We start from the raw sequence: 144,179 nt of genomic DNA, 5'->3' as shown, positions 1-144,179 counted from the left end.
AGTTTGTCAGACGTAAGAGAAAGGCAAATAATAACAGCACTGAGGCTTCTGCTTCTAGAGAGAAGTGACAGATGTTGGCTGAAGATGCATTCCATCCAGTTGGCATAATGGTTTGTACATTGCTACAGCTATGCACTATGTAAATGGCTATGAATGTGCAAATCGTTGCAGCCATTACTGTAAAGACTGGGGGGCTGCTCTAGGAATATTTAAAAACAGGATGTATGAATGGAGGGATCTGTGAAAGGAGGAGGGCGGACCTTCCTCTTCTGCCCAGCCTTCATTCATAGTTCCCTTTCCATTTATAGAAGCTGTAATACGGCTTTTATGAAGGTCAAAAAGGGCAGGCATAGTCGGTCACTCTTAATCAGAGTCTGTGACTGCCTCTTAGTTTTATTAACCCTTCTCATATCAGAAGATTATGGTGGCATGGGTGGGGCATGGACAGAAGATTTCACCCAATAGAAGAGGCATCAGCACAAGGGACGCTGATTGTTGTGTGTTTTTTTTTTTATTTTGGATGCACTCAGGCTTTCAGAGGCTAAGATTATGCTTAAAGTGGAACCAAACTGAAAGAAATACCTCTTCATTCCGGCGATGTGGCATTTAAATCCCTTGGTGGCCACTGTCATCTACTCCCAAAGTGCCAGGTTTTCAGCGTCTAAATTGGCCAGTGGCGGTATGATGTCATCCCATGCACGTGCATGCATGGAAGTCCGTCATTTCTGCACAGCACAGGTCAGTGTACATTCAATAGAAGACTGCAAACAGGCATCTAAGTCTTTATTATTACAGAAGAGACATTGCGGGTCTCTTTTGCAATCAATAGCTGCCTGGTGGCAGTTTTTTATTAGTTACCTCTACTTGTTTTTTAAAGGTAAAGTATAGTAACTCCTCAATGAGGTTGTATTGAGGACTATTGGCGTATGAAGTATTTACTTTATAGTTCTTTGTTATATGACTTTCACATTTTAAATGCTTGCTTCTCTATATCAGCCTTTTTCAACCAGGGTGCTTTCAGGTTTCTTCAGGGGTACCTTGGCAAAATGCCTAAAAATTGTCCAATAAGTGTATACAATCCTGCAGGTAGATAAAGCCTGCCTTTTAGTTACACAAAGCCACAGGTTTTCATTGTGCACCATTACAACCTTCTAGCCACCAGTGTCCTAACAACCAATGACATCGTCATTTGATAAGAAGGACTTTGGGCGCTTGCACAGCATCTTTACTCATCCCTTCCCTGTCCCTCTGTGTCAGCACTGGGGGTCACATTAACTGAGTGGAGGAGAGAAACTGAGGGGGAAGAGAAACACTGGGATACTAGTCAGTACCAGTGTGCAAAGGTGTGTTTGCTTTGGAAGAATAAATCACCTCTAATGTTGGGTGCTCTATGTGTGTGAATGTTGCTGAGTTATGTAAACCTAATAGTTTAGTCTTTTACATTTTTGAATGGGGTGCCTTGATATTGTGCAGACTTTTAAAAGGTGCCTTGACTAAAAAACGTTGAGAAACACTGATCTATATATACGCTGCTAGAGATTTAGAGAATAACCACTAGAGGGTACTATTCATTTGATTTGGCTGCTTTCAATCCCCTTGTTTAAAGTGAAATATTAAAAAAGCTTTTCACGTTGTTAAAAAGCCTAACCATTTTTTACCTTAATGCATTCCTTGCATTGGGGTAAAAATAAGTTTTAACATCAGTATCCCCTTCACACTCACCCCTCCCCCTCCCTTTTACTTACCTGAGTGCTCATTCTATCCAGCACTATGCAGGTCTTCAGCTCTTCTCTCCCCTCACTTCCTGGTCTTGCAGGCTTTGCTGAAGCACCAGGAGCCATTGGTTCCCGCTGCTATCAATCAAAGCCAGTGACGAGGCAGAGGGGGCAGGGCCAAGTCCCACTGTCTGTGTCTATGGACCCAGACAGTGAGGCTTGGGAGCAAGCCCACAAGAGTGCCCCCATAGCAAGCAGCTGCTGCCTCTCTGTTCTGTGAGAGAGGGGAGAGAGGAGGATGGGAACAGGCACATACACAGGCTGCATACGTACACAGCACTGGATTGAGTGAGGTAGAGGGCGATTCAGATACTAGAACATTTTTTGCTGTAATGCAAGGAATGCATTAAGGTGAAAATCTTTTTCTTTAGAACCACTTTAACTTTTTTTGCTATTACCGGGGAACCAAGAGCCCCCCATGTGATAGTGTGTTTATTATAATGGGTTCTCTTTAATGAGACATTGGAAGTCTAGTAGACCTCTGATTTCTTCCTAGCATGCCACTGAAGCAAATGGATTGTTATCCACTGGATTCTTCTCCAGCCACAGCCAGACAGATTAGAAGGTTTTACTGTTATCCGGGGCTCTGTTAGAGAGATTTCCCCACACTTCTTGCTATGGGACAACCTTTAAGGAGGCAAGAATTGAAAAGAATTCTCCAACAGCAATGTACACAGTGTAAACTGGGTGTGTGAAATTCCACCGATTCCTTTGAATGGGCCAAAATTCTAATAGTGTATGGCTAGATTAGGAGTGGCATGACAAGGGGTAGGACATAGCTATGGCCTATGTAGGTGGCCTGTGAATGTAGAAACAGAGAGATTTGTTGCAACCATTACTGAAAGCCTGGGTGCCTGCTCAAGGAATATTTAACCACTTTAGAGGTAAACAGTAAGCATTTCAAACAAGAGACGCAGAAACCCCCCAAGGCGGGTGGTAACAGACCAGAATCTATGGTGGAAGAGGCATTTCCGGGAGATATAGGGGGCAACTTAGCTGACCAGAAAATTACTTTTGGGTCCACAGAATTCTACGTGTCATAACCATTTAGTATGGACATGCTCAACATTGCAAAGCTCCAGAAATTTAACCACTAACATTCCATAGTTTGTTATGCAAAAGTCTACTAATTTATATTAAACCATACAAAATAACATTTTCTGTGTCCATCTTGCTTTTGCTGTGATAATAAAAAGCTTTAGAACGGCCATCGCTAAATGGCAGACCATGATGGATATGCCGTCCTTGGTTGCTAAGACAGTCGGCATTCTAACCAATGACATCACATGAGTTCCCAGCATCACAGGAGGACAATAGTGAAATTTTCACATTTCAAACATTAAGTCTGTTTTGCCTCCTGGCTCCCACCCTGTGCCTACCTGGCACTGAAAGGGACCCTGATGGGGACACCTGATGTAAAGGGGCACTGTGATGGGGACACCTGATGTTAAGGGGCACTATGATGGGGACATCTGATGTAAAGGGGAACTGTGATGGGGACACCTGATATAAAAGGGAACTGTGATGGGGACACTTGATGTTAAGGGGCACTATGATGGGGACATCTGATGTAAAGGGGAACTGTGATGGGGACACCTGATGTTAAGGGGCACTATGATGGGGACATCTGATGTAAAGGGGAACTGTGATGGGGACACCTGATGTAAAGGGGCCCTATGATGGGGACATCTGATATAAAGGGGAACTGTGATAGGGACACCTGATGTAAAGTGGCACTATGATGGGGACATCTGATGTAAAGGGGAACTGTGAATGGGACACCTGATGTAAAGGGCTACTATGATGGGGATACCTGTTGTAAGGGGGCACAGTAATGAAATCATCTGGTATAAAGTGTCATTGTGATGGGGATCCCTGATGTAAGGGGGCACTCTGATGGGGATGCCTGATGTAAAGGGCACTATGATGTGGACACCCAGTGTAAGGGGGTACTGTGATGGAGACTCCTGATGCAAGGGGAGCACTCTAATGTAAGGGGGGCACACTGATGGGGACCCCTAAAGTAAGGGAGCACTGTGATAGAGACTCCTGATGTAAGGGAGCACTGTGATGAGGACCCCGATGTAAGAAAGTGCTGTGATGATAACCCTGATGTAAAGGAGCACTGTGATGAGAAACGTTGATGTAAGAGGGCACTCTGATGGGGACCCCTGATGTAAGGGGTACTATGATGGGGACCCCTGATGTAAGAGGGCACTGTGATCAGAACCCCTGTTTTAAGGAGGCACTGTAATGGCAACCCTTGATGTAAGGGGGCACAGTGATGGGGACCCCTGATTTAAGGGGGCACACTGATGGGGACCCCTAAAGTAAGGGAGCACTATGACAGAGACTCCTAATGTAAGGGAGCACTGTGATGAGGACCCTGATGTAAGAAAGCACTGTGATGATAACCCTGATGTAAAGGAGCACTGTGATGAGAAACGTTGATGTAAGAGGGCACTCTGATGGGGACCCCTGATGTAAGAGGACACTGTGATCAGAACCCCTGTTTTAAGGAGGCACTGTAATGACAACCCCTGATGAAAGGGGGCACTGTGGTGGTGACCCATGATGTAATAGGGCACTGTGATGGTGACCCCTGATGTTAGGGGGCACTGTGATGGGGACCCCTGATGTAAAGGAGCACTGTGATGTGGACCCCTGATGTAAGGAGACACTGTGAAGGGGCTCCCTGATGAAGGGGGAAACAGTGATGTGGACCCCTGACGTAAAGGACCACTGTGATGTGGACTCCTGATGTAAGGGGACACTGTGAAGGGGCCCTCTGATGTAAGGGGCACTGTAATTGGCAACCCTTGATGTAAGGGGCACGGTGATGGGGACCCCTGATTTAAGGGGGCACTGTGATGGGGGCCCTTGATGTAAAGGGAAATTCTGATGGGGACACCTAAAGTAAGGGAACACTGATGTGGACCCCTGATGTACGAGGACACTGTGAAGAGGACCCTTGATGTAAGAGGGCATTGTGATGGGGACATCTGATGTGAGGGGGCACTGTGATGGAGGTCTGTTTACTGACAGACATACAATGAATACATATATCCTTTCTGAATCATAGCACAAACATGAGATTCGGACCTCTGCTAGAATAAAATTCCACTGACTGATCTCCATGAATTTTGCTTTGATTACTTTAGAAGGTCATTGTATCAAAGTAGAGAGATTGTGATTCCAGATTCACCAGAAGGTGGCAGGAGTATCAGGGTGTTCAGAGATAACCACAAGGACAGATTGCAATCACTGATCATTTCTTTTTTATTACTATGAGCCCCTTGGATTGTTAGGAGCAGTTCAGTATAATCAGCAATGTGTTTGTGCTACCAGAGTGGGTCTAACAGAACCATTGCTACAGCAGTGATTGATCACAGGGCAGACACATACAGTATGTAGCTATGGCCTTAGGAATGCAGTATTATAGGACATGTGTTTTTATTCAGCTTCACTTTCAAGTGTTTTTGCTTACAAAGTTCAGTACATTATGCTGGTATTTAATTTCAAAGACCTAGAAAATCTCCTTTGTTCTTAGCAAGATATTAAAATGTACATGAAACCCCGGAAGGATGTCATTTCTTTGAACAGCGAATACATAGCGGTATAGTTGCTATTAGCTTTTTTGTGGATTTAGGAGGATCTGGACATAACAATATCTCATTAGAAAGAGAATGGTCATATGAATTAACCAACTTAAACTTTGCTGGAATTGCCTGTACAAAGTTCAAATCCCCTACCCCTAAAGATTTCTGGATAGATGTTGCATGGAGTTTGGCTAATTCAACACCGCTGTGGGTTGAAGCACTGCAGGTGGTTGCTCAGCATGGCTCCAACAGAGTGAATTCTGTAATATATGGAAAAATTTAAGTATGTGCCAAACCACAAAGATTTTCCATGTTCTGGATGGAGTGGGGAAGGATGAGAATGCCAGATGTTGTTTTTCTTTTCATTCTCCAGGACTCCATTAGAGAGATTTGCCTTTACTTCCTGTCCTGGTGACAACAGTTTCATCAGACAGATAGTAAGGCAAAATGTGCAATGGGGTCACAGTTTCATTGTCAGCTTCAGCACTCCTATGTTTCAATGAAAATTCAAATTTGCTGCTTACCTTTTTACTTGCTGTTTTGCCTCTCAGCCGCTCTTAGAGTAAGCAATACTCGTCATTTCTCTCAAGGCACACTTAGTTCATTAGAATTCCAGGAGGCCAATAAAGTTGACAATATGAGGAAGGGTGCGTTTGGGTTCCAGATAACAGAGTATGCTAAGTAGCATACTGGGCCAAAAGACACATGAGGCTTTAAAGAGGTATTAAACCCAAAGACAAAAATGTCAAAAATCACAGTTTACCTATCATTAGATATGGTGGCAGCATTAGTTATCTTTTTTTCTCTCTGTTTTCACCAGGTTATCTGGCCAGTAACACACTTCCTGTATTACAGTGTCCTCACTCTGGATGAATGAGCACAGGGGGCACCAGGGGCGGACTGACCATTTGAAAACTCGGGAACTGCCCAAGAGCCCGGGGTCAGAAGGGGGCCCCATGAGATGCCCCTGGTACCTTTTTCATAGGCTTTTTTGAGTTTGGGCAAGGACACAGGGGCCCCATGATCCCCTATTGCCCGGGGCCCCATGAGTTGTCAGTCCGCCCCTGGGGGGCACATTTGGACAGCAGCATTGTCAGTCTGGGAAAGGGGGTGTTAGATGTACTAGCTCATTTAAATATACTAGCAATTGAAAGCCAAACTTCAGCTAATACTTTAAAAGCATTAACAGAAGTTTTTTTTTCATTTTCAGAATATAGGTTTTACATAAAAGCTGATAATTGTAAGCTCTCCTGCCAGTTTTAAATGGTTTGTCTCATTTCTGTAACTGAAATAATTGTTGGCGTGCTTGTTCTTTTGAAAAACAGACTTACTGGCCAGATTACCAGATGAAAATAGAAAAAAAGCCTAAAAAAACAATGAAGCCGTCACATGTAAGAAATGGTAAGCGATATAATGAATGTTTGCTTTTGGGTTTAAAGCCAGTATTAAACCCAAAATCAAAATATTGCAGCTTACCAATCATTAGATGGGATGGCTGCATTAGTTTTCTTCTTTTTAGGCTTTTTCCCCCTTCTGAGTTCCCCGGTGATCTGACCAATAATACACCTCCTGTATTAGAGTGCCCTCACTCTGTATGAGAGAGCACAAGGGGCACCTTTGGACAACAGCATTGTCAGTTTGGGGGGGGGGGGGGTGGAGGGTAGTGTTAGATGTACTAGCAGATTTAAATTCACTAACAAATTGAAGGTAAACTCCAGCTAACACTTTATAATCAGTTACAGCAAACTGTTTTTCCTTTTGGGATAAATGTTTTACACAAATAAATAAAAGTGAATCATTGTAAGCACACCAGCTGCTGTTAAATGGCTTGTCTCATCCCTGTAACTGATACATCTGGAGGAGAGCTTGTTCTTTTGAAAAACAACAGACTCATTGACCTGAGCAGCATATGAAAATAGAAGAAAGAAATCCTAAAAATGAAAACTAATGCAGCCGTCACATCTAAAAATTGGCAATCTACAGTATCATAAATGTTTGGTTTTGAATTTAATATAGCTTTAATACCACTTAAAAGTGTAACTAAAGTAAAACTTTTTTTTAATAAAATAACAAACATGTTATACTCAAAGGTATTACACAGAGCTGCCCCGGGCCTCATCTTCTGGCGATCTTGGCTCGTCCTCTTCTTGTGTCCCAGAGCAAGACGCACATCTAAATCTACCCTTACTTATTTATCTCACAGTCCTAAATTGTAAAGATTTAACCTAGAAATTATTTTCTGTGGTTTACAAGACTAATCAAGTTTTCTCCAACTATAGTTGTGCTCAAAAGTTTACATACCCTGGCAGAAATTGTGAAATTTTGACACTGATATTGAAAATATGACTGATCATGGCACAAAATGCTCTTTTATTGAAGGATGATGATCATATGAAGCCATTTATTATCAAATAGTTGTTTGGCTCCTTTTTAAATCATATTGATAACAGAAATCACCCAAATGGCCCTGATCAAAAGTTTACATACCCTGAAATGTTTGGCCTTGGTACAGACACACAAGGTGACACACACGGGTTAAAATGCCAATTAGAGGTTCATGTCCCACATCTGTGGCTTTTTAAATTGCAATTAGTGTCTGTGTATAAAAAGTCAGTGAGTTTGTTAGCTCTTACGTGAAAACACTGACTAGGCTAGATACTGAGCCATGGGGATCAGAAAAGAACTGTCAAAAGTCCTGCGTAACAAGGTAATGGAACTTTATAAAGATGGCAAAGGACATAAAAAGATGTCCAAAGCCTTGAATATGCAAATCAGTACTGTTAAATCACCTATTAAGAAGTGGAAAGTTTGAGGATCTCTTGATACCAACCCAAGGTCAGGTAGACCAAGAAAGATTGCAGCCATAACTGACAGTTGAATTGTCCGGGATTCAAAGAAAAACCCTCAGGCCACCTCAAAAGAAATACTGGCTGCTCTGGAAAAAGACAGCGTGGTTGTTTTTAAGGAGTGCAATAAGGTGATACTTGAACAAAAATGAGCTGTTTGGTCGAGGTGCTAGAAAGAAGCTTTTACTGCATCAATGACACAAAAAAGCCCAGTTACAATATGCCTCACAACACCTTGACATGCCTAACCGGGCCTTTTTGTGTCATTGATGCAGTAAAGACTTCTTTCTGGCACCTCGACCATGCAGCTCATTTTTGTTCAAGTGTCATCATATTGTGCTCCTTCAAAACAACCACACTGTCTTTTTTCAGAGCAGGCTGTATTTTTCTTGTGGTTACCTATGGGTTTTGAATCCCAAACAATTCTTCTGGCTGTTGTGGCTGCAATCTTTCTTGGTCTACCTGCACTTGGCTTGGTATCAAGAGGTCCCTGAATTTTCTACTTCTTAGTGGAAGTGATGACTAGCATATTCAAGGCTTCAAGGCAAGCAAAGGGTCACATCCAGCCCAGAGACACAGTTTGGAGACCAATGGTCTAAATTCACAAACAACTGTATATATATTGTAAACTTTTTTAATTATTTTAGTACAGAGGATATAAAACGTCTACACACGCCTGTTAAAATGTCAGATTTCTGTGATGTAAACAAAATGAGACAAAGATAAATAATTTCAGAACTTTTTTCACCTTTAATGTGACCTATAAACTGTACAACTCAATTGAAAAACAAACTGAATTTTTTTAGGGAGAGGGAAGGAGGAGTAAACATAAAAAACTAAAATAATGTGGTTGCAAAAGTGTGCACACCCTCTTATAACTGGGGATGCAGCTTTGTTCAGAATTAAGCGATCACATTCCAAATCATGTTAAATAGGAGTCAGTACACAACTGCCATCATTTAAAGTACCTCTGATTATCCCCAAATAAAGTTCAGCTGTTCTAGTAGTTCTTTCCTGACATTTTCTTAGTCGCATTTTACAACAAAAGCCATGATCCACACAGAGCTTCCAAAGCACCAGAGGGATCTCATTGTTAAAAAGTATGAGTAAGGAGAAGGTACAAAAGAATTTCCAAGGCATTGGAACACAGTGAAGACAGTCATCATTAAGTGGAGAAAATATGGCACAACAGTGACATTACCAAGAAATGGATGTTCCTCCGAAATTGATGAAAAGACGAGAAGGAAACTGGTCTGAGGGGCTGCCAAGAAGCCTACAGCAAAATTAAAGGAGCTGAAGAAATATCTGGCAAGTACTGGCTGTGTGGTACATGTCACAACAATCTCCTGTATTCTTCATATGTCTGGGCTATGGGGTAGAGGGGCAAGGCGGAAGCCTTTTCTTACGAAGAAAAACATCCAAGCCCGAATAAATTTATCAAAAACACATCTGAAGTCTCCCAAAAGCATGTGGGAAAATGTGTTATGGTCTGATGAAACCAAGGTTGAACTTTTTGGCCATAATTCCAAAAGATATGTCTGGCACAAAAACAACATTGCACATCACCAAAAGAACACCATACCCACAGTGAAGCATGGTGGTGGCAGCATCATGCTTTGGGGATGGTTTTCTTCAGCTGGAACTGGGGCCTTAGTCAAGGTAAAGGGAATTATGAACAGTTCCATATACCAATCAATATTGGCACAAAACCTTCAGGCTTCTGCTAGAAAGCTGAACATGAAGTGGAACCTCTTCTTTCAGCTTCACAACAACCCAAAGCATACATCCAAATCAACAAAGGAATGGCTTCACCAGAAGAAAATTAAAGTTTTGGAATGGCCCAGCCAGAGCCCAGACCTGAATCTGATTGAAAATCTGTGGGGTGATCTAAAGAGGGCTGTGCACAGGAGATGCCCTCACAATCTGACAGATTTGGAGTGTTTTTACAAGGAAGAGTGGGCAAATATTGGCAAGTCAAGATGTGCCATGCTGATAGACTCATACCCAAAAAGACTGAGTGCTGTAATAAAATCAAAAGGTGCTTCAACAAAGTATTAGTTTAAGGGTGTGCACACTTATGCAACCACATTATTTTAGTTTTTTATTTTTACTTCCCTCCACTTAAAAGATTTCAGTTTGTTGTTCAACTGAGTTGTACAGTTTATAGGTTACATTAAAGGTGGAAAACGTTCTGAAATGATTTATCTTTGTCTCATTTTTTTACATCACAGAAACTTGACATTTTAACAGGGGTGTGTAGACTTTTTATATCCACTGTAAATTTCTCTAATGTATACAATTTCTGCTGCTGGAATAGTCTTGTTTCACTGGCCCTCCATAAATTATCTTGGATTATTATGATAAATGAGAAACACTTAAGCATCTTGTTGGATAAACAAACATTGAGAAAGAGTGAATACATACCACACACTCCTGATAGGGAGGTCTAGGCAGCCTTGTTCATTTCTGCCTAAGTATTTCTGTTTCATTTTTATTTTACCCTTTACATTTTAGAGCCATTCATTTTTACCTATTATTTTATTGAAACAACTTAGGAATTATTACATGAAACTTACATTTGGCCCAAAAGTATAAAAAAACTGATTTGCTTTTGTTTTTAATTCATTCTGGTTTGCCAAAAACCTTTAATAAAAATGAACAGAATAGAAAGCCATGCTCTAATAAGCTCTTTACTCTTTTTTATCTAAAAGGTGAAAACCTATGGTAAAGCTTACAGACGTCAGACTGCGGTCATACTTCCCACAGAGAAATGCACTGCATTTTAGAAGGCGCATGGGAGTGCCATTCATTTTTAATGTCACCCCAACGTATTTGGAAACTGCGGCACATTTTTGCACATGTTAAACTGCATGGTACCGCAACACCATGCAATTCAATGCAGCACGATTTAAAAAAAACGTGTTGGAGACTTTTTTCCCACATTTCTGTGGGGAGGGCAGCCCATTGAAAAGAATGTGGTTAGGTTCTTGAGATTGACAAACATTGAAAAGAATGGACTGTATTACACACAGTAGGATGCCTACAGTGATGTGAAAGGAGCCTAATGCATAATATTGTCTTCTACTTATATAGGTGTGCTTGCAAAATACCCAACAAGGCTCTTAAAGACATAGTAAACACCGCTTGGTGACTTGTACCTACAGGCAAGCTTATAATAAAGCTTAGGTACAAGTCAGAAAGTGGGTACAAGGAATATCTCCCAAACATGCACCATTTAGGAGATATTAACTATTTCTGCAGCCGGAGATGCCACGGGTGCATGCATACTGCGCTCTGAAGGGACGGCACACTGAGTATGTGAAAGTGTGCTGTGCCTGGAACGTGGCTCCCCTGAGCATGCGCGGGAGTAAAGTCATTGCCATTCAAACAGCAAGAGCCCGCAAACCCAGAAGGAAGATCAGGTGAAGATGGAAGCCCAGTCAGCGGTGACAGTGAGTCACTGGAAGGCTTTGTTTTAACCACTTCAAGTCTGGACATTTTCACCCCCTTCTTGTCCAGGCCAATTTTCAGCTTTCAGTGCTATCACACTTTGAATGACAATTGCGCGGTCATGCAACACTGTACTCATATGAATTTTTTAGCATTTTTTTTGAGACAGATAAAACTTTATTTTGGTGGTATTTATTCACCACTGGGATTTTTATTTTTGCTATATAAATGAAAAATTTCAAACATTTTGAAAAAAGTGTTTTTCTTCATAAATCCTGGCCAAAGTGTATTCAGATATCTTTTTAGTAAAAAAAAAATAACCCAAATTAGTTTATAACCAAAACTTATAATTTTTCAAATTGTTTTTTACAGTTTTATTTTATTTTTTTTACATTATTATTTATGTTTTTTTTTTGTAATATACTGTCAGCCTTATGACACTGTACTACTTGTGGGGGGTGATGAAGATTTTTTTTACACTGATTGCTTTTACACCCATAAAGGCTGTAAAAGCAATCATTTCTCCTTCTCTCTGGCTGCATTCTTGCAGCCATTGAGAAATACTGTGAGAGCTGTGATTGGTCACAGCTTGTCACATGGTACAAGGCTGTCGTGAATAGCCTTCTACCATGTGACATCTGTGATCATTCATAGATTTCACTAGTAGTAAGCAATGATGTCAGAAGTGACATCTTGCTTACTACTATTCATGTGATCACTGATTGGCCAATCAGTGATCACATGATTGGGACCTCACACAGAGATCCCGTACAGCGATTGGTGATCCGGAGGACACAGTGGGCACAGGATCGCGGTGCTGGGTGCTCCCGGGGAGTGTGCACAGGCAGGGAATGCGGGAGGACGTTTATAAATGGCCACCCACTCCTGCACTGCTCCTGTCCGGCCATTTATGTACATGGGCCGGACGGGAAGTGGTTAAGGTACGTTTTTCATAATGTGCTAGGATGCAATGCATACTAGCACATTATACCCTTAATTTGACTTATACATATAAAATGCAGCGCTGTAAAATGATCAAATCACGCAAATCAACACAATAATAGTCCTGAAAAGGTGCTCATTAATTCCCAGTGTCAATGGAAAGAATGCAAACTAACCAGAAGCGCATTTAAAGTACGCATGTGTGTAAGAAATCCTGGAGATTCCCCTCTCTCCCTCTGGTCAGAAAATGGATATGTGCTGAAATGGATGATGATAACGCCCTCTTGTGGAAAAGCGAAAAAGGCCAGGAAGCTCCCAGGATAGGATATTCCTCTTCAACGGAACCAGGGCTGGGATTTAAATCACTCTGTGGCTGTGAAATTGGGAGAGAGACGCCTCACAGAGGACACAGAGAGATACTCATAGTGTAGTATATTACTTCAATTTATTTAAAAAAAACAAGTAAAAAACATGTAATCAGATGGCAAGTGAAAGTGACCCACTGACCCTCTTAAAATTAAAGGTGGCCTCCGGGCCTCCACATGGCACCGGCGGTGTAGTGTCAACGACGTCCACAGGCTCCTGCTGACGCGTTTCGTGCGCACGAACCTTGCTCTACCTCAGAAGAAGTGCGTGCGCACGAAACGCGTGGTCCTTGCTCTACCTCAGAAGAAGTGTGTGCGCACGAAACACGTCAGGAGGAGCCTGTGGACGCCGTTGACACTACGCCACCGGTGCCATGTGGAGGTCCGGCGGCCACCTTTAATTTTAAGAGGGTCAGTGGGTCACTTTCACTTGCCACCTGATTACATGTTTTTTACTTGTTTTTTTTAAATAAATTGAAGTAATATACTACACTATGAGTATCTCTCTGTGTCCTCTGTGAGGGGTCTCTCTCCCAATTTCACAGCCACAGAGTGATTTCAATCCCAGCCCTGGTTCCATTGAAGAGGAATATCCTATCCTGGGAGCTTCCTGGCCTGCAGGATTTCGCTTTTCCACAAGAGGGCGTTATCATCATCCATTTCAGCACATATCCATTTTCTGACCAGAGGTAGAGAGGGGAATCTCCAGGATTTCTTACAAACATGCGTACTTTAAATGCGCTTCTGGTTAGTTTGCATTCTTTCCATTGACACTGGGAATTAATGAGCACCTTTTCAGGACTATTATTGTGTTGATTTGCATGATTTGATCATTTTACAGCGCTGCATTTTATATGTATATGTTTTATTGAGGATTTTTATATGCGTTTATCCTGGATGTTCAGCTGCTGTTTCTTTGAGAGCGCTCACTGTGTGTCTTTTACCTATACAACCTTAATTTGTTAATTTGACTTGACTTTACTAACTCAGATGTTTTGTATACTACAAAATGGTATATACACTCACTGGCCACTTTGTTAGGCATTTAGGCATCTAGACTTGGTGAAGTTCAAACCAAGCATCAGAATGGGGAAGAAAGGGGATTTAAGAGACTATGAATGTAGCATAGTTGTTTGTGCCAGATGGCTGGTCTGAGTATTTGAAAGAGTGCTGATCTACTGGGATTTTCATGCAGAACCATCTCTAGGGTTTACAGAGAATGGTCTGAAAAAAAGAAAACATCCAGTGAGCGGCAGTTGTGTGGACGAAATGCCTTGTTGGTATCAGAAATTAGAGGATAATGGGCAGATCGGTTCAGCTGCAACATTCAGATAGTAGCATCAGAATTTGGTATAAACAACACGAAAGCATGGATCCATCCTGCCTTGTATCACTGGTTCAGGCTGGTGGTGGTGGTATAATGGTGTGGGGGAAGACTTTCTTGGCACTAGCAAGGTGTATTTAATAAAGTGGCCTTTGAGTGTATATTTTACTAAAAGCAGCATAGAGATATGAGGTTAAAACATTGATTATACTTTGCAAAATGCTAACCAAAATCAAATAAATATGATTGTTTTGTGTTATTACTGATTGTTTTAGATTTTTGTATATGTTTGTTTTAGTGTGAGTCGACTAATGTAACATTTATTTCCTGTGTATGTTTGTGATGTGAGTTTTGTAGAGGGTTATATTACAATGTAGTACAAATGACATTGAGCCAGGCTTTATCATTGTCAATGTGACATTCGTTTCATTCTGTATAAACACATACTGTGTGCATAATATTACCATCCTACAGTGTTAAGTAATACTATATACAGATAATGCAATAATGTGCCATGTAATCAAAATAACCGTATGGATTAAAAAAAGATAATAAAGAACTTCATGTATCAAATGCATCTTAAAGTAAGCTATACTGTAGTAACCTGCTGGAGTTTAGAATTTAAAGAGCAGCTAAAGTATATCTTTGAGTACAAAAATGACATTATCCAGAGAAGCAGTCCATCCTTTCTGTACTTGGATAGAAGACTAAAGCCAGGAATACACGATAACAAAATCATAGGAAAAAATTTAGTTGATCAAATGATCGACCGATTTTCTCTTCATTGATGAGCAGGATGATGCTATTGTAAACGGAAAAATCCATTTGAACAACAGTGAAAAATGTTGTTGTTTCACATGCGAACAACCGATTTTCTATGCAGTGGTATGCTGGTCGTCTGAAAAAATCTATCAAGCACTATCACACATGAGTAGATAAAGAAGATGACCCGGATGTTTATGTCCAAGTATCCATAAATCCAATTTATTCCAATTATGTCCAAGGATCCAAAAATCCAATTAATTCCAATTATGTCCAAGGATCCATAAATCCAATTAATTCCAAGAATTTATGTCCGATCGCTCTTTGTGGGCAGCAGGGCGTTGAACGCTTGTTCTGGGCAGAAGGGTCACACGCACACTGCATCACTTCTACTTGTACAAAAGACGTCAACACTATGTATTGCTCGATGAGCGATTTTTTTTTGATTGGTTAATGTTGGCCATGATTTCGACCAATGAACAAATGCCGATCGGTCGTCGGGTGACCGATCGGTCGATTTTCTTACCGTGTATTCCTGCCATTAATCACCTCGGTACAAGGACACTCCAACTTTGGTTCCAAAATTAATATATGGATGTGTACCCCTGTGAAACCACACCCTGGCTCTTCAGCTGCCATATGAACCAAGGTAGCCAAGGTGATTAAAGCGTAGTAAAAAAAGAAAACCTACTGTTCCCCCCACAGGGTCATGTCACCAGGCTCATGGCACCACATACTAGCACTTTATGATGGACTATAAAACAAATCTCAGTGGCTAAATGGTTAGCACTTCTGCCTGGCAGTACTAGGGTTGTGGGTTCATATCCCAACCACGGCACCACCTGCCTGGAGTTTGCATGTTTTCCCTGTTCTTGCGTGGGTTTCTTCCGGGTACTCCGGTTTCCTCCTACACTCCAAAGACATGCTGGTAGGTTAATTGGCTCCTGTCTAAATTGACCCTAGTATGTGTATGTGTGAATGTAAGTTAGGGACCTTAGATTGTACACCCCTTGAGGGTTAGGGACTGGTGTGAATGTAAAATATATATATGTAAAGCGCTGTGCAAATTGATGGCGCTATATAAGTACCTGTAATAAATAAATAAATCTCTCCAGTGGCGTGCTGTCACCACTGACCGGGATTCCATTTTCACATGGTCTTCTTTCTAGGTTCATGGGCTTTGGACGTTTGAATGGTCGAGCCACGATGAGGTCACTCTCAGAGGGTTTTTTTTAGCTCTGCTGTTGCTCTTCTTTGGAAAGGCTTTTCTTGTCAAATTTTCCTTTTATACAGCTGGAGTATTTCTTTATTTGATCACATGGACTAATTTTTACTCCACTTGCATAGTCATTCTCAGTTAATTTCTTTACTATGTCAGAATTTCTGTGCCCCAGCCATTTGTGCCATGTGTAAATGCAATTTGAATGTTTTTCCTCCTTGGCAGTGTTAACCACCTCATTGCAGTTCAGCTGATACAGTTCATCTGTAATTTTAACCTTTGTAAGTAAGATATCTCCTTTTGTGATGGCAAGACTGTCACCTTGGAAGGTCACTACATTGCCTTGTTTTGTGAGCTTCTTCACTGACAAAAGATTTGTTTCAAGAGCAGGGACATACATGACATTTTGCACAGGTATCTTATTGGTTACACTCTGTATATAAATAAAAAATATCCCCTTATGGGACTTTAATGCAGCAAACATACTCATACACATGTACTCAGAAGGAACTCTTTTAATCATATACTTTATTAGATAGAAGTAAGAGATACACTGTCCTTAAAAACACTGGCTCTGATAACTATTGCAAAGATATTTTCCTTCACATTACAACAAAATTCCCAAGAATTAAATCGACGCGTTTCGATCATTCCACTTTTTGATCTTCTTCAGGGGATATAAATACAAGAAGAATTTCTAAATAAACATATTTGAAAAAGGTTTTGTAAGCATTGTGGTTAGCTGTCCTAGTGAAGGGATTTATGTACTGTGGTGGTTGTGATAGTATCTCTATGACCTTTGATTTCTATTATAGATCAAACGATTGTAACCTTTGGTCCATTGAGACTTGTGACATCTTCACCATAAAACGAGGAACATCTCAGTTTACTGTGTTCATTGACTTTGTCCTATATACAGTTAGCTTTTCTCCATATATTAACTAGAATACCAGTCTTTAGGTCTTTTGAATAAGCTCTGTATCTAATTCACACCAGGTTTTCTATGATGATTATAGAGGGATATGGAGGGCGATTTGGTGTTCTCCTTTTGCCTTCAGCACTATGAGATGAATATTTGACCACCCTTGCCCTTCGGATGGTTCATGCCATTAAATCTCAGACCATGCAGCCTCATCTTGAATATCAGTATTTTATGATTGCTCTGATTAATATTGATTGCTCAATTCCCTTGTAAGTATTAAAATGGTAATTACCAAACTGGATATCATATGCACTCTCCAGTGCTTCAGGAAATGGACAGCAAAAGGAGGTATCAGCAGCAACGTTGTTCCAACCATAAGTCTTCCTTATCCACTACACATCTGCCAGTCTAAGAGGCTAGACAGCAGCTCTGAGGAAAGGGACTCGTGCCCGAAATGAATCAGCCATTTGACCACACTGACAGTTGGAACACCTTGCCTCCTGTTGTGGCCAACTTCTTAATGCATGAGCTTTTTATACATGCTTCATCTGTGAGTATATTTTTGTCTTTTATACCTTTGAATAAACCTTGGATAATGCACTAGGTGTGTGCGCCACCTGTTTACTCTTTATCTTAAAATGGTAATTATATGAATGCTATTGATACATTTCTTATATGCAAATTATCACTTCTTTCAAATATGTTTATTTAGAAATTCTTCTTTTATTTATTCCCCTGAAGAAGATCAAAAAGTGAAATGATCGAAACGCTTCGGGGTCATTTTTGGGAATTTTGTTGCAATGTGAAGGAAAATATCCTAGTAATAGTTATCACAGCAAAAATGTTTTTAAGGATAATGTATCTCTTACCAATACGTCTATCTAATAAAGTATATGATTAAAAGAGTTCCTTCTGAGTACATGTGTAATGATATGTTTGCTGCATTAAAGTCCCATAGGGGGATATCTTTTATAATCATGTTAGGGATGAGCAGCTTGATACTCGATTTTTTGTTCATTGGTTACACTTTGGGAAGTAGGACAGTAAAGAAAACCATTCATTCCTTTTGATTCCATTATTTGTCCATTTGCTTTGCTGATTTTTTCTGTTTTACTTTTGACAAGGTGAATAAAGAAATTCCTGTCATTTGTCATGTGACTCATAGCTCCTGAATCAACACACCATGCCTGCAAAGATGAGGTGCAACTTTTGTATTGAAAAACATATTCAATATGTGAAGAAAAATCAGTTTCTTCCTTCACACTTTTGGCCTTTTGTAGTTTAATTTGTTTTTGCATTCTAGTGTCAGGAATGGACTCAGCACTGGTGGTGGGACTCACCTGCCGTATGGGCTGCAGTACCAGGGCTGACCAGCGGGTGCTCTCAGCAGCCAGAAGCTCACTTCTGCAATCAGCCAAACCTGGGGCTGATTGCAGAAAGGTGTGTTTGGGGCATGGCCAGGCCTGTGATCTGGGCCTTGGTGTATGTTTTCCCATGAGCCTCTGTACCTGGTATCCTGTGTTCCTGCTTCGTTGCTGACCCTGCTTGATCCTAACCTCTGCTGACCGTCTCCTGTTGAACCCCTGGCTTGCCTGACCATCCTTCTGCCTGATCCCCTGTACCTCACTGCCCATGAGTTACTGAACCCGGCTTGTGTCCTTGACCATTCTCTGCCTGCTCCTTTGGTACCTTGCTGCCCGCACATTGCTGACCTGGCCCGTCTGACCACGCTAACTACTCTGCCATCCATCCATCCTGCACGGATCTAGCCGTCCCTGCTCACACCTTCTGCCTCTTCACATCAGGCTTTCTACCTGCACATACCTCTGGCGGATCCCTCTACCACTAGCAGGTGTACTCAGGGGCCGCGACCTAGTTCCTGTCTGTTCCAAGTCCATCCCCACCATCAGGGGCCCTGGTGAATAAGCAGACTGGGACTTAGACTCCGCGCCCTGGGGAATCCTGTCCTGAGGACCGCTAGAGGTACCACCAAACGGTCATTACAGAACCCTACGGCCGGCCTGACCGTTCCACCTCTCCAGCCCTGACTACGCCTGTATTCCTGCACCTCCTAAGATTAGTGGAAGGTTGGTTTGCTCACTGTGCGTTTATATATATATATCTGGGTGGCTAATAATAAACTGTATTATACTGTACCTGAGGCCTGCGTTTCCCTGTGTCAGTTCACACCTTTCTGGTCACGCCTAGATTCCTGACATCTAGCTTTCCAGATTCTGCTATCTGCTTTTAAATGGCCTTTTTTGCACACAAAGCAGCCACATGTTTCTTGTTACTGTTTTTATTCCTATTTTTTTGTCTTTAAAGCAGACTCTGTGACATAAGCACCATCACTATTAATGCTCTCTGTTTTATGCTTATATTCATCCATAAGCTTGCTCTAAACAAATTCCAATTTCAGTTCATCATCTGGACGTGCATTAAGTGATGTGATGAGCTTTTCATAATTTTCTGGTAAATAACTAAGTAATAGTGCTGCGACATGAAAGTTTTTTTAATTTATTTTCCTATACCTCTCAGGCATTCAACCATTTCCTGGATGGGCCTTATGTAATCCTGCATATCCTGGCCTTTCGTCAGCTTGGTTTGGTAAAGCTTTCTAATTAAATACAGTTTGTTGCTGAGATTAACTCTCTGATGAACCTTTTGTAATCCTTTCCACATTTCTTTAGCAGTTTCACACTTACATATATGTATGATTTGATCATCTTCTATGTTAAGAGAGATTGTGCTCGGAGCTTTCTGGTCTGTCTCTATCCACTCATCTGAAGGGTGTTCTGGCCTGACTTCATTTATACATTTCCATGTACCTTCTCTTATTAGCAGCATTTTCGTCTTGAGTTTCCAAGACTGGTAGTTCTGGTTTGTCAGATTTGCAAATGAAAGCTTTGTTGCAGCTGTGTTACTGGCCATTTTCTTTTACTATGCTGCACTCTTCTTTCTTTTGCTGTATTTTGCACTCGTTTGCTGCATTTGGCTATGTCAGGGTGTCTGGGCCCATAACCTGTTAGAGATTTTTTATATAGTCCTACATAACAGACAGTGCACAGTTTACATATGTTTATCTGCTATTTCACTGCAAACAGGAAACTGGAACATTATTATAGAGCAAAAACATGAGTTCTATCATAGGTGAAGCTACAAACATAAATACTGCCATCTACAAGTTGAAGAATATATCTCTACAGAATACTGAAGTAGTTGTTGCAAAATACTTGCCTATTGTATTCCAACAATTAGCACTTTTCACATACTAGAAGGTTCCATGAAAGAGAACTGTGTAATGGTTGTGGGCATTAGGCACATGGAAGCTGTAGGTGACAGCCATCAGGTCTCAGACATTTTTGTCATGAGCCCAGTGATCTTACCCCCTCCCTCCTCCTGAAATCCATCAAATTCATAACCTTAACTTTTAACACACTTCAAAAGAGTCTGTTATATCAACTTAGGCACAGCAGACACCAGCACACAGACCTTTGCCAGAGCTGTAAACAGCTAATTGAAATCATGGCAGGATGCCTGTTAGCTTCTGTTGACCATAAAAAATCTACAGATTAACAATTCCCCCTGACCTGTTGTAAAACTATGACAAAATCCTTCAGTTCTGTCACCAATGGTTTGTAGGCCAATTAAAGCACTGGGAACATATAGTGTACCATAAAATGTCTACCCAGAAACAGTCAGGTGTGGGCCGACCTCTCCAAGACCCCTATCCAGTTCACAACTTCACACACACAATTCATAAAATCAAACAGTACCAAGACACATTAATATTAAAGTGTTACTAAACCCACAACAGTAAAATCAGTCTGTATATGCAGTAAAGCATGCTTGTTATATTCACTGTGGAATTTAAGGGGTTAATCCTCTGCATTGTTTAAAAATGCTGTTTGATCCTGACTTCTCTGATCCTCCCCTTCTTCCAGTGTCTCCTTCTTAGCTACTGATAAGACATATCATGTGGAGACACTCTGCACATGCTCAGTTTGGTGTGAATTGCTAGAGAGAGTTTTTTTTTTTCTTGGGAGAGTGCATGTGATCAGCGCAGGGCCAATTAGTGCCATCCAGACAGAGGTCAGGGGTTTTGCATCCTCCTAGAGCAGAAAGAAAACTCCTCCTACAAGCTTAAACCAGTACTCTGCTGAACACTGATAGAAGTCACAAGACTGCTCTAACTGCTGATGAGAAAAGGTATTTAACAGTTTATATTTACTAACATAATTGCATTTCCATGTTGTGTGTACTGTGGGAGACCAGATAGAGTGAATGCAGGGTCCTGGGCTTAGTAACACTTTAAGTATATATTTGAATGGGGAACACAGGGTGAGATATCAGTCTCTTACCTCCTGGGTGACAGGTCCATCCGAAATACTCTGTGTTTGATATCCCTGGACATGAAATGTAATGCTGGACAATAATTTTCATGTTAGCAAACTGTAAACGGTAGGTATTCAAAAATATGAATACTTCTAGGTAACTGTATTTAGGACTTGATCATAAACATGGTGACCTCCCAGCCACCACCCTTCCCACTTCCCTGCCACCATATAGCAGAAATACTGCTACAGGGCAGAAGGGGTGTGCAAAATCAAATATATATATATATATGATGTATTTCCGGGTAGAGGGCGCGCACAAGCCCTACCCGCACTGCCATTTCGCACTAACGGCTGTCTGTCACCGGGTCCCGGCCAGTGATTCCCCACCGGCATCCAGTGATTACCGAGGATCTCCAACGGGGAGGAGGGCTGCTTTGTTTACTAACAGTCCTCCTCCCTGTTTATTCAGGTACAACCATCCAGAGCAGTGTGCCTAAAGTGAAGCATCAACACAGCCTCCCAGTAAAACACTCCCAGCACACAGTTAACCCTTTGATCGTCCCTCATGTTAACCCCTTCCTGCCCAGTGCCCTTAGTACAGTATCAGTGCTTTTTTTTAGCACTGATCACTGTATTGGTGTCACTGGGGATGTCAGTGACACCAAGTCAGTTCCCCCCAGTGTCAGAATGCCCGCCGCAGTCCCGCTATAATTCACTGATCACCACCATTTTTTTTAGCAAAGACATGTTGCAGAATACATTTTGGCCCAAATTTATGACGAAATTTGATTTTTTAAATTTATTTTACTGGACATGTTTAATAGCAAAACTTCAAAAATATAGTTTTTTTCTCAAAAGTGTCAGTCTTTTTTTTTTTATAGAGCAAAAAATAAAAAATGCACAGGAAATCAAATACCACCACAAGAAAGCTCAATTTGTGGGAAAAAGGACATAAATTTCATTTGGGTGCAGCGTTGCATGACCGCGCAATTGTCAGTTAAAGTAACGCAGCACCGTAACGCAAAAAATGGCCTAGTCAGGAAGGGGGTAAATCTTCAGGAGGGCAAGTGGTTAAACTGGATGATTGGCCAGATGGTTTCTGTCAACACCCCTTTGATACCACAGAAAAAGGGAATGTCAGAACCTTTTAACAGCTCTGTACCATCAACCAAGAGAGCCAATAACACCTTGGTCACCCTTTACTGAACTCTGCTAATCCAAGGGCTTTGCAAGTGTTTACTTCTTTTTTCACCTCTTATCTTACTGTTGTTGTTCTCTTTGTTACTTTATAATATCTTTATTTTGTAAATATTTTATTTGCACCATTTTGACCTTTTCATTATTAAACCCTATTTTGATAGGTGTTGAAATTGTCTCTAACTGCGCTAATGCAAACTAAAAAGAATCCCTGTCTCTTGAAGGGTGCTACTGTATATGATAAATCTCTGAATATACCTGTCTGTGGTGACAGCGTGTGTTACAGATGTTTATTTTTCATACTTGTTCTTGCTAACATTGTGAAGGGTTGATAGGCCTGAAGCTAGCTAGTGGCAGTTTAGAGTTTAAAGAGTTAATTGCTTAGTTAACCTAACCCAGTGACAATCGCTCTCAGGCTGCCGGCACCTAGACTGTGGTCCCGCGAGCTGGAAAATCTTTATTGTTACATAGGTGACAGCACAGTGTGAGATTGGCCAGTTCTTTGTCACGAGCTGGTGAGAAGGGCAGGGGTCTGACATCCGCGCTCATCATGCACTGCACCTTAGTTGAATATTTTTTCCGATTATAAAACAGCAACTGAGACTCAAGTTGTTAATGCTGTATGCAAAGGTCTGTCTAATATACAGGCGCTTTATACTTTAATTCAAAATTAAACTTTTTGTCAAAATATTGAGCATTAGGCAGCAGCCCCCCATAACATTAGGAGGTGGTGGTGATGGGAGGGAACGGGGACTAGTACCTTTTCCAGCAGGTATTTGCTCCCACTTTCTCATTCTTCTCCTAGGTCAGGATGAAGGTGGGCTTGTTCCGACACCCCCAATACAGTGCATGCACTGTAGCTGCTGAATTTTATTTTTGTAAAGATGAGCGAAGTTCTTCTTGAAGAATGATGATGTGTTTGTGCTGTGGATTTAGCCTTTAGACTGTAATACATAGAGGTATATGCATGGATGCACACTAATTGGCATGCTGCTACTATTTATATAACAGAGATAGAACAGGTTACACAAAGTGAAAATGGAGCAATAAACCATGCCTATGTACATTCACTAACAAAGACATGCAAACAAAGCTTCAGCCGTAAAATGAATGAAGGCATTTAAATTCCTTTTCTTAGCTATTTACAGCATCCATCATGTGCTTTATTTCCTTTACTGTCTTCAATTTGAGCTCCAATCTATAATATAATCTTGATATGAATACAGTGAGAAATAAAGGTACTTTTTCAGCTATTATTTTCAGCAAATATCATCCAAACCATACTCTCCACTCCTCGCAGAACCTCCTTCTCTCTAGCTCTCTTGTGTCTTCCTCCCATGCTCGTCTTCAGGACTTCTCCAGAGCTTCCCCGATCCTCTGGAACTCTCTACCCCAATTTATCAAACTATCGCCTACTCTACTCACTTTTAGGCGATCTCTGAAAACCTATCTCTTCAGGGAAGCCTATCCCTCCCTCAGCTAATAATGGAATCTTCTATTCCTCCTACCAGTCCATCCCCCACAGTTACTACCTTTTGTACCACTAGCCCCTCCCTCTTAGATTGTAAGCTCCAAAGAGCAGGGCCCTCCTGACCAGGGCCAGACTGACAATTCATGGGGCCCCCCGGAAATAGGGGATCATGGGGCCCCTGTGTCCTTGCCCACACTCAAAGCACACCCAAAAAAGCCTATAAAAAGGTACCAGGGGCATTTCATGGGGCCCCCAACTGACCCCGGGCCCTCGAGCAGTGCCCGAGTGCTTGAATGGTCAATCCGCCCCTGCTCCTGACCCTCTTGTATTGAACTGTATTGTTGCTGTATTGTCTCCCGTTATATTGTAAAGCGCTGAGCAAACTGTTGGCACTATATAAATCCTGTATAATAATAATAAGTGAAAGTGTCTGATTCAATCTTGGTATCAGTATATGGTAATCTTGTGCACAGCAGCACTCCAACTGAGAGAAAATAGGGCTGCTCTATAGTCAACTGTATAGTTAGTTGTTTGTTCAGCTTTAATATGATCATAACCTCTTGTGCTTAACCACTTGCCCTCCTGAGGATTTACCCCCCTTTCTGACCAGGTCATTTTTTGCGTTACAGCGCTGCATTACTTTAACTGACAAATGCGCGGTCATGCAACACTGCACCCAAATGAAATTTTTTTCCCACAAATTGAGCTCTTTCGGTGGTATTTGATCGCCTGTGAGTTTTTTACATTTTTCACTATAAAATAAAGACCGACAATTTTGAGAGAAAAACAATATTTTTGACTTTTTGCTATTAATCGAGTCCAGGAAAAAAAATGTAAAAAAAACAAAATTCGTCATAAATTTAAGCCAAAATGTATTCTGCTACAGGTCTTTGCTAAAAAAAAAATCCCAATACGTGTACATTAATTGGTTTACGTGAAAGTATATATACAGGGATTTTTTACAATTTATTTTTACTAGTTATGGCGGTGATCAGTGAATAATAGTGGGACAGCGGCGGGAATTCTGACACTGGGGGGAACTGACTTGGTGTCACTGACATCCCCAGTGACACCAATACAGTGATCAGTGCTAAAAAAAACCCACTGACACTGTACTAAGGGCACTGGGCAGGAAGGGGTTAACATGAGGGGAAATCAAAGGGTTAACTGTGTGTTGTGTGCTGTTTTACTTGTGTCCGTGTTCTTCACTGTAAGCACACTGCTTTGCATGTTTGTGCTGTGCACAGCCATGCAAAGCAGTGTGCACAGGCTGACAGGGAGGAGAACTGTTTTGTTTACAAACAGTTCTCCCTGTTGGAGTTGCTTGGCAATCATCGGGTGCTGGCAAGTAATCACCGGCCGGGATCTGATGATTCACAGCCGCACAGGTAGGGCGCGCATGTGCCTCATACGTGACCCCTACCCGGAAATGCAAAATCACGTACATGTATGTGATTTTGCACACCCATGCCGCCCCGTAGCAGTATTTCTACAGTAGTTAAAGCATAAAAAGAATACTTGTCCAATGTATTCATCCCTAAAAATCATTATAAGAACTTTTTTAATCTGCTACGCCAACACTTACAAGTGTGGCTCTCCATGCTTGAGTTATCGTCTTCTTACTGCCACACATACAGGCCTACTTTTCACGCAAGTGTTACAGTTCAGTGCTGGCACAGTTCCCTTCTTCTGAGCTTGGACCAATGCAGGCATACACATCTCATACCTGTGGAAGCTGACAATCACTGTAGTAGCCGGCACTACTACAATCATCACTAAAATCTTCCAAGTCCTGCACTGCCATCAGTCACAAAACCCCTTGCATTTCATTAAAAGTTACAAGGTGCTCGTTGAGTAGATGAGGTGGAGATTGTGACCTCACCACCAGGGGCGGACTGACCTTTTGGAAACTCGGGCACTGCCCGAGGCCTGGGGTCAGTAGGGGGCCCCATGAGATACCCCTGGTACCATTTTCATAGGCTTTTTTGAGTTTGGGCAAGGACACAGGGGCCCCATGATCCCCTATTGTCCGGGGGCCCCATGAGTTGTCACTCCGCCCCTGCTCATCGCCCCTCTTACCCTCCTTGTCCAATCAGAAAACGCCTTGCAGTGATTGAAGAAAAATACATTTTGTACAATGGTGGCATTACTGAGCATACAGGGCAATCTGTGAATGGTGGCATTATTGAGCAAGTGACCCCACCAACCCCCACCCCATGTGGTCAGTATGCAGTGAGGTAGCTGCTCAGCCCAGGTCCTGGAAGATAGCTGTGCTCACTGTAGTAGCACCAACTACTACAGTGATTTTCGGCTTCCCCAGTGGCCCCCCAAGGTATGAGGAATGCATACTTACTGTACATTGTACCAAGCTGGACCAATGTAAGTATGCTATTAATATCATACCTGATGTTCATCTGGAGCCCACCCATGCTGGCAGTGTACAACTCAAACACAAATTCTGAGGAGGATGGAGGTGAGCAGGGGCGGACTGACCATTGGGGAACACGGGCACTGCCCGAGGGTCCGGGGTCAGTAGGGGGCCCCATGAGATGTCCCTGGTACCTTTCAGGCTTTTTTGAGTGTGATTTGAGTGTGGGCGAGGACACAGGGGCCCCATAATCCCCTATTGCCCGGGGGGCCCCATGAGTTGTCAGTCCGCCCCTGGAGGTGAGGCTTGTATCACATTGACCAATATTTATAACGAGCTGTCCTAATACAGATCCAGCCTCCTCCATATCTGAGTGTAGTAAGTCTGGAGGACATAGACATGCCTCTACAGGCAAGGCTAGGCAGGTATAGGAAGGTCTTTACATAACAGGTACACATTTATCCTTACAATTTGCAGCACATCAGCTGCCTGTATTAGCCATCCTTTTTTAACAAATCTTCAGGTATCCTTTAAATGTATTTATTTATGTATATATTAAGTAAAGATTACGGTCCGCACAGCTGTTTGCACAGCAGAGGAAAACCACCTGGCAAGAGCCCAGTGTAAATTCTAAACTTATTTGGAAGGGAACAATCTGGTTTTCAGTCAATATTGTTTTAGGCTTCTGGGACATCTGACAAAAATAATATTTTGCTTACATAGTACTACTGAACATAATCTCATGGGAATAGATTGTAGATTAAACCAAAAGTATAATCTATGATTTTGTTTGATTTATTAATTTAAATTGGTTAATTTGGTATGGATGTAAGACTTAATTATGCAGAAGAGCATTTCAGAAATCATATGTACAGAGGTGGCACCACCGTGGAAGTGTTGTAGAAGCAGTTTATAATTAGTTGAATATAGGAGTTAAACCCCTGTGCTACCTCAATAATGAGAGAGAGGAAAAAAAACAAAAAAAAAACCAGAAACAAGAAAAAAACGCAACAAAACGCACACAAGCAGAAAGGGAAATAAAAAATACAGTATTTTCTGGCGTATAAGACTACTTTTTATACTTAAAAATATACCCCAAAAATTGGGGGTCGTCTTATACGCGGGGTATAAAATGAACCTTGAGGTTGTTTGGGTCAAGCTGGCTGGATATGTGATCATACTGTACATACAGTATACCGTGCTGAGCCAAGCTGGCTCAAAACAAATGTCCCTATGACAGATTAATCTGTCAGCCCGCTGGATGTGTGGTATATACAGTATACTGCGCTGAGCCAAGCGGTTTCAAAACGTACCGGTACGTCCCTACTGTAATCAGCCCGCTGGATGCGTGTATGTACGGTAGCTGCGGCTATATACAGTATACGCTGGGCCAATCACGGCGAGTGATGTATTCTACTAATGAATACAAAGCCTGCTCGGATTGGCTGAGTCAGAGAGGTGGGCTGATGATGTCACAACCTCTGCCAATCCGAGCAGACTTTAGTAGAATACATCGCTCGCCGCGATTGGCCCAGTGTATACTGTATGTAGTCGCAGCTACTGTACATACACACACCCAGCAGTCTGATTACAGTAGGGACGTACCGGTATGTTTTGAAACAGCTTGGCTCAGTATACTGTATATACCGCACATCCAACGGGCTGACAGATTAATCTGTCATAGGGACATTTGTTTTGAGCCAGCTTGGCTCAGCGCGGTATACTGTATGTACATTACTGCACATCCAGCGGGCTGTATATATACCGTATACTGTATGTAGCCGAAGCTACCGTATTACCGCACATCCAGCGGTAACCATCTATTTGGAATTTGATCCATATGATGACTGTCTTACAAATGTATCACAAGATGTCATTCATGAACTTATGATGTCAGAGGATGAACATGAGGATTTTGAAGGATTTTAAGTATCGGTAAGTCATAACCATTTCAATTAAAAAATCTGATGTTTTTAAATGGTGTTGCCTCGGAAGGGGGGTAGCCTTATACGGTGAGTATAGCCCATAACCTATGTTTTAACTGGAAAATTAGGGGGTCGTCTTATACACCCAGTCGCCTTATACGCCGGAAAATACGGGTAGTTTTAAGATAGTGGCTGCTGCTAACATCAAATTGTGTTCACACAAGCAAATTAAAGCAAATTAAAAATAACAAAGTGATGTGGTGCTGCTAAATAATAGCTAAAAAAAATAAAAGAGTGACATAGCTGAATAAAACGTCCATAATAAGTCCATATATGTAAAATCAATCACTTTGTAATAAAGATTCTTCCATAATTCATGTGTTTTCTTCTTGTGCTGATATCCCATACACCATCAAGTAAAATAGTGCACATAACATATAGCATATAGTTTATAATTAGATTCCACATACTATTCTGATGATTTTATGCAGTAAATGTTGGGTTTCATAACAAATGCATTTTCTTTCTGACAAGTATAATTTTCGGTCTTTCATGGAGTGCTAGAGAGATGCGCAATCTGTTTTCATAGTATTACATTGATTGGCTTGCTGTGGAGTCCAACTTACCACTTTTACACTGCTTTTGGACCTCAAAAAATATTTTAATACCAGTAGTATCCTAATGAATTACCATCAGAACTAATAGTTCTACACTGCTTTTGGACCTCAAAAAATATGTTAGTAGACTCCTAATGAATTACCATCACAAGTATTAGTCTAAGAAATCCAAATATTTATTGATCCCTGATTTGCTATCCAGACTTCTGTGCAATAACTTATTCAAGGTGGGCACTCTAAACCAAATTTTGATGGCTCTTTTCAGTAGTCGCTGTAGCATTATGACAAAAAATTGTCTACTGTTATAAGTTTATCCAACTTGATTTTCTCTTCAACTCTATTTTACAATTTCTATCATCACTTAATTTTTCATATTTTGATAGTAGTTCAAGAGGATTTAAAAAAAGCAGAAACAACAAATCATGGATTTAAAGCTTTTTCATATTATTACATTGATTTGCTTGCTCTGGAGTCCAACATACCAGGTTTCCACTGCTTTAGGACCTCAAAAAATATGTTAGTAGAATCCTAATGAATTACCATCACAAGTATTAGTCTAAGAAATCCAAATATTTATCGAGCCCTGATTTGCTATCCGGACTTTTGTGCAATAACTTACTCAAGGTGGGCACTCTAAACCAAATTATCATGGCTCTTTTCAGCAGTCACTGTAGCATTATGACAAAAAGGAATCATTTTAAATTATACGTATGTCCAACTTTATTTTCTCTTCAACTCTATCTTACATTTTCTATCATCACTTCATTTTTCTATATTTTTATTGCTATGTAATCAAAATACAGATAGTAGTTCAAGTTTAAAAAAGCAGAAACAACAAATCATAGATTTAAAGCATATTTCCACTTTTGCAGTCTTTTAGATAAAACCTCATTATATGTTGATATGTGTCCACGTCCATACAGAATGCTTAAAAAATAAAATATTTTTTCACCTTTGAGATGTTATGATAAAGGTCTGCATGTGCTGTGTTGCATTTAAGGCAATATTTTAGTAGTAACAGAGAGATACACTATATTGCCAAAAGTATTGGGACACCTCTCCAAATCATTGGATTCAGGTGTTCCAATCACCTCCATGGCCTCAGGTGTATACAATCAAGCACCTAGGCATGCAGACTGCTTCAACAAACATTTGTGAAAGAATGGGTCGCTCTCAGGAGCTCAGTGAATTTAAGCATGGTACCATGATAGGTTGCCATCTGTGCAATAAGTTCATCCATGAAATTTCCTTGCTTCTAAATATTCCACATTCAAATGTTAGTGGTATTATAACAAAGTGGAAGCACCTGGGAACAACAGCAACTCAGCCACCAAGTGGTAGGCCACGTAAAATGAGAGAGCGGAGTCAGCACATACTGAAGAGCACAGTAGTCACCAACTGTCTGCAGGCAATAGCTAAAAACCTCCGAACTTCATGTGGCCATCAGATTAGTGCAACAACAGTGCGTACAGAGCTTCATGGAATGGGTTTCCATGGCCGAGCAGCTACATCCAAGCCTTACATCATCAAGTGCAATGCAAAACGTCGGATGCAGTGGTGTAAAGCACGCCGCCTCTGGACTCCGCAGTAGAGCAGTGGATACATGTTCTCTGGAGTGACAAATCACACTTCTCTGTCTGGACATCCAATGGATGTGTCTGGGTTTGGCTGCTGCCAGGAGAACGGTACTTGCCTGACTGCATTGTGCCAAGTGTAAAGTTTGGTGGAGGGGCAATTAAGGTCCAGTGAAGGGAACTCTTAAGGAGTCAGCATACCAAGACATTTTGGACACTTTCATGCTCCCAACTTTGTGGGAACAGTTTGGGGATGGCTCCTTCCTGTTCCAACATGACGGCGCAGCAGTGCACAAATCAAGGTCCATAAAGACATGGATAAGTGAGTTTGGGGTGGAGGAACTTGACTGGCCTGCACAGAGTCCTGACCTCAACCCGATAGAACACCTTTGGGATGACTTAGAACAGAGACTGAGAGCCAGGCCTTCTCATCCAACATCAGTGCCTGACCTCACAAATGTGCTTCTGGAAGAATGGTCAAACATTCCCATAGACACACTCCTAAACCTTGTGGACAGTCTTCCCAGAAGAGTTGAAGCTTCTCAATATTGACCCCTATGGACTAAGACCGGGATGCCATTAAAGTTCACGTGCGTGTAAATACCTTTGGCAATATAGTGTACATGCTCTATAAAGTAAGTGTAAAAACATTTGTCTGTTTTGCACTGAGATTAGTGCTTTCCAAGATAGGTTATATACAATATGTTAAGTAATTGAGTGCCATCAATGTGAAGGAATTAGAGTGTTTATTTTGAGAATTCTATGGTACATTTGGATTAGTCTAATGTATCCCTGAAAAATAGGAAGTAATTGATAGAAGTAAACAATTTATCAAGGGGTTGTTCCATTTTTTAATTTTGAGCTTTGAGATGCCTTGCCTTAGAGACATAATATTTAGCTTGAAAGATAGCATGGATATTAGAAGAAGTTTTGGGGAATCTGGTACTGATTTTAGATATAGTAAGAGCTTTCTGGGTATCTGTGTTTACAGGATGTAGTCATTCCCTCATGATACTAGTTATAATTCATGTTTTGCAGCCTGGTATAAAGCTGTTGTTTCCTAAGAAGGGTAGGAATAAGAATGTATGTACAGTATGTTTGAGTGAATTTGTTTGCATCATTAATGCCAAAGAGTCCAAAGAGAATGAATAAGTGTATTATGGTCTGCTTCTTAAAGTGGAGCGCCACCCAAAAGGGGAAGTTCCGCTTTAAGGACTGCTCCCCTGCTCCCCATTAAGGATTGGCACCTTTGGGGGGAGGGAGCGGGTACCCGAATTTGACAAGTACCTGCTCCCACTTCCGGTCTGATCGCCTAGGCGACCGGAAGCGGAAGGCGTCCTCCCTCCCTGTAGTCTTTTGGGACACGTGACAGGTCCCAGAAGACTACAGGACCATTCATGAAGCGCAGCGCTACTCACGCATCCGCAGTGGGTACCCGGCTGTGAAGCCGCAAGCTATCACAGCCGAGTGCCCACACTGGAGATGCCGGGCTCCTGGAATACAGGATGGCCGGTGAAGTGGGCTGCAGGGGACACACCGCGGGACCAAGGGCAGGTAAGTGGCTGCTTTTTAAAAGTCAGCAGCTACAGTTTTTATACCTGCTGACATTTATTTGTTGACAGGGTGAGTGGAACTCCGCTTTAAGGTAGAAGTTTTTTATTCATGTGGAGTATGCCAGTAGGGGTGTAGAGGTGGATATAAGTAATAGTCAGTGTTAAACATTTATATAACAAGATGAACTGTGAATCCAATCTCTAAGCATTCTGAGGGAAAAGGCACAGTTATAGTGTTCTCTGTCTGGGAGACTTAAAGTGGTCTCCCAGACAGAGAACTTCCATGTTGTGTGTACTGTGGGAGACCAGATAGAGTGAATGCAGGGTCCTGGGTTTATTAACACTTTAATTCTTTGGGTGAGTGACAGCCAATACAGGGATTGGCAGAGAGGGATGGCAGACATTGAATGGTTGGTAAGGTGGATGAGCCTGGCAGCAGCATTCATGATGGACTGGATTGGGGATAACCTATATAATGGTACGTCATTGACGAGGGAGTTGCAGTAGTCGAGAAAAGAGATAACCTGGGAGTGAATTAGGAGCTTTGTGGTGTCATTGATTTAGAAAGGGCGTATTTTGAAGATGCTGCGGAAGTTAAGAAGGCAAGCTTTGGAAAGTGATTGGATGTGGGGCCGAAAGGAGAGTTCAGAATCCAGGATTACACCCAGCACCCTGGCATTCGGGGACGGGTTGATGGTTGTGCTATTGATCTTGACAGAGAAGTCAGGGGAAGGGGCACATGGGGAAGGAAATATTAAAAGCTCAATTTTGGGTAGATTGTGTTTGAGAAAGTGGTGTGACATCCAGACTAATATGTCAGTCAGTACATTAGCGATGCCTGAGGAGACTGATATTGTGAGCTGAGGAGTAGAGAGATAGATTTGGGTGTCACCAGCATATAAATGATATTGAAAGCCATGGGAGGCTATCAGCTGATCCAGGGAGGAGGTGTGGATCAAGAATAGGAAAGGTCCAAGAAAAGAACCTTGGGTGACCCTGACAGAGAAAGGAAGAGGAGAGGAGGAAGTAGAATTATGTGTGACACTGAAGGTGCGGTGGGATAGGTAGGAGGAGAACCAACGAAGAACACAGTCATGCAGACCAAAGGAATACATTTTTTTTGAGGAGGGGAGTGGTCATTCATATCAAAGGCAGCCAAAAGGTCCAGAAGTAGGAGTACAAAATAGTGTCCATTCATTTTAGCTGTTAGTAAATTGTTTGTGAGTTTTAGGAGAGCAGTTTCGGCAGAGTGTTGAGAGCAAAATCCAAACTGAAGGGGACCAAGAAGATTATTCCTAATGAGGTGGTCACTCAGTTGGTTGTAGACCAGGCGTTCAAGGAATTTGGAGGAAAAGGGAAGCAAGGAGATGGGGCATAGGTTGTTAAGGATGGTGGAGTTAAAGGAAGGATTTTTTAAGTATGGGGGTGACTAGTGCATGTTTTAGAGTGTTGGGAAGATGCCAGAAGAGGGAGAGATTGAAGATGTGAGCCACAGAGTATAGAATAGAGCCAGAGGGTGACTGCAGTATTTGAGAGGGAATAGGGGACTGGTGGTTAGGTGGGCATTAGAAAAAAGTTTAGCAACCTTGTCTATAGTAGCATTGTTGAATAAGTGAAGTGTTGAGTGTACCAGTGGACATGGGGTGTTAAGTGGGGGGATATCTGTAGAGTGGAGATTTCATCACAAATTGTATCAGTCTTATATTTACATACAGTATATAAAAAGGAGCTTTCAATCTAAGGTCCCTTTCTCACATTCATACACAGGCCAATTTTAATAGGAGCCAACTAACCTACCAGCATGTCTTTGGCATGTGGGAGGAAACCCAAGCAAGCATGGAGAACATGCAAACTCCAGAAAGGAAATGCTGTGGTTGGGATTCAAACAGCAACCCTAATACTGCTAGGCAGAAGTGCTAACCACTTAGCCACTGTGCTGCCCAAAGTAGCTCAAATTGCTATAAATGTTAATGCTGGTTCCTATAGAAAGGTATTACAACACAGAGTACATTGCAGTTTGTTGTGTATGGGGCAGCATAGAAGCTGAATGACCTGTGTCTACAGCTAAAATAGCTACAATGGGCACGTGATCATGAGAACTGGGTCATGGAGCAATGGAAAAAGGTAGTCTGGTCTGATGAATTATGTTTTCTTTTACATCATGTTTATGGTTGGCTGCACGTGTGTCACTTACCGAGGAAAGCGATGGCACCAGGACACACTATGGAAGGCCCACAGAGGCAGTGTGATGCTTTGGGCAATGTTCTGCTGGGAATCCTTGGGTCCCGCCCTTCAAGTGGATGTTACTTTGACATGTACCACCAGCCTAAACATTGTTGCTGACCAAGTACATCCCTTCCTGGAATGGTATTCCCTGATGGCAGTGACTTCTTTCAGCAAGATAACACACCTTGCCACACTGCAAAAATGGTTCAAGAATGGTTTGAGGAACACAACAAAAAATTTGAGAAGTTGATTTGGCCTCCAAATTCTCCAGATCGCAATCCAATTGAGCACCCCTGAAAAGTGCTGGAAAGGCTAATCCATGGAGGCCCCACCTCACAACATTTATAAAGGATCTGATACCGATGGCTTGGTGTCAGATACTCCAGCATACTTTCAGAGATCTAATGCAGTCCATGCCTGGATGAGTTAGAGCAATTTTGGCAACAAAATGAGAACCTACTCAATAATAGGTGGGTGGTCATAAAGTTATGGCTGAGCAGTGTATGTATTTAAAGGAACCCTCAGTTTTCCTAATAAAAAGTGAAACATAATTAACTATTAAACAAGTCTTTATGTACTTTAATTAAACCATCTGTGCATTAAAATTTGAAGTCATTATGATTTTCTGAAATTGTGAGATACTTTCGAAGATGCCTGACTACTAAAGAAATGCTGGGGCTGTCCTTTTTCTTTTTACAATAATGAGGTTGTTCAGGTGGTAATAATGAAGGTAGTCCCTTCCACCTAGCAGTCCATCTCAGAAAGTCAGAAAGTTTTTCCATAATGGGGAAGGGTACTTGAACTTCTCTTGGTTTGAACACCTGGCTCTTTTTATATTGTTTTCTGTGACATCATGATGGAGAATCCACCTTAGTTTTTATGCACATGCCTAAAGCGTGCAGAAATATATTTCATGAGAAAAGTGCTCTTTATGATTACCACATGACCCTATTAAAGGGAGCTGTACATTAGCATGTACAATGCACAATAAAGAATGTAGAGAAAAGCACTGCCCCTAGCTATGATATGGAATCCCATGTTTTATTAATGAAGTCCCACACAGCCAGTTAATGTTCAGCTTTGTGCCATTCAACAGTTTACAATGGACTTTCTGTGGGTGATTGTAACAAAGGTAAAATTATGGTAATGATGGTGTTAAAACTCTTATAAAGATCAGTTAACAAATTAGATAAACCATCCACAGCATATGTGAGATTTTACCTGGGTACAATCTAACAAGGAAATTAAAGTGTTAATTTCAATACAAAATTGAAATTAAATGCTAAATGCATACAGGAAATATTGGTTTACCTGCTGTACAGGATACCAGAGATGGGTCCTAGATGGGAGATATGTGTCCCCATTGTTTGGGATGTGTTCCCTATAAGGTTGATGACAAGAGCAGGTCACGTACTAAGGGATTCTCATCCCTGCAAGATGAGTGGTTCCACGGTGATCTGATGGAAAGGGTACATCTGATTTCCAGTTTTCCCAGGATTTTTAAGTCCTGATATGGGACAGGAATCCAGAGGATCAAAGATATTGTGGGTGGAAAAGAGCTTCCAACCCTGGTTAAGGTTTTGTGGTCCTGAAGGGGTTACGTACCTGAGAGAAAAGGCTGAAAAGAGCAGAAAGCAGTCAGCAGGTGTCCATGAGGTGTGCTGTGGAACAGGACTCCCTTCTGAGCAGGAGGTGTGTGCTGTTTGAGCTAGTGAGACACTGCTGAGCTGTGAAGATCTTTGGACACCTGAAGCAGGCGGAGACCTTAAACCCTATTATAGGACAAGGTTTTGCTGGTGGTGAGCCGAAGTTTTGCTTTATACCTGAGATTTATGTACTGCTCTGTTTGTTCATGTTTTCATGGTGAAAGTAAGCTGTTTTTCATTTACCTTTTGAAAAATAAAGACTGTTTGCTTTTAACAATCCAGACTCTCCCAAATATCACACTGCTCAGAGCTTATGATTTCCATCCACATACTGCTATACCAGTCTATGCCAGCATCTTTTGTTGTTAATATGATGATCCTGGAACATGCCTGCTTGTGATGCTGGAACACCAATACTGCAGGCTCTTTTTTAATGGAAAGCCTGGTGTATGAAAATAATGCCAATACTCCTCTCACAGCCATCAAACTATCTTCAGTCTTAAGACTCATACTATCTTTGGTAGTTAAAATGTGATTGTCAATGCAGGAAGCAGAAAGAGAGGACAAAGCACAAGCTTGGAAGTATAATACTACTGCCCTATTATTAAAATGGTTCTATAATCTCAATGTTTTTTACTTTCATTTATTCTATGTATGAAGATAAACAAACTTCTGTATGTAGCAGCCCCCCCCCCCCAGCCCTCCTAACACTTACCTGAGCCCCCTCTTGATCCAGTGATGTCTACGAGAGCCTCAGTTCTCAAAGGATTCTCACTTCTGATTTGTTGAGGCAGCTGTCAATCACAGCCAGTGAGCCAATCAGGAGAGGGAGGAGGCAGGGTTGAGCCACGGCTCTATGTGTGAATGGACATTCAGAGCCACAGCTCAGCAGCGTGCCTGCTCAGGTGCCCCCATAGCAAGCCAGATGCACCAGCGGGGGACCCGAGAAGAAGATGATCTGAATTGCTCTGTGCAAAGCCACTGCACAGAGCAGGTAAGTATAACATGTTTGTTATTTGTAAGAAAACAAACAGACTTTTAGTATCACTTTACGCCAGTGAGATGCTCTCTGTAATTTTACTGCAGAGGATTACACAGAGCTCAAATAAGGTAAATGGAGTGCACTATTTTATATTTTGGCAAGATTGCAGTAATTATTTGATATCATTAGCAGCTCACTGTTTGCTTTCACCTGACAGCTGCCTTTAACCCCCGGTTCAAATATCTGCAGCCGTGTGGGCCGTGTTTTGTGTGGGACGAGAGCCCATTCTTTTGAATGGACTCCCGCGCCCTGGGACACGCAGGAAAAAAGTCCCTGCACTTCTTTGGAAAACTCAGCCCGCACTGGAATCGGTTGCTATTTCCAGTGTGGCGCCGTGCCATTAGAATGCGGGTCCGCATTCCTCTGTGCGGGTGGTGCGGCTGCACGGATTTTTGTGCTGATCCACAGCGGCACCACCCGCACAGATGTGAACCTAGCCTTAAGGTTGGTTCACACTGAAAATATAAAATCAGGTGCAGTCTAAAGTTTTTAAAACACAATAATGCTTTCCTGTTTAAAGACATATAATTAACAGGCATTTCCATGCAAATGAAAAATCTTTATATGAGCCAAAATATAATAAAAGGTAACACAGCATATTATTTGTAGAAGTTTATTGAGCATTTTACATTTTTACATTTTGTAAAAATACAAAGATGATACTTTTATAAATATACAAGTTGCATAATATTTGAATACATGTATAAACAGATGAGTAATTTTATAAAAATTATACATATGGAATCTGAGTATGAAACAAAGGCATTTTGAACAGTTTTTGAACCAGCAAAGATACACTATTCACAGAATAATCAGAGTAAACAATCTTTTCAGTCTTACAAAACTGACAAGATTTGCAGCAAAGAAAAAAAGATGCAATATGTTATTTACACTTTACAAGTAAAATACATTTCCAGTTCATCCCAGAACGTTACTCCAGTGCAAGCTTTTGGCTGCAGGAAGCAAGGATTTTATAGACAGGTTTTTAAACAGTCTAAATGTAGGTATTCTCTTTTAAAGTTTTATTTCTCTCATCTGATCCTAGAAGGAGCCCAAGTTTAATAGGTGGTATTACATAGATGGGCCTGAGTTTAACATCAGTCATAGACAACAGGTAATCTATGACCAATCCTGTTGAAAGCTAGCACTACAGGTCTCACATGCTCCCTCAACACAGCCTCTCTAAGCAAAGACATGCAAGTATGGGTGACCCCGGCATGCGTGTTTATGTACTGTCTGAAAAAATTATATCAATAAATCATCAGGTGATCAGACTGTGCCTGCACATCCGATCTCCATGTATCGTCATTGGCATAGTTTTAGTTTCTTTCAACTACAATATGTATCCTTTGTGTGACATATATTTATTTATTTATTCCAGGTACTTATATAGCACCGTCAATTTACGCAACGCTTTACATATATATATTGTACATTCACATCAGTCCCTAACCCTCAAGGGGCGTACAATCTAAGGTCCCTAACTCACATTCATACACATACTAGGGCCAATTTGGACAGGAACCAATTCACCTACCAGCATGTCTTTGGAGTGTGGGAGGAAACCGGAGTACCCGGAAAAAACCTACGCAGGCACAGGGAGAACATGCAAACTCCAGGCAGGTGGTGTCATGGCTGGGATTCAAACCAACGACCCTAGTACTGCCAGGCGGAAGTGCTAACCATTTAGCCACTGTGCTGCCCATACCATATACAAATTACTGGTTTTTGAGGAAGCCTCTTCTGTAGGCAAAAAAAATCATTAAATCAGCTGACTGGATTTTTGAGGATACCCACTTATTGTGTACACTGTCCAGTTCAACTGGAAATTATAAAAATGCTTATACTGTATACTGTACCTATATGTATTGATGTCTCTGGGTGGCTTTATTAACTAGTATGTGCTGCCCTATCTATCAGCTCCCATCATCATTCTAGTTAACAGAAGGAAGGCGATACAGAGCAGAGATATGTGCATCTATAGATCTCTGAAGCCCATACTTGAGCAAGCAAACAAGGGAGGCAGGGCCACCTTGTTTTTATACCTGAATACTGGATTATAGACAAACTCAAATGATTACTTTTTTCAAAGCATATATTTACTATCATTGTGAACATGTTTTAATACCAGCAATTATTTTATTACTGGTGATTTTATTTACAACAAAAGTGACACTAAATTGTTATTTTTATTAAGATTAGCAACAAGTGAATTCAATATATGTGGATCAACTCAACTGCAACCTATTCATTTCACAGAGTTTTATTCCATACATCTTCATACAGTCCCCTGGCATAGTTCAGCTATTTACATACTAAACAATACTTTTTTAATGTACAGTTTATTCGTTTCTATAAATCAAAGTGCTATGTACAGTATAACAAAAATGCAAACCATAATTGTGGGAAGTTTAGTTAAACAGTGCACATAAAAGATGACACACAAAAACAGAAAAGGGTACAAATGGAGATGTTGGTTTCATTTCACCTTTTGCAAGACACTGTTTATCCAAGCATTAAGCCGCAGCTAATTTGAAAAAGGATAAATCAAATGGCTGAAACATTTTGAAAATACAATAAAAAGAATTTAAAAGCAATGCTGGATGGAAAATTGTAAATATACTGTAAGTGGTGTTTTACCACAAAATATGGACCCGACCAGTGGTGCTTAACATGGAGTCAGGGAGAGTGATTTACTGAAAACGTTTTTAGGACCCTCAGTATTAAAACATTCCTTTTTCTAAATCCCTTGTAAAATGAATTTTTACTTTGCAAAGTAAATTTTCAGTTAGTTTATTGAAATCGAAGTGAAAATTAACACTGCAAGAAAATGTAAAACAATGTTTTTTGCTTCCATATGATTGAATGATAGACATCAGCACAGCTTTACTTAATTCACTAAGCTAAGCAAAAATTCATGTTGTACTCCTTTAATAAATCAACCCCAGTGAGTTCCTCTGGTGCTGAGAAGCTTGCAATTTGCCACCCATCCGGAAGTCTTCTAAAGCCTGATCCTCACCCAGATGTTTCATTGGGTCATCCAATCATCATGACCTTGTCTGGTAAAACTGTCAGAAATGTCACACCTTGAGAGGGTCAAGACTTGACAAGATAGATGTGCTTTTACCCAATACAGTATATGCAGAGGTTTTTAGGCTGGGTTTTGGCAGGAAAATTGGCTGAACGAATGTATGCAAATATTTGAAAAAAATCAAAGTAGCATGAAGCACTATAAAAATACAGTAATGCTGCAGTGACCACATAAAATTGTCATTTTCTTGTGCATATATTTTACATTTGCTTTTTTAAATATACAGTATGTATTCATTTTGATCATTTTTAAGTGCTGCATGCATAAATATAAAGTTTAGGTTTTTTTTTTAGATTTTACATTAAAGTACGGTATTATGGAGTACTAAGGTCACCAAAGCCAGTGTTTTTATATTTAAATTCATTTGGAGGAGTGGTAGAATGTTGCAACAGGTATGTACATATATATTTGATATAGTGAAAGTGCATCCTGTGCTATAAAATAGAGCAAGTTTAGCTATGCATGTCAAATCATTTGGTCCTTTTTTTGATGAAATTCTCTTCAATGACTCTTGATATGTCACTCGGTAAAAATCCAATAATGAATTAAATATACTGTAAATATTTGTTAAACCACACACCTACCTTTTCCATTACCTCAGATAGTGTCTACTCTTAATTCAATAAGAACACAGGGGTTCACCCTTTCGTTCTTTCACGCCAGTAGAATGCTGAAGGAGTGATGTTATGACTCCTGTGTTCTAACTGAATCAGATGTGAGCTGAATGGCAGCTGATGACACTACAGTATGGATCTGGCAGCTGAATGGCAGCTGATGACACTACAGTATGGATCTGGCAGCTGAATGGCAGCTGATGACACTACAGTATGGATCTGGCAGCTGAATGGCAGCTGATGACACTACAGTATGGATCTGGCAGCTGATGACACTACAGTATGGATCTGGCAGCTGAATGGCAGCTGATGACACTACAGTATGGATCTGGCAGCTGAATGGCAGCTGATGACACTACAGTATGGATCTGGCAGCTGAATGGCAGCTGATGACACTACAGTATGGATCTGGCAGCTGATGACACTACAGTATGGATCTGGCAGCTGCATGGCAGCTGATGACACTACAGTATGGATCTAATTACTAAGAACTATTCAAGGAGTAATTAAAAATCAGTGTGTGATTTCCCAAGCCAAATCACAAGCATGTTAGTTGCAACTATTCTTTAACTGATTATTATTGAATGCTGCAAATTTTGTGTTTCTCCTAAAATAGGGGCTATAGGTAATAAATAGTAAGACTTTCATAGGAGCAAACAGATAGCAAGTTTGATGTAATGTACATATATAATTATTTCAACAGGCCAGCATAATTTTACAATATAATTTTCTCTCATCACTAACCTTGTTACATACATTCTACAGACCTACAAAATACAATCAAACCTTCCTGTACATTCTTTTTCTGTCTTTTGTTTCTTTCTGTTTACCAACTGAATCTTCACATATCATCATCTTTCCTAAAGAAAAAAAAGCAACAAATCAAATATACATACAATTTTTCACACTGTAAATAATAAACATATTAAAAAAGTGCTATCTACCAATTCCCTCAAAAGGTTTCATTGCAGATTGCACTTTATATAAATAGTAGTTTTGGTCTATGTTGAGATTTCTGTAGCACAGCGGTTCAGGGGCGCATATAATGTTCAGTATATGTAATATAATCACGACTGTCAGAGACTGCTGACATACTAGAGGGCAGGGGCGGACTGACCATTTGGAAACTCGGGCACTGCCCGAGGGCCCGGGGTTAGTAGGGGGCCCCATGAGATGCCCCTGGTACCTTTTTCATAGGCTTTTTTGAGTTTGGGCAAGGACACAGGGGCCCCATGATCCCCTATTGCCCGGGGGCCCCATGAGTTGTCAGTCCGCCCCTGCTAGAGGGGGATGATCAGAGACTCTGGACATGCTAAAGGTGAAGTCGAAGACTGGAGAAATGCTGTAGAAAACTATGAGAGACTGGAGACTGGTATATGAGCCTAGAAGAGATCACTGATATTACTCCTTTACAAATCAATGCTTCCACTACTGGCTGCTGGGGTGGAGGGCTGCACAAAAAGTACCATAGGGCTGCATGTGACCCTAGGGCTGCAGCTGGGCTACCAGGGTTTTAGCATGACCAGTAGCATAATTTATGTCCAAATGATTACCTATACCTGCGATTTTTTTTTCTTCTATGCATCATTCCCTAAATTCTAAAAAAAAACAATGGCATTGTTTTCTTACTCATTTTAGGTATTGTGCCTAGTCTTTACAGCAGATTTTGCCACTATACATAGCTTGACTACGATCGCTGATTCTATGGATTATTTCCATGGCTTTGACTGTCTATGGATGCATAGTGTGTATTTGTGAACTTTGGAGTATGTAGACAAGTGTAAATGGTACAAAGAAAGCTGAAACTATAGCATGTAAACAGTCAGCATGGTAGTGTACCTGTGCAGGGGGTAGATAAATTACTTCTCATGCTAATGTGGAAGGTGTTTGGCATGGAGGACAAATGTTTTGTTAAATGTAAACTTACATGTTAAGACATTTTTAAATAATTGATCTTTTCCCAAACTGCATCCCATCACATTTGTGCCCTGAACAGCTGCCTGTCAACTAATGTAATCCCTGCAACACCCTTTCAGTTAGAAACAATAACTACCACTATAACAGAAAAAGATTTACCTGTTTAAGGCATACAAACTGGCCCAAGCATTTTCTCTGCTGACAGTCTGTCCAAGGACAATCATTGAATTTCTGTCTCTTCTTTTAATATCATTTTGCACGAGATCTGGCCTATGGAAACAAGTATATAGTGGGATTATAGCACTGTAGAGGAATAGTGATTCTGTAGGATCAGTATATATAAGTTATAGAGGTTTCCTTGGATGAAAGCACAGAAAATATTGATGATCCTGCATGCCATTCTAATTCTAAGTAGTAAGAAGTATTTATAAGTCAGAGACATACTGGGATATGCGGAAACTGATTATGGTCTTATGAGTGGACTGCACAGAAGCTTGCTGGCAGTGGATTAGGTACCGGGGTTATTAAGATATTGAGTTTTCTTTCAGGCTCAATTCTAGACAAACAGCTAAATACATACATGAAATACATATCAGCAGGCTGTTTTTACCTGGCAAAGGATTTCTGTCTTTTTAGTCCTGAGAGTTTTTATATCTTTGACACATAGCTCAGGGCACTGTGCAGACCTAGTTTTAATCTGCTGCAGTTAAATGTGAAGTTTTCCTAAAAGGATTTTTAGCCCTACAGCTTTAACGCCCTAACTTCCTTGCAATTAGGTATGTTCCACGATGTGCAAGCAGCTGGATCCTGGAGAAATCTCAATGCAAGGATGCCAGTTCCCCTCCTGGTTCTGAACCTCCTGCACAGCGATCTATTCAAAGATAGCTTGGGATCTTCAGGCTGAATTCAATTGAAAAAGCTCCCGATGGGGACCAGCCCCTTCCTCCATTGAGAAAAGTTATTTTGTTGCATTGCTGCATGTAAAGCCTGGTACACACCCAGTGGGCTGAATAACAAATAAGATCTGCCCCTTCCCCCCACCAGAATACACTGATCAGTACTCGAAGCCATTGGCCGTGGGTTTTTCAGCCAGTTTGTACCCAGCCTAAAACAATAGGTGCATAAAAGAAGAGAATTCAGTCATTCACCCAACTTGAAAACAATGAAAGAACCTTTGTCAATGGAGGAGGAGGAGAGGTAGCAGGTTCCCATTAGAAGCTTTCTCTATTGAATTCAGTCTGGAGACACAGAGTTACTAACCATTACAGTGCTGTAAATTCAGAGAAATGATGAAGACCACCATCCCTGCAATGAAGATTTTTCTAGGATCCAATTGTCTGCACAATATGGGACATGCTTAAATACAGGTAAATTAGGTCATTAAAGCTGTCAGACTGAAAATCATTTTTTACTAAACTTCAGCTTTAAGTGACACTTACATGTTTTATCTCTTTTTATTTAATGAAGAATTAAAAAGCCCAGTTCAGCAGTAATTTGTGTCCTGAAAGTATAACTAAAGGCATTTTTTTTCCAGTTTTTGATAGAGTAGAGAGGGATTAGAAGCGTGTCAGTTTTTATTGCTGTCTGTGCCCCCCATTAAGGAGATTCATCCTTTCTATTTGTCCTGTTACCATTATCATTGAAAGTGAAAGTTAAAAAAATTCCAAATTATGGGTTGTCCCCAGAAAAGTAATAGAGGGGAAATCTTCTAATGGGGACACTACTTCTGGTGACCTGGGGGTCCCCAAGGAATTCCCTTCATTTTCAGTGATTTCCTTTCATTTCCTGATTGGCTAAAGGACAGGAAATGAAGGAAGATCTCTGCAATGGGATGCAGATGGCGAAATAAAACCTTACAGGGGTTATAACCCTCCATCGCTCTATTCAAAATGAAAAAAAAAAAAGTTTTTTGCCTGGAGTTCAGAGGATTCTAATAGCTATTGCCTGGGTAAGCTTCCATCCAAGATAGATAAGATAATTAAATCAATACACCATATTTCTTTGATAAGCTTGCCAGTAAGGAAATGATTTTCTTTAGCTGAAGGCAAAGCAATAAAACATTATGAGGCAGAGTTATAAAAGTCTTTTTCTGTCAAGTGTGAGTTAACTAAGTGGGGTCAAATGAACAGTTAAGGTCTTAAAAAGGCATGTTTAAACAAAAACATAAGGAAGTGCACTGGACATGCTTCTGTCTGGGATTTCTTTAACACAGAACAATGAAAGGAAATTCAGATGTTTCTTCCAGCTGTAAATGTGACATTATAGATGTGTTTGGAGAATATAGACTATTTCCTCATGCACAATATACAAAATGTCATTTATACTTTCCTGGCTATTTTTGTCTGTTAAATGTTGTTTATAACATCACACCGTTCAAAGTTTATGTAAAAGTAAATTTTAGATGGTGTTTAAGAACTACTCTGGTTAGAAATACTGCACATTTTAATTGATTAAAGTAATAAATTACATTTAAAAAAGTAATGTAAATTGGACATTTCTTTCGTACCTAAAAAAAATGGTTGGCAAAAGGTGACAAAATACCAGTCTTTACCTTTAGCTCAAATTCTTTGTGTTTGGCAAAACTGTAATGTGGTTGGCCAGACTGTCACAGCCTCCTCTTATACTAGTCATAGATGACTCAATTTTCTCTCATTTTGATGGGGGAATGCCTCCCGTGGCACTCCTGTGGCACTACTGTGTTGGGAAGAGCCTTCCCAACTGGTAGAACAATGGATTGACTTGGTTACAATCAGCCTACCTATACATGGTTGGAATCTGGGCCGCTCCCTGCTTAACCACCCAAATCTCGATTCATGTGTAGCAGACTTTAGAGTCACACAATGGGTTATCCATTCTTTAGTGGAACAGGTGACTACTTTCCATTTCAGTGAGAGCAAAAGCCTTTGGAGGTCAACTGGCTGAAGGGGAGTGTATGAGCTGGAGCTAAAGAAAATGTTTAGATATACAGTAACTTTGATGACATGATAGGAGCGCTTATGCTAAAGCTCCTTATAGACTGCATACACAAGTTGACTACCCTCAGACATCACCCCTGCCTGACAGGTCTACAAACACAAGGATCCGACTTGTAAAAAAGATGTATGTTTATGTCAGTGTAGAGGGGAGGAAATGAGCAGCGTCATCAGACACTGATAGATGCTGCCAATTTCATGAAAAACCTGCCTAATTAACTCTTCCTCCTTCTTCTAGGGGTCCTTCAGCTCAAGATATTCACCCAATCCAGCAGAAAAAAAACAAGAAACTGTCATCTCATGATTAAGTGATTATGTAAATAAACAATGGAAATGATCCTCCTTTCCTCCCTTTATAGTAAAATGAATGAAAAATACAGGAGTAATTATGAGGCTTTCTTAAAATATCAATAACAGATAGGCTGACCTGGAACCTTAATGTAAATCAATGGCTGCCCAAGTACTGATAAGTAAAATAGCATTATTTCCTTAATGCACATGAAAATACCTTTCAAACAATGCTTCACTTGTGAAAACCATACTGTCCTGCAAAAAATCAGCTTCTCTAATTTTAAGTAAATAGTTTTTCTAATATGTTGTTAAATGAATTAGCTTTTACTTTTTGGACACTACTGAAATCTAATATGGCAGCCCCAGAGCACAGTTACCAAGGTCTCATATGTGCTGATTTTTATGGAATGTATAATATAAAGTACATTGATACCTAACTGTGCATTTGTCATTAAGTTATCTTGCTGGCTACAGGTTTGCTTTAAGTGGAACTTAAAGTGGAGTTCCAGCCCTTTTTGTAGTTATTAAAAGTCAGCAGCTACAAAAACTGTAGCTACTGAATTTTAATAAACACACACTTAGCTGTCCCAGAGTCCAGTGTTCTCACCCACACCATCCCTTCTCCCCTTTTGGCCTCCACAGCATCTCAACTGTGGGCACCAGGCTGTGACAGCTTGCAGCTTCACAGCCTGGTGCCCACTGCGCATGCGTGAGTCACGCTGCACCTCCTAATTGATCCAGCAGTATTCTGGGACCTGTGAAACTTTCCAGGAGATTGCTGAACTTCTGGCTCACTTCACCGTGGCGAACTGAGCCAGAAGTGGGAGCGGGTACCTGCTCCCCCCTAAAAGGGGCCGAATATGGCAGTGGAGGGGGGGAGGAAGCAAATAAGCGGAGATTCCGCTTTTGAGTGGAACTCCGCTTTAAGCTTCATAGGACAGTTAGAGATGCAGGTATAATCATCCAGTCCTTGGGCAAAATGCTCAACCGGGGACCCATATGGAAGAAAAATATATTTGAAATATATTTTAAAAATATTCTTCACAAACATATGTACATATATTTGAAATACTACAATTTTGGCCATGTTCAATATATTTCAAAATATATCTCAATAAACATACATGTACAGTTAGGTCCATAAATATTGGGAGATCAACACAATTCTAACATTTATGGCTCTATACACCACCACAATGGATTTGAAATGAAACAAACAAGATGTGCTTTAACTACAGACTGTCAGCTTTAATTTGAGGGTATTTACATCCAAATCAGGTGAACGGTGTAGGAATTACAACAGTTTGCATATGTGCCTCCCACTTGTTAAGGGACCAAAAGTAATGGGACAATTGGCTTCTCAGCTGTTACATGGCCAGGTGTGTGTTATTCCCTCATTATCCCAATTACATTGAGCAGATAAAAGGTCCAGAGTTCATTTCAAGTGTGCTTTTTGCATTTGGAATCTGTTGCTGTCAACTCTCAAGATGAGATCCAAAGAGCTGTCACTATCAGTGAAGCAAGCCATCATTAGGCTGAAAAAACAAAACAAACCCATCAGAGAGATAGCAAAAACATTAGGAGTGGCCAAAAAAACTGTTTGGAACATTCTTAAAAAGAAGGAACGCACCGGTGAGCTCAGCAACACCAAAAGACCCGGAAGACCACAGAAAACAACTGTAGTGGATGACTGAAGAATTCTTTCCCTGGTGAAGAAAACACCCTTCACAACAGTTGGCCAGATCAAGAACACTCTCCAGGAGGTAGGTGTATGTGTGTCAAAGTCAAAAATCAAGAGAAGACTTCACCAGAGTGAATACAGAGGGTTCACCACAAGATGTAAACCATTGGTGAGCCTCAAAAACAGGAAGGCCAGATTAGAGTTTGCCAAACGACATCTAAAAAACCCTTCACAGTTCTGGAACAACATCCTATGGACAGATGAGACCAAGATCAACTTGTACCAGAGTGATGGGAAGAGAAGAGTATGGAGAAGGAAAGGAACTGCTCATGATCCAAAGCATACCACCTCATCAGTGAAGCATGGTGGTGGTAGTAGTGTCATGGCGTGGGCATGTATGGCTGCCAATGGAACTGGTTCTCTTGTATTTATTGATGATGTGACTGCTGACAAAAGCAGCAGGATGAATTCTGAAGTGTTGCGGGCAATATTATCTGCTCATATTCAGCCTAATGCTTCAGAACTCATTGGACGCCGCTTCACAGTGCAGATGGACAATGACCCAAAGCATACTGCAAAAGCAACCAAAGAGTTTTTTAAAGGAAAGAAGTGGAATGTTATGCAATGGCCAAGTCAATCACCTGACCTGAATCCGATTGAGCATGCATTTCACTTGCTGAAGACAAATCTGAAGGGAAAATGCCCCAAGAACAAGCAGGAACTGAAGACAGTTGCAGTAGAGGCCTGGCAGAGCATCACCAGGGATGAAACCCAGTGTCTGGTGATGTCTATGCGTTCCAGACTTCAGCCTGTAATTGACTGCAAAGGATTTGCAACCAAGTATTAAAAAGTGAAAGTTTGATTTATGATTATTATTCTGTCCCATTACTTTTGATCCCTTAACAAGTGGGAAGCACATATGCAAACTGTTCTAATTCCTACACCCTTCTCCTAATTTAATGTAAATACCCTCAAATTAAAGCTGACAGTCTGCAGTTAAAGCACATCTTGTTCGTTTCATTTCAAATCCATTGTGGTGGTGTATAGAGCCAAAAATGTTAAAATTGTGTCGATGTCCCAATATTTATGGACCTGACTGTATATACCATATGTTGAAATGCATTTTTATTACAAAATATATGAAAAATATTTTTAAAAATACATTTTCAAATATACCGTATGTCTTTACAAATACAAATCTACATTTTTGGAATGCATTTACAAATATATGTAAAAATATATGTTAAAATGACTTCTTTATATGTTAAAAAAATCTGAAGAATATATTTAAAAAAAAATTGTAAAAATATTTTTCGTATATTTTGTAATATATAAAAAATGCATTTCAACATGCAGTGTGTGTATATATATATATATATATATATATATATATATATATATATTTTTTTTTTTTTTTTTAATTTTTTTTTTATTTATTGAAATATATTTTTAAATATATTGAATATGGCCAAAATAGCATTTCAAATATATCAATATATTTGGGAAGAATATTTAAAAAATATATTTCAAATATATTTTTCTTCCATGTGGGGAGTGTATTAACAAAACTGCTTGGCTTAGTCTTAATGGTAGAAAAGGGCAGTGTAGATATGGAAATGTGTTATTTCAGGTTACCTGTAGAGCTGAGGACAGGATCTCTTCAATGATGCTGAGGATAATCCTAATTTATTCTGATTCTTTTTAGTCTTTTTAAGAAGATCTCGGACACGTCCCCATGGATGGATATCCAGCTAACAATCAAAAACAGATGTTACTCCAACATCCTCACCTTTTTCAGTAAGCCTCATAGTTTGTATCTGTTATGTTGTATGTATCTGATCACACAGCATTTGACATAACTTTGACTTTGGAGTTTATATAGAACAACAGTCTTACATCTTTTACAATACAGATAACTATATTTGGTTTCACATGATGCAGTGATACAGGATATTTTGCCTTTAGTTCAGACCTGACCCTCTATAACATTCATCCAGGGCGAACAGGCTAATCCTGCCAGAGAATTCGAGCTGAGTTGAAAAGCAAATACTGCAGGTTTAGGCATGTTGTGACATAATGGAGGAATGTCTAAACTTGCAGTAGGGAGAAAGACACATTCCTTTAGTCAGAAACCATGGATGACAACCCTTGCACTTCTTTTTCATTAATGTTAGTATAATTTATTAAAGAATCACCCACTCAAACTGATATTTCAGTTTTTTGGTATATGCTGGGGAGTTAAAAACAGTGACAGTTTCTTATATTTCTTGTGGTTCTACTGGTGAGATCTGGGCTTGAGTTCTTGGTTCTGCACACTTTCTGTGCCGCTTTTTTCATTTTCTTCTTGATTTTGTATGTATTTTATATTATAGAGTGTAGCAGGCAGTACAAGAGATGAGTGGGAACACTCAAAACTCCAAGGTGGGCAGGAGACAAGTAGGGACCTATGCTAGGGACTGTTTGCTCTTGGAGTATTTAAGGGCCAGTTTCACTTTTTCCAGAAAATAGCCTATGCAGTCAAGGGGCCTCAGTAGATGTTAAAAAAACTGCACAGCTTTGTAAGATGTTCATTAATTTTATTGCTATACCTGTAGGCCATTTGGAACCCCTTGGAAGCCTGGCTGAAAAACTCCCAGTTAACAATCCTCCTGTCTTATTGTTGTTAAGATGTGAAAACTGTTGGATTTTGCTCCTGTACAGTTGGGAACAAACGTCCTATGGTTCTCACATTCTAGCAACAAGGCAGGATGTAGATATTGCTAAATGGGAGTTTTTCAGCTAGACTTCCAAGGAGGCTCAAATTGACTTCAGGTATGACAAAAAATGAATAATCATTTTACAAAGCTGCAGTTTTTACTATCTACCAGGGCCTTTTGCATAGGCTATTATCTGGAAAAGGTGAACTTCACCTTTAAACTACATAAAATACCAGGCACCACCTATGAGTACAATATCATTTTTAGGTGAGCTGACCCTTCAGATATGTGTACATACCTACTGGCTGCTGCTTAGACCTTAAAGCAGAGCTCCAGACTCCCCCCAAAAAATTAGAAGTCAGCAACTACAAATCCTGTAGCTGCTGACTTTTAATTTAAAAACATTTACCTGTTCAGGGATCCAGCGATGTCCTCACCCGAGCCGATTCTTCAATCAGCTTTGGTTGCAGGGGATGGCATCTTAAGTAAGGGAAACTGGCAGTAAAGCCTTGCAGCTTCACAGTTGATTTTCTACTACGCATGCGCGATGCGTGCTGCGCTTTGTGAATGGTCCCGCAGTTCCAGAAGGCTGCTGGGAAAGGAGGGGGAGCCGAACTTCTGGCTCAGATCGTCACGGAACACAAAAATTAAAAGTACAGTAGTTTGCTACAGGTAACTTGCTACATTAAACTGTTTTTTTTTATAAATTGAGCCTGTTTTAATAAATGATGAAATTTTGCAGCAGCTGAGCAAAGGGTGCTTGGGTGTGACAATGCCTGAAGTTTGTCAGAGATTTTCCAACATGCCCATATTTCTTTGCAACTCATAAAGGAATATTACCAAGGAAAAAAGGTAGAAAAGAAAGCAGATGGGAAAATGGCATGAGTCAGGAGATAAGGGTAGTTAGTTGTTATAGGAATGGACACATCCATCACTTTAGTTGAAACTGATGAGGGATTTGTTTGTTTATGGCTACCCTAATATACAGTCAGCAGATGTTGTTGTAAGAATCAGGCAATTTGTATTTCTTGAGTGATTTTTGTCACACTCCAATTTTTCATTCTGCAGCTGATGCCTATAAGCTCCTGTGGACAGATTCTATTTGATACAGTAATATTGCTGCTGATATTTAGATTCCTTAAAAAAAACATCTCTTAGGACAGCAGGCTAAAACCAGATGCAAGGCCTTAATCAATGAGTTGATTTAATTGCAAATACAGTATTTGATAGTCATGTATTGTAGATCTTGGAATGTGAGGATTAAAATCCCATAAAAGCTTTTTGGAGGACAAACTTAAAACATCAGCTGCATACACATCCCAGTTCCAGAATGCTGTTAGACCCATTTGAGAAAGTCACTTCAAAGACTATTTATCCAGCTGTGTGTTGTTTTATCTAAAAATACAGTTCCAGTTCCAGATGTCATCCTGTTCTAAATGCATCATTTCGTAGTATCATTTTATTTTCCTTTGCAGATGTTAGAACAACGAAATGTGTTAGGGTTTTGGGTTTATTTGAAAGTGATAAACTAGTTTTGAGCATTGCTTTTGATAATTGGACTATGTAGGGGTTAACAACACAGCACTAATGACCTTGGCCAAGCATCAGAATTGCATGATATCACACACAAGAGAAGAAGATTAGTGTTGATCCCATCAAGCCAGCACTTTGAGGCTCAGATTTGTCAACACTCATTGTTCTTAGAGATTTGAGTGGCTATGGTCAAGCATATAACATCATCATCATTTAAGAAGGTAAGATATCAAAGTTGAAATAAGCTTTAACATTATATATATATATATATATATATATATATATATATATATACACACACACATATATGCATATACACATATACTATATTGCCAAAAGTATTGGGCCGCTTCTCTAAATCATTGGTTTCAGGTGTTCCAATCACCTCCATTGCCACAGGTGTATAAAATCAAGCACCTAGGCATGCAGACTGCTTCTACAAAGATTTGTGAAAGAATGGGTCCCTCTCAGGAACTCAGGGAATGCAAGCGTGGTACCGTGAGAGGTTGCCACTTGTACAATAAGTCCATCTGTGAAATTTCCTTGCTACTAAATATTCCATGGTCAGTTGTTAGTGGTATTATAACAAAGTGGAAGCAACTGGGAACAGCAACTCAGCCAAGAAGTGGTAGGCCACGTAAAATGACAGAGCAGAGTCAGTGCATGCTGAAGCGTACAGTGTACAGAAGTCGCCAGTTGTCTGCAGAGACAATAGCTAAGGATCTCCAAATTTCATGTGGCCTTCAGATTAGCACAACAACAGTGCATAGAGAGCAGGGGCGGACTGACCATTCAAGCACTTGGGCACTGCCCTAGGGCCCAGGATCAGTAGGGGGCCCCATGAGATGCCCCGGTACCTTTCATAGGCTTTTTTGGGTGTGGTTTGAGTGTGGGCGAGGACACAGGAACCCCATGGTCCCTTATTGCGAGGGTGCCCCATGAGTTTTCAGTCCGTCTCCGGTAGAAAGCTTCATGGAATGGGTTTCCATGGCAGCTGCATCCAAGCCCTACATTGCCAAATTCAATGCAAAGCGTCAGATGAAGTGGAGTAAAGCACGCTGCCACTGAACTCTAGAGCAGTGGAGACATGTTCTCTGTAATGACAAATCACACTTCTCTGTCTGGCAACCCGATGGACGTGTCTGGGTTTGGAGGTTACTAGGAGAACGGTACTTGCCTGACTGCATTGTGCCAAGTGTACAGGTTGGTGGAGGAGGGATTATGGTGTGGGGTTGCTTTTCAGGGGTTGGGCTTGGCTCCTTAGTTCCAGTGAAGGGAACTCTTAAGGCGTCAGCATACCAAGACATTTTGGACAATTTCATGCTCCCAACTTTGTGGGAACAGTTTGGGGATAGCCCCTTCCTGTTCTAACATGAGTGTGCACCAGTGCACAAAGCAAGGTCCATAAAGACATGGATGAGAGAGTTTGGGGTGGAGGAACTTGACTGGCCTGACCTCATCCCAAAAGAACACCTTTGGGATGAATTAGAATGGAGACTGCGAGCCAGGCCTTCTCTTTCGACATCATTGCCTGACCTCACAAATGCACTTCTGGAAGAATGGTCAAACATTCCCATAAACACACTCCCAAACCTTGTGGACAGCCTTCCCAGAAGAGTTGAAGCTGTTATAGCAAAGGGTGGGCCAACTCAATATTGAAGCCTACGGACTAAGACTGGGATGTCATTAAAGTTCATGTGCGTGTAAAGGAAGGTGTCCCAATACTTTTGGCAATATAGTGTATATACAGTGTATATGCAGTAAGTATGTTAGGTAAGTAAGAATTTTAAACGCTTGCTTGCAGTGTTTCTCTTTATCATAAACACTTTTTTTGTTAACTTTCAATGTTTCTGACAAATCTGACAAATCAAGTTTCCCTAGCACAGCCTCTTGCCATAGCCCTGTGTAGGAATGTCCACACAAGGGAGGCTTTAACAGGTAATAACTTGAAATATGTAAATGTAGTTAAATGCCATATAATGTTATAAGAATATTGTTTTTGAAATTAATGGTCTTTTTAACACCTCCAGATACAGGCATAGTCTGGACCAGTGAGTTTGTATTTCAGACACTGTCCACGAAAGCCCCATTCATAAATGAAGGTTGAGCAGATTTTGTACATGTCTGGGGGATCTTACTATGGATCCAGAATCAAGCTTGTTTCTCCATTAACCGGTATACAAACATGTAAGGCAACACCATAAAATTTGTTTAGAAAATTATTTACCTTTTTCATATCTTGTTCCAGTGGTGGGAAAACTTCACTGAAATTTCTGTCCCAGGCAAGCTTACTTTCTTTGTCATCACATTTTAGTTTAGTGAAAGGCTTCCTTACTCCCAGTATGTTAGGACTTCTCCAACCATCTAACTGGATGTTGTTTCCTACAGCAGTACGCAGAGAGTTACAATGGTACAATATTGTGCTGTACTTAATGTTCTAATTTTTACCTAAATCATGGTCTACGCACAAACAGCAGTAGATTCCGTAACCAAACTAAATGTGACCATTTTACTGGTTTACAAAAAATAGCATATGCTTGTGATACATCTCGGTTCCATGTATACACCTGCAAAGTAGATATTTTATATTAAAAATGAGTAATTATTAAAATGTTGGTGCTGGTACTTTACAGAATGGTATATTCTAGTGTCAATGTTAAACTGCAGAGGCCAGATACTTGGTGAAATTATAGTCAGACAGGCACTTGAGCAAAAGGAAGTCACTGCCTGACTCAGGTATGGGGACAACAACCAGCCTCCATTAGCTGAGCAGTAAAACAGAACTGATCTTGTATTTCTAATTTTGCAACCAAATTGGGATAACGTCTGCTTTATATTTGTTATGTGTTCCCATTCACATAGCATTACTTTAAAAAAGGTATTCAAAATTGCTGCTTACCTTTTTACTTGCTTTTTACTCACTTAGAATCTTATTTAACTCTTTCCTTCTATGTAATGTTAAAGAAAAGGGTGGGAAATAATGTTTTCCATAATTAACCCTGTCTGAACTATGTTATCAGCTCTCCATTATCAATTGTAAAATAAATGTGCAGAACTGTCTGTCCTAACAAAGGGTAAAGATCTCAATGATTTGTGGTACACTTGGTGGTACACCTTGGGGGTTATTTACTAAACTTGAAGAGTACAACATGTGGTGCAACTCTGCATAGAAACCAATCAGCTTCCTAGTTTTAATGCCGAAGCTTAATTGTACAAGCTGAAGTTAGAAGCTGATTGGCTGCCATGCACAGCTGCACCAGATTCTGAGTGCACCAGTTTTAGTAAATCTACCCCTGTATATTAATGCACAAAACAAACTCCCTCACGTTGTCCCTTACATTGCCATCTATTCTAAGCAATAGAAGTGGCCTATAGAGTTCTATGTATAAACCTTCACAAAAGAAACAACTAGCCCATCTCATTCTTATCTTACATCATCGCAGGATACTGGGGTTTCTTTTATCCCTGAGAATTTATAAAGCGTTTGATTCGCTTTCTTGGGAGTATTTGACATATACGCTGTCTAGATGGGGGTTTGGTGATGCATTTCTGGCTTGGATCTCAGCTTTATATTCGTCTCCCTCGACCTCTGCTAAATATGCAGGGTTTTTTTCCTCATCTTTCCCTATTTTCAGGGGCACGAGATTATACTCATAGATTACAGATATCCCGTTATGGGTACTCTTGGAATCACACAACTGTGCTCCGCTTTCCTTAACTACATTGCTTTGGCTCCCGCCTAAGTTGCGCCCTCCGGATTTGAGTCCTATCATGCTTCACAGTTTATGAACCTGGGATTCTGTTAAATATTCGGGTAATTTGATATCATTGTTTCTACCTCTTTTGCCGATTACGCATAACCCTTTATTTCCACCAGGCCTAGAACATCCCCCTTCTTTCTCTTGGTGGACCTCCCATGGCTTTGTTATTGTACATGATTTTCTGAGCGCTCATACGTTTCCATCGTGGGAGTCTCTTTGAAAATCAAGGGGGGTCCCGCCACGGGAATATTATTGGTATTTGCAATTGCGCCACTGGGTCCTATCCCTGCATTGTATCTCTACATATCCTTACCGCAAAACGCCCATTGAACACTTCTGTCAGCATTCCCCAGGGTCCCCTGGTCTCATTTCTGTAATTTACGCCTCTCTTAACAGTAGGTCCTCCTCACCACCCCTGTCTTATGCATCTCAATAGGAGCGAGATCTGGGTTTCTCGATTGCAGTCGAAGATTGGCACAGGGCCTGGGGGATGGTGGCAAAATGTTCATTCAATACAGTCACTCTTGAGGCAGCCTACAAAGTTCTCCTGCGGTGGTACTGGGTCCCAGCCCGGACTGCTCACTTTAATCCAACTCCTTCAAGGCCCACTGCGTCCGACTATTCTCCCCAACCCCCCTGAAGATTGCTGTGATATACCGGCCTCCTGGATCCATATCCCACTTCCTGGATGACTTTTCCTCCTGGCTACCCTTCTTCCTCTCTTCTGAGCTACCCACCATCATCCTTGGGGATTTCAACATCCCTGTCAACCTCGACAACCCGGCCACATCCCATCTCCTCCACTTAACCTCCTCCTTTGCACAGTGCATACAATCCACCACCCACTCCGATGGTAATATCCTTGATCTTGTCTTCTCCAACCTCTGCGCTCCCCACAACCTCACTAACACCCCCTTCCCTCTCTCTGACCACAACCTGATTACCTTCTCTATCTCCTCATCCTCCAACGCCTACCCCTCCAAATGTCACACTACTACCAGCCGTAACCTCCGCAACCTTAACCCTGCCCTGCTCCACTCTGCAGCTGATCAACTCCACGACAGCATCCTCCCCCTGTCCTGCCCCGACTTGGCTATGACTGCCTACAACAACGCGCTGTCAACAGCCCTTGACTCACTAGCGCCTTTAACCACACGCAACATCAGACCCCGACCGCTCCAGCCCTGGCAGAATGATCACACCAAAACCCTCAAACGACACAGTCGTGCCCTGGAGTGACTATGGCGCAAAACCAAATGCCAACAAGCCTTCACCCGCTACAAATCTGCCTTCCACACCTACACCTCCTCCCTCCACGCAGCCAAACAAGCCTACTTCCTGACCCTCATCAAGGCCCTCTCCTCCAATCCTCGCCGACTCTTCTCCACCTTCAACTCTCTACTCTCACCACCCCCACCCCGCCCAGCACCTCACTCACCGCCCTTGAGATTGCCAATCACTTCAAAAACAAGATTGACACAATTCGCAAGGACATCGCCGCAACTCACACGCCCTCTCAACCCGTCCCCTCTCACGCAGCTACCCCCTCATCCCCCCTGTCCCTCGACATAACCCGCAGGGACTTCGTCGCTGCTCAAAATCCCTCCAACCCCGTTCCCCCTCACTCAGCTACCCCCTCATCACCCCTCTCCCACGGCCCCACCACTGCTCTGACCTCCACTTCCACCCCACCCTACATTCCTCATACTGAAGCCCCCCCAACACTCCGCACCTTTGACCTTACTACTATCGAGGAAGTCTCCAAGATCCTCTCTGATGCCCGCCTCACCACCTGCCCCCTCGACCCTATCCCCTCACAACTCCTACGACCTCCCTCCCCCTCCATCCTACACTCCCTCACCCACATCTTTAATCTCTCCCTCTCCTCCGGCACTTTCCCCTCCCCTCTGAAGCATGCACACATCACCCCCATACTTAAAAAGCCCTCCCTGGACCCCAATGACCCGAACAACCTCAGACCCATCTCCCTGCTCCCATTTACATCTAAACTCCTCGAGCGCCTAGTCTACACCCGCCTATGCTCTCACCTCAACGACAACAACCTCCTCGATCCCCTACAGTCTGGCTTACGTCCCCTACACTCCACTGAAACTGCCATACTCAAACTCTCCAACGACCTGCTAACCGCCAAAGCTAATGGCCACTATTCAGTGCTCCTACTCCTTGACCTCTCTGCGGCCTTCGACACAGTCGTCGACCACCCCCTCCTCCTCAAAAAACTACACTCCCTTGGCCTCAGAGATTCTGCTTTCTCCTGGCTCTCATCCTACCTGTCACAACGCTCTTTCAGCGTTACCTATAATGCTACCACCTCCCCCTCACTCCCCCTCTCTGTTGGGGTCCCTGAAGGCTCTGTCCTCGGGCCCCTTCTCTTCTCCATCTACACCTCCTCCCTTGGCCAACTCATACACTCTCATGGCTTCAACTACCACCTATATGCCAACGACACACAAATCTATCTCTCAACCCCCCACCTCACCACCTCAGTCTCCACCCGAATCACACACCTACTGAGCGACATATCAGACTGGATGTCACTCCACTTCCTTAAACTGAACCTCTCCAAAACCGAGTTTCTTGTCTTCCCCCCAGCCCGGACACCACCCCCCATTGACTTCTCCATCACATCCAACAACACCACCATCAAACCCGCCCCGCAGGCCAGAGTATTTGGTGTCATTCTGGACTCCAACCTATTCTTCCAGCCCCAAGTTCAATCTTTAACAAGCTTGTGCAGACTCCACCTCCGCAACATCGCCAAAATACGCACGTTCCTAACCCCAGAAACCACTAAACAGCTCATCCACTCCCTCATCATATCACGACTCGATTACTGCAACTCCCTCCTTACAGGCCTGCCTCGCCGCTGGCTATCCCCGCTTCAGTCAATCCTGAATACGGCTGCCAGACTCATTCACCTTTCCAACCGCTCCATTTCCGCCACCCCCCTCTGCCAATCCCTCCACTGGCTTCCGATTGCGCAACGGATCAAATTCAAAATCCTAACACTGACGTACAAAGCCGTCCACCATACTGCCCCGAACTACATCACTGACCTAATATCCAAGTACCATCCAGCATGCACACTCCGCTCCTCACAAGACCTCCTTCTCTCTAGTTCCCTGGTCTACTCCTTCCCATGCCCGCCTCCAGGACTTCTCCAGGGTGTCACCCATCCTCTGGAACTCCCTGCCTCAACCCATCAGATTATCACCTACTCTCCTCTACTTTAGGCACACCCTGAAAACCCACCACTTCAGGGAAGCCTACCCCACCCCCTGCTAACTTGCCAACCTCCTCCACTCTTCCTACCACCCCATCCCCCACAGCTATCTCCTCCTGTGCCACCATCCCCTCCCTCCTAGATTGTAAGCTCGAAAGAGCAGGGCCCTCGATCCCCTCATGTTTTGCATTGTATTGTTGTTGTTCTGTCCCCCTTTGTAATGTACAGCGCTGAGCGAACTATTGGCGCTTTATAAATATTGTATAAAAATAATAATAACTGGCGGAGACAGGTGTTTCCGGAACTGTGGTCTACATGGGGACGTCTTGCACATTTGGTGGTCGTGCCCGCAATTGATAGTCTTCTGGTCTAGGGTTTTTGGTTTGCTGCAAATGCTATTTCATATTACGGTCCGTAGGGATGCAGGGGTGGCCCTCCTGCATTGCCCAATTTTGGGTTTGTCTAGGTCTCAGCAGAAATTGGCATCCTACCTATTTATTTCAGCCAAACGTGCTAGAGCTCAAGCTTGGAGAACCCCTTCGGTTGTCTTCCAGGGGGTGAAGACCCAGATGAATGCTATGTTGATCAATGAACAGATGTCTAGCGTTCTTCAAGATTCTCATCTGAGATTCCTTAAGGTTTGGGAACCTTGGATACGTTATTCCTTGCCATCCCTGCCTCCTACTAGTTATGGCCTCTTATAGTCGTTGCCTGGGCTAGCCCTGGATCTGTGATTCTTCTAGTTTTCCTTTCCTCCATGTTTTCTTTCTGATTCTTTCTTTTTTTTTCTTTCTCTATGTTTTTATATTTTCTTTTTCCTTCCTTCTAACCTTTTTTTTTCTCTTCTTTCTCCGGTAATATGATGGATTGCTGCTGCTATTATTTGGTTTGGCTTTTTGCCGTCCCTCCTTGATGTCATTGGACATTCCGTTTTTTGGCTAATACAAGTCAGCAGGATGTATCTGTTTATGTGTTATTTTTCTGCTCTGCCCCTGCGTGGACGTATCTTGAGCTTGTTGTATTCTTAAAACAAAACTTTCTTAATAAAAATATTGAAACCGAAAAAAAAAAAAAACTAGAAAAATAATAAATATTCAAAAAACATATTTTAAGTATGCTACATATTTACATATTACACTGTGTGAATGGGAACACATAACAAACATAGCAGGGGTGTCTTGAACTTTACAGCAATGGTGGAACCACATGTTAAAATAAAAAATGTTGGCAGGTAGAGTTTCTTGGTAGAAAAAACATTGTATGTGTCTTCTGTCAAAAACCTCCTTTACCTGTCTGCCAACAAATGTTTTCTTTGCATACACTGCCTGTGATGCATGCCCAGAGTACATCGCTGGCCACACAATGGCTGAACAAAGGAGCATTAAACACCCTCTAATGGGAGAGATGCTAAAAGTATACCAGCACATCAACAATAAATGTGTGCACAAATATTAATAAACGTTGCATTAGAGTTTGGCTGTTATACTAACCCATTAACTTTAATACTTTCTGACTCATTGATTCAGACCAAGTATGCAGACCAGGAAAGGTGGAGAAAAGTTGCAAGTAGTCCTTACCGGTCTACTTGTTCCAGGTTAGTGATTCAGATTATTAAAACATGAGGCAACTAGCTTTATCAGGAAAACTCATCAATGGTAGCCTGTGTGACAATGATTAAGTATAGCAGGAAGAGTAGCTGTATAGTAGAAAGTGCACATATTTCTGGCACACAATCAGATTTCAGTTTACAGAAATCATGTCAGTAAATATGAATTCTCATTGGTGGTTATTTGTTATTGCACCTTACACATTATTTTTGTCTTCTGCATTGATTAATCAGGTTAATGTTTTTAATTTTGTAGAGAAGTCATTCTCAGCCAGGGTTCCATGGAAACCTGTGGTTACTCCAAAGTTTGCTAGGGGTTCCTTGAGATGTGGCTGATTGACTTCCCATCTGATGGTGCCTACATAGATTGAGGGCCATTGCCACTTGAGAGAGCCAGTGGCATTACACCGATGATCTTTTAAAATGTCTGTAAGGGAGATGTCATGACCACCACTATAGGGGGGTATTCTTCCTGCTGACTACCAATGTAAGGGGCATTCTTCCAAATGATCTTTGATAAATTTGTTTTGCCAGGGGTTTCCTTAGTTCTGAAAATTATTTTCAAGGATTTCTCTACAGTAAAACGTTTGAGAAAGGCTGGTGTAGAGTAAGGTTTAACAAGCAATAGGATTAATTCAGAAGCCTAAAAAACTGAGCAGTGTCTTTATCAGAAATCTTCCAGTTTGCTACACCATTTTTAAATGTCCTGGGTAGATCTACATGTACTTGCAGTTGTTGGGTCCTCTGTTACCACAGAAGAAATATTTACTTGTGTATGGCAAACTTTACAGAAATTTTTAAAGAATATGTAAGGTTATAGAAGGCTATGATTGTGCATGTAAATGGTGTTAGAATCATCTTGAACAAAACTACAGCAAAAACTACAGAGTATAAATGAAGCAGCCAGCATTTGTGGACTGTAACAGGGTCTCATATTTATTTCTATTGTTCAGTTGCAATCTATCAGGGTGTGTTAAAGAAGACAAACTGATAAGAAACCAACCTTTGTAGCCAAACTTTTCATAGTTAATGCCAATTTCTGGGATCATGGAGAGGTCAGATTGGTTTCCACTTTGTACAAACATACTATGCGGCCGGTTCCTCCTCACAGGAAAATGCTTCTTAGTCTCCTGGTACGGGCTGAGCAAAATATTCGCTGCTCCACAGGAGCAGTGCTGTCCAAAGTACTCCTACACCAAGAAGAGAGGAGGCATGTGAGCTGTTACATCTCAGTCCTTCCAGTCAGGGTTATGATATCATGCTCACATTGCTAGCATTCCTAATATAAGCCCCTTCTAATGGAATTCCTGGATCTTCTACATCACCAATTTCTTTATTCTCTTCTGGGAAAGCAGGCAGTCTTGATTGATGATTTGACAGTGTATACGTTAACATACATTTATGAAGCTGAGGTATGTTTATGTGGAAGGTTATCTGGATTTTAGCAATCTGCTCTTTACCTCCTGCCAGTAGTCTAAGCAATTCATGAGATAAATAATAGTTATGCACATTCTATGTTTTCCATAAGGCAGATACATAGAAAGGTTGGAGGTGTAAGGGGGCAAGTGCCTTTCAAGCCACAGGTGTAACCGCCCCCCAGGGTCACTGCTAATTAGTTAAAAAGGTTTCCTGCTTCGCTGTACACCCCTGCCCATTGTGTAAGACCAACTACCTGGCCTACTGCTGGTGAAACAGAAAAATATGGCATTCTTCCAATGCTGCTACTGAGCCACTGAAGGATGGAGTATGCAAATGCTTTCAATTTCTGAAGTTATAGAACTCATTACTACCTACCACTTTGTTCTTACTCATAATAAACTATTGCTGTAAACATACAGTTACTGAACTCACATTGGCTTACAGGTTCACTGCAGCTAGGCCTACACTGAGCACAGAGCAAAAATATATCATTATCTCCTAGTCTTTCACCTTTTGAACAATCCTTGAAAACCCTCCCCTTCATTGAGGCCTACTCTGCTCCCAACCAACAACTTTACTTTTTTTCTCCATCAGCTCATCCCTGACATTTATGACCTTTTGAATCTCCTGACTGTCTCTCTTAGATTGTAAGCTCCAGTAAGCAGGACCCTCTGATTCCTACTGTTTTAAATTGTATTGTAACTGTACTGTTTGCCCTTATGTTGTAAAGAGCTACTTGAACTGTTGGTGCTATATAAATCCTGTATTATAATAATAATAATAATTATTATTATTATTATTTAGCATATGCTTTTCCATTCCCTAAGGGGCTTACTGTTATTGTAAAGGCAAAAATGACTAAAAGTGTTGCTTATCTTGAACCAAAACTGAAAATATGTTACATAGTCCTTAAATGACATGAAGTGATAGCTGTTGTTATGCAATCTGCCACTAAAAAAGTACTTGTGTAAGAAAGCTCAGATCAATTAGGGGACAACTGGAGTTAAGGGGGACATTTGCCCCATAATATATGTCCCCATAATATATATGGCCAGTCCTAATAATATATGTTGAGTAGGAGATGACATACCATTTAGACGTCACAAATGCTACTATATAGCTGCCTTCTCCCCATTTAAGCTTGTGATCACAAGACTTGACACAAAGAAGTTTTCTTGTGTGTAGTTAATCTGAAATCTCTGCTAATCTTCTCATACAGATATTTTGCTTTGTGGCAGGTTCCCTTTAATTATTGCTAAACAAATATTCTTAATTTGCTCTGTAAGTAATTAATAAGCGAATAATGAAACACAATAGGACAGTGCATGGAACATCATGACACCAAATGTCGTAATTAGCTTTCTTAGTGAATTTATTAGTATTCATGGTTCTCTTACCTCTTTCATCTGTTTCATTCTATCTTCCTTTTGTAACACAAATATTTGCTTTTGCAGCTTTAAATTATGCTCCTGAAGCTGGCCAATTTTTTCTATAAGCTGGCAGATATGTTCCAAGTATCCAAGGCCTGATCCGAGTGCCTTTGAGGCGCCCTGGTTTACCTTTAAAAAAGTAAGATTTTATTTAATTCTAAAAAAAACAAATTATAATTGACCACTTATTTGCTCAGAGTTTTTGCAATAAAGTACTTTAATATTGTTATCGATGTTCAAACTCAGCAAAGTGCCAAATTAGTATTGACCTTAAGTTATGTTTTTTATAATAATAGAACCTATTTGGTGAGCAGTAGATATTAAAATGTATCAAAAGTGAGCATTTATGTATTTTCACACTTGGATACATATATTTATCATTGCATTTTACTAGCCCAAAATATATTGCAGGTAAGCTTAGTATTTTATGGGTGTCATGGTGGAGTACAGGTTAGCATTGCTGTCTCTAAGTGAACTACCCATTCTTATATCATTAGTGCCAGCTGGTAAGACATTCCATGGTATACCCACCAGCTAATGGAATTTCCACTTAAAACACAAAGAATCCATTGTGAATAAGCCCCCCAGAATGCACACATTACAGAAAAAACAGCTTGGGGTGAACTGATCCTTTGAATTTTTCTTTTTACCAAATGTTTTATGTAAAAGCAATAGAGGACATAATTCTTGAATTATCAGAAGCGAATCTATTTTTACTCTTTGTTAAAAAAAAATCCTTTAGCACACTACTGAAAATGACAGAGGTCTTACTGAAAGTTAAAGGGAAGGGATCACAGCATTTAACCAGATAAAACGTGTTACAAGGTTACATCAACAAACGATGTGTAATGATGCATGGCACAGCCAACCTAATGATAGAGTGCTGGGAACAGGCAAGGTTCACCTTTGTGCTGAAGGGTCAAACGCACTACTTGTTGTCACCTTTGACCTATGTGCTGTTACACACTGCAATCTCCAGCTAGGAGGATATTCCTAGGGAATGCCTAGCCAATTTATCTGTAGTCTAAGTCCATCATTTCTATGGAAATGTTCCCAGCAATAGAGATAACCTAGGATGTGGGTAACTGGTTTATCCTACTTTAAGTGGATCTGTCAGTAGGAATTAACTTTGCCAGTCAGTAGATGCATTAAAACAGACCAAGATCACAAATGCGTGTGTCATAAAATATTGAGATGTAGAAAAGGAGACATACGTTCTGAATGGCATCTCTTATGAATTACAAACAACCCCCCAAACTTTGTCTTTGTGCAGGCTATGTACAGCAAAGTGATGATGCCACTGCTACCTTTATATGGTGGTAACCAATTTTGCAAAGACATTTTTTCCTCCCAAAGTGGATCCTTTTGCAGCAATTCAGGAATATATTTAAATGAAGCTTTTTGTGCCTGGAGTAAGGAGTGAAAGTGTATTGAAACCCAAGAATAATAGTGTAATACACAGGTGTCAAAATGGTGGCCCTCCAGCTGTTGCTAAACTACAAGTCCCATGAGGCATTGCAAGATTGACAGTTACAAGCATGACTCTCAAAGGCAGAGGCATGATGGGACTTGTAGTTTTGCAACAGCTGGAGGGTCACCAGTTTGACACCCCTCGTGTAATATGTTGGCGCTTACCAAACCTTAGATATGGTGGTTGTATTAGTTTTCTCTTTCAGGCCTTTTCCCCTTATCTTCACCTGGTGATCCTGCTAGTAACACACTTCCTGTCCAAAGGTGACAACACTGACTCACTGTACTATACTCTACGATATTTATGAAGGAGCTGCATTGTCAATCTAGGACAGGAAGCGTGTTAGGACTACAGAACACTCCTCCTCTTTTTTATAGCATAGGGAAAGGTGTTTTTGTAGCCCACAAAGACCAAAGGAGCAATCAAATTATTATTAGTGCAGCAGAAGCATAGAACACTTGGAGGTATCAACTCAGGATTTTCTCTCAGAATTAACAAGTATTTTTTGCACTTAGTGATCAGATAGAATAAAACACTTAATGGTATATTTAACAGAAAAAGGAAAAAAACAGATAAAATTCACTACTAGAGTTTACATACACATTAACTCAGTGATTTATTCTCATGTTAACAAAGTGCTACTGGCCATATGCAGGGGGTCTGAGACTCAAAGTGCTCCAGTTTCAACATCTGCCCACCTCGGGAAATTTGTACGTGCAATTTTAAATGATGCTTTTAAACAAAAAACTATTACGGCACCATCGCAATGTACTATGTTTTTATTGTTCTTATGGAGCATACGGCATTTCTGTGGAACTCTACAGCCTACATCAGAAATTACACAGCTTTTTGTCTACTAGTTCTTTCCTTGCTGCCAATGTCATCACTTTATAAAAATAACCGGGCTGATTTGTGGAAACAAGCTTTGCTCATTCTCTTTACACTCTTCATCTCCTTCTACAAAAGCAGGAAGTGAACTCAAAGCTTTCCCATAACAAGCACAGTATTAGGGAAATGCCAAACCAATGACTTTCCGTTCTGTCCATTATGAGTGGACCAGGGAGAAGATCAAATGTTCAGCAACAATATCACCCAGGGCACCCGATGACTGCACAGGATTTACAGAAATTCTTCACCTGGGTGAAGTTACACAAGTTCCGTTCTGGATTAATCAGAATGTATAAAATAATGTTCTAAATTTGTTTTGAGCACAATGGAAGTATTTTCTTCCATAATTGGCAAGTTTTAGACAACAGCTCATCTGCTTTGTCTTTCACAGAGCTTACAGAGGTCACCCTATTATGGTGTTTATGTGTCTAAATAGGACATGTAATGACAGGTGCACTTCATGTTGATGCTGTTGATTTATTGATGTAGTGTGGCTTCGGTCAGGTGTATATATATATATATATATATATATATATATATATATATACACTGTACAGCCCACAGCACTGAAATCAGGCAGCAAGCTTTGGGTGGCAGCAATATGGGAAAAGAACTAAGAACAGTTTTATTGTTTTTACCTTGTTAGATCTAATATTATATTGTTTTACAGCTTTCAGCATAAGAGTAGAAATCCTTCTAAATGTGGAATAATTATTCAGCAGGTCCCCATACAATACAGCACTTAGATGTCTGGATTCTGCTCAAGCAGTGCTGCAGCTCCCATCAGGCATCATCTTTCTATGGAAGGCCAACACTGCAACCACCTTGTGAATTGATTAGTTCTAGTGCATTGTGAACTTTATAGGAATGAATGCTAAGCAGACCCGTGTTTTGAATAGCCCTATTCAACCAATATCATTAGCGTAAACCAGAATTATATTCCATTATCCCATAGTGCTTTATTTAAAGCTCAACTCCGGGCGTAGAGATTTTAGTAAGTTCTGAAGTGCAAACAAATGTTACTTCTGCTCAGGTGCAATACATGGTGGGATCACTGCACTGCATTTTAAAATCAATACGTTTCTTTTTTCCGGATAGTACAACTCCTGCTAGATTATCAGCCCACTCTAGCTATGAAAGCTGCGGGTCTGACAGACTTCAGTAATAGTGCCCTTTTTCTACCCTCCTCTCCCTTTGGCCATTCACAGAGCACCATGGGGTTGATTTACAAATGGAAAATAAGCTATTCACTTTGCAAGGGAATATTCTCCAGAGCTTAGTGAATGCGATGAAGTTTTACTTTGCAAAGAATACCTAATCACATGCAAAGGAAAACAAATCTCCAAATTTGACCAATATGTATCCACTTGGATTGATATAAGGACTAAATGCTGCCGAAGTCTATTGCAATGTTGCTGACAAATATCAAATACACTGGATTTGTGTACTATCCTTCTGAGTGGCTACCCTACTCCCTTCCCTATCCTTGCTTATCCTCTTCTGCTCTATCTGTCTACATATCTATTCACTGCTCTGTGTCTCTTTTCCATTCAGCTCCCACTAGACCCTAGTACACAGGATATTTGAATATGTATCCCCATTACTCCAATTAACTGATCAACCTCATAACTCCCACAGTGATCAACATATAGTATGGGTTCCCTCCGGACCCCGCATATCCTATTAACTTGGTTCTTGAAGTCTTTTCTCAGTTATCGGGCATACATTTGACAGGCCAATTCCTGTACTGATGATTAATAACCTTTTACTATTTACTATTTTAAAAAAAGAAAACGTACCAAAAGCTTTGATATGTGTTGTAGAACATTACATCAGTTATCGATCCAATTAATTTTATCCCTTTCCGGTTTACTATCTAATGTAAAGGCAGATAGAATGGTTGATAAAACCCAGTATTCCTAGTTCTCCAGCTCTGAAGGTACCACATTCTGTAAAGCTTAAGCATCAGTGTACAAACCTGCTAATGTACTTTATCTACTGTCTGGTATAAAATTCATGTTTCATATAATCATTGACTGGTAACATTATATGGGCATCAATTCATTGCCAAAATAAAAGATTGTAGAGGTACTACAAGCCACTATCCTTAGGCCATATTCAAGTTATCATAGAAATTATTCACTTCAAATGTGACCAGTTGGACAATAGATACACTTGGTAAATGTACAGAAGATCTTGCAGACTATTGTGGAACCCTTGAGTTGAACAAGAAGTATATTAACTTGGATGTTCTATTCTTATAGTCCAGTGTAGCCCAGTAGATCCCAGCACATGCATATTCGTAGGGTACATGTGTGTATGTGTATTAAGTGCAAGAGAATAAAATGATTAGTTACCTTTTAATTTCCTTGTGTTTGATTATCGTCCTGTATCTATGGGCATTTAAGCCAACTAAACCATTAGTATGCTTCTCTCAGCACTTCATGTTCTCAGAAACAACATACACACATATAAGGTGAACATATAAACTCAACACAAACTCAACACAAGGTGAATATACTGTATAAACTCCAAAGCTAAACCCTGGTCTCCAGTTTGCTTTGCATTGTGTTTCTTAATATCATCCACCGCAGTTATAATACATGGCTTCACAGGTCACTAGCTTGTCTAAACAGTGTTATATTAGCCTCAACATGCCTGATTTCCACAGGGAATGAAGCTTTTATATTGTTGCTGCTACTGTTATCTCTTTGTGAGGACATGCAGCTGGCAGCACAGCTGTATGTTTTGCTCCAGGCCAATAAATAAGGGATCCTTTTGATGTGAATGGACGGATGTCATAATCATCTAGACATGAGGAATGGGTTAGGAACTTTACAAAGTGTCAATTTACTTCTTTTCAGTCTGCCTGACAGTGACATCCTCTCAGCTATATTAAACATTAAGTTAGCAAAGCCATTACATCGCTCATTCTCTGCCAGGTATCTCTGTGTTCCATCCTATGCTTATCTAAGCAGAAAATATGATAGAATTGGGAGGTTAGGCCTCCACACTATTTCTTTGTTGCTGTAGTGCTGAAGCAGCAACATTTATAATCTATGGTACAGTGATGTGTATCATCTACTCTGGACATAACAAGATACTGACATAGATATACTGCACATACCCCAGTGAAGGCATAATATACAGACAGAGAATTACTTGCAATACTGTACTGTGCAGTGCTTTTTACCAAGCACTATTGTGGCAGCACCCAAATATTGTAGATTTCCTCTTAAACTTTAACATTTCTATCAGCATCTGTTTGAAAACCAAATTATCAGCTCAATTTCCCCCTCTTATTTCCTATGTAACAATGTGTTCCAGTCTGTAGCTGGTATTCTTATCTGTAGCCGAAGATAATTTATCTAGCAAGGCCATGTTCTGAATTGCTTAGAAAGCCTTTTGAATGTACAGAAAGTGAAAGAGGAAATATATGTATTGCGATGTAATTGCTGATATGTATACTCTGTGAGATGTTTTTCAAGCCACTTAGCTTGCTGGCATGAGCCCTTGCTGGGTCACTCAGCACTGATTAATACAAAGTTTATTTTCATCATGTTCGTGTCCGGAGTTTTACCTGGTATTCCCAATGTTGCTACTACACTATGCTCAGCATGGCCTGCAGAACTTACACTGACCTATATTTTCTTAAAAGTATGGCTATTACAGGTCATCTTCATAGGCACTGATAAGCCATGTTATTTCAGGGTCTGATCATATGTATATTATTTGTGATCCAGTGCCCTTCCTAGCCAATAATACGAGTTCCTCTTATGGCTGATAACACACGGGTGTTTTTCTTCCATCAATTACCCCCTGTTTTGTCGCTACAAAAATAATACTGTTTTCCTATAGGATCACTAGAAGTGAACATTTTAAAGCGATTTGCTGCTGTTAATGATCAGCAAAATCATTATCAACAATCACTCTTAAAGCTTTTCTATGAAGTGTTGCAGTAATTGTTATGCTTAGCTACAAATTGGTGAAGGAAGAGCAATTTGTAGGAGAGCACAACCAAATGCTGTAGCAATTCTGCAGCAACTCTGGTGATTTATTTTCTGTTAACCAGTGATATCAGTGATTTGTAGAAGCGATTCATTTCTGTGAAAAAAAAATGCCTGTGTGTCGTCAGTCACAACCATTTAGAGCCTGTCTACCAGGCAGAACAATGTACAAAAATTCCATGCAGTCTAAATGTATGAAGAGACTATATGGTCATTATGATATACATAGTCAATTAAAAACTATACTATACTATATAGAAATGAGGGTATTCCTACATTAAAGCTGAACTCTGATCAGCTACAAAGTAATTTCTTTCCTCATTATGGTGGCCCCGTAGATTCACGAATAAATGATCATTTAGTCTAGAGAGACCAGTGATCCTTGTAAGCTGTTTCTCTTCTGACAGTCATGTGGTCACCCCTCCTGATATCATCATATACAGTGCAGGATCAGAGGCCACCGTTGACCCCACATTGTATGTGATGGTGTGGAGGGTTCACGCACATTCCAGGGCTGGAACAAGGAAGATTACAGGAGCTCTGAATTTTATTTATTTTTCTTCTCCATTACACCTCTAGACAAAACGAATAGTAATTCAGGAATATATTGGGTTACACACCCTAATTACTTTTTTTATAGCCATCTGGTGATCAGTTTTAAAACACATTGAAGGCCAACTCCTGCCAGGCTTTTACTTTAGCCTGGGACCCCATTGGAGAGATTTCCCCTCATTTACTGCTAGGGCAGGAAGTTATGGGAAGCTTTTCTTTAGTGGGCAGACAGACTACAACAAAACATTTTTTGTTAGTAAAATGGTGAAGGGTTAGAACCTGCTGCAGGTTGTGTCTTCCTATGCCAGTGACATCTGTTTCCCTCATTTCTTGTCCAGCTGTCATATATATCTATAGGACTTTTCAAAGATTGTAGTTACTCCTTAAGAACAAACACTATCCTATAGGATACAGACTCTTCATCCTTTGTGTCTATGTAGACAGGATATCCTCTGACTGTCATGAAGCCTGTTTTGGGAACATTTCCTCTTATCACAGTATACCCCCTAATCCTTAGCATCACCATGACATAAAAGGATCCCCTTTCCAGGTGTAATATAGTTCAAATGCATACCTGTAGTTGTGGTTATTATATTCCTGTAATACCATCTATGTAGATTTGTGTTTATGGTTTGGAAACAGCCATGCACCCAGAGCTGACTTTAAGAACCTATGGTACACATTGCAATGCAGGATTCTTCATTCAAGATTGGATTAACCCCTATTTATGCTAGCTAGGCTAAAACTGGCCATACACTGATCAACTTCTATCTGGTTTGTTTAGTGGGTGACCCTCCCACCCAATATCCTTCAACTGAAAGATGAAAGGAGCCAGGGAAAAAATTGTTTGCTGAACAGCACCTGCATCCAATCAGATGCATCCACTGTTTGGGTATTTTGACAGCTGGCGGGTCTGCTGTCAAAACACAATATCCACAGTGGGAGATTCATATGCTACACAGAGTGGATAGAGAAATCAGTTAATGTGTGGCCAGCTCAGGTTTTCTCAACACATATGTTATCCATGATACACCCTTTGCTGTAGATCCCTAATTAACTGTAGGTTTTGGTGTTCATAGCAGACTTTGTAGTTAAAAAGACAGTTGACAGAGTGCCAGATTCTTCACTCCCCTGTTGACTTTTCTTTAACAGGCTTGGCAAGTTGTATGGAATTTGCACTGTGGTCTTTTCTAGGTATTATATTTTTCAGCATCGTTGAACCATGAAGTAAAAAGACAGCCAATACAGAATTTTAAACAATATAAATTACCTGAATGCCTCAACTTAAATGGAATTGTTTGTCATTTTTCTAGAATCTATTTATGAAAATGTCAGGTGCTTTCCATCTTGAAATGTTTCTTAGTATCCAAAAACTCCTGCGCTAAGTGTACAGTACAACATAAAAAATGTGCACATGTACTACAAGATATAACGAAATAACGTTGCAAAATAAATAAATAAATAAATATATGTATACTATATTGCCAAAAGTATTGGGCCAGCCCTCCAACTCATTGGATTCAGGTGTTCCAATCATCTCCATGGCCACAGGTGTATAAAGTCAAGCACCTAGGCATGCAGACTGCTTCTACAAACATTTGTGAAAGAATGGGTCGCTATCAGGAGCTCAGTGAATTCAAATATGAATTACCGTGAATGGTTGCTACCTAAGCAATAAGTCCATCTGTGACATTTCCTTGCTACTAAATATTCCACGGGCAACTGTTAGTGGTATCATAACAAAGTGGAAGCAACTGGGAACAACAGCAACCCAGCCATGAAGTGGTAGGCCATGTAAAATGACAGAACGAGGTCTGCGCATGCTGAAGTGCACAGTTTGCAGAAGTCGCCAACTGTCTGCAGAGTCAATAATTAACCATTAGCCGCCCGGTCAATGGCCGTTTGGCGGCTTCAGATGTGCTCCTCCATTCCGGGTGCACGCCGTTTGGCGTGCTCCCGCACATGCGCCGTTTGCGCTAGTGCAGAGCGGCGCAGCAGTGCGATCTGTCGGCGGCCGTGCACCTCGGACACGGCCGATGACAGATCCGAGTACCGACTCCCGTTGCTGGTACCATGTGACCTGCTGTGACCAATCACAGCAGGTCACATGACAGTTGTATACATGGATGGCTTCATTCATGATGCCATCCATTGTATACTAGTGCCTAGCTGTGAATGGTCACAGCTAATCACATGCACATGTCATGTGATTAGCTGTGACCAAATCACAGCTAAGCACAAAAAAAAAAAAAAAAAAAAAAAAAAGCTGAATGAATCGATTTCATTCAGGTAAATGCTTGCTTATAGCAAAGTAATTCTTTGCTATAAGCAAATTGTGTAAAAAAAAAAAAAAAAAAATACTGATCACTTCCCCAAAGTAGTACAATGTTACTATGGTAACATTGTACTATTTTGGTCATAGTCAAATATGAAAAAAAATCTTTAAAAAAATAAAAAAAAATGTAATAAAAAATTAAATATAATAAAAAAATAAATTTTTTTTTAAAAAAAAAAATATATATTTTTTTTTCATACTGTCACCAGTCAGTGTCCCTGTTCACCGCCATGCCAGTTATATGATGACGCTGTACTGCACTGGTGACAGTATGTAAAAAAAAAAATAGTGAAAATAATTTTTTTAATTTTTTCATTTTCGGAAAAATTATGACAAAAAAATACAACTTCAAAAAACTCGCCATGCCTCTTATGAAGTACGCCGGACTGTCTACTCTGCAAAAAGGGGTCATTTGGGGATATCTGTACTATTCTGACATTCTTGGACCTCAAGAAATTAGATTGGCCGTCAGTACTTCAGGATTGATCAATATTCAGATCTATACCATAGTTTGTGAACTCTATAACTTTCCTACAAACTAAAAAATACATCCTAATTTGGGTTATTTTCACCAAAGACATGTAGCAGAATACATTTCGGCCTAAATTTATGAAGAACAATTATTTATTTGTAAACTTTTATAACAGAAACAAAGAAAAATGTGGGTTTTTTTCAAACTTTTTGGTCTTTTTTTGTTAATTTAGCAAAAAATAAAAACCCCAGCGGTGATTAAATACCACCAAAAGAAAGCTCTAGTTGTGTGAAGAAAATGATAAAATTTTAGTTTGGGTACAGTGTTGTATGACCGCGCAATTGTCATTCAAAGTGTGAGAGCGCTGAAACCTGAAAAATGGCCTGGGCAGGAAGGTGTAAAATTGCATGGTATTGAAACGGTTAAAGACCTCCAAACTTTGTGTGGCCTTCAGATTAGCACAGCATTGCATAGAGAGCTTCATGGAATGGATTTCCATGCCCGAGCAGCTGCATCCAAGCATTTCATCACCAAGTGCAATGCAAAGCGTTGGATGCAATGGTGTAAAATATGCTGCCACTGAACTCTAGAGCAGTGGAGACTTGTTCTCTGGAGTGACAAATCATGCTTCTCTGTCTGGGAATCCGATGGACATGTCTGGGTTTGGCGGTTGCCAGGAGAACGGTACTTGACTGACTGCATTGTGCCAAGTGTAAAGTTTGGTGGAGGGGGGATTATGGTGTGGGGTTGCTTTTCAGGGGTTGGGTTTGGCCCCTTAGTTCCAGTGAAGGGAATTCTTAAGGTGTCAGCATACCAAGACATTTTGGACACTTTCATGCTCCCAACTTTGTGGGAACAGTTTGGAGATGGCTCCTTCATGTTTCAAAATAACTGCGCACCAGTGCACAGAGCAAGGTTCATAAAGATATGGATGATCGAGTTTGGGGTGGAGGAACTTGACTGGTCTGCACAGAGTCCTGACCTCAGCCTTATAGAACACCTTTGGGATGAATTAGAGCGGAGACTGTGAGCCAGGTCTTCTTGTCCGACACCAGTGCCTGACTTCATAAATGCACTCTTCTGGAAGAATGGTTAAACATTCCCATAGACACCCTCCTAAACCTTGTGGACAGCCTTCCCAGAAGAGTTGAAGCTGTTATAACTGCAAAGGGTGGGCCATCTCAATACTGAACCCTACGGACTAAGACTGGGATGCCATTAAAGTTCATGTGTGTGTAAAGGCAGGCGTCCCAAAACTTTTGGCAATATAGTGTATATATATATATATATATATATATATATATATATTCCACACAAAAAGAGATAATGACAAAAAATAACAATGTATCCACTCCTATTCAGACCAAAAAATTGTTCAGAAATGGACAGAGAAAGAAAAGGAGCTTATGTAGAGACAAGGAGAAAGGCAAAATTGAATGTATAAGAAGCAATAAGGAACAAACAGGCAAAAATAAAACGGTTAATGTATTGCTGGTACATTTCATCACAATAGGGACTTTTTCAAGAGTTAGTCTATCTCTTAAAAAAGACAGTAAAAAACCAAAACCTATCGAGAATACAATGTTGGTTTTATTTTTGCTTGTTTGTTGCTTATTGCTCAATAATTAACTTTTATACATTTACATTTACCAGTTATCCTTGTCTCTACACAAGCTCCTTTTTCAGCATCTGCCTTCCAAAGAACGGCTGCACAGTTATCTACAGTATTTGGTATGTATATGTGCACATTCTTGATGTTGGATTATACACTTAAAGTGTTACTAAACCCACAACAGTAAAATCAGTCTGTATATGCAGTAAAGCATGCTTGGTATACTCACTGTGGAACCTAAGGGGTTAATCCTCTGCATTGTGTAAAAAGGCTGTTTGATTCTGTTTTCTCTGATTCTCCCCTTGTTCTACTGTCCCAATCCATCTTCTGATAGCACAGAGCTCTAGGAGTCACTCTGCACATGCTCAGTTTAGTGTATATTGCTAGAGATTTTTGTTTTCTTTGGGAGGGTGCGTGTGATCAGCACAGGGCCAATCAGCACTGTCCAGACAGAGGGTCAGGGGTTATGTAACCTTATAGGACAGTTAGAGCAGAATGAAAACTCCTCTTAAAACTTTAACCAGTGCTTGGCCAGACACTGATAGAAGTCACAATACTGCTTTACGTTTACTGCTTATTAGAAAAGCATGTTTACCAATGTATTGTAAGTAGCCAGTGGGCATAAAATGCACCATTGACTGCAAAAGTTTAATTTGCTGTCATTTTGCTGAAGTTCAGACTCTGTATTATCTACTCTTTGTTCCACATACAATTCTATCTGCACCTGTTTTAGTAATGTATCTAAATTTTGTTTCCCTTAACTAAGAAACATGATGTAACAATGATGAATTTACCACAAATTCCCCTTGGTTCGTGTAAAACCCCAATTCCCCATGGAAGGCACAAAGCATTGTTTAAGCTGAATTTCTTTCCATAACATCCTAGTAGTCAGGAATGAAAGGCACTGCTGGGAACAACATCACAGCAGGATTATCCCCTTCTTGTTCCTGGCTTCCTCTAAGATGAAATTCAGGATATGCTCAAAGACCTGATGTTCCTACAGCCTGAGCACTGGATCATCTGCTCAAATAAAGATGAGGTCACAGTGGATAATAAATTCAACGTGGTAGGCTTCAGCCTGAATCTTTTCTGTTTATTTCACATAAGTGTGAAAAAAGTGAATGGGTCTTGTATTATTCCATGGATGATGACTTTTACCCAGTTTTGCACTAATAAAGATTTCCTAAGTGGTTATGGTTATGCAGAAAAGTGCTGATTTTTCTACATTCTTTAAGGTGTCAAACTGGTGGTCCTCCAGCTGTTGCCATACTACAAGTCCCATGAGGCATTGCAAGATTGACAGTTACAAGCATGACTCCCAAAGGTAGAGGCATGATGGGACTTGTAGTTTTGCAACAGCTGGAGGGCCGCCAGTTTGACACCCCTGGCTTAAATATGTGGTCAATGTATGGTCACCTTAAAAAGGTATCCACTCTACATTGTATTAATTTATACTGTTGGACATCATCTCCTCTTTTAACCACTTCCTGTCCAGACACTTTTACCCCTTCCTGTCCAGGGCAATTTTCAGCTTTCAGCGCTATCACAATTTGAATGGCAATTGCACGGTCATGCAATACTGTACCCATATGAATTTTTTACCATTTTTTGAGACAGATAACGCTTTATTTTGGTGGTATTTATTCACCGCTGGGATTTTTATTTTTTTTACTATGTAAATGAAAAAGTCCACAAATTTTGAAAAAAAAGTGTTTTTTTTATAAAATTTTGCAAATAAATAATATTTAATCATAAATCTTGGCCAAAATTTATTCCGTTATTTTTTTACTAAAAAAAAATCCAAATTAGTTTATAACCAAAAATTATAATTTTTAAACATTTTTTTTTATTTTTTTATATTATTATTATTATTTTATTTTTTTTACATACTGTCACCCTAGTAGTACAGTGTCACCATGGTGACACTGTACTACTTGTGGGGGGTGATGAAGATTTTTTTTTTACACTGATTGCTTTTACACCCATATAGGATGTAAAAGCAATCATTTCTCTTTCTCTCTGTCTGCATTGTTGCAGTCATTGAGAAGTACTGAGTGAGCTGTGATTGGTCACAGCTTGTCACATGGTACAAGGCTGTTGTGAATAGCCTTGTACCATGTGACCTCTGTGATCATTCACAGATTTCACACGTAGTAAGCAATGATGTCACAAGCGACATCTTGCTTACTACTTTGCATGTGATCACTGATTGGCCAATCAGTGATCACATGATCAGGACCTCGTACAGAGGTCCCTTCCGACGATCGGTGTTTCACTGTGTCCGGAGGACACAGTGGGCACCGGATCGCGGTGCTGCGCGCTCCCAGGGAGCGCGCACAGCTAGAAAAGGTGGGATCCGTTTATGAACGGCAACCCGCCCCTGGACTGCCACCTCCCTGCCGTTTATAAACAGCAGGCGGACGGCAAGTGGTTAATAGCAATTTACAGTCTGATAACCCTTACAGTGTAGTACACACTGCAGATAATACGGGAGGCAAACACCTGCTTGTGTATTGGGACTTTGGCCATAATAATAAAAGACCTGTGGCTAGCACAAGTTACAAGCATGACTCCCAAAGGCAGAGGCATGATGGGACTTGTAGTTTCACAAAAGCTGGAGGGCCGTCAGTTTGACACCACTTCTTTAAGACATTGATAATGACAATTAAGCTTTTACTCATACATAGGCTTAAACTAAAAGTCAGGCAACCCTTTTGTTTTCCATAAGATTTGACATAGCTACACATAGCACAATAAAACCTTCCTAAGGTGCACTGTACCCCCCTTTGTTGTGGGGAGGGGGGACAATCAAACCCGGGCACGGTTCCATTCAACCATGCCCAGTGTGAGTACACCCTTAAAACAGAAGGTATTCACATGTCTAATTCCATCACATATCCCAAAAACATGATTATTCCTTATTTCAGGACAGTGGGTGGAGTCATGAAAATGATTCCTTAATGCCTCTGAATATTCAGAACAGCTGGTGTATAGTGCAGATCTAGCCTAATATTATAGAGACATTCATTCCAAACCTAGCTCTGTAATATTAGACTATATTTCACTATACACAAGTGATTCTGGATATGCGTCTTCTGATGGGAATTATTTGCATGGCTTCACCCACTGTCCTGATATGAGGAATAATCTTCTTATTTTTGGGATATGTGATGGAGACATGTATATACCTTTAGTCTTAGGGAGGCTTTAGACTAGGTTTACACTGTTTCAGGTTTGTGGTCCTCGTTTTCTTTTCCCATAGAAAAAAAGGAGTCTGCAACAGTTTTCAAAATGCAACGGCATGGAAATCACATGGTGCTTTTGCACCATACGATTTCCCCGTGGTTCCCGCACCCACAAATGAGCTGCAGGTTTAGATGCATGGAGGTGCCATTAAGAATGAATGGCAGTCTTGCGCATCTCTACAGAGTAGCACATTTTGCTGCGGTTGCGGGAACAGCTGCGATTCCCGCACCCGCAACAGTGTGAATCTAGCCTTAGTGTGGTACAAACTGATTAGATGGAGGGCTTTTTGATTCCTTTAGTCTCCTATATGGTTATACTGTCTCATATACTGTCTAAAACTGGCAGAATTTGGTGCAGCTGTGCATAGTAGCCACCAGCTTCTAACCTAACCGTGTTCGATTAAGCTTCAACAATAAAACCTGGAAGCTAACCTCCAGTATGTTCGTCTTGTCTAAGGCAAGAAATAAATAGTAAGCAGGGGTGGACTGACCATTTGGAAACTCGGGCGCTGCCCGAGGGCCCGGGGTCAATAGGGGGCCCCATGAGATGCCCCTGGTACCTTTTTCATAGGCTTTTTTGAGTTTGGGCAAGGACACAGGGGCCCCATGATCCCCTATTGTCCATTGTCCAGAAGTGTCCCGTGTACATGGAGCCTTAGGCTACAGTATTTATTCAGCCCCTCTAAACAACAACAAAAGGTCTGTACGTGAACATGGTGTAAAGTGATTCAAGCTTATTTAATAATGAATTGCTATATGTTTACATTGGTAAAATTCTGAAAAACTCAAACCAAGAATTCTTGATCTCATTCTATAAAGTATTGTCATTGTTTAAAATGAGATTTTGTGGTCTACCTAGTCTATCTTTAAACATAATATGTTCATTCAAGTTTAATATAATTCTGCAATATATTTTTTCCCTTTCATGTTGTTGGAATAACAATGTCCTTGCTATTTCCTACACAGGAAATGATGGGGTTTGAGAGAATATGAGTTCCACGAAAAGATATAAAAATAAAAACTTAGTGTTGAGTAAGTCAGTGCTGTCCATGCCTTTGTGTCTAGATAACCAGCTGGTAACCCCAGGCACAGTTCCACCATCTGCATTTTAAAGGATGAGTAATTAAACCTCGGGAAAACTGTTATATGATATTTCAGACAGCCACTTAAAGCTGACGTTTACAGAAGTGTGGGATTGTAAAAAAGAAATGGGGGTCCAGTGTTAGCTCACCTTACAGATGTTCTGTAAAGGTGAACTTACACTATAAAGAAGAACTTCATTAAAACCAGCAACAGTTGAGACAATGAGCACCTTGGTCAGGTCTATTTACAGCATAATGTATAGAGTGCAGGGGTCAGGAGTAGGTAAAAAAAAAACAAAGAATGTATGGAGTGCAGCAGTCAGGATGAGCGCCATTTTCACATCAGAGTCTTCCCTTACATCAAATTTCCTAGAATTCCCCCTACACATCAGAGTCCCCCCTTACATCCACGTCTCCAAATTCCCACCCTACACCAGAGTCCCCAGAGGGCCACCACCTTACATCAGAGTATGCAGAGTGCCCCCTTACACATACCTTCAGCACTGGTGGATGGTTGACATGAAAAGGCTTTAAAAAATCCAGTTGTCACTGGTTCTGAACTGCACATGTGCAGTTCTAGAGCCAGCCACTTAGTGAAGTGCTTATGCGCAGTTCCAGAGCCAGCCACTTAGCGAACTTCTAGGTTTGGCTGAAAATCATGCATTGAGGTGTGTGAATTTAAGCCATTCTCAAAAAGCGCCATGATGAAACTGCGCAGGTGCACATCCAGACCTGCCCCGCTGCCTGATCTGAGGCCAAGCCCGGCAGTTCTCTAATCAGATGACTCTGGAACTTTGCATGCTCAGTTCAGAGCTGAGAACAAGGATATTTTTTACGGGCACTTTTTTCCTGTACACAGACATTTACGGACAGGAGAAAAGTGTCTGTTTTTCACAAACCATCTGTAAATTTACAGACGGGTGACAACACAGGACTGGGGTGTACACATGCTGCCACTGTGATGCTTTGTTTCATGGCTGTGGCAGAACTGACACCCTCGGTTGCTTTCTGTGGGCACTGCTCCTAATGACTATTGAATTCAAGTGAGTGTGGCTGCTCTGCAAGCACCCCACAACTACATGCAATGCATGCGGTTGTGGTGTGCTAATGTGCGGTTCCAGGGGGTTAAAGCAGGTAGTGAGAAGGTGATACAACACCTCCTTGTTGCCTACCAAATGCTTTCTGAAGAATGATCTGAACACTGATCGCTCTTCAGAGACCAAAGCTAGTGTGAAGGAGCTCTTAAAGGGATTCTTGGCAGAAAGGGGGTTAAACAGCAGCATCGCATACTTGTGAGTAAGAACCTTATCAGTTTATCCAACTGTCAGCCATCCCCAATAGTACCTCAGGTGTCCCTGGACATGAAATAAAATCTGCAAGTTTGTGAAAGCTCCTAGAAGAACAGGGAGGAGGAGAGAAGGGAGGAAGATAGGGACACTTCATAGAGCAAGGCTCAGTGTTCACTCACCTCAGGCTGGGATCTGAAGGCTCAGGTAGCATCATCTTTCATGAAACCAGGATGTAGCTTCCAGCTGCAGTACTTTATATTTCCCGCCCACATCCCCTTTCTGAGGCACAGCACTTGCCATGTATAGGAGTGTGAACGGGGCAGACAAAGGCCATGACAGAACCCCAAATCAGTCTAAAGAGCCCTCAGCCCTGATGCAAGTAGTGGGCTGGCTTTTAGCAGGAGTTATGCAATTATCAAAATGCTTTGATGGGTGGATTTCAGTTTGGAGGGTTTGGCATTCCTAGGCAGACTGTATTTGTATGCAGAACATACAAGGTAACACAATGCTTGACCTGCATGACTGAAAGAACTAAATTCCAATGCACAAAATGTTTGGGCAAGAACAATGGGACTGGGAAGTGCTAGATGATGCTGGATGTGATCCAGCCAGAAAATGAGGTGGGCTTTTTTTGACTTGCTGCAACTTATAATACATACCATGCGAATTCAAAGTCGGTATTGCAGAGTAAACTATTTCAGTACAGTGGAGGAGCCTGTAAGATGGTGCAAAACTGAAGGTAAGGCTGGAGGCCAGCTTTAAGTGTTGAAATCAAAGAGTATTGGCTGTGCAGCTTTATTCCTCTTGTAACATAAAGTTAAAATATATTTTACTATGAAAAGAAAAACATTTTCTATTCAAAATTAAGTTCTTGGCACTTAGGCTAAACAGATGTATCTTAACAGAGACATCATCTTGCCTGCAGCAGTGACATATTTTTTATCCTTCTTAGTAAAAGCATACAGCCTGTATTGAGATCCAGGCAATGCAAACGTCATGGATCCCACCAACAGTACTTCTCTCCTGGCACAAGTCTGGTCCTGAGTCTGTGCCCACCTGTGTTTTGGTGCTCTGATTTATACCCTATGTGCACAAAGGTAAACACAAGCACCTGTATATGATTGCACTAACAAGCATCAAGAACATGCTTTCTCAATAAGACTTCTGTGGAACCTTAGAGTTCCTCTAGAGGTTGCTAGAGCTTCCATGAGCTGTAGTCAATTGACTTCCATCCCATCTGATGGGGTCTGCAAAGTTGCAGGTCCAACGGCACTTGGCTGTGCCAGTGGCATGACACCAATGATCTTTTTAGCTGGCTGTAAAATGGGCATTCTTCTCACTGACCACCACTGTAAAGGGGACATTTTCCCACTGTTCTCCAATCTAAGGGAGGCATTCTTCGCATTGACCACCAATGTAAGGGGGGCATTCTTCTCACTGACCACCTATGTAAGGGAAGCATTCTTTCCATTCACCACCAAGGGGGTGCATTTTTCCTACTGACCACCAATATAAGGGGCATTCTTCCCACTCACCACCAATGTGAGGGGTGCATTTTTCCTACTGACAATCAATATAAGGATCATTCTTCCCACTCACCACCAATGTAAGGGGTGCATTTTGCCTACTGACAACCAATATAAGGATCATTCTACCCACTCACCACCAATGTAAGGGGTGCATTTTTACTACTGGCAACCAATATAAGGGGCATTCTTCCCACTCACCACCAATGTAAGGGGTGCATTTTTACTACTGACAACCAATATAAGGGGCATTCTTCGCACTCACCACCAATGTGAGGGGTGCATTTTTCCTACTGACCAGCAATAAAAGAGGCATTCTTCCCACTCACTACCAATATAAGGGAAGCAATCTTCCCACTGATCTTTGATTGATTAATTTTAGCAGGGGTTCCTTCGGACCTAAAAATTATTTCAATAGTTCCACTGGGGTAAAAAGGTTAGGAAAGGCTGATTTAAAAACCCACAGTCTAACTCCTCAAAAACTTTTTCGTTTTGGATAAAGGGGGAAACGGTTAGCATTTCTTCTAATTTTAAATGTGTCCTCATTTAAATAGTTTTTTTAGGGTCCATGTACAGTAGTGTTCTTTTCTTCCCTGTGTTATAAATAAGATGAGTACAGTTCACCTGTTGTTGAACAGTGCTTGGCCAGTTTACACCGAAAATACTGGTCAGCATATACAAGCTTTCAGCGTGAACATCAAATGGAAGATGTTGAGAGATCTTCTGTTGATCAGTTAGCATTCATTTTGAATGATTACAAATACAGCTCAGCAATTTCAGAGCACAATTCAGTGTTCAATTGATTCAGATATCTTTATGTGATGAATGGAAATCAAAACTGTATGGGAAAACAATTGGATTACACTGAAAGATTATTACTTGTCTGTCCGATTTATTGTATGCATGTCCAATCGCCTAAGATCGAGCATATTAGTCATACCACAGAACAAGTTACATGTTTAATTTTTCACATGTCAGGAAGGATTACTTGCCTAAAATAAAATGATAATGTTTTCATTGCATCATAGGTAGTCAATCACTCTACCGTGTTCTTGTAGGTATGCCACCTTAGAAATCTGCACATGTAGGGTCAGTATAACACAGAGGTTATCATCTGATCTACTGAGTAAACCCAGAATCACAGAATAAACATATCATCCAATCCTTTAATACTGTTTAATTTCTTCCACGGTGTTTACTGTGTTCTCATGTGATTAATGTCATCTGAAAATAAATGTTTAACCAAGCACGATAATTCCTGTCACAAATTTCTTTTTTTTTTTTATCAACAGATAACTTACAAGATTGCTTTAAAGGCTCAGCGATGATACAGTTTGAACATTAACATGAACTTAAAAAAAAAGTATTTGTCTGTCAGCATTGAGGGCTATACCTGAGCTTCTGAGGTATGGAGGCGAGGGGGCTGGAGGGGCGTCAACCTGTTCCCAAAGCCCCAGTTAACAAAGATGTCTTTACTGACTTCAAACTTAAATAATTTACACATTGTTGAATTTGAGTTGAAAAAGTGACTTGATTTGACTTCAGAAAAAAAACTGTAATAACATAGGTAATCAATTGACACAGCAGTGCATTCCCCATATATTTTAAACAGTTACGCCATTTTTAAGTCTTTACAGTGGATTGTTTAAATATTACTAGCCAAATGTTCTTTGTGTATTGTGTCATATTAGTCTGTTCCATGCAACCTCCAATGGCCGCTAATTAGTGACTCCATAGAAAGGTGGAATGCTTTTGAGCTCTTAAACAGGAATGTATGGATTGAGGTACAATGCTGGATCTAGCCTAATGGCGGAAGTCAGTGCATTTACAAACCTACAATGTACATGACTCCAAAAGCTTTTTCTTGAAACGTAATCCTTTCAGCAACATTTAGGTAGAGGGAAGCTCTAATTTGCTACTTTGCAACTTTCCTTCTTTGGACCTTATCCTTAAAGTGTATGTATAGCCAAAACTTTTTTTTCTAGTTTGTGTAGAGTAGAATTATAGGAATTATAGCCTCTATTAGGTTTTCATTGCTTATGCGGCCCCACTATAGAGGTTAATGTTTAAATCAAGAGTCTATTCTGCTGCTTGCTGCTGTGTTGCTTAAAATCTTCAGCCCTCTGTCCCTAGATATCTCCGCAGCTGTGATAATTCAGTGTTGCAGGGGTTAACATCAGCAGCTACACCTCTCACAGGCAGAATTCAAATGTGCTCCATTTATAGAAGCTATACTATAGCTATTCTTCAATGAAAAGCACTATATGAATGGAGAAGTGGACTTTTTATTTATTTGTCCCCCCTCCATTCATAAAGTGCTTTTCATTGTGGAAATCAATAGTACAGCTTCTATGAATAGAGTAGAGGGCAGACAGGACGGGCATAGTCAGCACTTTTCCAAGTAATTGTAACATTTGTTTTGTTGATTTTCCAAGAGAAGAGATTTTCTATAATATCCTATTTGAATAAAAGTGAGCAGAAAGTCCCAAATAGGTTATGGCAAAAAATACCTGACAGATTCTGAATTCCTTATACACAGGCTTTCTAATCAAGTCCATCAGTTTTTCAGCCAGACCTGATAAGGAGCTCCATGCAGCCCTATGTCCGATAGACATAAATGGACTTGTGTCGCTTTACATTGGACTACACCTGAATCTGTCTAGATCCAGAAAATAAAACAGAAAAAGACTGCATCCTTTGGCATTTTTAGAGACCTAAACGTGACAGATTGGAGGTAGCTTGATGTAAATAGAGAGTGGAGTCCGTTTACACCCATAAAGCTGTCTCGGGTCCACCCCTGTCTGCTGGACACAAACTGAACAGCCACAAATGTAAGAAAAACCTGACATCCTTCCTGTTCGGCTCTGATTTAGCAGGGGATCTGTTCACAGATCCCTTGATGATTGGAGTGGACTCTGCTCCATGTGAAAGGACAGTAAAGCTGGTCACACAAGGATCACAAATTGGCTGATTCAACAGGGACTGGGTGAATTTTGATCCAGGTACAGGGCTGTGGTTGTACAGAAGTCAATCGACTTCTATACAATTACCCTGTTTGGTTTTCCCTATCAGAATACAATAGTTTAGTGGGGAGGATTCCGCCATCTACATCAAGTGTGTGGATGGGGGATTGAGTCAACTATGGGCTGCTTAACACCGCCTAAAAATCATAAACATTAATCGTTTATTTAGCAAATTATTTTAAACAAAGAAATTGACATTTTGTTTACATAGGAAACCCACTTACCAAGAGCAGTCCATGTTTGCTAAGACTAGTTCACAATAGTTCACAGACAGCTCAGTTCTAATGCCAGTCTTGCCAAATTGCAAGTCCAGGCCTGGGATGAGTATATTAAACAAGGCACTATGCCAACTTCATGATACCAGATCACTTTGTTTCTCTAAGCCAAAAAAGTTCAGGTTTACTTTAACAGCGGAGTAAGCTCCATACAACACAGCGTTCTGCCACATTCTGCTGGTTACAATAACTACAGTTATCTGAGAAGCTCAAATATTTTCTTTTGTCAAAAAGACATGGTTTGTCAGATGTCCAGAATGCACTTATTCAACAGGCCTAGCTGCCAATGATTAACTATTATCAACCTCAGTAGTGTTAGTTTGCCTCTCCATACTGGGACAACGTTCCTTCTACCTTCCAAAACTGGACGCAGATACTGCTCTGTGAAATGTCTTTCCAAAAATCTTTTTTTATCACTCAGACCACACTAAGAGGCATTACGTGTGCCATGCTTGTTATGCTATGTAGCCACTATTGTTAAATCACACTGCCGGCTGACTGTAATTATTACAGGGGAAGGAGAGGTGGTTATTTCAACAACCTGCTAATTTGAACGCAAGGTTTTACTATACAAGACATTAAAAGACTCAGACAGCTGGCTAGAGATCCAAGCACTACTTGATCAAAGAAATCTTTTGATTAGTCAGCAGCATTGTTTTTTGATAGATATGGTGCTTATTACAGCAAACAGTCTCATGATACTATCCTAACCCTGTAACTTATCTGCAAAATATAGGCTGCCAGTGGCATGTTATCATTGTTTCTTGAGCTTTACATTTTCATACAGACATGGAACATATGATGACAGCTTGATGACCTATATTTTATCACAAGATGGCATTAATTGGTTCTGGTGCTGGGTGGCCCACATAAAACATAAAGTTTACAGGAGGACATTTTACTTTGGACACCTCTGTGAAGCAAATTATTTTATGTTGTGTTGATAAAGTATGAACTTGCTCCAGAAATGTTAATGCCTAAGTGTAGTTAAAACAAAAACGCTAATAATCAGTGCAAGGGACATTACTCACCTTCAATGCAATGTGTCCCTTGTGCTGCTGCCTTCAGGTTTAGTAGAAATCTTCATCCTTTGATACCACCCCACCCCTCACAGCCATAATTGTTTGGGGTAGCAGGGGTTAACAGAACTAAGGGAGCTATGATAGGCACTCATCAAGAGTGCCCAACTCTGCCCGCCATTTCCACCCAGCTGCTCCATTCACAGAAGCTGTACTACAGCTTCTAGAAATGAAACACGATTTATGAATTGAGGATGGTCAGATAACTGAAAGGTCTGCCCACTCCATTCATGAATTCAGTTTTATTTCTAGAAGCTGTAGTACAATTTCTATGAATGGAGGAGCTGGGTGGAAAGGGCAGGCATAGTGGTGAACTCTTTATGAGTGCCTGTCACAGCTCCCTAGTTCTATTATGCCCTACTGCACCAGAAGATTGTAGGGTGGGGGAACATCAGAGTATGAAGATTTCTACTAAACCACAAGACAGTAGCAAAAGCTCATCACATCACACCGATGGTAATTAATGTTGCTTGTGTTGAATATTATTAATGTTTTTGTTATTGTTTTAACTAAAATTAGGCTTTAAATTGCCTATATGATGGGTACATACCTTACCTGTGGATGATCTCCATTAAATCATATATCGTTCACACCATGTATACAGATGTGAGTTTTTCTGCACACGTTCTTCAAGGGCACAAAGAAAACAATTGTCCTTTATGTACCCTGTTCACACCACAATACCAGTATCACCTACAGATTTTTTTCTGAGCAGAAATCTGCAACATGTATAAAGCTCACTGAAATGCACATGAAAACAGATGTAAACTGATGTCTCTGCTAGTGAAATCTACACCTTTTTTTCCATCAGTTTTTCTTCTTTTTTTGTTTTTATATAGAGAGGGAAAGGGCAGCCACAGTCAATTACTACTTTTGCTGTTTGTGTCTTTTTTACTTCCTGTTCCAGAGACATAACAGGATGTTTGAGGAAATCTCTTTAAAGATGGCAGAAATCTCCTCTGAAAGAGTTGTCACAGAAACCGATGACCCTATTGGAAAATTGTCCTTCCCCTTTTGTTCAGGTGACAACCATAAAATTTGGATTTCCTATGACTGTCTGTGAGAGTGTCTAAAGCAATAAAAATATGTTTTGGCCTTATTTACATATGCGTTTCTGAATGTGAAATGACTTTAAAAAAAATCCAATTGTGCGGGATATGCAATTTTCTGTATCAGCAGAATCAAAGAGATCAGCAGCAACAACACCTAGACCTGCAGGCTTTGCCTTATAGCAAATTCTAACAAAGGTCCAAACACATCACTCAAGTCAAGCAGCTGCAATGGCTGCATAAATAGATTATGATACACTCTTTTCCACACCTGTACAGTCTAAAAAGGGATCTCAAGTTGAGTTCAAAAATCTATTCTTGGCCTTAGGCTATCTACTAAATGAAATTTAGGTCACTGTATGCAACAAGCTTCATGTATGAACATGTCACAAGTGAGAGCTATCACAGGATTTCTTACAACCGTCAATCTTATTCGGTTCTGTGCCAAAAAAATAGAAGTTAGAGTTTTAATATATCATGTTACTATGAGGCACTACAAATAGTTTCTACTATTGACACTTGGATATATGACACTAAAAAACAACTGATCCTAGCACTTTGACACAATGAGGCTGTTTTAATAAAAGATTTGAGAATGCTGACACAATAAAATGTGAGAAGATTGAATTATCCTACCATCGAAGAAAATCCGTGTTTGCGTATTTCATCTGCACATGATTTGAGAATTGAAAAATAAATCCACACAATTTGTTGCATGAGCATACTCAAATCCTTTAGTAAACAGTCTTAATAAATCAATATCCCAAAGCGATCAATTCAATTTATCTTACTGGAGTCAGATCAATAACAGGTTACAGTAGCCTAAACTTTTTATGTAAGTAAGTGGAAGGGTTAGCAACCCTGGAGGAATCCCTTCACTTGCTGTTTTGTTATTGAGGCAAGAATTGAAGAAACTCTCTCCAATGGAAAACATACAGCAATAAAAGCACTGTTGATTGTGTGGGGTTGTAATGTCTACTAGGTTTTCGTTGCTAACGGACCCTGTTTGTGAGATTTCCATAATTACTTTAATGTCATTGGGATTGAAAGTAGAAAAACCAGCATAAATAAATATCTGACATAGGTTTTATCCCTTTAAACTTTCTCCAAAGCTAGAAAAAGGTTTATTTATAACATAATTCTAATTATTTGTATGGAAACTGCATGTAGCACTTTGCCTTGTTGACCTGTTTTTTTCAATACTTTTTTTGATAAAAAAAACATAGATTAATTTCTTAAACTGTATATATACTGTATAGCAGATAACAGCATAATCACAATCAGATACATTCATAATGTAGATATGCCCTTACCTCACTCAGTCGACAACATTCATCCATATATTCATCCAGACTGTCACTTGTTTGGCATCGTTTCAACTGATGCAAACCCTGAATTTCATCAAACGTGTCCTTGTAAAAGTCATCCACAGCTTTCGTATCTTCCTCTATTGCAGATGAGAGTGCTGTACAGTACAATGCGTTGTCTGTGCAGTCATTTTCATCACTGCATGGTGGCAAATCCAATTCCTCCTCTTCCTGGCAGTCAATAAAATCTTCTATGGTGTTTTCGTGGTCTTCAGCATTGTCTTTGACATTGTCCTTATACTCCTTAGAGTGTTCAGTATCAGAAAGAAAGTTATTGGTGTCGTCTTCATTTGTACCTGTATTTATTTCCATGTGACCTACAGTAGGTGAAGATGATGCGCTCAGCACCCCTGAATCACAGGAGGAATCTCTACTATGCATCACAAAACTCTTCTCTGATCCTTTAGGTGTAGAGGGTGAGTTGGCTCCACTTGGCATCTCAACTCCAGAATCTTCTGACTCAAACTTGTACAGCCTCTTGAACTGCTGAAGGGGATCAGACACCACCATCCCACATGTGCTGGATTCTTTAACTGGCACATCTGATGGACAGTCTGACGCTGTGTCTGTGTGAGCTAAGGCATCTCCATTTAAACTCTGAGATCCGAATGGGTCACTGTCATGATCATGTATTAATTTCTTCATGTGAGTCAGAACTACCTCTCCATCAGAAGAAATACCTTTCTTTCCTGATAAATAAAGAAAAAGTATATTCAGGTTACAACTATGTTAGGATACAGCAACAAAAGTTCACAGAATTTAGACGCTGGTCTTTTGCGGTAAAGTGGGACGGGGAAAGAGAAGGTGGAGTGACTAGAGTGCAGCCCGGAGCTGGGCTTCAAATGTTAGGCCATATGCTTTAAAGTTATCAGTTAGGTATACATAGTTTTATCAAAATGTGTTCATATTTTTACAAAGAAAAAGGTAATTTCTTTACTGATTGGGCACTGATGGGTTGGCTCACCCACCAACTTCTTCTCAAAGATTCTGTCGGCAAACATTCAATTCATCTTGCCAGCATGTAAATCTGAAATGTTAGCTTTAAGGTAAAGCTGGCAATAAAGTTTAGCTGTGCAAATTTTGTAAATACAAAGATTTATTGTATATCCTGAAATGGAGTATGCCAACTATTTTTTTATCTTTTCTTCTAATGCTTATGTGATGAATTTGACTATGTAGCTCCAATACTGCAAATGAAATTCTGGAAAGCTACCGAGAAATTCCATCGTCTGTAAATGGTCATAGTCTATTGGCTTACTTTCATGAAATGTGTCATCTCGCAATTTCTCTAAGTTATTGTGTCAATAAATATTCATGACATACAACCATTTAACACATCACAAACACATTTTGTCCACCGTTTCCTTGGAGGAGTGCTACAAATAGTAATATGTTCATTATTATCCTTACAAAATCTTATACAAAAACCTATTCTGCACTTTGTCATTGTGCAAAAGAAAGTTGACCTCAAATATCATTGCTGCCCTGAGAACATTTGCAAATACATATATAGTACTCTAATACGTTTTCTGTGCTTTCAATTCATTTATCATTCGCACCTCACTGTTATGCTGCAAAGTCAAATTTTATTTCTCATATAATATTACAGTGAGGAGTGTCAAACTGTAGACTGACGCAAGTTGTTTGGCAGCAAAGTCTTCCACAAAGGTCCCTCCTTATCAATAACTGCTCAGAAATACAGGAAAGCGAACACCAAAAAGTATTAGATTTAGTCAATTTTTAACCCCTAAAAAGTTATGCTTTCCAAAGGTTATGAGGGGATCCTCTTAATCAGGACTAAAATCAGCACCAACACATTACATCAATAGCATCAGTGTCATTAGGTGATATTCAGGTAGACTTTGCATGGAAATGTAAGGTCTCCTAAATAACAGCCCCCCACATAAAAAAGATGTTACAGAAGGGTGCCAAAAATAAAACATTGTAGAAAAAAATGCTTACCTCTGATCTCTACTTAAATATACTTTCTCAGGCAGTGGTGTCGTTGCTGTAAACATCTCCTGGAAAATCTAGGTGCTAAAAAATATAGTGTTCTCAGTATTATTAGTTTTGTTTTTATGTCTCATTTTTGGCACCCTTTTGTAGGAGTTTTTCATTTTGGGTATGGGGTGCTATTAAATAAAGCAGATTAATTTTCATGAAAAGTCTTCTTTAAGGTAACTCAGGGTATATACGTATATTGTATTGTAACCCTGATGGAAGTCCATACAACCCCCAAACTGCATTGGGTTTTTAAGATACAGTGAAGAATTATTATTACTGGATTTCTGTTTGGTGTGCTCTTACCAGTATTTCTGATGCATTGATATAGCAACCTTTACTGGAAGACAGGGAGATTTGAATCCGTCACGTCCAACAACGCCACCATCAAACCCGCCCCGCAGACCAGAGTACTTGGTGTCATTCTGGACTCAAACCTATCCTTCCAGCCCCAAGTCCAATCTTTAACAAACTTGTGCAGACTCCACCTCAGCAACATCACCAAAATATGCACGTTCCTAACCCCAGAAACTACTAAACAGCTCATCCACTCCCTCATCATATCACGACTCAACTACTGCAACTCCCTCCACACTGGCCTGCCTCGCCGCTGGCTATCCCCGCTTCAGTCGATCCTGAATACGGCTGCCAGACTCATTCACCTTTCCAACCACTCCGTTTACGCCACCCCCTCTGCCAATCCCTCCACTGGCTTCCGATTGCGCAACGGATCAAATTCAAAATCCTAACACTGACGTACAAAGCCGTCCACCACACTGCCCCGAACTACATCACTGACCTAATATCCAAGTACCGCCCAGCATGCACACTCCGCTCCTCACAAGACCTCCTTCTCTCTAGTTCCCTGGTCTCCTCCTCCCACACCCACCTCCAGGACTTCTCTAGGGTGTCACCCATCCTCTGGAACTCCCTGCCCCAACTCATCAGATTATCACCTACTCTCCTCTCCTTTAGGCGCACCCTGAAAACCCACCTCTTCAGGGAAGCCTACCCCACCCCCGCTAACTTGCCGACCTCCTCCACTCTCCTACCACTCCATCCCCCACAGCTTTCTCCTCCTGTGCCACCATCCCCTCCCTCCTAGATTGTAAGCTCGAAAGAGCAGGGCCCTCAATTCCCTCATGTTTTGCATTGTATTGGTATTGTTCTGTCCCCCTTTGTAATGTACAGTGCTGAGCGAACTATTGGCGCTTTATAAATACTGTATAATAATAATAATAATAATAATAATTGTACTAAGGAATCCAGCACTCTGCAACCCTTACTCTTCAATACCCTTTAGAACTCTGAATCCATACTTCAATACCTCTTCAATATCCTTGAAAATAAGTGGCAGAATTATAAGCAGTGCAGAGGGAGGAAAACTATTGTTGCTTGATATACTGTAGGATATATCCCAGGTAACAATGCTTAAATAACATTTTTCTTTAGAGATACTCCTTCGCAAGTTCTCACGTTCCTCTATGATCTCTGAGTTAGAGGTTAGAGATTAGAATGATTTAACTGAGGACCTCAGTGGCTCATTTAAAAATGGCATGCATTGTTCTTTTTTTTAGCCCTGAAGAAAAATTGAAAAAGTGCTTCCGTAGATGTTCAGCAGTAGACAATTGTGCTTTTCTGTGTTTATTTTCTTTATATCATCTATGTTGTGCAAATATCAGTGTGCCCTGTTCTTCCAGCTGGAACAATTACAGGTATAAGAGCCAGAAATTGATGAATAGAAAAGTCCTGCACAAGTTCTGCTTATTTCTAAAGCATGTGAAAATGAGAATACTGTCATAGATTATTACACCACCATTACCTTGTGCCAAGACTGAATCTATCTGCATTGTTTGTTTCTTCTTTTTATTTATAGTTCATTCATTTTACTTAACAGTTGTTTTATGTTATACTATGCTGTCCTTAAAAATTCACTAATATGCAGGCCACATGTGATATGAAAGTTACAATGTTATGTCAGTGCAGTTAGCCTGCCATTTTGTCCTCATGCATATGTAATGTATTCTATTTTCTTTATGCATACACTTTAAAGTATTACTAAAGTCATCTTTTTAAATTAAAATAACAAACATGTTATACTAACCTGCTCTGTGCTGTGGTATTGCACAGAGCGTCCCCGATCCTCCTCTTCTCGGATCCTCCACCAGCAATCTTGACTTGTCCTCTTCTTCCTGTGTCCCCATAGCAAGCCATTTGCTATGGGGGCACATGGTGTCGACTTGCTTCCTTGTTGTGTGTCTATGGAGCTGCACTCCATAAACACACACAGTGGGACTTAGCAATGCCCCCCACTTCCTCCTCACTGCATTTGGATGACAGCAGTAGCCAATGACTCCTAAAACATTTTTAGCTTGAGTATCACTTTAAAGAAAATGCAGCATTAGAATTTTTATTTACCAGTTCTGTCTCTTGGAATAAAATACTTTGCTCCATGTTTCTAAGTGCTTTTTTAACCCCAGTTATGTGAACTAACCTACACCCCCTCTCTACCTCCTGCAACAGGAAGGTGACAATTGATTCATAGCATTGTCTTAGCTGTGAGTACTTTCCAAGGACAGGCAATGGCAATAGTAATGCAAAGGAGAGGAGAAACTTGTCCTATCTAGCTAGAAAACATCACTGCAAATACCAATCAAATTAAATGTTTGATTCACTATGAATTTGATTGGTGACCGTACAGAAACTTAGATCTCTTCTTGAATTAGGACACATTTCAATTGTCCACAGCTTTCATTATTAGAGTTTGTCTGCAAAAAAACTTTACTGAATATTATAATATTTCTTCATACATGCTATAAATCAGTTTTGCAGATGTATGTAAGCCACTTGTATGCAGTAGCTAAACACTGATTAAATCTAAGGGACAGACTTATGTAAGGTAACAACAGTAGCACAAATGGGTGTGTAATTCATCTCTTTTCTGTTTGTAGCTGCATTTGCTTAGCAAAGTGATAGTTTTGGCACATTGGTGCTACATCAAAACAAAGGGGTGTAAAAATGAATTACCCTGTAAAAAAAGTAGTTGTAGAAGCAAAAAGAGGAGATTCTATGGTTAATTCAAGGAGTAGAGCATGTTCTCTTTTCAAAGTGGATTTTCAATTTGCCACATGAACTTTCACTTATCTTAATGAACGGGACGAAAGTTTGCAAAGAATACCCAATCACGTGCCTAAAAATAAAAACAAACAGGAATTTTACTTGCACCTAGGATGTCAGCACAGTTTCATCCCATTCACTGTGAATTCAAGTGCATTTTCCCTTTGCAAAGTGAATTTACTCTTAGCTTAGTGAATGAAGTTGTGCTCATTTTAATCATCCAATCATGTTCAACTAAAAATCCTGTTTTTTTTTCTTTTTTTTTCCTTGTACATGATTCGATATTCTTTGCATAGTGAATTTTACTTAGCTTCATCAATAATTAAGATAAGTAAAAATTCACTTTGCAAAGGGAACCTGCTCTAATACTTTAGTAAATGTAACTTGGTTTAAAACTGAACCTTCCATTCAAATCTAGCCAACTGTTTTGTTTTTACTACAGTACATATATACTGCATTATTGGTAGCAGTAGCGGCAACGATAATATCTATTAAGTCAGATTTTTAGATATATTTAGATATATGAGCTCAATTAAAACCAGACTTTTCATTTTAGCAAGCCATTGGTATAGAAAAAAAATATCCTAGGCATATTTTAAATACATTACAAGCACTTACATGTGTTACTGTGCTAAGGGCATAGTTATTTCTTAATCTGTGTTATTTACATGAGTTCTACTTTTAGAAAATGCCTATAACTATTATGTTAAAAACTGTATTTTAAAGAAAATTCCTGTTTTCTTTAGTAATGCATTAGTGAGAATGAGTTATTTTACAACAGAGTAGAAATAGCATGGCTAATGCCACAGGTGCTAAAATGTTATAATGGTGAATAATGTATACACCTTTTAGATGAGGATTTTGGGAAATACGTCTATAGCCTACAGCTATCCCATTGCAAAGAATATGTTAACAAAAAGCAGACAAAACAGTTCTCCCTTACGGTGTTTGTTTAGCTAAAACTCTTATTATATGATGACAGACATGAATGTGGCATCCTTGTCTCCTTCTGTTTAAGGTCACTCCTTGAGTTCTTTGTTAATCATCTCTGGTCCATGTTGATAATGTCTTACAATGTACATGGTGTCATGCACTTCTTTGCAGGTCAGTGAAAACAGCATAAGAAACAATAGACTTGCAATGGGTGGGCAGTCAGTAGACAAGATTTCCATGTGTCACTTGCATTGCTAAGTACCATACTAAATCCATTTCCTTTCCTGATGTTAGCCATAATGTTAGCCATACGAAAAAAAAAACAACAAAAAACCTACACAAGATTTCCACGTATCACTTGCATTGCTAAGTATACAAAATCAATTTTTTTTCTTGATGTATGTCTAAATTACAAAATATAACATGCATTCCTACAAAGGCTACGGAGATGAAGTATTTATATAACTATGAATTGATGGTTTAACCAATGGGGTAACAGAATTAAAGACCACTGCTAGGACTAAGGTTCCTAAAAACACACCTCATATACAGGTTTCAGAGGGCTTTTTTCTTACCCTACCATTGTATCACTAGAAGCATGTTCATTACCCCTCGTGTATTTTATTGTAATGTTACTGTACTGTCTCATGTATTGTCTCCCATTGTAATGGACAGCGCTGAGCAAACTGTTGGCGCTATATAAATACTGTGTAATAATAATAATAATACAGTAATTATGGTTGGAAAAGACTACTATGATCATAATTCTGTAGTATTGTATAATTGAGTCAGGAAATTTACATACTGTAAAACCTGACCCATTTTATATGGTATTAGAGCAGAATGTACAAAATTCTAATGCACAGATAGGTATTGATGTCTCCAGGGCATAGCAAGAGTGGTCATGTCAGCAGGACTGAACAGAGGCGATGAGGACAGGGAACAGTCATGAACAGAACAGAGCGTGGAACATGAGGCATCTACTTTTCCATATAATTCTTATTGATTCAATTCTTTTCATGTGCTATTAAATACATGTTGTCCCAGAACAGTCCACAATTTACTGTTACACAGTGGTATAGCTATGAATAGCAATTAATATTATATGCAATAAAGTGGGGTTGATTTACTAAAACTGGGTAGCGCAAAATCTGGTGCAGCTGTGTATGGTAGCCAATCAGTTTTTAACTTCAGCTTTGACAAAACAAAACTTGAAGCTTTTTGGTTCTATTGAGAGCTGCACCACATTTTACACTCTCCAGGTTTAGTAAATTAACCCCAATGAGTTTAAGTAACCTTGTACTCTGAAGTACTAAGTAAAGCGGCAGCGAGGTAAAAGTGCAAGCACACTCAGATGCTTACATTAACCTTTCAGTGTTTCCCTTGGAAGCTCTGAGTCTTGAGTCTTACAACTCCCTAATATGCAAAAAATAAGTAGAGAAAGTAAAGTTGAGTGTGCAGGCTAGTCTGCAAATGTACTTTATCAACACTATATGTATATTAGCCAACTAACCTTTCTCATGACTACTACGGAGCTGAGATGGCTGCCGGCCATTCTCCTGAATTTGTCAGCTCTGAAGAAGGATCTTGCAATGCTGTACGCCAATCCCCCATCAAACTAACCTTTCTTTAACTTAACACAACCCTCTCTGTACCAAGTGTCAGGGCTCCAGGTATGACCAGAGGTGTGTGGACCGACACAGGGAAACACAGACTTCAGGTATAGCATCTAACACAATATAATTTATTAAAGACAACACAAACATAAACGCAGTGCAAAGAATCAAAACTCAACACTTACATAAATATGTACAACTAGGTGCAATAAACCTTAAACTAATAGGTACCAGTGCAGTCAGGGTTGGAGAGGTGGAGCGGTCAGGCAGGCCGAGCCCACAGCACGGATTTCCTCAGGGCGCAGGGTCTAAGTCCCAGCCTGCTATTCACCAGGGCCCCTGATGGTGGGGATGGACTTGGTGCAGACTGGAACCAGGTCGCGACCCCTGAGTGTGTCCGGCTGTGGTAGAGAGTACTGGCAGGGGAGTGCAGGAACGGAGTCTGATGGGAAGAGGCAGGCAGACTTACTAGAGGCGATCCATGCAGGATGGATGGATCGTCGGGTGAAGTAAGCGTAGTCAGACGCTGGTCGGTATCGTGCGGGCAGCGTGGTACAGGAGGAGGAAGCAGAGAATGGTCGGGGTCACAAGCCAGGTTCAGCAGGTAGCGGGCAGCGCAGTACCGAGGATCAGGCAGAAGGATGGTCAGGCAAGCCAGGGGTTCAACAGGAGACGGTCAGCAGAGGTCAGGATCAAGCAGGGTCAGCAACGAGGCAGGAACACAGGATACCAGATACAGGGGCTCATGGGAAACATACACCAAGGCCCTGATCACAGGCCTAGTCATTCCTTAAATACACCTCCTGCAATCAGCCCAGGTGTTGGCTGACTACAGGAGTGAGCTTCTGGCTGCTGAGAGCACCCGCTGGTCAGCCCTGGTACTGCAGCCCACACGGTAGGAAAGTCCCACCACCAGTGATGAGTCCATTCCTGACACCAAGGTTGAGCATCTACCAGTCCTCTGACACACACCTCTGCAGCCCACTGCTTTACTTACAAAACAATTGAATATTGAAGTTGAGCTGAGTTGAGTTTAACTTTTTGCTTGCATTCTCACTTCCCCTGCACCTACAGAATCATAGCTCTGGAGTCTTTCACGCTGGATTTATGTGGAAGCATGTTAGAATTATTTTGCTCAATTGATTTTTTTCCCCTCTGTGTTATCAGTGTTGATGGCGTCTGCTAAGCACATAGACACACACCCTTGTAGTAAATGAGTAAGCATGTGCACATCTAATTTATTACAACATTTGATCAATGACCTAGTACTATGATGAGCTGGGGTCATAGCTGATATTTTAATTGTTGGTGAAAGTTTGAGAACTGTGGTGGTGAAATATTCATTTTGAGATCTGGCCACCTACCACAGCAATTTTCAGAATGTCTCATTCTATTAGAATTTCCATCCTTTATATTATGGAGTATGCAGCAAGCAAAGTGGAATTCTAATGTGAGGGAGTAGAGTAGGGAACATTGATGTCATGAGCTTCTAAGGTTAGAGATTAGGGCAATTAACAAAGTGATCAGACCACTGGAGCTCCTTTGAAGAAGAATGACAAGTTGGAAAATTCCACTCCGCCATAATGTGCACCTCTCATTGCCAGAGGCTTTCATGATTGGACACAGGGGAGGTCAGAGACTGGACCAATTATCACAGCTGATTCTCAAATGTATGAACTTGCTTGTTTTTATTGGGTTATTTATGGCCACCCCATCGTAAACACGAAGTGTAATAATCTTACAGTTCCAATTCCTTTGAAAATGTAATGCTCCCATTTTTTCGTTTCTGATAAACCCTTTTATCCTGTTTCTCAAATGGAAGAAAAGTCTTGTACAGAAATTATTGTGATACCTCCTGTTTGATCACTTTAGTGGAGGTCATCACAAAAACTTTACATGTTAATCACCTTAAAATACATAAATCAGTCTTTTTGGCATTTGGAGCATAAGTACATCCCATCCTAACCTCTTGAACGTATAATCGCACACCTTTACTGCATCCACAGTGTGGAATTCAGTGGCTTAACATATGCACATAGTTAAAGTGTCTGGCCTGAAGAAGAGATAAGATAATATGAGCAAGTTGAGACCAGACCAGAAAGATTAAAGGATGAACTGTCAACGGTGTTTAGGATTTTAGAGGAAATAGGCAGTTTTAAAATCAGTGCTTTGGCAAAAACATCATTGTCATGTTGTGGCATTTCCATTCTTCACTGTACATACAACCCTGACTTGTAACACGATTTAACCATGTTGAAAGGATTTCAACAGATCATTTTCCTAATTTGTGGCTTCAGACAAAAGACTGTTTTTAAACTATATGGTTTATGATCTGACTGAGATAAGTTAATTTATGAGAGTGCTGTGTTTGGCCAGGCAGTGACTCACTGTCATTAAACAGTTTCCACTGCTATTTAGACAGATGTTGTGGGGTTTAGAAGGCATAACATTTGTTCAATGGCACCTTGCTGATTCCACTGTCCCTTTGATCAAGCTCACCACTAAAGCCATAATAATACTGTTGTACAAATGCAGGTGACCATGTTAAATCATTGGGTATTCAGAAACTCAATTACCAACAATAGCTGGGTATTAATACATTATTTATTAATAATGTAAGCTTCATTGGCAAAATACAAATAAATTAGAATATCCTCCTAGAATTTTAAAGTATAACTAAAGGCAAAATGTTTTTTATAGTTTTGGAAAGAGTGGAGAGGGATTAGAACGCTTGTCAGTTTTTACTGCTCTCTGTGTCCCCGTTATTTGGGTTGTCCCCAGAAAAGTAATAGAGGGGAAATCTTCCAAAGAGGACACTAGTTCCCCAAGGAATTCCCTTAATTTGCAGGGATTTCCTCCCACTTACTGTTTGTCTATGGAACAGGAAGTGAAGGGGAATCTCTGCAGTGGGACACAGATGGCAGAAAAAAATTGAAAGGGGTTACAACCCCCTTTTTCTCTATCTAAAATGGAAAAGTTTTGCCTATAGTTCTATTTTAAATGCCAAACTCATTTTACTTCTTTTGTCAGAAATACATATTTGTTTCTTCATATTTGGGTTAGCCCTGCTGGCCTCCCTTCTGAAAAATGGTAATTGCTTAGCTGTCATGGCAATCTAATGGCTTTAATACTTTCTGACATGGAACAGGTAAGTAGATCAGAGGTTTTAAATTTCTAATCTGTATACTTGTTCTCGGTTGATGACTCAGAAAGTACTGAAGTTAGTCACTGTCCAGCAACTATCTTTATTAAAAGGTGTCCTGCAAAGGCAGCCCCATATTTCCCTCAATACAGGTTTGCTTTAAATGTTGGCCTCTGATTTGTGAGCCCTCCATGGGCCCATCACCTCTTCTGGTCCGTTATGGGTCCCACCTCTCTACTAGACCTCTGTGGATCCCACCTTCTCCTAGCCCTCTATAGGCTTCCCTCTCTCAGGCTGGGATCTATTTATGTCAATGATACAGTGATCCTAAGTATGAACAAGATGTAACCTCTCCATAGACATTAGATACTGGTCATAAAAACAATATTCTTGGGTAAAAGAAATCCATTACTTTTAATGATTAGCTTTCTTTCTAAAGATCTGCCAAAATCATTTAATATCTATAAGTAGCTTGAGGACATAAACAGATATCAGACTGAGGATAACAAGCCTTGAAAGATTTGCCTATCTTATTGTCAAAGAACACTGTATTGAAAACACTGCAAAATTTTCCTCATCCTTGGCTAATGCCTCGAATCAACGCTATGCGGTAAAAACAATTGTTCCTTTTTCTTTGGAGAAAGGGAAAATTATTCTAAAGCTGCCGTCTGAAAAAAGGAAATTAATAGATTCCACCACGCACCCTAAACAGCATGGATGTATGAATCTCACTTGATAGCTACTGAATTCTGACAGCCAGGACCTGATACTGTCAAAATACCCAAACAGCATCTGATTGGATACAGTCACTGTTTGGCTGACTATTTTCAATCTCGCTCCTTTGACAAAAGACACTTGAAAAAGTACCACTACTGACATGCTCCTTCTTCACAGACCCCTGTTCATCTTGTCTTTTGCTAAACTACTAAAATCTTCCCCATTTTCTGTTCTCCACAGCATAGATACTAAATATTCTGTAGTCCAAGATAAGAACTAAGAGGGCTAATTATACTCCTTAGGATAACACAGGAATTGTGCAAAGGACACAGGACAGCTCTGAATTTCTGACATAGTCCACAAGTATTTTTTTGCACCTATCAAAGAGAGACAACTCTAGCTGCATCTAACTGCTTTGCATCCCTGAATGCATAGGGCCCTAAACACAAGTACCACTTTTTACGCATTTGGACCCATCCAGCCACAGCCTGCCATAGCAGTCAGTGGGGCTAGAGATGCTAGACTACACTAAAATGCCAGGAGGGACACACAGCAGCTAGGACAACCCTATGTGCATGAGGAATTACTATGCCAACACTTGGTCTGCATGAGAAAAATAGGAAAGGATAAGGAAGATAGCCATGAATCCTGTCCCAGAAAGAAGTCCACTCTGGCTGCTCCTAAGTTTCTGTTCTACCATTTTTCCTTGAAGGATTCAAAGCCCTCCAGTGCTGGGCTCGACAGGTGCATTTTCAATATTCCTTTTCAGCCATATGTGATAAATACAGGTTCAGGACATACTACATTATAAGTTATTTTTTTGTATAAATGCAGAATAAATCATTGTCAGGTCTACTAAAACAATCTTTATTAGTAGATTTTCTATACAATCATGGACTACAGTGAATCCACCTTGTGTCTCCAAATCCCCACTTTTTATACCTGTATGTGCTCTTAATGTGCTGGTCTCAATATGGGACTGTGCAATCCTCAGCCTCCCATTCAGTAGGTGAATAAGTGGAATATTCCAATTTCAGAGATTAGCAAGAGCATGCTAGATCACTTGGCTGGTTTTTCCAGAGGTCGCTGGTGTTATTGTTTTCCATTAGTCTGGCTCAGATCAGGTTGTAACTCTTATAATGAATACTGCTGTTGTATAGAGAATTTCACACCTTGCTAAAAGAGATGACATTTCAAAAAGCTGGATGGATGGGGTGAGCTGAGACTCCATCTGATTTATCAGTTGTTCCCTAGCAGTTCTCTTCCTGCAATACTCAGGATTTACAAAACCAAGTTGTTTTTACATATACTATCATGCGTTAAAAAAAAACCCCAAAAACAACAACCATCATTTAAATCACATTCTAAAATAAAGACTGGCCTTGGACTAGGAGATGTCTCACTTAGAATGATGGACTACCAGGAGATAAAAAAAAAAACAGTGTGTAACTTAAAAAAAGTGTTGATAAAAAGACACCAGATCCTTATTGCCACTCAATCTTCACAGTTGATGACTGAATCTGATATATTATTTGGAAAAATCATACCATTTAGGGCTACACTATCATGATCCTAAATTCTCAATTTCCTCAAATCTTCAAACTAACAGGACTAACGGCACTGGGATATTTCAATCACCCAACATTATGTCTGGCTTGCACTTAGTAATTGTGCTGTGTCACTTTATGCAGAAGAGAATATCAAATGAATTAGTCCTTAGATTCTGCTCATCTCACGCACTATCCATTTATTAGTGGTGTTGCTTGAAAATCCATTAACTGCAGTATTGTTTCTTGGCACAGCTAACATCAGGTATTCATTCAGAACATAGTGTTCTTAGTTGTGTTATTAAGGAGAAAAAAAGCAAAAAGGAATTGAGCTATAACACCACTAATCTATCATTCACCCGAAGTCCATATGGTACTAGCATTGTACAGCAAACCTGCACTTTTGGCTCTAGATATAGGGAGAAATTCATGCCAGAGGGTTCACTTGCACTTACTTGTCACATTGCCATATGAACCAGCAGTGGACTTTTCAAAGTTCCTTGACATTTCTGCACTGCCATTTCCAATATGCAATACGTTCCAGAATGAAAGTATATGATTCCTAAACAAATGTTTATATACCTTTTAATAAGTAACACCTAGCTTAGAATTTGTAACTTGTGATTTAAAGGTTCAGCAGACCAGCTGAAGCTGTGTTGTCCACACTTTTTTTAAATTTCCTTTAATCTGTATTTAAGCAAATCTATGTCAAACATTTAGTAACTCGCCCACCTAGTTGGATTTTTTTTTTTGTTCTGTGTGACTTTTTCACACTTTCATCCTGCACTCATAACTGTGGGGAATTTACAACAATACAGAGAACTGCCCTGTGTTCATATTAAAGGTTTATTTTTTATGTAAGTATTTAAAAAATAGGAACTTCCGCACATGACTTATTGTTTCAAGTACAGATTCACTTCACTTAATCATGTCCTCTGTGTACAAACTGTAAACCTAAGCTGGCCATACACAAATAGATATCCAATGGAAATCTAATGGAATCCTCCATTCACAATACACAGCGCAATTGAAGGACTCTTCCCTGCCAGCCGTTTTATGCAGAGAGCCACAACACCTGTGGCTGTCTGAATGCCCAAATACATCAGATTGGATGCAGCCACTGTTCAGCTGGCAATTTTACACCCAGAACCTTTGATTTATCAAATGAAACCTGTTGAGCAGGCTGCTGCCGACAAAGCCACCCATGGCTTGCATTTTGGCCAGTTCAGCCCTGTATGGTCAGTTATAACAAGGTTAATTTGCCAAAGGAGGTAGTTGAGCTAGTTCATCTAGAAAAGTGAATGTTAGTATATCAGGTGAAGCTGTATTCAATGTGAATATCCAATCACAAGTGAGAGAATTTAAAAAAAAGGATTTTTGGTAGAGCATGATTAGGTATTCTAAGTTAACACAACTTCACTTTATTTACTAACATTCATTTTTCAAAGTGAATGTACACCTTACTAAGTGAATGTACACCTTACTAAGTGAACGTACACCTTACTAAGTGAACGGTCTCTATTCTTCAGCAAATTAACCGCACTGCCTATATTTAGCTGCTGTAACTTCTATCTGCTTTCCATATATAAGCTAAATGAGTACACATTTCACAGTATTATGCCATGCTGCAATTTTACTGTTAAAACACAAAACTGCATAAAAAAAGAATGTAAAATACAAAAAATAGCAAACGTATCCATCAATGTGCCAAAAGCTTAAGACATACCTCTCTTCCAATATGGCAGAATAGCAAAGGTCTTATGCCAGTTAAACATTGTCTCGCTTCAACTAATACAATCTCGTGGTTTCTGCACTTCTCCAGAAGGTAGGGACTTAACAGGACCTGGATCTTCCCTCCGCAATGTTACTTTTTATTCTAATGTAAGACTTTATATTCTTCTTTTCCCCTATCAGTATCCATGATTGTCAGCATTGCTGAGCTCTCTCTCTGCACAATCTGTACAGCCAGCTATGTAAAAACGAGCCAGTTTCCAGCTGTAAGGAGAACTGGAGGCTGGATTCTTGTCTCTGCTACAGAGGAAACTGAACTAAGAGCTCAATCAGTGCTGGCTTTTTCAGAGGCTGTGTTTCTGAACTGTAGGTGGCTCCTAGCCAGGAGCGAGTAAAAAAAAAAAAAAAAAAAAAAAGGGAGCAGCCCATAGGAATTTATCTCCCTAGCTTGATAAGCCAAGATGACTAGATGGGTTGAAACCAAGCCTGTTATGAGTGCACCCCTGAACATGCCTCAGACGTTACACAATTATTAGCTGTACTGTTCAAATAAAGTGACCATAAAAGAATTAAAACATGTGCGGTGAAGTATGTGTCGTAATCAACTGTAAAATCTCCTACAAACAGAGATGCTAGATATGGTACCTGTGGCTGAATGTTCTTTTATTATATGGCTCGTGTATAAAGAATATTTAACTTCTTAAACAAGGGCAAAAAAAAAAAGTGTTTTGTTGCCTTTTTTTTTTTTTTGCATGGATCTGAACACAGGTGCATTGTTGTCATTGGCACACAACTGCTGAAAGATCTGTAATGTAGCAATGTTTTCAGATCAGTAGAAAAAATAGATAATATGAACATATGAGTGCAGTAATCTATGCGCATACACAAGTGTATATGAGAGTATATTGCAACACCAGCCGCTTGAAAAGAATGAAAAAGAATTTTACAAGTGTACACGCAAAGTCTTTATGGAACGTAATTTTTAGACGGGGTCTTTCTGCCAGCAAAATCCTGCGTATAAATATCATTTACGTGTTTTAAATTGTCTGATATTTCTTTATGATTTATATAATAAGATGCAACATACAAGCCTGTCTGAAACATCAACTAAAACAGCTATGGCTGACCGAAAGAAAATGTTACATGTTTCTGCGACAGAAGTTGATTAAACAGTTGATTTCTGTTGTGAGGGGGAGCCCACAGTCAGTCAAATTTTGATTGGTGCATGGCCAGCTTTATATCTTTTTGCATTCTATTTCCTGGTCTGTTGGAACACTCATGACAAAACCAGGGCCTCAAAGATGCTACCTGGGAAGGCTACATCACCAGTACCTTCCAGGTAGATCTTATCTGCAAACTGAATTTGGGGGGGAAAAGACTTTTTTTTCCATCAGTGTAGGTTTCCAAGTAGAGCAGGGGATCCTCCTGCATATCAACATAGGGGGCAGAAATATACTCCTGGAAGTAAAGAGAGAGATTCCCTTTTCTTCTCCCCATTCCCCAGTCTGGAGAAGAGCACTAGTATAAAATAGATTTATAAATTCAAGGAAGAAAAGCCAACATTGAACAGTAAATGTGACTTTTTGTATTTGTCATTTAAATGCATTTGTAAAGTTGCCTTTATCTTTTAAGATCTGGGTAAAGGTCTGCTTTAAGTGCAAGTTTATGAAGTCACATAGTGTTTCTACCCACATGGAAGAAAAATATATTTTAAATATATTTTAAAAATATTCTTTGCAAATATATTGCCATATATTTGAAATGTTACAATTTTGGCCATATTCAATATATTTCAAAATAAATTTCAATAAAAATATATATGCACTTTGAAATGTGTTTTTATTACAAAATATATGAAAGATATTTTTAAAAATACATTTTTCAAATATATATAATGCATTTACAAATATATGTAAGCATATATGTTAAAGTGACTTTTTTATATGTTAAAAAAAATCTGAAGAATATATTTTAAAAATATATATTTTATAAATATATTCTTCAGATTTATATATATAATATATAAAAAAGTCATTTTAACATATATTTTTACATATATTTGTAAATGCATTCCAAAAATGTAGATTTCTATTTTTAAAGACATACAGTATATTTGAAATGTATTTTGAAAAAAAATTGTCATGTATGTTGTAAAAAAACGCATTTCAACATGCAGTATATATATATTATTATTATTATTATTCCATCAGGTTTATATAGCGCCAAAGTGTTTGCTCAGCGCTGTACAATAGAGGGGGGGACAATACATGAAACAGTACAGCAACAACAAACAGCACACGAGGGGTTAGAGGGCTCTACTCTTTCGAGCCTACAATCTAGGAGATTGAAATATATTTTGAAATATATTGAATATGGCCCTAATTGTAGCATTTCAAATATATGGCAATATGGGAATATATTTTGGAAGAACATTTTTAAAATATATTTCACATATATTTTTCTTTCATATGGGTAAACTAACAACTGTAGCATATTGCAGCTTACCGGTCTTTAGATGTTCTGACTGCTAGTTTTCTTTTTTTTTCAGGCTTTTCCCCTTAATTTTTACCTGGAGATCCTGCCAATAAGAAACTTCCTAGGGTAACAACACTCACTGCCCACACAGTATCAATGGAGGAGCAGCGTTGTCACCCCGGGGTGATCTCCTACTTTCGATTGCAAACTCATCTCCCTTACATAGAGTACAGGTGTTTTAAAGTTCACAGAATATATCCTGAAAAGCTGTTTTTTAGATTTCAGTTCAGAAAGCTAGAAGGGCGCTGGATTTTTATCAGAATCGGCAGGCATTTTTCTATACTTGAACACAAAAAACAAAAATAAATAACGGGTGATCAAGGGTGACTCACCGGTAATGAAGGAAGAAAAGCACATGTATAAAAAGTACAAATGTTTATTTTACAAAAAAGTAAAAAAATTGCCCATCTAAATAGGGTTACATTCCATATACAATACACACATTTTGACAATTGAGCAATTTCTTCTATAATCAAATGTGATGGGCTTACTGTCAACACGTTTCACGTTTCCGCTTCTACAGGACCTTATGGTCCTCTATGACAAGTTTAATGTACAGATACTCTTTCTTTTTAAGTGAAGAAATACATATTACAAAACAGCATGGGTAAGTACATAAATGTAATTTAGACCTTCAGAGTCAGGATGTTCTTACCAATTGGAGACAGGGAATAAACTTGAGGAGAGAAAAAAAAAAACAAACAACCAACAAAATAGATATTTACAAAAAGACATGAAAGAAGGCTAGAAAGTCACAACCATCCGACCTGTTTTGTGTTTGAGTTTTGAGGTTGGTGACTCATGGGTAAACTCATCGATCCTGTCCACATATATACAGTTTTCTCATTTTTCTATACTTGCAGAAAATGTTCTTAGGCTAAAAAAAGGAAAACTAATGCAACTCCTGCATCTAAGGACTGATAAACTATAATATATTAAATTTTTACGAAGGTTTAATTACACTTTAGTGGCAGTGCTTCCATTCAGTTATTATACCTGTTATTGTTAAACGACATTTCCAAATAATTATTGAAACCATTCAGCAAGCTAATAACAATTAAAAGAAAATGTTCTTACAATATATCTAAAGTCAAAATGTTTTCTTTTTTAGTTTTGAATAGACTATGAAATGGAAATAGTTTTTTTTTTGCTGTTTGTATGTCATTGATGAGCTTTCCCTTGACTTCTTGTCCCAGAGACTCAACTGGAAGTAAAAGGACATTTTTTAGTCAGATGTCACCAGATAAAGTGTCCTGTCACTTGTAAGATTTTCACTTTATTCCTTTTCAGGTAAAATTTAGAATTTCCCATCAGATTCTGTCCTGATGACAATGGCCAGCAGAAAAAGCTGGGCTGTGGAGGGGGTGGGAGCGGCTGGCTTAAGGTCTTATCGGGCTCTGTGATCCATAAGATGTATAATACATCTTTCCCCGGCTATTCTAGTTGGGAAAGTAACAGCCATGACTCAGAAGTGATGTCACGGACGTCGCCTTCCAGGTCACAGAAAGAAGGGGAGGGGAGCAGATGTTTGTCCACTCTCCTCTCTCCCCTCCACCCACCGGCACCCACCATGGCTCTCACCGGACTCGTAGATGGGCAAGCAGAGCCCGGATGCGGGGTGGTCACCGTCATCGGGGGCTGTGGAAGTAATCAATGGCAGCAAAATCTGCCTGTCAGTTTCAAACCCAATCCCGGTGGCTGCAGTCACTGGATTGTCTATAAACACCCCCCCCCCCCCCCGCTGTCAGGTCCGTATGGTGTTTGGACCTGGCAGCGAAAGGGTTAAAGTAAAAGGTTAAGAAAGGCTGATAATGCATGCAGTGACACATGCTGCCATGTGCATTCAAGTGCACTGAAAGAAATTGACCTTATTCTGACGTTATTCTGACTTGCTGACTTGTCCTCACTGGTTGCATGCTTGTTCCAGGTCAGTGGTTCAAGTAATGAACACAGAGACAGCCAGGCAACTAAAAATTTCAGAAGAAAGTTTAAAAAAATGTCAGCCTTTATACTTTTCTCAATGCAGGTTTCCTTTAAAGTGGTTCTAAAGGCAGAAGGTTTTGTACCTTAATGCATTATCTGCATTAAGGTAAAAAAAATGTCTGTGTGCACTGCAGCCTCCCTTTGTATTTCCCTGAGCCCGATCTTGATTCAGCGATGTGCACGAGAGCAGAGGCTCTCTCGCCTTTCTCTCCTCACAGGGCAGATTGATAGCAATGAGAGCCATTGGCTCCTGCTGCTGTCAATCAAATCCTGTGAGGAGGGAGCAGGATCAAGCCGAGCTATCTGTGTCTATAGATGTAGACAGTGTGACTCGGGAGTGAACCTGTGTGAGTGCCCCTATGGGAAGTGGCTTCCTTTGGGGGCACTCACTGAAGAGGTATAGCCAGGAGCTATTCAGGGGACCTGAAAAGTGGGGGATCGGGGCTGGTCTGTGCTCAGGTAAGTATAACATCTTTATTATTTAACAAAAAAAAAACAGGTTTACAAATCACTTTTTTATTATTATTGTACAGGATTTATATAGTGCCAACAGTTTGCTCAGCGCTTTACAATATAAGGGAGACAATACACGAGACAGTACAGTAACAATGCAATTCAATACACGAGGGGTTTGAGGGCCCTGCTCCTTGGAGCTTACAATCTAGGGGGAGGGGATAGTGGTACAGGAGGAAATAGCTGTGGGGGATGGAGTGGTGGGAAAAGCGGAGAAGATCGGCAATTAGCTGAGGGCGGGTAGGCTTCCCTGAAGAGATGGGTTTTCAAAGTGCGCCTAAAGGTGAGGAGAGTAGGTGATAGTCTGATGGATTGGGGTAGGGAGTTCCAGAGGATGGGGGAAGCCCTGGAGAAGTCCTGGAGCCGGGCATGGGAGGAGGAGACCAGGGAGCTAGAGAGTAGGAGGTCTTGTGAGGAGCGGAGAGTACGTTTTGGGTGGCATTTGGATACCAGATCGGTGATGTCGTTTGGGGCAGTATTATGAACAGCTTTGTACGTCAATGTTAGCATTTTGAATTTTATCCGTTGGGCAATTGGAAGCCAGTGGAGGGATTGGCAGAGGGGGTGGCGGATACGGAGCGGTTAGTAAGGTGGATGAGCCTGGCCGCAGTATTCAGGATAGACTGAAGCGGGGATAGCCTGCGGTGAGGTAAGCCGATGAGGAGGGAGTTACAGTAGTCAAGTCGTGATGACTCCTAGTACTCTAGCTTGTGGGGTGGGACTGATGGTGGCTTTGTTGGTCTTGATGGAGAAGTCAGGTGGGGGGGACGCGGGCTGGGGGGAAAACTAGGAGCTCGGTTTTGGAGAGATTTAGTTTGAGGAAGTGGAATGACATCCAATCCGATATGTCATTCAGTAGGCTTGTGATCCGGGCGGAGACGGAAGGGGTGAGGTAAGGGGTAGAGAGATAAATCGGCATAGAGATGGTAGTTGAAGCCGTGAGAGTGTATCAGTTGGCCAAGGGAGGAGATGTAGATGGAGAAGAGAAGGGGCCCAAAGACAGAACCTTGAAGGACCCCAGCAGAGAGGGGAAGTGAAGAGGAGGTGGCAGGGTTATAGGTAACACTGAATGAGTGTTGAGATAGATAGGAAGAGAGCCAGGAGAGAGCAGAGTCTCTGAGGCCAAGAGAGTGTAGTTTTTTGAGGAGGAGGGGTGGTCAACCATGTCGAAAGCCGTGGAGAGGTCGAGGAGTAGGAGCACTCAATAGTGGCCATTAGCTTTGGCGGTTAGCAGGTCGTTGGTGAGTTTGAGTAGGGCAGTTTTGGTGGAGTGTAGGGGCGGAAGCCAGACTGTAGGGGGTCAAGGAGGTTGTTGTCAGTGAGGTGGGAACTCAGGCGATTATAGACTAAGCGCTCTAGGAGTTTGGATATAAATGGCAGCAGGGAGATGGGTCTAAGGTTGTTCAGGTCGGTGGGATCCAGGGAGGGTTTTTTAAGTATGGGAGTGATGTGCGCGTGCTTTAGAGGGGAGGGGAATGTGCCAGTAGACAGGGAAAGATTAAACATTTACTTTAAAGTAAACTTTTCTCTAGAGAGCCATTGCTGACCCCCTTCTGAAAATGCTACAACATGGTTGCCTGGCTATTATGCTGGCCCTCTGAATTCAACATATTTGGGTCACTGATGTGACTCAGAAAATGTATTTTAGATTAACTTAAAGTGATACTAAACTTAAAAGCATTTTTTACCTTAATGCATTGCTTGCATTGTTGAAATGTTTTCTGTTTGTCGGTGCTGCCTCTTCCCTGTCTGAAGGGGAAGAGAGGGGAGAAGAGATCAGTGCTATACTGGCTGCATCTCTTCTACCCTCTCTTCCTCTTCACACAGGGACTCAAACAGCAGCCGGAGCCATTGACTCTTGCTGCTGTCAATCAAATGTAGTGATGAGGAAGTAGGTGGGTGGGCGGTGCTAAGTCCCACTGTGTTTCTCTGTGTAGCTCGGCTCTGTAGACAAACAGCTTGCTAAAGGGAACACAAAGAGGAGGAGCCGAGATCAAAGGCGGGGGACCCAAGGAGAGGAGGATTGGGGCCAGTCTGTGCAATACCACTGCATAGGGCAGGTGAATATAATATGTTTGTTATTTTAATTGAAAAAAAATTCAGACTTTAGTACCACCACAGTCACTTTCTCTTTTTTTGTTATTATGTAATGTGAGGGCCTAGCTTATTGGATAATTTATGTAAGCCCTCACACAACAAGAAATGCTACAATCAAACTGTAACCTGTGTAGTAAGCATCATAGCTGGTTGAAAGCTGAAGAGTAGATGCACAGCCCGTGTGTCACACATATGTATGTACCAATTCCAATCGAAAACTTCTCCCCCCAAGACCAATGCGCTCAAGATGATGATTATTATTATTACAATAAAGGATTCATATAGTGTCAACAGTTTACTCACCGCTTTATAACATAAGGGCAGACAGTACAATTACAATACAAATTAATACTGGAGGATTCAGGGGGGCCTGCTCGTTGGAGCTTACAATATAAGAGAGGGAGTCGAGAGATATAAACAGTAATAACTGTGGGGGATAGGCTGATGGACAAAATACATGTACAGTTGTTAGGTAGGGGCAGGATAGGCCTCTCTGAAAAGATGAATTTTCAGGAATCGTCTAAAAGTGGACAGAGATGGAGATAGTTGGGAATGGAGTTCCAGAGGATGAGAGCAGCTCTGGAGAAATCCTGGAGGCGAGCATGGGAGGAGGTGACAAGGGATCTAGAGAGCAGGAGGTCTTGGGAGGAACAAAGAGAACAATTTGGTTGGTATTTTGAGACCAGGTTAGTGATGTAACTAGAGGCTGAGTTGTGCATGGCTTTATAAGTTGTTGTAAGTATCTGGAATTTTATTCGTTGGATGAGTGGGAGCTAGTGGAGGGACTGGCAAAGAGGGGTGGCAGACACTGAACGGTTGGTAAGGTGGATGAGTCTGGCAGCAGCATTCATGATGGACTGGAGGGGGGATAGCCTAAGCAAAGGTAAGCCAATGAGGAGGGAGTTGCAGTAGTCAAGGCTGGAGATGACCAGGGAGTGAGTTAGAAGCTTTGTGGTGTCATTGGTTAGGAAAGGGAATATCTTGGAGATGTTGTGGAGGTTGAGGTGACAAGCTTTGGACAGTGAATGGATGTGGGGCTGAAAGGATAGTTCAGAGTCCAGGATATTCATCTAGCACCCTGGCATGTGGGGACAGGTTTATTTTGTCAGTTGAAGGGACACGGAAATATTATGAGCTCAGTTTTGGATAGATTAACTTTCAGGAAGTGGTGTGACATCCAGGCTGATATGTCTGTTAGCAGACTAGTGATGCATGAGGAGACTGATGGAATAAGCTGAGGGGTAGAGAAATAGATTTGGGTGTCATCAGCATAGAAATGGTATTAAAAGTCATGAGAGGCAATCAATTGACCCAGAGAGGAGGTGTAGATTGAGAATAGGAGGGGTCCCAGAACAGAACCTTGGCGAACCCCAATGGAGAAAGGAAGAGGAGAAGAGGAAGTAGAATTGTAAGTGACACTGAAGATGCGGTGGAATAGGTAGGATGAGAACCAACGAAGAGCACAGTCACGGTGACCAAAGGAGTAGAGTTTTTTGAGGAGGAAGAGGTGGTCCACTATGTCAAGGGCAGCAGAGAGTTCCAGGAATAGGAGTACAGAATAGTGTCCATTGGTTTTAGCCGTTAGTAGATCGTTTGAGGAGAGCAGTTTCCATGCAGTGCTGAGAGTGAAATCCAGACTGAAGGGGATCAAGAAGGTTATTCTCAGTGAGGTGGTTGCTCAGCTGGTTGTAGACCAGGCATTCAAGGAGTGGAGGAAAAGTGGAGTAAGGAGATGGGTTGTAGGTTGTTAAGATTGGTGAGGTCTAGTGTGGGCTTTTAAAGCATGGGGGTGACTAGTGCATGTTTTAGAGAATTGGGAAAGATGCCAGAAGAGAGGGAGAGATTGAAGATGTGAGTTAGAGAGTGTAGGATAGGGCCAGAGGGTGACTGTAGCATTTGCAATGGAACAGGGTCTAGGGGACACGTGGTTACTTGGGTGTTAGAAAAAAGTTTAGCAACCTTGTCTATAGTAATGGAGTTGAATGCGGGAAGTAGTGATTGTCCCGGTGGATGTGGTGTGTTAAGTAGGGGAGGTATCTGAGCGTTGGAGATCTCCTCAGGAATTGTATCAATTTTCTTTTTGAAGTGATTGGCGATGGAGGCAGTGGAGGATAAAGAAGAGAGTTGAAGGTAGAGTACGTGGTGCAGCCATGCAGTGATATCACCACGCATCCTTACACGGCGAGCACTGGTAGTGTATGCGAGCACACCCGAGAGGCTGGTCTTCACCGCTTTAAACGGCTATTATACAAAGTGCAGATTGTTTTTAATCAATGTGAGTGCATATTGAGCGCATATTAAAGTGTTTATTTTTATCAACGATAAAGCACTATGCACTTTTCTCTATTTACATGATCCGTATGAGGAATGCTTAAAGGGCTGGATCAAGGAAGATCTGAGGAGGGAGAGATCCATATGACCATTCAGGCTTACATAGTAGCCCTCTATCTGAAACCTTCACCTGCATCACCTCAGGCTGATTGGAAGGAGAGCACACAGATATTTCATCCCTACTGAACTCTGTACCAAGTTTGTATTGCGTTTTTGCACAAAATTCATTGAATTTTTACCTTTTATTTATTTTCCATATTTTTCAATTTTTATTTTTGATATTTATTTATTAATTTGATTATTTATTTAATCATCGAAGGACACAAATTTGAATAATTTTGCACAGATTTTTATTTTTTGTTGTTTTTTTATCACCAATTTTGATATATATCTTTTCATTTATTCATTACTATCAACACATGTTTGGGTATTGATTGGCATTACAATCATGTATGGTTACACATAAGAGATCATGCAGCCATTAGAGATTTAATGCAAATACAGTTTTTATACTATATACAGGTAATAGGTCTTGATAGAGCGCGGCATCTATATTTTCTTTATTTGTATGACCTGATGTGCTGGTGTTCTGTGGGGCAAGGAGGATTCCTACTCCACCTTCCTTCCGTTCACTGGTAAGTTAAAGGAATTTGTGATAAAGAAGTCACGGAGGGAGGGGAGTTTATTACAGAGTGGGCATTCCAGAGGGCACATGAAAAAAAGATGATGGTCTGTTATAGCCCATGGAGACACTTACTGCTGTCTTATTATGCTAATTTTAGATCTTGGAAATATCTACTATCTACTGTACAGGTTATATATTATTATAGTTGCCAATGTTAAAGCCCAACTCTGGGAAAAGTACAGGTCATTTCATGCAGCATGGCTGCACCTGCTTAACTACTCTTTTCTGTCTAAGGGACAGTAAAAGCACTTTTACTTACCCGATCCTCTGCTCCCACAACAAACGGTGCTCCCCTACACTATGGCAGTGGACTGTCTCTCTGGTTCCTCCTGTCCAATGCAGGGCTATGGTTTTGATAACATCAGAGGCATCCAACCACCAGAGTGCAGGGAAGCAGAGACTGCAGGGACCAGCCTAGCAGTGCGAAGGAGCCTGCAGGAGAGGAGGATCAGGTAAGTTTTACCCTTTCCTCTAGACATAAATGAGCATTTAACCCTTGCAGTACAGATGTAGCCCCACTGCAAGGAAGGATTTTACTTTTCCTAGAGTTTGGCTTTAAGGTCCAAGGACAACGTTTAAATGGAATTATCTAAATTCATTACCTAGGATACACTTTGATGTGATTTTTCTTCAATTTGTATGGCTATTATTTTGATTATAGGTCCCCAAATGTGTTTTATTGGTTGTTATTTCCTAAAAAAATAACAAACTTGAATCACACCATAAGTGCTGCTGTATCTTTTCTTTATTATCACACCCAGACAGGCCCTTTTACACCAATGAACTGCATGTGGCATTTCATTGCACTGGAGATCCTCCTTATATATACTCTCTCCAAGGCAAATAAGGTCATCAACACAGTGTTTTTTTTCCTTATTTGATTATTAAACAGGGCACAGTGTGTGATGTAATATACAAATAAAAGTGTATGCACAAAGAGCAGTAAAAACAACTATTAGCATGATGAAGTACTGTAGTTACCACTGATTTCCTAAAATGTTTTGTAATCATAACCAATCATCTAAAGACATTTATAGAACAACATGTATGTACAAACGCTAACAGAAAAATATTCGTACAGGACCACTAAATCTAAATTGAATTATATATAAAAAAAATTGTAACATAATGTATGGACATATATATCAAGGGGTAGGTGCAGCGGGATGCGGCGGCAATAAAGACAAAGTTTGGTTTTAGATAAACTAGAATTTGTATTTCAGAAAATGCCAACTACAAACAAGCCCAGTGCAGAGTGAGTGCCACTAAGGGAAACACTCACAGTTCAGTTCTTGGCAGAGAGACAGCGGGTAAAGATGCACTGACAGCGTCTGTCTTCAGAGGGCGGAATGTGGCCTGGCCAGTCCGGTCCCAAAAGGAAGGCTACAGTACAGGATTAAACAAAAATTGTGGTATAGCACAATCTCACACATATAAATATCACCAACGTATTTAATTTACACTATCACTGAGATTTGGCAAATATATATTGTACATTTCTTTTATATATGTTATACACCAAATGAATTACATATGCAAGTTATGCTAAGATAAGATTTGCAGCACTGGGGATGAGGTAAGAAATGTTTTTATATTTATATGTGTGAGATTGCGCTATAACACTATTTTTGTTTATTTGATTCACTGTGAAATATCACACAGCTAGGTGTTAGCAGCATTCTCTTGAATTTTTTTTTTTTTTTTGGGATATTTACACTACCAAGCAGCGCATGAGTATGCTCTCTGCACTACAGGATTGAGAGTCCCTAGCCTGTCCCTACTTGTCAGCTCTTTCCCTATCCTAACCACTTTGCAAAACCAAAACCTGGGGCAGAAACTTATAAAGACTCTGCTGACCCAAAGATGGCCACCAAAGGTCACCTGCATGCAGCATAGCCAACTGGAATGCTGCCCCCAGGGACCAGGACACCATAGAGAAACTGAGTTTCCATTGACTTTCTCTCCAGGCTGTGATAGCACTCCAGTCACCTACGGTGGAGGAAGCAGATTGCACCTGCCTACAGACTGAATAGATTTAAGGTGGATTTCCAGTTATCCCAAATGTCACTGTATATAGAGTAACAAGTTACATAGGTGCATAATATATCTTTTACATGATCAGGAACATTTTCATACTGTGGAATCCTGGGGCGCAGCCTTAATTTTCAGAGTTCATTTTCAGGGATCAGAAAGATGTACACTGTGAAAAACAAGCATACATAGCTGTGCTGGTAGTGATCTCCTCAACACAGCCACCCATACTAATCAATGACAGACTGCGACTATACGCTGATAATCACACATCTGAATGTTTACTTGCATACAGGGGTGGACGAGCAGCGCACATCCATCCCTGTTTCCCTGCACCCGTGGAATTATTATATTATTATACAGTATTTATAAAGCGCCAATGGTTCACTCAGCGCTGTACATTACAAAGGGGGACAGAACATGTGACAGAACAATACCAATACAATGCAAAACATGAGGGGATCGAGGGCCGTGCTCTTTCGAGTTACAATCTAGGAATTGAGCCCATGTGGCTGGGGCTGTAGGGAGCACAAATTATTGATTTATAAAGTATTGACAAAAGTATTGATTTATAAAGGGGCTGTAATAATGGTGACCTGTAGCAGTCTCATGTAATATGTCTCAAGTCTATGACTGTTTCTTCAGGCATATACCCAGTCTCCAACAACTTTCACAGCATGTTCGCTGTCTCTGGCCATCTCCTCTAGCATGTCATGACCATCTCTTGTTGAATGCTTGTAGCCTCTATCCATCTTCTGTTACATGTCTGCAGACTCTAACAGTTTTCTGTGTCATTACATTCACTGAATATTATGTATGGCCATTCCATGAAAACTCCAATGAAACGCCTAGTACATGCAATAAAGAATTTAATGTTTAATCAAATTAATGTTCAGATTAGTAATGGCACCTCAAAAGTCCATCTTTTATTCTTCAAACTTTGAGTATACTAATTTAGGATGTTGGTGCCTATTGGCAATCCCCATACTTGTTCTATAATATCCGTACATTCATCAAACAACCATTTCCTTCAGAATGATGTGTATACCTACTACAGGAATCCAGCTCTTTCCCAATTCATACAGAGCAGTACACAGTAATAAAACCAGCTCATTACAGATCTTATCAGCCATTGTGAATTTACACACAGGCTCGTTTACAGGAAACTGCTAAAAGTTTTTATTACTTTAAGACCAATTTAATATCCTTACCACTACCACCAATCCCCAAATGAACCTATGCCACAAAAACATTAAACAGAACAACTGCCCACCCAGCTTCTAGTTAGGCTATCCTCTATCCATTAGTCTACAGTTTAGATTTACCAATGATATCCTTGCTAAGCCAAAGATCAGTAGCACCCACATTATTTAAAAGAGAACATTGGTTCAACATTGCCAAAAACAATGAGCTATGAGCAGCGGGGACATGTTCAATTCAGTAACTGATGGCATCCATGTACAACTTACTTAAGTCAGGTTAGCAAAAAGATTAATTCTCATTGGTGGCTCAAGTGATGGCCAGTTTAGCTTTGCCAATAATGCATGTAGGCTTTGAAGGTTTGGTATACAGCTTGGAACTCTGCAGCTGTTGACTAATGCAAGGCTTAGAACCCCTATCAGGTGTTTCTTTTGCTGTCTATATCCAGTTGGAGAGATTTTCTTTTTTTTCCTTTTAATGATGAGCCAGATCTGCCAGGGTTCGGTTTGAGGGACGATCACTGAACTGAAAATAAAATTCAGAAACTGTGAAGGTTAATCTGAACACCATTGAAGTGTATAGATGGGTGTAGCACTACTCCTGGAATACTGTCCAGATCCTTCCCCATATTTGCCCTGCAGACAGGCACAAGATATTTTCTACAGCCAGGTGCACACAACACTTTTGCTCGTTTCTTCAATGACCAGTGTAGGGGTTGTTGTTTTGTAGCTTTTATTTTTATTGAATAGGGATGGGGATGAGGGAGATGAGTGGGATACTCAAGATTAGGAAACTATGTACACTGAGGACTTGACTAATCTTTGAAACCAGCTATATCCAAGTCCATGCTTGAATCAAACAGCGGACTCCAGCTGTAAGCAGTAACAACAATAACTTTTTTAGCACCCAGAGCAGTGTCCATTTAAGTAGTAGTGGGCAGAAGGACAAGCTGTTTGGAACACCAGCCAGTATTCCCTTTGCTAAACCCGCAGCTGACTTCCTAGCACCAGAGGGGGTTAACAGCACACAGTCTAAGATCCTTAGGATGACTGTACTCCCAAGGCCCAAGAGTCACTGGATGCCTTCCTCTGAGATACCAGAGCAGATCCCCCGGAAACAGCCCTTCAGTCAGTGTAGCAGAACCCGAGTCTCAGTGATTTAGACCCTCAGTATCCCATCTGAGGCCTAAGGAAGCAGGTGCCCGGGAGAGCAACATGCCCTCCCCAGGCTTGGACAATCCTATCCAGAAAGGACCCAGTACTCAGTGTGCTCAGTGAATATATACAGTTACCCAGCATGCATCGAAGCCACTCACTCTGGGATAGGATGAGGCTGTGTCAATATTCATGCTACCATCTACATAGCTCCACACCTTTCATCCAGAACTTTCTACAGTAGCCTGGATATAGAGAAAGCTAGGCAGACTAGCATCCCTTGAGCACACAGAGCAGACCTCACTAGCAGATACCAGCTCACTCAGTACAGTGAGCTTACTATACTTTTACCTGACAACAATCAGAGTCACTTTGCCTACAGAGTGACAACAAAAGCACAACTAACCTATCTAATTTAGCTATTTAAATCCAGCACCTAACTAGGAGGGTGCTATAAGGGTTTACCCTAAAAAATATTTTTGGCCATTTTCAGTGAATGCTAATAGGCAAGGAATTGTCAAACAAAGAGCATGGGAAGCTGGGCACTGCCATTAACCACATGTACTAATGCAAAAAAAAAGTTTAAAAAAAATACTGTTCAAATGGGAGCAGCGCTTTTAAAAAACCTAAGGGGCAATATTAAAATTGCAAAAGTAATCACCTGTAACATCTTGTACCCTGAGCTCAAAATAGGGTGGAAGAGAAAAATGGGATTTTAGTGTGCCATACAGAATAGACATAATTTCATAAAAACATTACAGCTTTATCATATAAATAAAAGTAAAGGACAAAGTCCATTTCATTTATTAAAAAAATGTCCTTCTTCATTAAAAAGAACACTTAAAAAATAATTTTCAATCTATACGTTGCTCCATGAGTGCCATCTAGGACCGACGCATTTCATGATTAGTTTTTTTTCAGGGTCCATGCTTACTGCAAATATGTCAGAAAGTCTGTTCTCATAATCAACCTGCCAAAATTATGGATTACCATCAAAGTCATTAGACAGACAGAAGGAAGGGTACCAAATACTCCCCAGTGTATAAACACACTGATTATAAGAAATCTTTCCACATCACAATATAGGTTTCATTACTCAATCCCGTTTCACTGCGACCAAATGCAAGTTATCAGGCATCCACCACCACTAGACTAATTCCCAGTGTCCAAAGGCTAGTCCACTTCTTTCATTGTATAAATGAAATGAAATAAAAAAAAAAATATATATATATATATATATACACATATATATATACATATATATATATCAATCACCCTATAGACAGACAGGTAAGCACATAAATGTTTTGTCAGTTATAAAGTCCAAAGATGGCGCCTCAATCAAAAAACATAAGTGACATTTAAAATTAAAAGTAAAATGCCATTTAACCACTTGGCAACACTGCACCCAAATGAAATTTGGATTTGCCCCCCTTCCTGGCCAGGCCATTTTTTGCTTTACAGCGCTGCATTACTTTAACTGACAATTGCGCGGTCGTGCAACGCTGCACCAAAATGAAATTTATGTCCTTTTTTCCCACAAATTGAGCTTTCTTTGGGAGGTATTTGATCTCCTGTGCATTTTTTATTTTTGGCGCTATAAAAAAAACCCGACAATTTTGAGAAAAAAAATATATGTTTGAGTTTTTGCTATTAAACATGTCCAGTAAAAAAAACAAATTTTGTCATAAATTTAGGACAAAATGTATTCTGCTACATGTCTTTGCTAAAAAAAATCTCAAAATGTATACATTAATTGGTTTACGTGAAAGTTATAGCATCTACAGATGGCGGTATATATACTGGAATATTTTTTCTTCTTTATACTAGTAATGGCGGCAATCAGCGACTTATAGCAGGACTGCAGGACTGCGGCGGGCATTCTGACACTGGATGGGAACTGACTATCACTGACATCCCCAGTGACACTAATACAGTGATCAGTGCTAATAAAAAGCACTGACACTGTACTAATGACATTGGGCAGGAAGGGGTTAACATCTGGGGTGATCAAAGGGTTAACTGTGTGCTGTGTGCTGTTTCACTGTGTGTTGTCTGTCTGTTTCACTATGTAAGCACAATATAAAGCAATGTGCATGTGAGATCTGTATTGTTTACATACAGGTCCCTCCACTGTCAGTGATATTCAGCAATTGCTGGGTAGCTGGCGGAGAATCACCGGCCGAGACCCGGTGATTGACAGCCGAGGCTGCCAACGCGCGTGCCCCCTACCCGGATATGCAAAATCACATATATATACGTGATTGTGTGCACCCCTGCTGCCCTGTAGCAGTATTTCTACTATAGGGCAGCAGGAAAGCAGTTAAATCTCTGGCAGATTTATATGTAAACAAGCAGCCAGGGATTCTCTTCAACATTTACAGTATATCAGACCCTAATCTAGGAAAATGATCTAGTATAGAGTGTAAAGGGGACCTAGCAACCATGTGCAGTTCAGCACAGGGGCGGACTGACCATTTGGAAACTCGGGCACTGCCCGAGGGCCCGGGGTCAGTAGGGGGCCTCATAAGATGCCCCTGGTACCTTTTACATAGGCTTTTTAGAGTTTGGGCAAGGACACAGGGGCCCCATGATCCCCTATTGCCCGGGGGACCCATGAGTTGTCAGTCCGCCCCGGGTTCAGCATCATTTTACATCACGCACAGGAGTGATTTCATCATGGCCTGGCCAATCAAGTCCAAACCCAGAGGAAATACCAGGAGAAGACGGAAGGGCGCATGACAGCCAAGAACACTGACACTGCAGCATTGGAAAGGATCACTTGACAGGTAGGTCTGCCATGATGTGCATGCTGGAACATTATGGCTAACAGCTACTGGGGGCTCATTTTAAAAAAAATGTGGAGTTTAATTTCACATTAACAGAACAAGCTGTCTAGCAAAAGTGTCAGTTAGAGGGTTGAGACATAGGGGATTATTTACTAATACGGCATGCTGCAAAATCTGGTGTAGCGCTGTATAAAAACAGCTTCCAGGTTTTATTGTCAAAAACTTCATTGAACAAGCTGAAATTAGAAGCTGATTTGCTACCATGCACAGCTGCACCAGATTCTGAATGCTCTAGTTTTAGTAAATCTCCCCCAAACTGTTTTGTCAAAAAAGTGTTAGCTGGTGTTCACATTCTTGGCCAAGTCCATCTAAATCTGCTAGTGCATCTAACATTACCCTCTCCCCAAATTTACAATGTTGCTGTCCAAAACTGTCTCTATTATTCCTCCATCCAGAGCTTAGACACTCTTAGATAGAAAATGTTTTACATATCAAATCACCAGGTGAAAAAAAACATAAAAAATAAAATGAATGCAGCCACCACATTTAAGGATTGGTAAGATGCAATACATTAAAAAATTTTTGTTTTGGGTTTAATACCACTTGAAGCTAGCCTTACATGACTAAATTTCTGTTGTTCAGCAAGAGAAAGCCAATAGATTCCCCTGCTGTCTATTGTATACCCGAACAGTGACTGCATCTGATTACTTGCAGTGACTGTTCAGCTGACAAATGTCCACTCCTTTGATTGAGTTTTGTCATGCTAAACGGTGGTATTAGAGTAGAAAGGCAAAACAAATGAAGAATTAGTAACTATAAGGTTCTTAGTATAGATTGTGCTAAAACACAATAGTAATAATAAATCTGTGCCACATGAAACCATATGGAAGAAATCTTCAACTTATCAAATGCACTAAATGACTCCAGTGCTCCTAATAGCACTTATTATTCTAGAATGCAGGATGATACACAAAGCAAACATTTGTATAAGCTCAAAGAAACATGGAGCGAGCGCTGATCTAATGGGTTTAAGCTGTATAATTAAATCCAGGTTAAAAGATTCTATTTTTATTAAACATTCTCTGCTTCTTAAAGCTGGGAAATCAGCTGCTTCCCTGTGTGTCTTCGGAATCTATTCAGGGAAATGTGTTTCCTTCTGGGAAGAAAACATTGCTGACTCATCAAAAGCCGAGCTGAACAGAGAGATAAGGGGGTTCTGGAATCCAAAATTCAAGAAGTGATTTGGAACACGCTTGGGATATAAACATTGTCATGCTGCAAAATAAGCAGAAACAAAGAGCGAGAGGGAAGAATGTTATGGAGAATAGGTCATGTTATCCTATCTTGCTCTTGTCCACACATGGGATTACATGTACAACATGGTATAATTATATATATATATATATATATATATAAAACGATGTATACTGTGCATCTCACCTCGTTTCTTGGACTTAAAATGGTTGTGAGGGCTCAAGGCTTTTTACCTTTATGCATTCTATGCACCCCCAATAGTTTTACCTGAGCCCCATCTTGGTCCAGCAATGTGCACAAGAGCTTCGACTGTCCCGAGTCTCTCCCTCCTCACTGACTGAGACAGCAGCAAGAGCCATTGGCTCTTGCTACTTTCGATCACAGCCGGTGATCCAATGATCACAATTACCTGGCATTGTGGCTGCAGGACTTCTTGGGGTTTATTTACTAAAGCTGGAGAGTCCAGAATCAGACTCCCTTCTGCATAGAAACCAATCAGCTTCTAACCTCAGCTTGTTCAATGAAGCTTTGGCAATGAAACCTGGAAGCTGATTGGTTTCTATGCAGAAGGGAGTCTGATTTTGGACTCTCCAGCTTTAGTAAATAAACCCCCTTGTGTCCTAGTACAATTCTGGACTCCTTGAACCAGAAGGACTATGGGCTGTACAATTTAATGTACAATATCACTAGTTTGTTTGCCTGTGTATGTACAGACCTGTACGTCATACCTGGCACAATGCTAATACCAGAAAGGACAAGACCTTCAGAATGTCCATATATTATCTCACATTGGAAGAAGGAAGATAATCTTCAAGGGTTACATGTTGCAACTCTATACGTGCTGTTTCAGCTACTTTAAATTGTTTAGTTTGTGCATTTTTTTTATAGAATTCAAAATGTACCAAATTTAGTAAAATATTTTGTTGCAGTTAATCTCAAAAAGGGAATACAGTGTGCACTATCGTTGCTTGCTGTCCTAGAATTGTATCAAGTTTGCTTGTTGTCCTAGAACTGTATCAGGTTATAAATTCAGGCAGTCAGCAAATCACTGTCTTATTTGCACAGAAGACAAAACCTTGTGCTAGCCACAGGTCTTTTATTAATATGGCCAAAGCCCCAATACACAAGCAGGTGTTTGCCTCCCGTATTATCTGCAGTGTGCACTATACTGTAGGGTTATCAGACTGTAAATTGCTATTAAAAGAGGAGATGATGTCCAACAGTATAAATTAATATAATGTAGAGCGGATACCTTTTTAAGGTGACCATACATTGACCACTTATTTAAGCCAGGGGTGTCAAACTGGCGGCCCTCCAGCTGTTGCGAAACTACAAGTCCCATCATGCCTCTACCTTTGGGAGTCATGCTTGTAACTGTCAATCTTGCAATGCCTCATGGAACTTGTAGTTTGGCAACAGCTGGAGGACCGCCAGTTTGACACCCGTGATTTAAGCAGCTCTATTTATAATTATTCAATGGCAATGGCATTAAGGAATATATTTTTTTCTCAATTTAGGGTTGTCTCACTGGGGCTTCAGATACCCATAGACAGTGAATGACAGTCTCAAAGCCCATCTATTTTCAACTAATCACATGATTTGATGTCCAAAGGGCACCAGCATCCACCCAAAGCCCTGGCTTACTGACACCAATCAGACAGGTTAAATCACTTTGCACAATCAATGTTGTTTTATTCCTGATAAGCTGGCTTAAACGGTGTCTGTGCATCTCACCTCCTTTCTTGGACTTAAAGTGGTTGTAAGGGCTCAAGGCTTTTTTAACTTTATGCATTCTATGCATGAAGGTAAAAAAAAACTGTGTGCAGCAGCACCCCCAATAGTTTTACCTGACCCCATCTTGGTCCAGCAATGTGCATGAGAGCCTCAGCTGTCCCGAGTCTCTCCCTCCTCACTGGCTGAAACAGCCAACTTTCCTTTCAATCACAGCCTGTGATCCAATGAAGAGAGAGTGGAGGCAGGACCAAGAAGCGTCTATGAATGGACACACATAGCAACGGCTCGGGAGCGAGCCTGCTTGGGTGCCCCCATAGCAAACTGCTTGCTGTGTAAGGCAATTGGCATTAGCGAGGGGCCAGGGGTGCCAACGGGGGACCAGAGAAGAGGAGGATTGGGCTGCTCTGTGCAGAATCATTACACAGAGCAGGTAAGCATGACGTTTTTTATTACAAAAAAAATAAATCTGCCTTTACAATCAGTTTAAATATGAATGGTTGCCCAATGTAAGCATTGGTGTGAGGGGATTTCCTCATCAATGCAAATTATTGAGTGCAGTTGGGATTTGCCTGAATTACCAAAAGGAGCCAAACAACTATGCGATAATAAATGGCTTCAATATGATCACTATCCTTAAAGTGATACTAAAGGCTTAAATTATTTTTCTAAAAATAACAATCATGTCTTTACTTACCTGCTGTGTGCAGTGGTTTTGCACAGAGCAGCCTGGATCCTCCTCTTCTCTGGTCCCCCGTAGGCTCTCCTGGTCCCTCCTTCCTGTCGAGTGCCCCCACAGCAAGCAGCTTGCTATGGGGGCACCCGATGCTCCGTGTGTCCATTCACACATGGAACCACAGCTCGGCCCACCCCCTCTCTCTTTTCATTGGCTCACTGGCTGTGATTGACAGCAGTGAGAGCCAATGGCTCCTGCTTCTGTCTCAGCCAAAGAGAAGAGGGAGTCCTGGGCTAGCCGAGACTCCAGTGCACATTGCTGGATCAAGAGGAGGCTTAGGTGAGTAATAGGGGGTGCTGGGGGGGGTGTTGCACACAGAAGGTTTTTTACCTTCATGCATAGAATACATGAAGGTAAAAAAAAACCTTGAGCCTTTAGAACTATTTTAAATAGAAGACAGTTTTTTTTGGCATGATCAGTCATATTTTCAATGTCAAAAATGTCACGATTTCTGACAGGGTATGCAAACTTTTGAGCACAACTGTATACTGTATATCATGAAGCCTCCATTTACCCTACTCAGTACATACTTGAGTATGTAGGCCCCATGTCTCAATGATTTTTTATACATATTGGCTATGTCTGGTTAGCTATAAACTAGCCTTTGGACATATCTGAATATTGTCAGGGCGAGTATTTGGGCAGATTTATTTATAATACAATTCAAGTAATTTTTGTCTGTATTCTGATCCACTATTAGCTTATCTGAAGCTTCAGCAAAATAATGTTTTGAAATGTTTTAAATGACTTTATCATTTATGAAAATTTTATTCCAATAATAGTGACACCTTTGTGTCCCCAGATCTTTTTCTGATTGTGCCTTTTGCTAAAATTTCATTTTAGTTTCAAATTCCGGGGCCAATTTGAAACTAACTTGTGTGGACAGTATTGATGGAAACGCATCTTAACTAAAGTCTTAATTTAAACAAACTGCGAGCGGGCAAGCTCTTTATTGCAGAAATGACATGCAAAGTCTCTTCTGCATTAAAACAAACTTACCTGCCTTTTCTTGGTTACCTGTAGAGAGTCCTTTGAGCTGCTCATGTACATTCCAGCACAAAAAAACTGTGTGCGACAGCACCGCTAATAGTATTGTCTGAGCCCCATCTTGGTCCAACAATGTTCATGAGAGCCTCGGCTGTCCAGAGTCTCTCCCTCCTCACTGGATGAGACAGCAGCGAGAGCCATTGGCTCCTGCTACTTTCAATCACAGCCTGTGATTCAATGAAGAGAGAGTGGAGGCGGGGCCAAATAGCGTCTGTTAATGGACACACATAGCAGCGGCTCGGAAGGGAGCCTGCTCGGGTGCCCCCATAGCAAGCTGCTTGACTGTATTATTGTGTGTGTGTGGTAGTGATGCCATCCCACGCCAGCCAATCAAGATGGACAAAGACTGGTACCCAGAAGAAGCTGAGGAAAATATGCTGCCAAGGGACCTTGGATCATTGATGCAGAAGAAAGTATTGGGACTTTAGTTCCACTTTAATACTTGTGTGGTCCCTGAAGCCCTGCTTCTGGTATACAAATCCACTAGTCAAAAATCCTATCCCTTTTCCTGCTGACCTGGCTCACCCTAACAGAAGATGAAGAAAAAGCTGAAAATGTACTAAAACTGGAGAAGACGGTATCTGAAGTCCTTTCCAGAGTAGATAGCACAAAGATGACCACTGTCATCTCAAAACACATGAGCATTAGGTGCTTGTCCAGCATAAAGAAGACAATACTATGAAGAGAAGCTACCAATACTGGAGCAGTGAGAACAGAAGCAGCTGTGCATGGCAACCAATCAGCTTCTAGCTTTATATACAAAGCTAAACTGAACAAGCTAAAGCTAAAAGCCGATTGGTTGTCATGCACAGCTACACCAGATTCGTAATACATTATCCTTATAGTATTTTGTTCTCTATGCTGAATAAGCACATATACTTGTGTGTAGTGAGACAGCAGTGCTGACCTTTGTGCTGTCTACCCCCATTATCATCACATTGGGAAGGGCTTCAATAATCTAACTTGTAAGTATGTTAACAAACCCAGGCTTTCATTTCAAATCCAGAAAAGAACACATCAATGCTTGACCCCATCCACATGTGATAGCCATTTAGATATGCATTTTTCAGGCAGTTTAGTTTCCATCAAGTAAGGAGTGGCCCATTTTGAAACATTTGCACTCAGACCATTGTACTTTATCACACTATTTGGCAGCCTTTTGTATAAGCTAGGAGTTTTTATTCCCATATAACCTGTTTCACATACCATAGTTTTTAAATCAATATCTGCAAGAGAAATAGAGATTTGTTAAGTTAATTCACAAATGTATTCCTCCAAAATGTTCACATCACTGGTAAAAACAATCCAGAACATTTAAAAGAACATATTCAGGTGTGATAAACAGGCTCAATATGCATACTAAGGTCTAAATATGACTTTAATTAGCATAGTGAGTATAGGGCATAACTAACTTTAAAGATAATATATATATATATATATATATATATATATATATGTGTATATGCACTTGTAACATGCGTTGTTACAGGCTTGTGTTTTTTTCCAATGACACTGCAGTTGGCGAGTTTATGGGTTTCAGTGCTGGTTTTACCTACTCCATGGGACTGCCCATAAATTGGGCTTCAGCCTGGGGTGGAGCTACAACCAGCACTGACAGAACTAAAAACGTAATTTTATTTTAAGGCCACTGCACACATTTTATCTGGACCAAGCTTTATGTGCACTGGGTCCCTTAGGGCAGAGGTACCCAATCGCCAGGCTGCGGGCCTCGGCCGATCTGCGGTCTGTTGAGGGCCGGGCACGCTGTTGGGGGGTGGGCCACGGGAGAGTGGGCAGTCATAACTTTCACTGCCACCCTCCAACCACCAGTGGGCACCCACTCCCCTTCTCCCAGCACTACTAATTTCTTCGCTCTCTGTGGTTACTTTGGGAAGAAGAGGAACAGAGATGAGGAGAAAGGGGAGAAGAAGGAGAAGGGGAGAGAAGAAAGCTGGGCCAAGGACAGGATTGTCATTGTTATAGACCACTGGTGAGGCCAGTGAATTGGATTCAGGTGACAAGCTGCACCCCCCAAACCCCTGAAGTGACAGGCTGCACCCCTAACATCACCCCCTGCTCCCTAAACTGCTCTAGAGGAGTTTTTCTGGTGATACTTTAAGCAGTGCAGTTTTGCCAAGGAACCCCCCTCCAATTTGCTGCCTTGACAATAGATCATCAGCACCAACGGAGGAGAGACCACAGTGATGGGTCATCAGTGTACTGCTCATACTTCGCTGTCCAATAAGCAGGCTGGGAATGTGTTCATGGCCAATCTATGTTGATTCTGCTGCGGAGGATAATCTCCTAGCTGTGGTATCTGACATGGGTACCTGGAACATAAGGGTGACTGTGTGTGTATTGTAGGCACTGGACAGGTGAATGAAAAGGCTACACAAGAAGTATGTAGCAGTGGTATGATTCCATAATGCTGCAATTGTTTGTGACTGGCCAATGATACAGTCTACTTGTGTAGTTTTCACCAAAGGGAGACATTTGTTCCAACTGTTAAAACGGATCTTGCACCTAATATTTAAGGTTCATTTTTATGTGGGCAATCTCTCCTCTTGCTGACAGGAGAGACGTGCTGGGTACTTTCTTTTCAAACTAAGCAGCTCCACCTATCAGAGTTGGAGGCATTGTTTTAGTGTAGATTTTCATGAGGTTTCCACATTCAATGGGCAGTTGATGATGAAGGGGCTCAATGCTTTACTAACATTTCCAGAGGCACCTATGCCTATGGCAGTTGCCTCCTCCACCTCTGTTTGGGATAGTACTGTTTAGTAGTCCTCCTCCACTCAGACCTTTCACTGATTTATAGTTTTTAACGCCTTTAATAGTTCAAAAGCATGAGAACTGACATTACACTCTGTGAGTTATATTCTCTGACCCGTGTTTCAACCCAAATCATGATTCCATCTCCATACCCTCTAATACCTTTATCTGTTCTTCCTAATCTTTATCCGTGGTCTGCTTTTGGCATGTTAGACAATTGCTTGTTCACGTCACACTTAAAATATGAAGAATAAGAATTTATGTCAATGTGCGCACATTCTGAGCTGAATACACTAGGTCTCTTTAAATACTCTATGCCCAGAAAAAATAGAAGATATGTAATTGCTAGGTACACCAAATCTAAATAATCTTGTTGAATGAAAGTAAAATACATTTGTATTGTAACGTATCAGTTAACATTGAGATTACAGACCAGATTTAGAGACAATGGGCAAACCATGGTGGTGAATTAGCTGGCTACTAAAAAGCCATAGTATATTCAGATTTGAGTGTAGGTTCTGTTCTTACAAACGTGTTTACATTTCTAACAAAAGGAAAACTTCTATGCTTTGCATTTTTGCACTTTTCATTAAGGGAGACTGTGAAGCTAGAAATATGGCTGTCACTCTGATTCTAGTACGTCGCTGCCCTTGAACAAGCATCTAGGACAGATGTTTGGGCTTTATAGACTTAGCTAGAAGCATGCTTGGCTCAAATCAGTGATTCACCAGCTAGTACAATCAGAGTCTAGATGAGAGCAATGGTACTTAATATAACTCAGCATTGGCAGTTCTATCCTCAGAAGTTCCCGTTAAATCAGATTTTAGTCTCTGTTTTTGTGGCCCTGTAAAATCTTATTAGGTTTCATTCACATGGCCATAAAAAAAAATCATATACAAGTGCTTTTTGATTACATATCTGAATGGAGCTGCATTGTTTTCAATGAAACCATTCCCACAGGTGAGTAAACATGAGCTGCTTTCAGATCCGCAACAGCGAATCCAAAAATCTGTGACTAAGAGCACGTGCTTTACACACTTAGAGTATAAATGCATGTATATGTGTTTGTAAGCACGTAAATGAAGTCTAAACAAAGGTGAAAATAGATTATCAGAAAAACAAATGCAGTTATACACATCTTTGGCATTTAAATGCATCTACAGTATATGCAAGTGTTTTAGTGATCATTACGCAAGAACTTCTCTCCTAGAAAACACATGTATAATAACTAAACAAAATATTCTCTGCCTTTACATTACATTACATGAGTAATAACAGTGGCTGTGTGAATTAGACATTAGAGATGTACACAAAACAAACTAACTTTTTTTTTCCATAATCAATTTTTTTTATTGAAAATAAAACTTACATCCGCAATATCGTCATTACAGCCAATATCATAATCATCAACAATAGATAACACACAATAAAGGATAATTGCAGCAATAACAAACCATATTAGAATAGAAAGAATCATTCCCTCATAAGGCACCCTAACACCATCTGGACATATCAAATTGAATACAACATATAGTCAAGGGCTCAACATAAAAAATTTGAACAGTGTGTTCCCAACTATGTAAGAAACAGAAGCAATACAAAGGCAAGGAACCCGTGGGGTTGTATTATGGATAATTTGTTGGGTTACATGTGGCACATGGTTTCACTAACAGCATGACACACACAAAAAAAAAACCTGATATATCAAAGGACTGAAGAGCAAAAAGTATCCAATGGTGAAACGGATGCGTTCAGCAATGTAATTATATAACTGTCAAACTAAACTAAAAGAATAAACAAGTAGAAAGTAGAAATGCAGACCAGAAAACTGACAGTAGAAAGAGCAGAAAAGGGGGAAAGAAGAACACAGAAAAAAGAAAAGGGGAGAGAGGAAACAAAAGAAAAAAAAAAAGGGGGGGGATAGGACCAAATGGGAAGTTGTCCACTTCCCATAACCCCCCTCTCCTCCCCCCCAGTCCAAGGAGTAGCAATCAAAACTAACTTTTTTTAACATCGTGTTAAGTGTGGATTGTTCACCACTGGAGCACAGTAAGAGCGGATATCTTAAGGGTTATTTTATGTAAAAATGTGTAAACACTAAGATTTTTTCTCAAGGTATTTATAGAGTGTTATGAAGCTTTTAGTTATCAGAACCCTCATCTGTGAATACACCCTGCCTGTGATTAGAGCCCCCCAGCGTGGGCTCCTGGGATTAGCCATGAGTACAGTAGGCAACCGCATTGAAAGGCTGCTGGCTTTCAGAGCTAATCATGACCACTTGCATGTAATCTCTCAAACAGCTATCACATGCAAGTGATCGTCCCTGGATGCATATTCTGTGGTCAACAGATCTTTATTTTTAGCTATGTGATTGTTATATTCAAATCTCATTGGACTCAGATAACAATGACTGCCATTTTTTTTAAAAGGGGTCCATATCCTGGTGTTAAAGTTTGTGAATCTAGGCATTGGTATGAGCATCATTCATATAGGTAAACCAGTGTTTGCGTGTAGTCTAATAAAGGAACAATACAAATGGATAAACCATTTGTGTTATATATAGATTTAGATAGTTCAAAAACAGACCCATTTATGATAAACACAGGCACACAGGGAGCATGGTGGATACGTGCGTATGCACTCTGTATGACAATAACAGGAGAACAATAGGGTTGGATGCCTGCAGTCCAAAGCTAAAAATATAAATTCAGCTTAGAATGATAATATGCTGCCATATATACAACTTTTACTAAGCTTTACAATTCTGGTATAGTAAACATATTATGCAATTCTTAAAATATGTATCTAAACTGATTTAATGATATGGATTTTATATATACTGTATATAATATAAATGCTATATATATGTCCAAAACTGGTTTAGAGACACTCACAGGTCTTGCAGAGGAGGAAGATCAAAACCAGCAGTGTTTTTATTGCCAACGTTTTGATGAAGCTCAGTCCAGTCTTGAAGATCATAAAAAAAACTTGCTTTTTATGATCTTTCTCCTCTACGAGACCCATGAGTGCCTTTAAACCAATTTTGGATTTATATGGATCCTTTGCGGGTGATCACCTGGGCATTTACTTCAAACATAGAGTGCCATGGCTACTCTTGGAACTATATATACTGTATAAGTAGTGCCCTCTAGGTAGATAGGATTCAGATAGATAGGAGTCAGAGACTTGTTAGAAGCCTGGGATGAGTCAGTCTGGGAGTCAGGCAATCTCAGGTCACGCTGAGAGGCTCTACAGGTCAGGGCTTCTGGAGCCCTCCTACCCTTCTAGAAAGCTCTGGCACTTTCTAGAAGAGGGGTGAAGGAGGGGAGCAGGTCTGGATTTGAATGTTTAGGGGAACCTGGCCAATCCCCATGTAGGCAGACTGGCATGATGACTAGGACAACCCTGAAATGTGAGAGAGCCTGAACAGCTGGGGTCGAGTGGGAGGCGGGTGGAAGATGGACTGAAGGAAGGTGCTGGAGCATGGACAGCCTAGGAGGAGGACCCAGGGAGCTGGGCCTACCTACAGGCTGGAGCAGACAGAAGAATCTCCACTGCCCTACAGTCTCCTAGGGAGGACAACCTGTCAGCAGAGGAGCCAGCCCAACGTAAGGCCTGAAAGTGGCTGCGACCCACTAAGATACAGGAAAAGGACAGCTTCTGAGTACTTCTACACCCCTTGAGCCACAGAAGGGAGAGGGCGGTCAGGTGCAATACCCAAAAAGTTCTCACTGGGACTACTCCATGGTAGATCTTGGATGAGGAGAGTTTCATCTGGGGTCTGAGGAGGTACACAAAAGGGGACTCAGTGCTCCTTACTAAAACTGTTGCCGATTTTTGGTCCACATTTCATGTAAAGAAGTTGTCCTTAAATTTTACAGTTCCTTGGGCATCCCATATACCCCTAGACCCCATCCAAGTTATTAACCCCCAATAAAAACAACAAAAACCAAGCTCAAGCACTGTTTTCCTGACTCTGAGAGAAAGTGTGGAAAATGGGTGTTGCCTGGCTGTGCAGAGCTTAGAGGGACCCAGCAAAAATCTAGCGGCCCTCAAGGGGGTAGCGCTACATTTATATATATGTGTGTGTCATAGCCAATAGCAAGGTTCAGACATGGAGCAAGTGAACATCTCAGGAGATAATTTTGTTGTGTGCTTACATTCTTACAGCCTGATTATGTATTTGTTTATTTTAGTACAGGCTTGTTTCAAGCATTAACTTCATGAAAAACTTCATAAAAAAACTGTCAGTATAATATCTACAAGAGAAATACCTGTAGCTGGTTTTAGAAAGTTTGAGCAATACTCCACATCAAAGTTTGCATCCATCAGCACTGATTTGCCTCTGTGCCAAGCTACTGTGGGTTTTGTTAGACTCATTCAAGAATCAGTGAAATAGGACAGTTGTCTGGAGGACTACATTTTTAGGACATCACCAACTGAAAGAAACCAGAGTAACATAGTTATGTTGGATTTTTAACGTTGTTAAAATATATTAAGGTAGACTATAAAAATAAGTTAAAAGGAACCTGCACTAAGAGAAATAGTTATTGTCTCTGCTGACCTCCTTCCAGGCTTGGTATTAAAGTTACTGAATCAGCATAATAGCCAAACAAATAGCATTTTCAGAAGGATAGGTTAGCAATGGCAGCTCATTGACTGCTCTTTCACTATAAAAGATACAGTTGTTTAAAATTATATTGTAGCTGTATGTTACAGTATGACATGCCCGGAATATATTGATGCAGAGTTATAAAGTTATTGAAAGCTCCACTTTCACAGAGAATGCTTTGTGGTTTTTCTTTCCTTATGTGTTACAAACAAAATTGTGCCCAACAGTTTAGATACAGTTGTGATTACCATATAAAACATTTTATATGGTTCATCCGCAGGCACCAAGTAGAGTAAAAAAAATGAAGGGAACAACAGTGAGGGAGTTGCCCTGTGTGTGTGACCCTACATAATAAGTGCATGTCCATAACACATTTAAATCAATTATTTTATCTTGCATTATATTATTTTGTGTTCTTATTTCTATCCAGCAGGTGGAGCTTTAGGCTTATTTTTTTCCAGTTTCTCTTTTGATCTTGTTTTAATAAAATTGTTATCTACAGAGCTCAATAGCTCAAAATGAATTTTAAACAGTAAAGAAGTCAAAGCATAGTTCTTTCACAAATTTATCCCTTTTTGTACAATTTCACTCAGACACAGCAAGCCCTAAAGCGGAGTTCCAACCGTTTTTGTGTTTATTAAATGTCAGTAGCTACAAAAACTGTAGCTGCTGACTTTTAATAAACACACACTTACCTGTCCCAGGGTCCAGCGATGTTATCACCCACGCCATCCCTTCTCTTCTCCACAAGGCCAGCATCTCAACTGTGGGCATCAGGCTGTGACAGCTTGCGGCTTCACAGCCTGGTGCCCACTGCGCATGCGCAAGTTGTGCTGCGCCATTATAATTGGTCTGGCAGTCTTCTGGGACCTGTGAAAGTTCCCAGGAGATTGTGGGAGGGAGGAGGGGGCCAAACTTCTGGCTTACGTTGCCGCAGCAAACTAAGCTGGAAGTGGGAATGGGTAGCTGTCAAAACCAGGTACCTGCTCCCCCCCAAAAGGTGCCAAATATGACAGTGAAGGGGGGGAGAAGCAAATAAGCGGAGCTTCCGCTTTTGAGTGGAACTCCGCTTTAAAGTGATATTAAAGGCAATTAAAAAAAAAAATAACAAACATGTCATACTCACCTGCTCTGTGCAGTGATTTTGCACAGAGCAGCCCTTATCTTTCTCTTTTTGGGTCCCCTGCCGGTGCTCCTGGCCATTCCCTCCTGCTGAGTGCCTCAAGAGCAAGCAGCTTGTTGTGGGGGCACTCAAGTAGGCTCACTCCCGAGATGATGCTCTGTATGTCCATTTACACACAGAGCTGTGGCTTGTCCCCGTCTCCTTCCTCTGTGATTGACAGCAGTGGGAGCCAGTGGCTCTTACTGCTGTCTCAGCCAATGAGGAGGGAGAGTCCCCAGACAGCTGAGTCTCTCATGCACATTGCTAGATCACGATGGGGTTCAGGTAAGTATTGGTGGGGGCTACTGCACACAGGCGGTTTTTACCTTCATGCATAGAATGCATGAAGGTAAAATGGCTTCAGCCTTTACAACCACTTTAAGGTGGGAACTTCTGCTCTGCTGTTTCTTTAGATAAGCCATAGCACTCTGAGAATTCTTTGTATTACATGTTTATATGAAAAAAACAAATATTGTACCACTCATAGTAAATATATGCGATATAAATTGTCAGTTTAGAAAAATAACTCAAAACTTTATAGTGGTGGTTAACAAAAAAAAACTCACATTGCCTTCATAAAGAATTCATTATGAGATGAATTAGAGAGGCTGATATGTAATGTAACATGTTAGAAGAACCGCAGTCATTGTCTATCTATGTATTGATCCATTACTCTATCTTATTCATAAGGGGGTAGGGATTAAGTCACGATACAAAAGGACACTATGGTGGCAGAATTTAGGAAATTGAAAATGCATATAACAATGACCTTGGTCTGCATGAACTGCACAATTAAGCCTACAACAAGCATTTCAAAAAAACAATAGGAAATGCCTTTATTGTCTATACTGTGTGACTTATTTCCATAGGAAGTGTGATTCTTGGGTGGACTGTGTGGGAAACCGAATCAAATCAGAAATACAACCTACTTTTGGGAAAGACAGAATGAAACATGAATTTATTTGGTCCATGTAAACCGCAGGCAGTACCTGATCTTTAATAACTAATATGTTCGAAGAAAATATCACATGTGATGTTGCACATAAATAATTGCACCATGTGCCAATTTATCATTTAAAGTTACAAAAATATAACCAACCATTTCTGTTTACAAGCAATCATTTTCTAAAACTGGCAACAAAATTTTTTGAACATCACAGTTTTGCCATTAGGTTTGCTGCAGTAGGCCATTCATCTTTAATTAGATGATTTCAAAGGGTGTTACATGAAGTGATGGATGCTGAGGTACAAGTTTTTCCCACACTGGGACTTATTATGGAGCACACCCTTCCACTCAGAATTCTGCTTGAACAGAAAATGGACAGTCTTAGTTTCAGGAGAACAGAAGCAGGTAAGAATCTGAAGTGAAGTTTACTAGAATGTATATAATTAATAGACCTGTTGGATAATTTTTTTTCATCAAAATGGAGTTTCACACGTAAAGTTTTTATGCTTTTTGCTGTTAATTCACAATTTGGCAGAAAAATGAGTACTTCACCTTTGCACCCTATTTTCTAGCTCAGGGGTACGCAAACCCTCTGATGTGGCCCACAACCTCAAACCAGGGCAGCGCATGCCTGGGGTTGGCAACCCATTGATCATGATCTGGGCTTGTCGACCTGCCATTCCAGAACATCATTGTGCATTGACCAGCAGAGGAAGCAGGCGGCTAAGGAGGGATCAGGAGCCCTATAAGCTGGTGCTTCCTCTGTAGCATCGGCTCCTATCCCATGCAGAGTGATACCAAATGCACTTTGCCGGGGACCTTTCTAGCAGCGTAGAGAATGATGCCAGCAGAAGCTGGAAGAGGAAAAGAAGGTCAGTGTATTAAACATCACATACACTGTGCTTTTGCAGTGAGCATATTAGCACGTTTAAAAGGGTTACCAACTATTGGGGTGCTTTCACACTGATCTGTGGGTGTCGCACAGTGCATCTGAGGCTTTCCTGCGGATTAGCTGCACTGAGCCATAGACTTCTATTATACCCTGTGGGTTTGGTGCTAAATTCAGAACGTTCACCAAAACTGCTGATAGCAGACTTCTATTATACCCAGTGGGTTTGGTGCTAAATTCAGAAAGTTCACCACACCCACAAGATATAATAGTCTAAGGCAAAGCACAGCTTGCTTGCAAGAAAACCTGCAGGTGGACTGCGTTGCATCCGCAGTGCTGGAAAATCCAAGTGCATCAGCATGAAAGCAACCCCTATAGGGGGCTCAGGACAGTAAGGGCTCCTTTACATTTGCAGTCATAGTTGAGACGTGTTTTTTCCCCCCCAGATGTAGTGTTAGGGGTCACAATGGCTTTCCCGTCCCATGCTCCAGGGGGCCCATGTGGCCTCCCTGTCACATTCTGTTTTATACTTGGACAGCGGAGACAGCATATACAGGAACCAGTCATCTCCATTTTTCTCCTGCAATTGCTGAAAGCTTACTTCTCCTTGAATTATGCTATTCAATAAAAAAATTCAAAATTCGGAACCTCTTTAATCCACTGTGGTGCGCGACTGATTACCAAATACCAAATCACTTAATTGGCCCTTGCTCTTCAAAAGGTTGCGCACCCCTGATCTAGCCTGTAAAATACTCTGGCTAACAGCAGCTTGCCTAGGTACCATGTTACAAGGGGGAATCTGTGGCTAGCTATACTGATAAACTCCTGTTACCACTAGTGAATGTCACTACATCACTGCCTGACACACAGCTGAAACTGGGTCGCTAACAAGAGAGACATATTGTTGCTTCAGGCAGCAAGGGGCCAACTCTATAGGATAATGAAATCTCAATTTTTGTGATTCTCTTGCTGCCATGCAAGTAGCACAATAATGTTCAAAGCTTGTACAGAGATAAAAAAAAAAAAAATCGGTCTGATATATTTCTTTAAAATGACAGGCACATGGCTGAAAATAACATTAATAATAATAATATCATAATAGCAAATATCACCTGCAAAATAGCTTAGTAAAATGACCCTTTTATTAGGTAAAATAACCATTAATGAAAATATAAGGCTTTCATCAATTTAATGCTAATTTCCTCCTACTGACACCAACAAAGGCGCACCATTCCTCCTACTGACACCAACAAAGGGGCACTATTTTCCCCACTAACACCAACAACAGGGAACTCTCCTACTGACACCAACAAAGTGGCACTTTCCTCCACTGACTCCAACAACAGGACACTATTCATTCCACTAACACCAACAATGGGCACTATTCCTCCTACTGACACCAATGATGAGACACTATTTCTCCTACGAACACCAACCATGGGGTACTATTCCTCCCACTGACACCAACAATGGGGCGCAATACCTCCCATTGACACCAACCATGAGGCAATATTCCTCCCACTGACACCAGCAACGGGGCACTATTCCTCCCACTGACAACAAAAACGGGGCACTATTCTTCCCACTGACACCAATGGCGGAGCACAATTTCTCCTACTAACCCCAATGATGGAGCACTATTTCTTCCACTGACACCAACAATGGGGCACTATTCTACCCCCCTTCCCAATACATGCATTGTTTACTCCCAATGACACCAGGAAAATTTCTACTCCCACTGGCCACAGTCCAGTCCCCTAAAGTCCTAAGGCCAGTAAACTGGTCCTTTGTTCAGAAAGTTTGGAGACCCCTGTTCTAGACTTTCCACTACCCATCATCTCTTTTCTTTAGCATAGATACCAAGACCTGAGCACTAATTCCAGAGAGGACTTAGTACTGTCATGCTCCAGCTAAAAAAGGCCTGATTAAATGTATGTAAAAGGGTTTTATTAAGTATATATATGTTTAAGACACCTGATGTTTATTTTTGTCCATAGTTTTTAAAGTGTTACTACTGTAAAAAAAATGTTTTTAACAAACATGTTATATTCACCTGCTCTATGCAATGGTATTGTACAGAGCAGCCCTAATCCTCTTCTTCTCAGGTCCCCTTCCAGCGATCTCCTCTTCATCGTGTGTCCCCATAGCTTGCTATGGAGGCACACAGTGTCTGCACTAGGGTTGTCACCTCATCCCTTTAAACCTAACACATATTATTTACATGGGTTCTGAGGCTAGTTTAATACAGATAAGGCACTAAGTGAGTTTAATTACCACCTTAATCAGTCACAGAACCCGTGTAATTAATACGGTTTTAAAGGGATGGGAGGTGGCAACCCTAGTCTGCACACTCCCAAGTTGTGTGTCTATGGAGCCACGCTCCATAGACTTACATAGTGGGATTTAACCCTGCCCCTCACTGTATTTGATTGACAGCAGCAAGAGCCAATGGCTCCTGTTGCTGCTCGAGTGCTCTGTGAAGAGGAAGAGAGGGGAGAAGAGATGTGGCCCTGCAGAGCACTGGGTCTATTCTCCCCTCACACAGGGAAAGGGGGGGGGGCTGAGAAATAGAAAACATTTTTAACCTTAATGCAAGGAATGCATTAAAACAAAAAAAAATGATTTTAGCTTTAGTATCACTTTAGGTATGTTGTTGAAAAGGCAAGGTGTGCTCATTCCAGCTGCCTATGTTTTAAATAACCTCATTTGGCTGCACATCCATAGTTACAGAAAGAGCTCAAGTGGAAACGTTCTCTGCAGAATTTCAAAATAATGGTTAAAAAAACCATACAGTGTACAGTACAGGAATTTGTTTAAACACTGTTATCTTATAGAATAATTTAAACACTTGTGAACTTTGAGCCATTAATCACATGCATACTCCCAGTCTTACTAATCAGTGTTCTGGCACTACATATCAGCAGCCAGCACACCTTAAAGTGAACAGTTGCTTGATAAAATTCCGGCTGGCAGATCTGGTGAGGGAAAATGAGTATGTTTGTTCAATATCACTTTTCTACTTCTTGGAGTATTGACTGCTCCCAGTTCCCTGTTTAGTATCCTGTATTTTATGAATAGATTCATGACAGTGATTATGTCATTGCATTCCTAAACTGAATAAAACAATAAAACAGAGGTATGAGACAGAGATGAGTAAGACGCTTAATTTCTCTGAATAATGAATTGATCTGTTTAACATAACTGAGATATTCCTTGGTCCTAGATTCCTATGACCAGTCCACCATCCTGAGTAGGTGACATCTGTTTCCTATTTCTTAGCATGGCTGTTGAGTCATATCATTCATCACAGCTAACCTGGTGCTAACTGGCATGTAACAGCTAAGCTTATGGGATTTTCTTCTCCTTCTAATAAGCAGTTTCAACTCATTCTAGAAATTGTGGTAAAATAAAAATGAAAAAAAATGACGTGATTGCCAGTATGTAGAACTATAGACTTGATCATTTATGGATAGAATAGAGCACGGGTGTCAAACTGGTGGCCCTCCAGTTGTTGCCAATCTACAAGTCCCATGAGGCATTGCAAGATTGACAGTTACAAGCATGACTTCCAAAGGTAGAGGCATGATGGGTCTTGTAGATCCACAACAGCTGGAGGGCCACCAGTTTGACACCCCTGCTGGGTTTTTGCTGCTCTCTGGATTTTACATTTTCTGTCCCAGTGAGCACCATTGGGTAGGAATCCGCTAAAATTGTAAGCAGACACTGTAAAAGGCGTAGGCTGTCACCTGTACAGACTAGAGACAGACAGCAACCAAACAACAACTTGTTAACATGAACAGTAGGGCAGCTCCCACCCCCCTGTTCAGGCCTGCTACACCTCCTGCCCTACAGGGAAAGATGACATCAGTGGGGGAGAACACTAAAGGGTGGCTGGGCCAGAACAGACTCCCAGGATACTGAGTGGTGTGACGGCGGTAGTCCAGATAGGTCTGCCATTCAGTCTGCATCTGGACCATCGTGTGCCATTTGGTGATGTCTGAATAATACCCTCTGCTAACCTGTACCACTGACAGGGCCGGATCTAGGTGGGTGCTGACATGGGCTGTCCATCCCCAGATTTTAGTCATTCCCCCTCACCCTCTCAGGTCTCCAAGAGTGCTTTCTCTGATCTATGAGCCAGTCTCATACAGACAGTTGATGTAAGGAGGCGCACTGATGGGGACAATCCACGTAAGGTCACACTGTGTTGGGGATAACTGTTCAAATGTAGGGGGGCACCCTGATGGGGTCAATTGATGTAAGGGGAAATTCTGATGGGAGCCCTGATGTAAGGGAGTGCTCTGATGGGGACCCTGAGGTAAGGGGGAAATCTGATTGGGAGACCTGATGTAAGGGAGGGAGAATGTCACCAGCACATTGAGGATTACCAATATCGGTCCAACAGTTTTAATGAACGATCACAGTTACAGCAAGGCAATGTTTCGGAGTCTCGCAGGACCCCTTCATCATCACATGCCTGATGAAGGTGTCCTGCGAGACTCTGAAACTTACCCTTGCTGTAACTATGTGATCGTTCATTAAAACTTTTGGACCCATATTGGTGATCCTCAGTGTGCTGGTGACATTCTCCCTTGCCGATTCTGTTCGGTTCCAGCCGACGGTCGCTGCAGCACCCACTTATAAACACAGCCATTTTTACCGCAGGAACATGTGCGCTTGGATTGTACACTTACATTCTGATGTAAGGGAGCACACTGATGGGGACTTTGATATGAGGGGATATTCTGATGGGAACCTGATGAAAAGGGGTTCTTTGATGAGGACTGCTAATGTAAAATTGTACTCTGATGGGGACTTCTGATGTAAAGGGGGACAGGCTCTGTTTAAGCACCCTAATCTAATGACAGCCTAATACATAACAGTGTTTCCCGGGTTGTGACACTGTATGACACTGTCAGTGACTCACACACAGTGTTGTCATTATGCCTCTCAGACTTTTATTACTGCACCCCCAGATCAGAGAGGCTAGATCCAGCCCTGATCACTGGCAATAATCCTTCTACTGGTTGGCCAGGGAGATGTAGAAATTCATAGCTCTGATTAGTGCAGCTTCCCACACTCTTAGATTGTAAGCTCTAATGAGCAGGGCCCTCTGTTTCCTCTTGTACCAACTTGTATTGTAACTGTAATGTCTACCTTCATTTTATAAAGCACTGCGCAAACTGTTGGCGCTATATAAATCCTGTATAATAATAATAATAATATTGCCAGGGACACTCCCGGGTAGCAGGCAGAAGCAGACAATAACCAGAGTCGAGGTTGAACCTTGAACTATCAATTCAGCTAAGGCAGATTACAGCCTAGCAAATGCAAAATTTAAATAGACCCTCCTGCTTAAGGCAGAGTAGTTACAATTGTCTTTGTTATAGACAGCATGGCAATGGCACAATGGCAAGATGCAGAAGCATTACATCTTGCACGTGTATCAAGTTATGGGCACACAGCTGTGCCTTGCAATGCCAGCTATCACCCCGTAGTATTAATGTACAGGTGAAACTCAAACAATTAGAATATCGTGCAAAAGTTCATTTCTTTCAGTAATGCAACGTAAAAGGTCAAACTAATATATGAGATAGACTCATTACATGCAAAGCAAGATAGTTCAAGCTGTGATTTGTCATAAATGTGATGATTATGGCTTACAGCTCATGAAAACCCCAAATTCACAATCTCAAAAAATTAGAATATTGTGAAAAGGTGCAATATTCTAGGTTCAAAGTGTCCCACTCTAATCAGCTAATTAAGCCATAACACCTGCAAAGGGTTCCTGAGCCTTTAAATGGTCTCTCAGTCTGGTTCAGTAGGAATCACAATCATGGGAAAGACTACTGACCTGACAGCTGTGCAGAAAACCATCATTGACACCCTCCATAAGGAGGGAAAGCCTCAAAAGGTAATTGCAAAAGAAGTTGGACGTTCCAAAAGTGCTGTATCAAAGCACATTAATAGAAATAATAGAAATTATGTGGAAGGGAAAAGTGTGGAAGAAAAAGGTGCACAAGCAGCAGGGATGACCGCAGCCTGGAGAGTCACAAGGAGTGGACTGAGGCTGGAGTCAGTGCATCAAGAGCCACTACACACAGACGGATCCTGGACATGGGCTTCAAATGTCGTATTCCTCCTGAACAACAAACAATGTCAGAAAAAGAAAAACAGACCTGGTCTGTTGCTCCGTGGTCCAAAGTCCTCTTTTCTGATGAGAGCAACTTTTGCATTTCATTTGGAAACCAAGGACCCAGAGTATGGAGGAAGAATGGAGAGGCACACACTGCAAGATGCTTAAAGTCCAGTGTGAAGTTTCCACAGTCTGTGTTGATTTGGGGAGCCATGTCATCTGCTGGTGTTGGTCCACTGTGCTTCATTAAGTCCAGGGTCAACGCAGCCGTCTACCAGGAGATTTTGGAGCACTTCATGCTTCTTTCCACAGACGAGCTTTATGGGGATGCTGACTTTATTTTCCAGCAGAACTTGGCACCTGCCCACAATGCCAAAAGCACCAAAACCTGGTTCAATGACCGTGGGATTACTGTACTTGATTGGCCAGCAAACTCACCTGACCTGAACCCCATAGAGAATCTATGGGGCATTGCCAAGAGAAAGATGAGAGACATGAGACCGAACAATGCAGAAGAGCTGATGGCCACTATTGAAGCATCATGGTCTTCCATAACACCTCAGCAGTGCCACAGGCTGATAGCTTCCATGCCACGCCACATTGAGGCAGTAATTGCTGCAAAAGGGGCCCAAACCAAGTACTGAGTACATATGCATGCTTATACTTTTCAGAGGTCCAATATTGATCTATGTACAATCCTTGTTTTATTGATTGCATGTAATATTCTAATTTTCTGAGATTGTGGATTCAGGGGTTTTCATGAACTGTAAGCCATAATCATCACAATTATGACAAATCACGGCTTGAACTATCTTGCTTTGCATGTAATGAGTCTATCTCATATATTAGTTCACCTTTTAAGTTGCATTACTGAAAGAAATGAACTTTTGCACGATATTCTAATTTTTCGAGTTTCACCTGTATGTATGATGACCTACTGGACACTGTGGTGAGACTCATGCATGCTTCTAAGAAAGCTGAAAAACACTATGGTGACAATCAACCCAATAATCATGGGCTGCAGACACATGAAAGGGAGATGAGATGCACTTCTATACTTTTTAATCCTTAGCTGCCTTTACTTTTTTAGCTGACTTTAAAGAGACTATGTAACCAGACCATTTCAGCAAAAAATCTTCTCATAGTATTATATGTGCATTTAACATATTTTATAGAAGTATTTTATAGGAGCTTAGCCAGGCATGGAGGCCACTAACCATCTCTCTCTAGACTTGAGAAGGCGCATGGTTACCGGCCCCGACTTGCGTTCCAAGGCAGAATCCTCCCTTCCGCTTTCTCCAAGATTGCGGTGACGTCAATTCTGGGACAATCTCCATGCTTTCCACCAGTGCACAGGAACACTTTCTCTGCTCTCCCTTGCAACACCCAAGGAGCGATCAGTCCTTCCACCTTGCCCAGGCCACCATATACTTTGGTCCAGTTTCACTCTAATAAAGGTACACTTCGATGTGAGGTTCACACTTACCCACTCTCACAGCGCTGTTTCATTTGGTTACATGGATTCACGTTACAAGTGGGTATTACAGCAGCAGTGATGGGGATTATGACTTGTACATCTTTTGACTGTTTACCGGATGGTTCTTTCTGCGCTTGAATGTCTGACATATTATGTATGTTATTTAACTGTAACAGCCACCCTTCTGTAGCCACCTAAAACCTCTAAGACTGTTGCTGGGCTCTGTCCATTTGGATGTGATGTTACCAGGCTCAGAACTGTAGTGAAACACTATAGTATTTATATTTTGCTCCTCTCCCAACAGCTACATCAAATATTATGTACATTAGAGAGGTGAAGGGCAGGGTAAAGATGCTGGGCCAGCACAGACAATAATTAGATATCCCAGATGAGGAAAGGGCCAAGGCATATCAGGAGGGAGGGGATGTGCTATTGAATTGATACCTCTGGGAGTATTCATATTAAGTTAAAAGACACATTGTAAGTAAAAAAAAATAATAATGTATGCTCTTACTTGAAATTTTGGTGGCAGAGTCTCTTTAAGGTTTTAACTGGTGGATTACAAGGATTTAGGTATAAACTAGGGAATATCTGTTCCTCCCTGACAG

At 40.7% G+C, this 144,179-nt stretch overlaps 1 protein-coding gene across 1 annotated transcript; it reads right to left on the bottom strand.

Moving 5' to 3' along the window:
- Positions 1–37,759: 37,759 nt before the first annotated feature.
- Positions 37,760–103,835, bottom strand: LOC149454128 (uncharacterized). The gene is made up of 8 exons (XM_089687732.1): positions 103,487–103,835; positions 88,634–89,376; positions 63,383–63,544; positions 61,570–61,756; positions 54,183–54,337; positions 49,362–49,477; positions 42,942–43,052; positions 37,760–41,725 (listed from the first exon to the last, which is right to left on the bottom strand). The coding sequence occupies exons 1-8, from the start codon at positions 103,533–103,535 to the stop codon at positions 41,707–41,709; spliced, it is 1,542 nt and encodes a 513-aa protein (XP_089543858.1). The 5' UTR covers positions 103,536–103,835; the 3' UTR covers positions 37,760–41,706.
- Positions 103,836–144,179: the final 40,344 nt, after the last annotated feature.

This window comes from Staurois parvus, unplaced genomic scaffold (genome assembly GCF_062004578.1).
Source record: "Staurois parvus isolate SC_StPar_1 unplaced genomic scaffold, SC_StPar_1.0 ptg000437l, whole genome shotgun sequence".
Lineage (NCBI taxonomy): Eukaryota > Metazoa > Chordata > Amphibia > Anura > Ranidae > Staurois > Staurois parvus.
The sequence above is the reverse complement of the archived record's forward strand: the minus strand, read 5'-3'. Positions and strand labels throughout refer to the sequence as shown.

Excerpts from the sequence above, each read along its gene's own strand:
- LOC149454128 (XM_089687732.1), bottom strand. The coding sequence starts at position 103,535 with ATGTTTAACTGGCATAAGACCTTTGCTATTCTGCCATATTGGAAGAGA. Across the intron at positions 63,545-88,633 it reads AATGTTGTCGACTGAGTGAG|GTAAACCAGGGCGCCTCAAA; the intron begins GTAAGGGCATAT and ends ACTTTTTTAAAG. Across the intron at positions 61,757-63,382 it reads GAATGAAACAGATGAAAGAG|GAGTACTTTGGACAGCACTG; the intron begins GTAAGAGAACCA and ends TTCTTGGTGTAG.